General features: G+C 39.9%; 1 protein-coding gene across 2 annotated transcripts; it reads left to right on the top strand.

The window, feature by feature from the left end:
* Window positions 1–50,760: 50,760 nt before the first annotated feature.
* LOC108709437 (synaptotagmin-2) lies at window positions 50,761–131,017 on the top strand. Of its 2 annotated transcripts, none has more exons than XM_041583796.1 (9): window positions 50,761–50,866; window positions 70,444–70,635; window positions 73,792–73,976; window positions 78,615–78,752; window positions 82,322–82,489; window positions 82,844–83,011; window positions 112,166–112,283; window positions 128,952–129,085; window positions 129,934–131,017. In XM_041583796.1, the coding sequence occupies exons 2-9, from the start codon at window positions 70,449–70,451 to the stop codon at window positions 130,138–130,140; spliced, it is 1,305 nt and encodes a 434-aa protein (XP_041439730.1). In that variant the 5' UTR covers window positions 50,761–50,866; window positions 70,444–70,448; the 3' UTR covers window positions 130,141–131,017. The 2 variants fall into 2 exon arrangements, with proteins under 2 accessions (XP_041439730.1, XP_018104734.1); XM_018249245.2 differs by having other exon boundaries at window positions 78,606–78,752.
* The last annotated feature ends 13,162 nt before the right edge of the window (window positions 131,018–144,179 follow it).

Raw genomic sequence — 144,179 nt, 5'->3', positions numbered from 1 at the left:
AAATTTTTTAAACAGTCATTAAAGGTCAAATTTTATATTTTGACATATCCATAATAGTAAGATGATTACATTTTTAATACAAAGAAAGTTAAAAAAGTTTTAGTGTAATAGCATCAAGTTCTCTAAGTAATTCTGAAGGATCTAGTAAAGAATTTGTTTACATAGATGTATATCAGTAGTGCATCTATATATTGTATGCATCAAATATTATTAAATGCTATTAATATTAATAACTTTTGTAAAGTAAACTAAGGTTATGGTCATCCATTCTATGATATAAATTTACGTCTATTATTTCCAGACTTGGCAGAAGTGTTTTTAGCTTTCCTATCAGCTAGCAGTTAACACAAAATCAGATGAGAATGCAAATATTAAGCTGTATGTTGCAATTTCTGTTATTGTTGCCATAGTTCAGTGATGAAACTGTACTGCGGTTCATTAAAACAGTCTAGTATATATATAGCTGAAAAATTATTTTCCTTTGTGGATATGCATAAGGTTGTATATTCAGTTCTCTATAAAATATTTGTCTATATAACAACTATACAACTTTTTAACTAATCTATACTACTTGGTCCCAATTAGATTTTTCCAGAACATGAGAAATGTATATTTACATGCAACCTCAAGTGATGATTAAGACTGATCATGATGAGGCCTATGGATATGCACATTCAGTGAGAGAGTGTTAATACATCAGAATTCCAGCAGTTTGGATTCCTTATACACAGTGGGCCATAGACTTGCCCTTCCCAAGAAAGACCGCAGATTACCACATTTAATTGACCAGGATTTTTCAGCCAACAAGTTTAACTCTACCCTTTTTAAAATTTCTTTAAGTGTTGGAATAGTTAGTGATTTCCAATAAACGGCTATGAGATTCCTGATTACCACAAAGATATGATTTATAATCAGTCTTTCCTGGGGGGGCAAATCCATAGTACCCAAATGAAACAAAGCCATACCAGGGGGGATTGAATGAAGTGACATAGGTAATTGTTTAAGAAATTGCTCAATATCAACCCAGAGTTTACTAAGTTTAGGACAACTCCAAAAAATATGTGTCATGGAACCCGTCTGGTTGCAACCTCTCCAACATAAAGGTGATGTTTTAGAGTCAAATTTTGAGATTTTATCAGGGGTCATGTACCATTGCCAAATACTTTTAAGAAGATTTTCATGATGATTAACACAGTGTGACGACCTCTTCAATGACCTGACAGCCATTTCCCATTCTTCTATACTAATTTCAGATTGAAGGAAGTCTTGCCATTTATTCAGCTGCCATTTTGGGGCTTTTTCTTTCAAATCTATAAGTGTTCTGTAAAAAATGGGTGTACCTTTTAAATGTAATCCCTCTGGCTTAAGAATTTTATTGATTTTGGGAGTTAAGGTAATTGGGTTAGTTGGATATCTAGTTAAGAATTTATGTATTTTCGAATATAGGGGTCTATCAGATGTTGGGATATTATATGATGACATAAGTTCTTCAAATGGTTTAATATCAGAATCTGTCAATAGATCTTCTACTGATGTTATCCCACAAGCAACCCAGTTTTCTAAATTAATATTTTTAATGACAGTATATAAAACTGTCAAAGATGTGGAGGATGGTATAGCTAAGGTATCTCCTCTGCACAATTTTATCATCTCCTTCCATATTCTGAGTGTATTAGCTGTTATTGGGTTTCTGATATTTTGATTAACCTTCCAAGTCAGTCTGGACTCAAGAAAAAGTTTATATGAATTATATGGTAGTTGTTCTTCCTCAATAGAAAGCCATTGTTTGGAAGTATCATTAGTCCAAATTGACCTGGATTGGTCCAAAATAGTTGCTTTATAATACAGCTCAATATTGGGGACACCTAGACCTAGATTAGAGGTATGCGAAGTCAAGATTTTATTAGAAAATCTAGATTTTTTGTTCATCAGAACAAATTTATTTAGCATTTTTTGGAGGGTAATAAAAAACTTTTGAGGGATTCTTATTGGGAGGTTCCTAAATAGATATAGAAGTTGGGGGAGTATTATCATTTTAAAGGCAGCTGATCTGCCTAGCCAAGAAAATTCTAATTTAGCAAGAGCTTCTAAGTTATTTTTACATTTAGTTAACCAGGGGTTGTAATTTTCTCTATAAAGTTGGGCAATTGTAGGGGTTAGTTGTATACCGAGATATTTTAAGGATTTATTACTCCATGAATATTGACATGATTTTTTAAGGGTATCTATAGCATGTTGGGGGACATAACATGGAAGAATGGTTGACTTATTTTGATTTAATTTGTAAAAAGATATCTTTGAAAAGTTTTCCAATTCTTTGTTTACATTTGGCAATGATACAAGAGGTTTTTGAAGATACAAAAGGATATCGTCTGCATACAAGCCTAGTTTGGTATTAGATTTTTCTAATTGTATGCCATGTATTGATGAGTTGTCTCTGACTTTTTGGGCTAATGGTTCGAGAGTTAAGTTAAAGATTAGTGGCGAAAGTGGGCAACCTTGACGGGTTCCATTCTTGATATCAAAGGGGGAAGATAGTGATCCAGATGTCAATACTCTAGCAGATGGTTGTGTGTAGAGAGCCAGTATCGCCTTGTGCAGGAAATCAGGGAGACCAAATTTTGTTAACACCCTAGATAAATACAACCAGTTAACTCTGTCGAACGCCTTCTCCGCATCTAAAGAGACGAGGAGAGTAGGCGTTCGACAGAGCCCAAGTTTATGTAGTATAGCTAGAACCTTACGTGTACCATCACTACCTTTTATGAATCCAACCTGATCAGGGTGAATTAGTTGAGGCATGAAGGGGGCCAACCTATTAGCTATTACTCTAGCGTAGATTTTTATATCTGTGTTTAGCAAGGATATTGGTCTATAATTGACTGGATCTGTTGGGTCCTTCCCTTCTTTGGGTATTGTTGAAATAATAGCTGATAGAGATTCCTTAGGGAAGGCACCATGGGTTGCGACCTCGTTAAACAAGTCTGTAAGGGGTTTAGCTAATATGCTTACAAATTTTTAAAATAATCATTAACAAAACCATCAACACCAGGTGCCTTATCTTTTTTCAGGGATCCTATAGCAGATTCGACTTCTTGCTGATCAAAAGGGACTGACAAATAATTTTGCTCGAGTTCTGAAAGGGATGGAAGTTCTACATTTTCTAAATATTTATCAATCTCATGGGTAGATGGAATATGATTTTCTGGATTGTTCTCTAGGTTGTAAAGTTCCTCATAATAGGTGGCTAATGCGTCTGCTATATCTCTAGGGTGATGTACTTCTATTTTCGTCTTAGGGTGTTTTATTTTGACTATTCTTTGATAAATTCTTTTCCCTTTTATTTTTTGGGCCATAGCCTTACCCGCTTTGTTTTTTTCATAATACCAGGTCTCTTTGAGTATAGTCTGCCACTTATCATACTGATAGTACATACAATCTGCTAGTTCCTGTCTGGTTTCTTCTAGTAATTGGGTTAAATTTGTTTTTTTATTGCAAAAAAATTCTATTTCTAGGGATTTAATTTTATTTAATAGAGAGTCAGTTTTTTCCCTTATCTTTTTTTTCTGAATGGCGCTCTGTTTTATGAATACACCTCTCATAAAGGCTTTGTGTGCATTCCAGAGTGTGGTTTTTGAAACATCTTTGGTATCATTAATTTTAAAAAATTCTATCAAATCTCTTTTAATTAGGGGGAATGTATGCTCAGAATGTAATATATATTTGTTTATCCTCCATATATTAGGTTGTGGGAAAGAATTTTGGAGTTGAATCTTAACAGTTATGGGGTAGTGATCTGACCAGATTCTGGGGCCGATTTCAATACTTGAGATCAGTGGCAAGGAGAACCTGTCAACCAAACAGTAATCAATCCGTGTGAATGATCTGTAAATTGGGGAGTAATAAGTATACTGTCTTTCTTTAGGATGAAGGCATCTCCACACATCAAATAACTCAGATTTAACTAAGATTGGTTGAATTAATGAGGGAGTTCTCCTAATTTTGGATGTACAGTCCATTTGAGGATCAACAACCGAGTTTAGATCTCCAGCTATAAATAAATGTCCTTTGGTGATGTTGGAGATTTTTTTAAGTTTTTTATTCAAAAAGCTTATCTGGTGTGAATTAGGGGCATAAATATTTACAAATGTGAATTCTTGGGAGTTTATTGTTCCTGTAACTGCTACCATTCTTCCATCAACACTACTGTATGTGTTCTTTACCACAAGTCCCAGTGTATCTCTAATAGCTATACATACCCCACTTCTCTTTTTCTTTTTTAAGATGGAATGGTATATTTTAGAAAAATGGTGAATCTTTAATTTCTCTGCTCCTATTTTGTTTAGATGGGTCTCCTGAAGGCAAATAATATCTGCCTTCTCTTCTTTTACCAATTTCTGTAACAGATACCTTTTTCTATATGAATTTAACCCTCTCACATTTAATGATAACAACTTACAATTTTGTGACATAGCTAATCAATAACCTGCTGTTACATGATAACAAAAACAGTACATTTACCCCATACACATCAGTCATCGGATCTTTAAATTGAGATGAAAGATATCCATATATCTCAGCTCTGGATAAAAAGAAAAAAGTTAGTTGGGACAGTAACAACAACAAACAAGAACAGATTATGATTAATCTTAACATCAACGTCGACAATTGTCGAAAGAGCAAAAAAAAAAGAATCAATGACCTCACTGGCATCCGGTTCTGCCACTTGTCACTGAAAAAGAAGTTCACTAAAACAAAAACAAAAAAACAAGTGATTTCAAAAACTTCAAAAATTATTCCAAAGGTCTAACAGGCCAAGGTCCACCGATGTGGACTTTAGTTAAACTCTTCTCCTTAAGGGGAAGGTGTCACATCCCAAGGGGAAAGTCTAAAGAGGGGGAAAAGTTTATGGCTAGGCACCATGCAGTTCAGGTTCCTGCAGAAGCCACTGCAGATTCTCCATCCTCTGTTTTATCTTGGGAACAGTCCATCGGTTGTTGCTTGGACAAGGGTGTGGATCTAATTGGTCTATCCTTCTTGGGGTCTCCGGAGATGAAAACAGGAATGTTCCATTTGGCAAGTAGATCTTTACCTTCTTTTACACTTCTGATGACATGGGTAACCCCCTGGTCGTTGATTATCATCTTTGGGGGGAAGCCCCATGTGTAAGGAATCTTCTTGTATCTCAGAGTTGCCGCTATCTGCGAGTATTCCTTTCTGGCCTGCAGAGTTGCCTGTGAAAGGTCCTGGTACAAGGTTAAGTCCCGAAATGGATCTGGGAGCTTTTTCCCTCCTCTAGTGGATGCAAGAAGTAACTCCTTTACATGGTAAAAATGTATTCTGGTGATAACGTCTCTTGGCAAATGATCAGCTATGAAGCCAGGTTTAGGAAGCCTATGAGCTCTGTCTATTACCAGTTCATTTTCAGAGATTGTAGGTAGAGTGGTTTTCAGTAGGTCTCTCACATACCCTTTTAGGTCATTATTAGAAACTGTCTCTGACACCCCCCTAATCTTCACATTATTTCTTCTGTTCCTATCTTCTGCGTCAGCCATCTTTTCTTTCATCCATTTTACTTCACCCATAAGCTCCCGATGAGCATCAATAAGCTCATTATGTGCCCCAGTCATCTCTGATATCCTATTCTCCAGCTTAGTGACCCTCTGGTCCGTCTTTTTGCAAATTGTGACACATGCCCTACCAGCTCCTTCATATCCACCCTGATCTCCGCCATGTTGTCCTGCATAACACATCTAAAGGAGATCATAAATTCTTTAAAGAATTGCTGGGTCATGGGCTGATCTGTGATCGGAAAGTTTATCAGGGGGTCTGGGGGCTTATTAGCTGGGGGTGTCTGGGGTGAGGGTTGTGAGAGTTGTCCTACCTGAATCTCTCTGTTCTCCTGCTGCGCTGCTGGAGGCTGAGGTCTCATAGACTTTAGAGGGCTGCGATCCCTTGGGTTGTCTTCCTCACTGTCTTCCTGCAGGTCTGCTGGGTTAGCCCTGCGGTGTGGAGTGTATAAGGGAGCAAATCTGTTCCTCTGGGATAGAGGAGTATGGTAGGCAGAATCGTCCTGGTTCCCCTGTTGTTGATCTCGGTCGCCATCTTGGATTTCTTCTTCAAAGAAATCAGCTAGCTTCTTAGGAAACGGAGATCGTTTTTGCTTCTTAGTTTTCACCTTTGTCCACTCCATAGTGTTTAGGAGATGATCCCCTACGATTTAAATCAAAACAAGGGCTTCCTTAGGCTGCTTTAGGTAGCTTAAATCGGTGCTTTCAGCAGAGAGCTACAGGCTCAAACAGCCATACAGCGCTGCGTCTAGGCCACGCCCTCTCCCATAGACTTACAATGCATTTTGGCAGAGTGCTTTTGCAAGTTTTCCTGTTGCTTTTCCTAGATGCAAAACTTGTTGAAGGTGTAGTGTTGAAAGCTCATTCTAATGCCACTTTGAATTTGCAGCCCTGACAACGTTCCAAAAAATTACAGCTAATGTTAACAAGAATGCATTCCCATCGACTTACAATGCATTTTGGCAGAGTGCTTTTGCAAGTTTTCCTGTTGCTTTTCCTAGATGCAAAACTTTTTGAAGGTGTAGTGTTGGAAGCTAATTCTGATGCCACTTTTAATTTGCAGCCCTGACAACTTTCCAAAAAGTTACAGCTAATGTTATCCAGAATGCATTCCTATAGACTTAAAAGGTATTTTGGCAGAGTGCATTGTAAGTGTTCCTGTTGCTTTTCCTTGATATAAAATTTTTTGAAGGTGTAGTGTTGGAAGCTCATTCTAATGCCATTTTGAATTTGCAGCCCTGACAACTTTCCCAAAAGTTACAGCTAATGTTAATCAGAATGCATTCCCTTAGACTTACAATGCATTTTGGCAGAGTGCTTTTGCAAGTTTTCCTGTTGCTTTTCCTTGATGCAAAACTTTTTGAAGGTGTAGTGTTGGAAGCTCATTCTAATGCCATTTTGAATTTGCAGCCCTGACATCTTTCCCAAAAGATACAGGCAATGTTAACCAAAATGCATTCCCATAGACTTAGAATGCATTTTGGCAGAGTGCTTTTGCAAGTTTTCCTGTTGCTTTTCCTAGATGCAAAACTTGTTGAAGGTGTAGTGTTGGAAGCTCATTCTAATGCCACTTTTAATTTGCAGCCCTGACAACTTTTCAAAAAGTTACAGCTACTGTTAACCAGAATGCATTCCTATAGACTTAAAAGGCATTTTGGCAGAGTGCATTGTAAGTGTTCCTGTTGCTTTTCCTTGATGCAAAACTTTTTGAAGGTGTAGTGTTGGAAGCTCATTCTAATGCCATTTTGAATTTGCAGCCCTGACAACTTTCCAAAAAGTTACAGGTAATGTTAACCAAAATGCATTTCCATAGACTTAAAATGCATTTTGGCAGATTGCTTTTGCAAGTTTTCCTGTTGCTTTTCCTAGATGCAAAACTTGTTGAAGGTATAGTGTTGGAAGCTAATTCTGATGCCACTTTTTATTTGCAGCCCTGACAACTTTCAAAAAAGTTACAGGTAATGTTAACCAAAATGCATTCCCATAGACTTAAAATGCATTTTGGCAGAGTGCTTTTGCAAGTTTTCCTTTTGCTTTTCCTTGATGCAAAACTTTTTGAAGGTGTAGTGTTGGAAGCTAATTCTAATGCCATTTTGAATTTGCAGCCCTGACATCTTTCCCAAAAGTTACAGGTAATGTTAACCAAAATACATTCCCATAGACTTAAAATGCATTTTGGCAGAGTGCGTTTGCAAGTTTTCCTGTTGCTTTTCCTAGATGCAAAACCTTTTGAAGGTGTAGTGTTGGAAGCTAATTCTGATGCCACTTTTAATTTGCAGCCCTGACATCTTTCCCAAAAGATACATCTAATGTTAACCAAAATGCATTCCCATAGACTTACAATGCATTTTGGAAGAGTGCTTTTGCAAGTTTTCCATTTGCTTTTCCTTGATGCAAAATTTTTTGAAGGTGTAGTGTTGGAAGCTAATTCTAATGCCACTTTTTATTTGCAGCCCTGACAACTTTCAAAAAAGTTACAGGTAATGTTAACCAAAATGCATTCCCATAGACTTACAATGTATTTTGGCAGAGTGCTTTTGCAAGTTTTCCTGTTGCTTTTCCTAGATGCAAAACTTTTTGAAGGTGTAGTGTTGGAAGCTAATTCTGATGCCACTTTTAATTTGCAGCCCTGACAACTTTCCAAAAAGTTACAGGTAATGTTAACCAAAATTCATTCCCCTAGACTTAAAATGCATTTTGGCAGAGTGCTTTTGCAAGTTTTCCTGTTGCTTTTCCTTGATGCAAAACTTTTTGAAGGTGTAGTGTTGAAAGCTAATTCTAATGCCATTTTGAATTTGCAGCCCTGTCATCTTTCCCAAAAGATACATCTAATGTTAACCATAATGCATTCCCATAGACTTAAAATGCATTTTGGCAGAGTGCTTTTGCAAGTTTTCCTGTAGCTTTTCCTAGATGCAAAACTTGTTGAAGGTGTAGTATTGGAAGCTCATTCTAATGCCATTTTGAATTTGCAGCCCTGACAACTTTCCCAAAAGTTACAGCTAATGTTAACCAGAATGCATTCCTATAGACATACGGTTTCAATATTTTTTATTGGGTTTTTCAAGAAAGAAATTTTACAAACATTTCAATAATAAATGTAATGAATCTAGTAATGTCATTACATCAAACATATACATTCAATGATAGTAATCACAGCAACAGTAGTATTTAGCAGTAAAACAACAATAATGATTAAACTATAGTCTACGTTATGATAGCTAACAATATTAACTTAAATCAACAATGTGCATATTTCACACTTGCATATAGGTTGAACTGATGGTATTTATATTTGTATAATTGTGTAGTATCCACCTTTTTATACTCCTATTTCAACATCTAAGTCATATCTGGTAATATCTGGTGATCTGGTGATAAATATCCAATAAAAACCCATAACTTATGAATAACTAACAACAAACAAACAAACATTAATCTACAAGTCCCAATATCTTCAAAGTATAGAACAGAAAGTTTTCCCTGTATTCTCCAAAAATTAAGATTCAATTGACATCCAATGAGGCCAAATGAAACCGGATATACTGTTCTACATATATGTGTCCTGTGAGAGGAAGGGATTATAGTTCTGATCTCAAAACTCTAAAGTTCTGAAAGTTTAGATTGTATGTATATTGTAAGGCCATAAACTAGCCCTTCCCAGGAAAGACTGGAGATTGCCACATCTTATGGCCCAAGCCTTTTCAGCTAAAAGATTGGAATCTACTATTTTTAAAATGTCTTCAAGCTTGGGTATAATTGGGGACTTCCAATTAGCTGCTATGAGATTTTTTGTAACAATAAAAATATGATTCATTATCAGTCTTTCCTGAGGTGACAGGTCCATGGTACCTAGATGAAGCAAGGCCATTCCAGGGGGGATTGTTTCTAGTGATACAGGAAGTTTTTTAAGTAATTTGTCAATATCTTCCCAGATTCTCTGTAATTTAGGACAGCTCCAAAGAACATGCATCAGAGAACCTGTCTGATTGCATCCTCTCTGAGAGACACAATGAGATGCCTTTCTCAAGGATCTATATGCTGCCTCCCATTCTTCTTCTGATATGTCAATCTGAAAATTCTCCTGCCACTTGGGGGAATTCCCATAGACATACAATGCATTTTGGCAGAGTGCTTTTGCAAGTTTTCCTGTTGCTTTTCCTAGATGCAAAACCTTTTGAAGGTGTAGTGTTGGAAGTTAATTCTTATGCCACTTTTAATTTGCAGCCCTGACAACTTTCCAAAAAGTTACAGGTAATGTTAACCAAAATGCATTCCCATAGACTTAAAATGCATTTTGGCAGAGTGCTTTTGCAAGTTTTCCTGTTGCTTTTCCTAGATGCAAAACTTGTTGAAGGTGTAGTATTGGAAGCTCATTCTAATGCCATTTTGAATTTGCAGCCCTGACAACTTTCCCAAAAGTTACAGCTAATGTTAACCAGAATGCATTCCCATAGACATACGCTTTCAATATTTTTTATTGGGTTTTTCAAGAAAGAAATTTTACAAACATTTCAATAATAAATGTAATGAATCTAGTAATGTCATTACATCAAACATATACATTCAATGATAGTAATCACAGCAACAGTAGTAGTTAGCAGTAAAACAACAATAATGATTAAACTATAGTCTACGTTATGATAGCTAACAATATTCACTTAAATCAACAATGTGCATATTTCACACTTGCATATAGGTTGAACTAATGGTATTTATATTTGTATAATTGTGTAGTATCCACCTTTTTATACTCCTATTTCAACATCTAAGTCATATATGGTAATATCTGGTGATCTGGTGATAAATATCCAATAAAAACCCATAAGTTATGAATAACTAACAACAAACAAACAAACACTAATCTACAAGTCCCAATATCTTCAAAGTATAGAACAGAAAGTTTTCCCTGTATTCTCCAAAAATGAAGATTCAATTGACATCCAATAAGGCCAAATGAAACCGGATATACTGTTCTACATATATGTGTCCTGTGAGAGGAGGGGATTATAGTTCTGATCTCAAAACTCTAAAGTTCTGAATGTTTAGATTGTATGTATATTGTAAGGCCATAAACTAGCCCTTCCCAGGAAAGACTGGAGATTGCCACATTTTATGGCCCAAGCCTTTTCAGCTAAAAGATTGGAATCTACTATTTTTAAAATGTCTTCAAGCTTGGGTATAATTGGGGACTTCCAATTAGCTGCTATGAGATTTTTAGTAACAATAAAAATATGATTCATTATCAGTCTTTCCTAAGGTGGCAGGTCCATGGTACCTAGATGAAGCAAGGCCATTCCAGGGGGGATTGTTTCTAGTGATACAGGAAGTTTTTTAAGTAATTTCTCAATATCTTCCCAGATTCTCTGTAATTTAGGACAGCTCCAAAGAACATGCATCAGAGAACCTGTCTGATTGCATCCTCTCTGAGAGACACAATGAGATGCCTTTCTCAAGGATCTATATGCTGCCTCCCATTCTTCTTCTGATATGTCAATCTGAAAATTCTCCTGCCACTTGGGGGAATTCCCACAGACATACAATGCATTTTGGCAGTGCTTTTGCAAGTGTTCCTGTTGTTCTTATTGATGCAAAACATTTTGAAGGTGTAGTGTTGGAAGCTAATTCTAATGCCACTTTTAATTTGCAGCCCTGACAGCTTTCCAAAAAGTTACAGCTAATGTTAACCAAAATGCATTCCCATAGACTTAAAATGCATTTTGGCAGAGTGCTTTTGCAAGTTTTCCTGTTGCTTTTCCTAGATGCAAAACCTTTTGAAGGTGTAGTGTTGGAAGCTAATTCTGATGCCACTTTTAATTTGCAGCCCTGACGACTTTCCAAAAAGTTACAGGTAATGGTAACCAAAATGCATTCCCATAGACTTAAAATGCATTTTGGCTTACGGTTTCAATAATTTTTTATTAAGTATTTTCAAGTATGCATAGTCATATTGATGACATTATACATTATATATGTTTACATAAAACATAAATATATAAACATGAGTCATATGATCTATAACAACAATGTTAATATTTACATAATAACATATATTAAACAGTTTCCATGTAACAGCCTATCTTAACAAACAGATATGTTATGTTATATTATATTCATATTTCAGTTGCCTTTAAATGTTTATTTCCTATATCTGATGGTCAGTAAGGCAATTCAAGCGGATTGATGAAAAAAAAACAAAAATACGAATTTCTCCATTACATGTTTTTAAGATATTGGTAGATACAAAGTTGTTATATTTATTTAGGTTTGTTGAAGACTGATTCAGAATATTGCTAATTGATTATTCAAATATCAATATCTATTGCACCAGCTGTCAAATGCATTAAACAAGTTGAACCTAGTTACCATGAAAATGGAGGAATGATATCCCCCACATAGATCCCAGTGACTTCGGATCTTTGATCAAGTGCAGAAGGATACAGTACACATGTTTACTAGAAAATCTTATCTATGAGTATCTAAACTAAACTGAACTAAACTAAACTATACTAAACGAACATTCTAAACTAAGTTGCTTTGTTAGGTCCCAAGGTGTCTATTAGAGTAAGTTGTTCTTTATAGGCTGATCAGGAATAATATCCAACAAGGCCATAGATCATCTTTTACCCTAAAGTGAGGAGGCTTAAATTTCTTAACATCTATATAAAGATATATATATATACATCTCAAGGGCTCTAGAACTCCAAAAGCGTGGATTCAGTATAGATAGTAGGCCAAAGGTTCGCCCTTCTCAGGAATGATTGTAAAGTGTCACATCTGATAGCCCATGATTTTTCTGCTAATAAGTTTGATTCTACTCTTTTGAGTATCTCATCAATTTTGGGTATAATCAGAGATTTCCAATTACTTGCTATCAGGTTTCTGGTAGTGATAAAGATGTGGTTCGTTATTAGCCTCTCCTGAGGGGGTAAGTCCATTGTTCCTAGGTGAAATAGTACCATACCAGGGGGGATTGTATCCAATGAGACTGGTAGTTTTTTAAGAAAGTTATTGATATCTATCCACATATTCTGGAGTTTAGGACAACTCCAGAATATGTGTAAAAGGGATCCCGTTTGGTAGCAATTTCTCCAACAAAGGGGAGATGCTTTAGGATCAAATTTAGTGATTTTTTCTGGAGTCATATACCACTGCCAAACACATTTAATAAAATTTTCCTGATGGGTGACACAGTGTGATGTCTTTCTTAAGGATTTATAGGCTATTTCCCATTCTTCCTGATCAATGTCAAGCTGAAGGAGCTCCTGCCACTTACTTAGCTGCCATCTGGGTGTTTCATCTTTAAATTCTAATAGGGATTTATAAAAGGTAGGTATACCTTTTAAGTTTGTTTTTTCTGGTTGGAGTAGTTTTTTAATTTTTGGTGGGAAGACTAAAGGAGTAAGGGGGTGTTTAGTTAAAAATCTGTGAATTTTCAGGTAAGTAGGTTTATCTGATGTAGGGATATCGTAAGCTGAGACCAATTCGTCGAATTGTTTAATCTCAGAGCCTACCAACAAATCTTCAACATTTATAATGCCGCATGTTATCCAATGTTCTAAATCTAATTCTATGTTCTTAATCACAGAGTTTAATGTTGTTAGTGATGTGGGGATCTCTATAGCTAATATATCTTTCTTATATAGTTTTATCATCTCCTTCCAAATCCTTAACATATTGGCTGAGATAGGATTTTTTGTACTTTGTTGGACTTTCCAGACCAGTCTGGATTCTAGAAATGATTTGTATGTTCCAAATGGTAATTGTTCTTCTTCTATATTTATCCACTGTTTAGTAGTATCATTAGTCCAGACTAATCTAGATTGTTCAAGTATTGTTGCTTGGTAATATTTTTCGATATCTGAAACGCCAAGGCCAAGGTTGGAGACAGGGAGGGACAAAACTTTATTTGAAAATCTAGAATGTTTGTTCATCAGTATAAATTTATTAAGCATTCTTTGTAATTTGATAAAGAATGTTTGGGGGACTTTAATTGGGAGGTTTCTAAATAAATATAAGAGTTGTGGAAGTATCATCATCTTAAAAGCTGCGGATCTACCTAACCAGGAAAATTCTAATTTAGCTAAGGCATCTAAATGGGACTTTAATTTGGTTAACCATGGGTCATAGTTTTCCTTATAGAGTTGGGCAATTGTGGGGGTGATATGGATACCTAAATATTTTATTGAATTATTTGTCCAGGAATATTGGCAGGAGTTTTTCAGAATGTTTATAGTAGTTTTTGATATATGGCAAGGGAGAATTACTGTTTTACTATGATTTAATTTGTAATAGGACACTTTTGAAAATTGGTCAAGTTCTTTATTCAAATTTGGCAGTGATATAAAGGGTTTTTGCAGATATAACAATATGTCATCTGCATATAGACCTAATTTTGTATTTGAATGTTTTAAGGGTACTCCATGAATTAAAGGGTTGTCTCTAATTTTTTGGGCAAGAGGTTCAAGGGATAATATAAAAATTAGTGGGGAAAGGGGGCAACCTTGGCGGGTTCCATTTTTGATGTCAAAGGGAGAGGATAATGACCCAGAGGAGGATACTCTTGCGGATGGTTGTTTGTATAAGGCTAGAATGGCTTTATGAAGAAATCCTGTTAACCCAAATTTTTTCAACACTTTAGACAGGTATGACCAATTGACTCTGTCAAACGCCTTTTCTGCGAAGAGAGTGGGCGTCTGACATAGTTTAAGCTTGTGCAACAAAGCAAGAACCTTCCTTGTACCATCACTCGTTGTTCTTCCTTTAACAAACCCCACCTGATCAGGGTGTATCAGTTGTGGTATCAAGGGTGCCAATCTATTTGCAATGACCCTAGCATATATCTTGATGTCCGTATTTAACAGAGATATTGGTCTGTAACTGCTAGGGTCTGTAGGATCCTTTCCTTCCTTGGGAATTGTGGATATGATGGCTGACAAGGATTCTTTGGGAAAGACACCAAGGGTTGCTACTTCATTAAACATATCAGTGAGAGGTTTAGATAATGTATCAGTAAATTTCTTATAGTAGTCATTTATAAAGCCATCAACCCCTGGTGCCTTATCTCTTTTCAAGGATCTTATTGCGGTTTCGACTTCCTGTTGATAGAAAGGCACTCCTGTATGCTTTTGCTCAAACTCTGTAAGAGAGGGTAGATCCACATTCTCTAAATACCTGTCTATTTCAATTGGTGATGGGACATGTGTGTTTGGGTCAGATTCTAAGTTATATAGGGATTCATAATAAGTGGCCAAAGCATTAACAATTTCCTGAGGATGGTGTACTATATTTTTTGTTTTGGGATGATTAATTTTAATTATTCTCTGGTATATCCTTTTCCCCTTAATTTTTCGGGCCATGGCTTTGCCTGCTTTATTTTTTTCGTAATACCAAGTTTCTTTTAAAATAGTTTGCCACTTATCATACTGGTGGTATAGGCAGTCTGCCAATTTTTGACGGGTTTCCTCTAAGGTTGGAACTAATTCTAATTTTTTCTTATTAAAAATATCAGATTCTAGAGATTTAATTTTGTTTAATAAAAGATCAGTTTTTTCTCTATATTTTTTCTTTTGTATGGCACTATGTTTGATAAAAATACCTCTCATGAAGGCCTTGTGCGCATTCCAAAGGGTCGTCCTAGAAACCTCTTTATTATCATTGAATTTAAAGTGTTCTTTAAGTTCTGATTTAATTTGGGGGAGTGAGTGTTCAGAATGGAGAATATATTTGTTCATTTTCCAATTTCTATAAGGTTGGGAAGAATTTTGGAGTTGGATTTTGAATGATAAGGGAGAATGATCTGACCATATTCTAGGGCCAATTTCAATGTTTGAGATTAGAGGTAAGGAGAACCTGTCTACCAAGCAGTAATCAATCCTTGTAAAGGACTTGTGTATGGCAGAATGAAAGGTATATTTTCTTTCCATAGGATGAAGGCACCTCCACACATCAAATAGTTCTGATTTGATTAAGGTTAGTTGTATTATTGCTGATGCTCTCCTACGACTGGTTGTGCAATCAATCTGAGAATCAGCAACCGCATTAAGGTCACCTGTAATAAATAAGTGGCCTTTTGTGATTTTGCTAATTTTGTTTAGTTTTTTGTTTAAATAACGTACTTGATGTGTGTTAGGTGCATAAATATTAGCAATAGTAATGTCCTGAGAATTTACTTTGCCTGTGATGACCACCATTCTACCATCTTTAAGAGTATGAATGTTTTCCACCATTAGTCCTAATGAGTCTTTTACTGCAATACATACTCCAGATTTTTTCTTTTTTTGAAGATGAGAATGAAATATTTGTGAATATTGGTACAGTTTAAATTTTTTTGCTCCCAACTCATTTAAGTGGGTTTCTTGTATACAAAGTATATCAACTGACTCCTCTTTAGCTAATTTTTGTAGGAGGTACCGTTTCCTATGGGAATTCAGCCCTCTCACATTTAGGGATAACACTTTAATCTCCTGTGCCATAACAACTAAACGGTTGCTCAACAATCAATTCTACAACAGTTATATTGACCTTGTGGATATCAAACTTTAAACTTACACAATTTTTGGAGTCTTTGATTGAATGTCTTTTTTCCATGTACCTGCATAGGAAAAAAGATGAAAACACCTGGGACAATGCTGGGAAAACACTTAAACCTATGAAGCTCAAAAAGTTCAACATTATTATGTTGATAATAGAAAAATTAGTGACAGCAATGGCACTAATGGTGTTACTGTCACTGTGATACAAAAAAGGAAGAAAAAGAGAAGAAGAAAAAAAGAATAATAAAAAAAAATTACAGAAAAACAAATTTAGAACCAGTCAAGTTTAATGTAGTATGGACCTAACAGTCAGGGTCCACCGGTGTGGACTTAATCCAGGACAGTTCTCCTCAGGGAGGGATGGAAGATGACATACCCTGAGGGGAAAAGTCTGTTGGGGGAAAAAAAAAAGAAAACAATTTGTGGCAAGACACTGCAATGCTGATTCAAGGTCCCGAAGAAGCTTCTGCTGACTTCCCATCTTCAGATTGATCCTGGGTGACATCCATTGGTGTCTGCTTAGATGATGGTGCCGGTGGTGGTGGTTTCACCTGTCTTCCTTCTTTAGGTAGGAACAGGGGTATTTTCCACTTTTTCAGTAAGTCAAAACCCTCCTTCACCGATTTTACAATGTGGGTCACCCCTTGGTCTTTGATGATCATTTTTGTGGGGAACCCCCACGAGTACTGGATCCCTTTGTAACGCAGTGTAGCAGATACCTGGCTGAACTCCCTTCTGGCTTGCAGCGTTGCCTGTGATAAGTCTGAATAAAGGGTCAGCTTTCCAAAGGGATCTAGCAGCTTCTTCCCGTTCCTGGTAGAGGCTAGGAACACCTCTTTCACATGAAAAAAGTGGATTCTCACTATCACATCTCTGGGTAGGTTTTCATGTATGTGTAGAGGCTTTGGGAGTCTATGTGCCCTGTCCACTATGAGCTCACTATCTGGAATGTTGGGCAAGGTGGCTTTAAGCATGTCTACCACATACCCCTTCAGAGAATTTGTTGAGACTGACTCAGGAACCCCTCTTATCTTTACATTGTTCCTTCTATTGCGGTCTTCCCCATCTATAATCTTCTCCTTCATCCATTTTACTTCCTCCAGCAGTTCCCCATGTGCATCAATCAGTTCATTATGCGCTACAGACATCTCAGCAATCCTTTTCTCTAACTTAGAGACTCTGTGATCAGTTTCTTGTGCAAACTGTGACATATGTCCTGCAAGCAGTTTCATGTCCGCTCTGATCTCACCCATGCTGTTCTGCATGACAGTCTTAAAAGATATCATGAACTGCTTAAAGAATTGCTGGGACATAGCTTGCTCTGTGGCTGGGAAATCCACCAGGGGATCCTGTAGGGCAGCTAGTGGGGGTGCTGGGATTGAGGCTTGTGAAGCCGGTCCTACCTGGGCTCCTGGGGAATCCCTCCGGTCTGATTGAGGTTTAGGCTTCAGAGGACTGCGGGATCTCGAGGTGTCAGCTTGGTCCTCGTCACTATCCTCCTCTTGTTCCCCAGGTTCAGAATGGTGATATGGGGTGGAATATAGAGGGGAGTACCTGTTCTTCTGTGATAGAGGAGTATGAAATGGTGAGCCCTCATGGCCTCCTCGTTGTTGTTTGCGGGTGCCATCTTGTCCTTCTTCCTCATAGTAATCCGACAGCTTCCTAGGCTTAGTAAGGGGTTTTTTCTTCCCATAGCTTACTTTCCTGTAATCCATGCTGTTCTCTGGATGTTCACACACAGTTTCAGCTCAGACTGGGGCTTCTCAGAGTGCTTTGAGTCGCTATAATCAGTGTCTTAGGCAGAGAGCTGCAGGCTCAGGCAGCCATTCAGCTCAGTGTCCAGACCACGCCCCTCCAAAATGCATTCCCATAGACTTAGAATGCATTTTGGCAGAGTGCTTTTGCAAGTTTTCCTGTTGCTTTTCCTTGATGCAAAACTTTTTGAAGGTGTAGTGTTGGAAGCTAATTCTAATGCCATTTTGAATTTGCAGCCCTGACATCTTTCCCAAAAGATACATCTAATGTTAACCAAAATGCATCCCCATAGACTTACAATGCATTTTGGCAGAGTGCTTTTTGCAAGTTTTCCAGTTGCTTTTCCTTGATGCAAAACTTTTTGAAGGTGTAGTGTTGGAAGCTAATTCTAATGCCACTTTTAATTTGCAGCCCTGACAACTTTCCAAAAAGTTACAGGTAATGTTAACCAGAATGCACTCCTATAGACTTAAATTGCATTTTGACACAGTGAATTTTAAAGTGTTCCTGTTGCTTGTCCTTGATGTAAAACTTGTTGAAGGTGCAGTGTTGGAAGCTATTTATAATGCCATATAGAATTTACAACTTTGCCAACTTTCTCAAAAGTTACAGCTAATGTTAACCTAAATGCACTCCCATAGACTTACAAGGCATTTTTGCACAGTTATTTAGCAAGTGTTCCTGTTGCTTTTACTTGATGAAAAACTTGTTGAAGGTGCAGTGTTGGAAGTAAACTCTAATGCCATATAATAATTATAACTTTGCAAACATTTTCAAAAGTTACAGCTAATTTTAACCTAAATGCAATCCCATAGATTTACATTGCATTTTTGCACAGTGATTTAGCAAGTGTTCCTGATGCTTCTCCTTGATGAAAAGCTTGTTGAAGGTGTAGTGTTGGAAGCTATTTATAATGCCATATAGAATTTCAAACTTTGCCAACTTTCTCAAAAGTAACAGCTAATGCTAAACTAAATGCACTACTATAGACTTACATTGCATTTTGACACAGTGAATTTGCAAGTGTTCCTGATGCTTCTCCTTCATGAAATACTTGTTTAAGGTGTAGTGTTGGAAGCTATTTATAATCCCATATAGAATTTACAACTTTGCCAACGTTCTCAAAAGTTACAGCTAATGTTAACCATAAGCATAACAATCCTATAGACTTACAAGGCATTTTGACACAGTGATTTTGCAGGTGTTCCTGTTGCTTTTCCTTGATGAAAAACTTGTTGAACGTGCAGTGTTTGAAGTAAAATCTAATGTCATATAGAATTTATAACTTTGCAAACCTTCTCAAAAGTTACAGTTAATTTTAACCTAAATGCAATCCCATAAACTTACATTGCATTTTTGCACAGTGATTTAGCAAGTGTTCCTGATGCTTCTCCTTGATGAAAAACTTGTTGAAGTGTTGGAAGCTATTTATAATGCCATATAGAATTTACAACTTTGCCAACTTTCTCAAAAGTTACAGCTAATGTTAACCTAAATGCACTCCTATAGACTTACAATGCATTTTGAAACAATGAATTTGCAAGTGTCCCTGTTGCTTTTCCTTGATGAAAAACATGTTGATGGTGTAGTGTTGGAAGCTATTTTTAATGCCATATAGAATTTACAACTTTGCCATCTTTCTCAAAAGTTACAGCTAATGTTAACCTAAATGCATTCCTATCGACTTATATTGCATTTTGACACAGTGAATTTGCTTTTCCTTGATGAAAAACTTGTTGAAGGTGCAGTGTTGGAAGTAAAATCTAATGCCAAATAGAATTTATAACTTTGTAGACGTTCTCAAAAGTTACAGCTAATTTTAAAGGGATCCTGTCATCAGAAAACATGTTTTTTTCAAAACGCATCAGTTAATAGTTCTACTCCAGCAGAATTCTTCATTGAAATCCATTTATCAAAAGAGCAAACAGATTTTTTTATATTAAATTTTGAAATCTGACATGGGGCTAGACATTTTGTCAATTTCCCAGCTGCCCCTGGTCATGTGAATTGTGCCTGCACTTTAGGAGAGAAATGCTTTCTGGCAGGCTGCTGTTTTTCCTTCTCAATGTAACTGAATGTGTCTCAGTGGGACATGGGTTTTCATTATTGAGTGTTGTTCTTAGATCTACCAGGCAGCTGTTATCTTGTGTTAAGGAGCTGCTATCTGGTTACCTTCCCATTGTTCTTTCGTTTGGCTGCTGGGGGGGGGGTGATTTCACTCCAACTTGCAGTACAGCAGTAAAGAGTGATTGAAGTTTATCAGAGCAGAAGTCACATGACTTGGGGCAGCTAGGAAATTGACAATATGTCTAGCCCCATGTCAGATTTCAAAATTGAATATAAAAAAATCTGTTTGCTTTTTTGAGAAATGGATTTCAGTGCAGAATTCTGCTGGAGCAGCACTATTTTTTTTTCCCATGACAGTATCCCTTTAACCTAAATGCAATCCTTACATTGCATTTTTGCACGGTGATTTAGCAAGTGTTCCTGTTGCTTGTCATTGATGAAACATTTGTTGAAGGTGTAGTTTTTGAAGCTATTTATAATGCCATATAGAATTTACAACTTTGCCAACTTTCTCAAAAGTTACAGCTAATGTTAAACTAATTGCACTCCCATAGACTTACATTGCATTTTGACACAGTGATTTGGCAAGTGTTGCTGTTGCTTTTCCTTGATGAAAAACTTGTTGAAGGTGCAGTGTTGGAATTAAAATCTAATGCCATATAGAATTTACAACATTGCCAAAGTTCTCAAAAGTTACAGCTATTGTTAACCTAAATGCACTCCTATAGGGGGTGTGGCTTGACGTTTTCCTGAATGGCAGCATAGTAACGGAGCTCTGCAGCTACAAGATCCCTGTGAACAGATCAAACCTGCATTTTGAATTCAAAAAAGATGGGAAAGCACGGTAAGGCACCAAATCAACCCTCTAAAGCAAAATCTAGCAAAATCACTAGGGATTTACTGGAGTCTGATGAGCTATTTGATCCAGACTGTAATGATCAGTTAAAATCCAAGATGGCGGCCGCAAAGATAAGAAAACTGATTCAACCCAGAATTCAGCCCGTGGAGCTGCCTAACATAAAAGAGGGCTATGCTGATCATTCTGAATCAGATAGTGAGGAGGAAGAAGATATCCGCTCCTATTTAAAGTGCCTTCCATCCAAGTCAGAGATTAAAAATATGATATAGGACTTGCATGCCTCTTTAGCAAATGAGATGAGAGATCTGAGGAAAGATGTTATAAGTATAGCAGCAAGAACTGACACTGTGGAGAAAGCACAGGAAAAACTGCTTAAGCATAATAGATATCTGTATAAAACTGTCAAAAAAACAAGCTTTACAAATTGGGGAGCTTGAGAGACAAATGGAGGACTTTGAGAACAGGAGTCAAAGGGTTAATCTGAGAGTCAGAGGCATCCCTGGAATAATTTCTCAATGCAAACTAAAACAGGCACTGTGGCAAATCTTTAATAGCATTCTTAACAGAGACATGACAACAGAAATAAAAAGATTCCAAAGAGTAGCAAAGACAAAAAATGCTCCTCGCGATGCTCCATGAGATGTTCTGTGCGCTTTACACGACTAAAGGAGGAAATCATTTCCAAAGCGAGAGAAATAAAATAACATATCTTATGAGGACAGTAAAATTATCATTTTTCAGGATATTTCATGGAAAACACTAAACAAACAAGATGGAACTTAAAACCTCTTACTGATGCCATAAAAGAAAAAGGCCTCCAGTTCAAGTGGGCATTTCGCTTTAACATTGCGGTGAGAAAGGAGGGTCAAATGGATTTCAATGAGATCTCCTAAGGAAACAGTCGAATTTTGTAGGAAATTAGACATTGAGAGGCCACCCCTTCCTGAATGGGACACTATAACAGGCCTGGATTTATCTTTGGAAAATTCACCAGAATTTTGAATCACACCTATGAAAAAGTCTGCGAACCTGTCGTCTACACCAAAATCAAGAGGAGGAAATTATTTGACCTTTGCATTAAATAATGACACTTGAAGATGACTCTTTTAAGCCTGTTTATACTTTATACAGCCTTTTCCCTCTATACAATTATCTATTATATGGTAAATACGTTTTTTTTTTCTTATTTTTCTGGATTGGAAGTTCACATGGTGAGTGTGATTGCAGTGACAAAGTATTTATACTGTTACTATATTTCCTGTTGTTTTTCTTTTGGGTTAATATTTCACATCCCCCCCAATAAGATAGCAATCTAGTCAATCTTATATCCTTTTAACCTCTAAAGTGTAATGGTTTTAAACTTTGAAATCTACTTACTTTTGGTAACATTCTTGTATATAGTTTTTATTCACACACCTAAACATGCAGTAGGCCTATCCTACATTCATATTTACAGAGACAATGACAATTTGAAAATGATCTTTGGTAAACATATAATACACAACTACACAATGGCTAAATGCAAAATTACTTTGGTTAATTTTAATGGGCTAAATGAGCCTATTAGAAGAGCACAGATATTTAACCACTGTAACAGAATGGGCTCCCAAATGCAGGAGACTCATTTTAAAGAACAAAATTCTCATTCTATAAAACATAGATTTTTTGACAAGATATTTGTTGCTAATAATACCGAAAAGAAAACAAATGGTGTTTTAATTGCAATGCATAGAAATATTCCTTTCACTACAATTGAAACATATGGTAGAAGTGACAGAAGGTGTATCATGGTAAAAGGTATATTATACGATACTAAAATAACATTTTGCAATGTATATCTTACCAACAAAGGGCAAACAAAAATACTAAAGAACATATTGCATAAATTAAAGAACTTTCAAGAAGGAATAGTAATCTTAGGCGGTGATTGTAATATTCCTCTTAACCCAATAATAGACACTTCAATGAAAAAATCCCACTTACCATTTTCATTGATAAGAGGGATAAACCAAATGTTACACGATAATTTATATGCTGACATATGGAGAGCATTTCACCCAGATGAAAGGGATTACACTCATTACTCTTGTGCTCATAAATGCAAGAATAGATTATATTTTTACAGGGCACAAATGGCTAGATTTAATAAAAAGTGTAACTATCGAGAACGCGTTTCAATCAGATCATTGCCCAGTTAATGTGGTGTTTAAAATTCCCAATTTAATGAAACCCCACTTTAACTGGAGACAGTCTTATATGTAAAGAACCTTTCAGATGAAAAATTACAGAGAGAATTAAACAATTTTTCTCTGAAAACTCTGAAAAGGACACTTCTCTTCATGTAAGATGGGAAGCTCATAAATGCACTATAAGATGCTATCTGATTTCCCTAGGTTCATTTCATAAAAAAGAAAGGCAGGAAAAATTAAATACATTACTTGAGGAGATAAACAAACTTGAATCTTTACATAAAAAATCAATATCAGATAAAACTCTTAAGGAACTAAAGGAGAAAAGAAAAGACCTCAAAATCATCCTGGATCTAGACTCAAATATAGCCTTTCTAAGAGTGAAACAACATATACGAGAACAGCAACAAGTGTGGTAAATACTTAGCCAAGATGCTGAAATCACAATTCGACATCTGTCGGGAAATTGATCGGCCAGATCAAAAAATCTTTGTCGGTCCCAGTGCAATCTCTCTATGTTTGCAGGACCAAGCAGGCAGCTCCCCTTTGTTTTCCTGGTAAATTGGTCTTTTTAGTTGATGGTAAATTCGTACGATCGTTCTGAGAAGATTGTGGTCTCACGATCAGGATCTGATCTTTTAAAAATCTCAACATCTATGGCCAGCATAACTCCCAAAATAGAGATACATGTCTTCCAGAACAGTCTCAAGAAGCCCACATAACAGTTATACACAAAACAGGTAAAGATCCGAGTGATTGTGCCAGCTACAGGCCTATCTCACTTATCAATATTGATCAGAAATTATTTGCCAAATTGTTAGCAAATAGAATCAGTAATCACTTACCTGACTTAATTCATGTTGATCAAGCCGATTTTGTACCGGGTAGAGAAGGGAAAAATAACACTATTAGAGCCATTAATATAATCAAAATTATGAAAAGGAAAAAAGAAGAAGCTTTAATTGTATCTATGGATGCAGAAATAGCATTCAATAGAGTTGAATGGTTGTTTATAGAATTGATATTAGAGAAAATGGGCTTTGGTACAGAAATCATTAGTAAAATAATGTCATAATATAAATGCCCAAATGCTAGAATAAGAATTAATGCTACGCTATCTAATAAAGTAAATATTAGAAATGGGACAATAAAAGGCTGCCCTCTCTCCCCATTGTTGTTTATTTTGACAATAGAACCTTTATTGCTAGCAGTTAGACATAACATGGACATCACAGGTGTCAAAGTGGCAGACTCCCATTATAAGGTCTCAGCTTTTGCTGATGATTTTATATTACCAAACCACATTTAACCATTCCTAACTTGATGAATCTCATCAATACTTTTGGATCCCTATCTAATTTCAAGTTGAACTACAACAAATCGGAAGTACTCAACATTAACCTATCCCATCTGACAATTTGCAGATTGAAACGAAATTTTCCTTTTAAATGGGCAAAGGACTCAATAAAATACTTGGGCATACAATTAACACATAATGAAAAGTTGCTATACCAAAAAAACTACATCCCCACATTAGATGTTATGGATAGAGATATAACTATTTTAGAAATGTATGTGTATCCTGGTTAGGCAGAATTAACATTGTTAAAATGATGATTCTACCAAAAATGCTTTATATATTTCAAAATGTGCCTATAGATGTCCCATTAAGATTCTTTCTTTCTTCAAATTGAGATTATCCAAGTATATATGGGCAGACTCCACCCCAAGAATAGCATACAATACTCTGATTATGCCGAAAGAGAGGGGAGGCGTAGGACTACTTTGTCTGAAAACTTACTATTATGCAATGCAACTATCTAGAATATTAGCATGGCACAATGGAAATTATGCTTTCTCATATATAGATGCTGAAAAGAGAGAGGATATTAAGAGGTTCGACACTTTAATATGGAAAGATGGAGAGAAAAAAATACAAATTGATAAATCTGAAATAACAATATACCCATCTATTTCAATAAAATCAATAAGGAATACAATCTAATTACATTTCCTTCCATCTTAACTCCGTTACTAGATAACGTAACTCATCATCTTAAACTTATGGATTCTGTATTAAGAGATTGGACAGAAGAACATTCTAAATTATTTATAATAAAAGATTTTATAGACTCTGAAAAGTTCATATCACAGGAGAACTTCACCTTAAAGTTTGGTGATAATACCAACAATAATGTGATGTATGAACATATTAAAGAGTATATAGAAGAGTTGGATATTAAGGCATTGAATAGAGAGCTATCTTGGTTGAGCTAATTATTGACAAATACATACAAACTCCAAATGCAAATGACCTCTCTCATTTTTATATAAAAGTCTAATCTCTAATAGTGAGTCTAAACCTCGCTTTGCTCAGACATGGGAAGCTGAATTAGAATTTAGCCCTTCTATAGAAGACTGGGAAAAAATTTAACTTTAAAATCTTCTCCTCTACTTCCTCATATGAAGCTTCTTACAAGTTAATTTTGAGATGGTACTATACCCCAACAAAGTTAAAGAGCATCTATGGTACCCAAGATATATGTTGGAGATGCAACAAAGAAACTGGAACATACGAACATATATGGTTTAAATGCAAAATTGTGGATAACATTCAAAATATAATCAATAAAATCTTTCCTGAACAGTTAAATCTCCATTCTACTGCTATCTTGCTTTTATATGACAACTTTAATAAATGTTTAATAAACACTCCTACAATCAAGTTCATTTTAACTTCAGCCAAACTTCTTATTCCACGTAAGTGGAAATCTATTGAACCTCCACTCATGAAAGAATGGTTGAATACTATAGACAGGCAGACGAAGTAATAGCATATAGGAAAGGTACTATGCGAAAACACTTTAAAATTTGGAGTCCCTGTGTGAATATGTAAAAGAGTATGAGAAAAATGTGTAATTTAATCTGTGTTCTAATAAATCAAAATCACTGTATGATATTTGTATTAAAAGTTTTACAGAACTCTGTAATAAAGTCGTAGGTTATACAATACAAAAAAAAAGTAATAGAGTGTGAAGTAACATTTTAGTATGATAATGAAGTTCTAAGGTGTGTAATTATTTTCTTTTATGTTCTTTCTATGTTCATTTTTTTCCCCATTCCCCTTTTTTCTTTCTGTACCCTTTGGAAAATTTTAAAAATGTAATAAAAAGATATTTAAAATAAATGCATTCCTATAGATATACATTGCATTTTGACACAGTGAATTTGCAAGTGTTCCTGTTGCTTGTCCATGAAAAACATATTGATGGTGTATTTATGCTATTTATAATGCCATATAGAATTTACAACTTTGCCAACTTTCTCAAAAGTTACAGCTAACGTTAACCTAAATGCACTCCTATAGACATACAAGGCATTTTGACACAGTGAATTTGCTTATCCTTGATGAAAAACTTGTTGAAGGTGCAGTGTTGAAAGTAAAATCTAATGCCATATAGAATTTATAACTTTGCAAACGTTTTCAAAAGTTACAGCTAATGTTAACCTAAATGCACTCCCAAAGACTTACAAGGCATTTTGACACAGTGATTTTGCAAGTGTTCCTTTTGCTTTTCCTTAATGAAAAACTTGTTGAAGGTGCAGTGTTGGAAGTAAAATCTAATGCCATATAGAATTTATATCTTTGCAAACGTTCTCAAAAGTTACAGCTAGTGCATTTTGACACAGTGAATTTGCAAGTGTTCCAAGCAATGATGCTTCTCCTTGATGAAAAACTTGTTGAAGGTGTAGTGTTGGAAGCTATTTATAATGCCATATAGAATTTACAACTTTGCCAAAGTTCTCAAAAGTTACAGCTAATGTTAACCTAAATGCACTCCTATAGGGGGCGTGGCTTGATGTTTTCCTTAATGGCAGCATAGTAATGGAGCTCTGCAGCTACAAGATCCCTGTGAACAGATCAAACCTGCTTTTTGAATCCAAAAAAGATGGGAAAGCACGGTAAGACACCAAATCAATCCTCTAAAGCAAAATCTAGCAAAATCACTAGGGATTTACTGGAGTCTGATGAGCTATTTGATCCAGACTGTAATGATCAATTTATAATCCAAGATGGTGGCCGCAAAGAAAAGAGAACTGATTCAACCCAGAAGTCAGCCCTTGGAACTGCCTAACATAAAAGAGGGCTATGCCGATCGTTCTGAATCAGATAGTGAGGACGAAGAAGATATCCGCTCCCATTTAAAGTGCATTCCATCCAAGTCAGAGATTAAAAATATGTTACAGGACTTGCATGCCACTTTAGCAAATGAGATGAGAGATCTGAGGAAAGATGTTATAAGTATAGCAAGAACTGACACTGTGGAGAAAGCACAGGAAAAACTGCTTAAGCATAATACATATCTGTATAAAACAAGCTTTACAAATTGGGGAGCTTGAGAGACAAATGGAGGACTTTGAGAACAGGAGTCAAAGGGTTAATCTGAGAGTCAGAGGCATCCCTGAAATTATTTCTCAAGGCGAACTAAAACAGGCACTGTGGCAAATCTTTAATAGCATTCTTAACAGAGACATGACAACAGAAATAAAAATGGACAGATTCCACAGAGTAGCAAAGAAAAAAAATGCTCCTCGCGATGCTCCACAAGATGTTCTGTGCGCTTTACACGACTTTACGCTAAAGGAGGAAATCATTTCCAAAGCGAGAGAAATAAATAACATATCTTACGAGGACAGTAAAATTATGGTTTTTCAGGATATTTCATGGAAAACACTAAACAAAAGAAGGAACTTAAAACCTCTTACTGATGCCATAAAAGATAGGCCTCCAGTTCAAGTGGGCATTTCCCTTTAACATTGCGGTGAGAAAGGAGGGTCAATGGATTTCAATGAGATCTCCTAAGGAAACAGACTAATTTTGTAGGGAATTAGACATTGAGAGGCCACCCCTTCCTGGATGGGACACTATCACAGACCCAGATTTATCTTTGGAAAATTCACCAGAATTTTGGATCACTCCTATGAAAAAGTTTGCGAAGCTGTCCTCTACACCAAAATAAAAAGAGGAGGAAATGATTTGACCTTTTCATTAAATAATGACACTTGAAATTGTGTTTATACTTTATACAGCCTATTCCCTCCTTATCTATAATATGGTAAATACGTTTTACTAACAATTTTTCTGTAGGCAGGGTCGGACTGGGGGGCCCGGGGCCCACCGGGACTCCAGTCCAGGGCCCCCCTACAGACCCCCGTCCCCCTGCTGCAACGCGTCGTCCTTCAGTGTGCATGTGCACACGATGGCCCCCTCTGTGTGCGCACCGTGCTCCGTCTGCACGCATGCGCACACGGCGCTGCATCTGCACGCATGCGCGCACGGCGCTGCGTCTGCACGAAGATACTTTTTTTTTTTTTTCAAAAAACAAGCATTGGGGGAGGGGGCCTGGCCCGGCGGGGGCCCACGAGGGTCGGGGCCCACCGGGTTTTTTCCCGGTGTCCCGCCGGGCCAGTCCGACACTGTCTGTAGGTTATACAATTATAACTTTTTTTTCTTATTTTTCTGGACTTGGAAGTTCACAGGGTGGGTGTGATTGCAGTGACAACGTATTTATACTGTTACTATATTTCCTGTTGTTTTTCTATTGGGTTAATCTTCCACATCCCCCCTAATAAAACAGTAGTCTAGTATATCTTATATCCTTTTAACCTCTAAAGTGTAATGGTTTTAAACTTTGAATTCTACTTACTTGTGGTAACATTCTTGTATATAGTTTTTATTCACACACCTAAACATGCAGTAGGCCTATCCTACATTCATATTTAAAGAGACAATGACAATTTGAAAATGATCTTTGGTAAACATATAATACACAACTACAAAATGGCTAAATGCAAAATTACTTTGGTTAATGTTAATGGGCTAAATGAGCCTATTAGAAGAGCACAGATATTTAACCACTGTAACAGAATGGGCTCCCAAATTAAATTCATGCGGGAGACTCATTTTAAAGAACAAAATTCTCCGTCTATAAAACATAGATTTTTTGACAAGATATTTGTTGCTAATAATATGGAAAAGAAAACAAATGGTGTTTTGATTGCAATGCATAGAAATATTCATTTCACTACAATTGAAACATATGCTAGAAGTGACCTCACAAATCCATCATGGAAAAGGACGTTGGAGTCCTTGTAGATGATAAACCTGGCTGTAGCAAGCAATGCCAGTCAGCAGCATCAAGTGCAAATAAGGTCTTGAGCTGTATTAAAAGGGGCATAGAGTCCACTGTATAGAGCACTTGTAAGGTCCCATCTAGAATATGCTGTTCAGTTTTGGTCTCCATCACTCAAACAGCACATTATTGTATTAGAGAGGGTACAGAGAAAGGCAACTAAGCTGGTGAAAGATATGGAAAATCTTAGCTATGAGGAAAGACTGGTCAAATTGGGGATGTTCACGCTGGAGAAGAGGCGCTTAAGGGGTGAAATGATAACTATTTATAAATATATAAGGGGATCATATAATAATCTCTCTAATGCTTTATTTACCAGTAGGTCTTTCCAGCTGACGCAAGGTCACCCATTCCGATTAGAAGAAAAGAGGTTTGTGTGTCTTTTTTCAACCTTACTTACTATGTTACTATGTTACATTCTGCAACATTTTTGTAAGGAGCGCCCGTCAATGATCCTTCCTTCTTCAGCGCCGCCGGCAAGATGGCACAGCAAACTCATTTTGGCCAAGCACTGGAAGCCATTCTGACCAAACTCTTGGTTGCTGCGCCGGCAACTCCTGTGACAGTTCCTGCGGTTCCACCACCATCTGCTCCATCTCATGCCCAGGAACCACAAATTTCAGCTACTCCTCACTACAATGGAGACCCCCAGTCTTGTTGAGGATTTGTAAATCAATGCCTCATCCAATTTATACTACAACCTCCACAGTCTGTTTCTGAGCGAGCCAAGGTGGGGTATGTTATTACCCGTCTGGAGGGGAAAGCTTTAGAATGGGCATCTCCCCTGTGGGAAAAGAACTCTCCATTAATTCAAGATGCCAAAACCTTTCTTCAATCTTTCCGGACAGTTTTTGATGCCCTGGCCGGTTTGCTTCTGCTTCTTCACGGCTGCTACATATTCATCAAGGGAGTCGGAGTGCCAGCAAATATGCCATCGACTTTCGTATTCTAGCTGCTGAAATTAATTGGAAAAATGAGGCTTACCATGCAGCATTCTACCAAGGACTATCAACTCAGTTAAAAGATTTCATAATCAATTGTCCATCCACGCCTACCATGGCTGTGCCTCCATAATCCAGTCATTGATTGGTTTATAGCTCAGATATCTCATTTTAGTCCCTTTTCTCCTCCCAAGCAGTCTTCAGAAGTTGACTGTTGCTGCGGTGGACCTTCGCTCTCTTCCGTCTGCTTACCAAGACTTTTCGGATGTTCTCTGTAAAAGATCTGCAGAGACCCTTCCTCCTCATCGGTCGTATGACTGACCCATTGAACTACTCCCTGGCGCTATGCCCCCTTGAGGATGCACATATCCACTTTCTCCTTCTGAAACAAAGGCTATGAAGGAGTATTTTCAAACAAATCAAATTCAAAACAATCTTCAAAGAGGAAGATGGGTTCTTTGTCGTAGAGAAAAAAGATGGCAGTTAACGGCGCTGTATTGATGATTGAGGCTTAAATTAAATCACCTCAAACAAATGCTATCCATTTCCGCTTATTTCAGAACTCTTTGACCAATTTAAAGGAGCCTGCTTCTTCACAACATTGGATCTCTGTGGGGCCTACAACCTGATCCGCATCCTAGAAGAAGACAAGTGGAAGACTGTTTTTAATATTCGTGACGGGCACTACGAATACCTTGTAGTGCCTTTTAGGCTCTGCGACGCGCCTGCATTTTTCCAAGAGTTTTCCAATGACAACTTCCGGGACCTGCTAGGTCAAAGTGTTGTTGTTTACTAAGAATTTGGATGAACATCGATTCCAGGTCCGTGAAGTCCTCTCCCGGTTAAAAAGGAATGCTCTTTTTTGTTTGGGTTATATCATTTCCCAAAAAGGGTTTGAGATGGATCCAACTAAGATCTCTGCAGTCCAAGATTGGTTCCAGATTCTGGTTCCAGAATTAAGAAGACTGATGTACTATATAGAAGTTTCATTCCTGAAGATGACATCATCCCCTTCATTTTGGCGATACATTTGGCCTATAAAAGAAGCTACAGCCCTACAGTCTTTGCCCGATTATACAAACTCATAGTATTATGATTTGCTATGAAGTCCAGTATCTTATCCTTTATTAACCCTTCGAAAAGCTTTCCTACCACTGACATGAGACTAACTGGCCTATAGTTTTGAGGCTGAGAACGGGATCCCTTTTTGAATAGCGGCACCACAATAGCAATTCGCCAGTCTCTCAGCACTATGCCAGACCTCAAAAAAAAATCCCAAAAAAGCTTGCTAAGTAACCTGTGATGAATACGATACCTTTGTTTATCTTGACATATTCTGGTCTCTTTTGAATTTCCTCATATGTGAAACATGCATCATTAGTTGTATTACTAGAATTGGGACTAGAAAGAAACCTTGATTAACTGGTTCCTCATTAGTGCAGACAGACAAAAATATGAGTTCAGAATCTGCGCTTTTTTTTGTTTTCATCAACCAGCTGACCCCCCTCTGATATTAAAGGTCCCACCACTTCCTGCTTCATTTTTTTACTATTAACATGTTTAAAAAATAATTTTGGATTCTTTTTACTGCTTGCTGCAATATCCTTTTCCATATCAATTTTAGCTTGCCTTATAGCTTTTTTGCATGATTTATTGTCCTTGTTGTGCCTTTAAATGATTCGGCTCTCCCAGCTAACTTGAAAGCCTTAAAAGCAAGCCTTTTCTTACCAACCTCAACACCAACACTTCTATTGAACCAAAAAGGTTTTGCTTTGCAATGTTGTTCCTTGCTTACAAGGGGAATTTACTGACATGTATATTTATTAAGCAGCATTTTCAAGACTTCCCATTTTTATTCTGTGTTTAACCTTGTGAACAGCATTTCCCACTTAATATGTTGCAGAGATGCCCTTATACTGTCAAAGTTTGCACGTCTGAAATTTAGTGTTTTAGTTAATCCCTTATAGAATTGCTTCTGCAACAGAATCTCAAAGGAGACCATGTTCTGATCACTATTCCCTAAATGCTCACCCACACAAATGCTAGAGATGAGTTCAGTATTATTAGTTATCACAATGTCCAAAAGAAAGTTATTCCCAGTAGGTTCTTGAACGAGCTGGAATAAAAAGTTGTCATTCAGCACATTTACAAACCTACTAGCTTTTTCTGTCTTGGCAACCCCATTACCCCAGTCAATGTCTGGATAATTGAAGTCATCCATAGCAACAACTTGACCTAGCTGTGAAGCCGCTTCTATTTGCAAGAGTAGCTGGGCTTCATACTCGTCACTCATACAAGGTGGTTTATAGAATGATAATTCTCTTTGTAACCTTTTGCCCAGTCAAAATCTCTACCCAGAGGGTTCCACTCCCTCCCAGCACTGGTCATTTCTTTAGTGCATTGCTTTAATTCAGGCTTTACACATAAACACACTCCTCCACCCTCCTCCTCCTAAAAAGGGTGTAACTATTTAAATTCACAATCCAGTCACATGTTTCATCCCACCAGGTCTCAGTGATACCAATTATATCATAATTTTTACAGCATGCAAATAATTCTAGGTCTTCCATTTTACCTGACAAACTGTGTGCATTTGCTAGCATACAGCAGAGGTCACTACTTTTATTTTTGAAATTTGCATTACTTAGTGGAGAATTATATGTTATATATATATATATATATATATATATATATATATATATAATCTACCATTTATTTTGTCATTAGTACCGATATGCACTAAGACAGTTGGGTCATGCCCAGCCTCACCTAATAATTTGTCAACCCGATCAACCACATGCCGAATCCTGGCACCAGGTAGACAGCAAACTGTTCAGTTGTAGCGATCCGTATAACAAATTACCCTATCCACTTTCCTAATAATTAAATCCCCTACAACTACAATCTGCTTAGGCCTGACTTTGCTCTCCTCCCCACCACTACTAGAGAAACTGGTCTCCCGGCTGTAAGAGAGATCAGCCCCATCTAGAATTGGCAATCCAGTGTTCACACTCTTCCATCTTCTTCACACAATCTGGCAAATTTGATGGGCTGTGTAAACTCTGGATCAGCCTCCATTTTCTTTTTGCCCACCTTAGATTTTCTGTGACCCAGCTAGCTGCCTCACCATCCTGCTGCTGTTCTTTTCCCCTCAAGCTATCTGACCCCGCTAGGTCCTGCTCAATGACCAAGAGACTCCTTTCAAGATTGTCAATCGACAGCGGTGTTGCATTATAGACAGAAAATTACACTGATAATTAAAGTGCCCATTAGGGTAGGGAATGGGGTGAGCAAAAGTGGCACAGCATGTGCAAGGTGAGATGAGGCTTGACAGCATAATGAAGGACCATTTACCAATGCAACCAGGTGCTACCACCCCCCACCCCCTTTGCAATTTTCCCATCACGTCCTCATGCATACCCTTACTCACCCCCACATCATACTTACTCCCTCCTGCAGCCACGGCAATAAAGGAGACCCTTTTTAAATCCTTAAAAAGTTAATAATTGCTCATTCAATTAGGACTTTACAGAGTTCTAGATAATAAACCCCATACCCATATAATAAATCACAATAATATGTTACTGTTTGCTTCAGTGTTTGTAGCCCATTTTAGTAACAGCTATTTGTATGCAGCAACTTGGACAGTGCTATGAAATCAGTAATATTCTGGAATTCTTTGGATAACACATTTTTTTTCTGGTGTCAGCTATGCTTTATGCTTTATATGTCATATTTTTTTTAAAACCCACTATATATGGTTGTGACATTACTTTAATTACAATTGTACATCTGTACTGATTAATTGCATATATAGTCTTCTTTTTCAAATGTTTCCTTCTGTAAAATAGTTGTTCCAATGCTGCACAAATACTGTTGGTTTATTTCTATATTAATTACCATACTTAAGCTTAACAGTGAATATACAGTAGTGCTACCATTCCAATCGAAACACATTCATTTTAATGTGTGGGTCTCAGTAATCACTAAGTACAAAAGTGTTAAATTTGTGTTTACATAAATGGAATAGGCGCTTCTATATATTGCTGTTATGTATTTGCTTGCCATAGAATACATGAATATTCTCTTTAGGTATGTGTCTGTGTGAGCGAAATTATGTTATCTTTCAGTGCATAAAAGTGTGTGTGAATGAAATGTATCCACACTACCCTGCCAAATGCTGTCTGTCTTAAACACAGCAGGGAGTGTTCTATACTGCAATGCAGCAGACGCTAGCAGCCGTGGTGGGATAGAATAGACAGGCATGTATTAAAGAAAATCATTGTCTATCCTTAGACTAGTAGTAGTAAGTATCATTTAACTGGCTATCAAATAATAGTAAACATTTATGGCCATTTCTCTTGCTTTGTGTAAAGCAGAAAATCATTTCTATTCTTGCTTTAATGCTGTACTTAAAGAAAATATATATTTTCTGTTTGCTACAGAAGAAATAACGAATTTTAATATTTTCATTTCAATCAGGTTTTTAAAATCCTTATAGAAAAATTGGTTATATTATATTATATTACAGAGGGGTGGAAACTTTGGGAGTTTAGTACATGGCTGAGCCTTGATGTAAGAGTAACAGTTTTGGTTCCCAGAACACTAGGCACAAGACAACATCTGTAGCTAAGATTGATTGTGCCTCACTGAAAGCAGTATTTTAAGCAGTATTTAAAGAGGACTGTGACTACTATGGGGAATAAAAAACAGGGTCGATTTAAATCAGAAAGGCAATGTGGGGTGGTGGTATAGTAAAGCAGATTCGGAGATCATAATGTTACAATGAATATAATGTAAAATTGATTAAATTAATCACACAACAATGAAAACAATGGAAAAGGTAATCAGTAAAGCAAAAGTGCTTCACATTTGTCAGGCAAAATTGGAGAGTTACAGTTACTTGCATGTACAAAGAATTACTATATCATTTGTATTACTGAGACTAAGGAGTTTGTATGGGTTTGTCATTATTATGAATAGAAAAAGTTTTCCTAAGGAGTTTGCTTGAGTTTGTCGTTATTATGAATAGAAAAAGTTTTCCTTTCCAATTATGTTGCAAAGACTACTATATAAAAGAACATGGTAATAAACATATACAGTATAACCTACTATTTGACCATTTTACTTATGAGACAAACTGTAGACTACATCTATATCTAGTATAGGTCAATCTAAAAACAACTGGACTTGCTGAGTAATCAATGAAGACGTTTCACTACTCATCCGAGCAGCTTCTTCAGTTCAACTGACTGGTGTGGGAAGTTCTCGGCATATAAACTCTTCCACTAATCCATTTACAATGGCACATTGTAACTCTTCAAAGAGGTGACATCTGAAGAAACTCACAGAGAGTTTGTTATTGATTGTAGCAGCATTTCTTGATCTAAGAATGCACAATTAATCTAACAGTGTCAGGGAGCCGGGAGCCCCCTCTGGGGAGTAGTCCGGATCTAGGAGGAAGCCCCTCAGGAGGGATCAGGGTCGAGGTATCCAGGGGTTAGGCAAGAGAATAATCTAAGTCCAAGCACAGGTCAGAAGGCAGGCGGAATACAAACAAAGTCCAGGGCAAGGCAGGGGGTCAAAGGCAGGCAGAGTAACAGCGAAGTCCAGGTCCAGGCAAGGGGTCACTCCAAGGAATCAGGCAGAAATAACAGGGAAAACAGCAAGGGAACCCAGGAATCACTTAGGGAACAGGATCCTATTTTCGGGCGCCATCTTGGCGCCTCAGGCGTCCTTTTATCTTTGAATTTGGCGCCCTTGCGCCAGTGTCAGCGCGCCTGCGACCGTCGCGCCGTGCTGGCGTCACAACGCCGGCGTCGGAACCCACGTGGGTTGCCTGGGCGCCGCCATTTTGGATTCTTCGCCGCCGGGAGCAGACGCGACTCCTCGCGCTCCCGGCGGTCTTGACAGTACCCCCCCCCTCACGGGGGGCCTCAGGACCACCGGGACTTGGTTTCTGGGGAAACTTGGAGTGGAAGTCTCTTACCAAATGAGGAGCATGCACATCACGGTGTCCCTCCCAAGAGCATTCTTCGGGGCCAAAGCCTCCACAGAGACGGCAGGAGGAGGAGATTGGACACCAGAGAAACGGTTGGAGACGGTGGGCTTCACCAGGGAGACGTGGAACACGTTGGGGATTCTCATCTCTGGTGGGAGTTGAAGTCTGATGGCTACAGGGTTAATTATCTCCAAGATGGGGAACGGACCCAGGAACTTCGGACCCAACTTGGGAGATGGCACCTTCAAGCGAATATTCCTGGAAGAGAGCCAGACACTATCACCCACCTTGTAGGGAGGAGAGGGCCTTCTACGGCGATCCGCGAAAGTCTTGTGGACTAGAGCACTCTTCTCCAGATTAGACTTGGTTGCGGCCCAAATAGCAAGCATATGAGCTGCCAGATCATCTGCAGCCGGGACGTCCGACAACACGAAGTCCTGAGGAAAGGCTTGAGGGTGCTGTCCATACACCACCATAAATGGAGACCTTCCTGTGGAGGAATGACATGCATTATTATGAGCAAACTCCGCCCACGGGAGGAGGTCAGACCAATCGTCCTGGCAAAGAGACACGTGGTTCCTCAGGAACTGTTCTAAGGCTTGGTTCACACGTTCAGCTGCCCCATTCGTCTGCGGGTGGTAGGCAGACGAAAATTGAAGTGTTATTCCCAAGTCTTTACATAGGGAACGCCAGAACTTGGCGGTAAACTGGGTGCCTCTGTCGGAGACGATCTTCACCGGGAAACCATGCAGGCGGAAGATGTACTTAATAAAGAGTTGGGATAATTCCACCGCAGAGGGTAACTTCTTCAAAGGGATGAAATGGGCCATTTTGCTGAAGCGGTCAATGACAACCCAGATCACAGTATTCCCACCGGAGGGAGGAAGTTCGACAATAAAGTCCATAGAGAGGTGCGTCCACGGACGAGAGGGAACCGGCAAAGGCTGTAACAACCCGCTGGGGCGGGAATGGCTAGGCTTAGAAGTGGCACAGACATTACAAGCAGCCACAAAGTCCTTTACATCCTTGCGGATATCAGGCCACCAGACTAGGCGCCTCAAGAGTTCAAGGGTCTTGGCCGGACCAGGATGTCCAGCTTGCCTGGAGCAGTGGGTTTGTTGCAGGATGGCCAGGCGAAGTTCTGGAGGGACGAAGGCCATGCCAATCGGAGTATCTTGAGGAGCCGAGGACTGCCCAGCCAGGATCTGGTCGGCAAATTGGGGATACAGAGAGGCAATGATCTTGACTGGTGGAATGATTGGTTCCTGCCTCTCAGGGTCACGGTCCACCGGAGTGAAGCTACGAGACAAGGCGTCGGCCTTCAGATTCTTGGAACCTGGGCGATAAGTCAAAACAAAGTTAAATCGAGAAAAGAAAAGGGCCCACCTGGCTTGTCTGGGATTTAGCCTCTTGAGGGACTGTATAAACTCCAGATTCTTGTGATCTGTGTAAATCTGGACAGGAATTTCAGAGCCCTCCAGGAGGTGACGCCATTCTTCAAGGGCAAGCTTGACTGCCAAGAGTTCTCGATTTCCGACATCATAGTTCTGCTCTGCGGATGAGAACTTCTTGGAGAAATACGCACAGGGGTGCAATTTTCCATCAGTGGAGTGTCTCTGAGAAAGGATAGCTCCGGCTCCGACTTCTGAAGCATCAACCTCGATGCAGAAGGGTAGTGCAGGATTGGGATGTCGGAGAACAGGAGCGGACGTGAAGGCCTCTTTCAAAGACTGAATGGCTTCTATGGCAGATGGAGGCCACAGGCTGGGTTTACCCCCTTTCCGGATGAGGGCCAGGATAGGTGCAATGCGGGAAGAGAACCCCCGGATGAACTGTCGATAATAATTAGCAAATCCGATGAATCTCTGGATTGCCTTGGTACTCAGTGGGAGAGGCCACTCCTGGATTGCCGACACTTTCACAGGGTCCATCTCAAATCCCTCTGGAGAGATAATGTACCCTAGGAAGGGGATCTTGGATACCTCGAAGACACACTTCTCCAACTTGGCGAAGAGAGAGTTCTTCCTCAGACGAGAGAGTACCTCCTTCACCTGGGAGCGATGACTTTCAAGGTCCTTGGAGAAGATCAGGATGTCGTCCAAGTATACGACTACGAACCTTCCTAGGAGATCTCGGAACACATCATTAACAAACTCCTGGAAGACGGCAGGAGCATTGCATAGGCCGAAGGGCATAACAAGATATTCATAGTGCCCATCCCGAGTGTTGAATGCCGTCTTCCATTCGTCACCCTCCCGGATGCGAATGAGGTTGTAGGCCCCCCGGAGATCCAACTTGGAGAAAATCTTTGCCCCTTTCAGCTGGTCAAAGAGCTCGGCAATCAGGGGCAGGGGGTACCTGTTTTTCACGGTGATCTTATTCAGGCCCCGATAGTCTATACAAGGCCGAAGGCCTCCGTCCTTCTTCTCCACGAAGAAGAACCCAGCCCCTGCAGGAGAGGTAGAAGGGCGGATAAACCCCCGCTGGAGATTTTCTTGGATGTACTCCTTCATAGCGGTAGTCTCTGCAGGAGAGAGAGGGTAAATGCGCCCTCTGGGGGGCATGGCTCCTGGCAGGAGTTCAACCGGACAGTCATAGGAGCGATGTGGGGGAAGGAACTCTGCAGACTTTTTACAAAACACATCGGAAAATCCCTTGTAAGTGGAGGGCAAAGTCTTTAGTTCCGCAGTGGAGACATTCACCTTCTCGAGGGGTTTTGGCGGAAGGCAATGTTGCAGGCAAAATAAACTCCAACGAGAGATCTGCCCAGTGGACCAGTCTATGGTGGGGTTATGCAGACGTAACCATGGAAGACCCAATATTACTGGAGTAGAAGGACAGGGGATGATGAAGAATGAAAGTTTTTCTTGATGCAGCGCCCCAACTTGTACAGATAGTTCCGCCGTGAACATAGTGACGAATTCAAACTCCAGGGGTTTGTCATCTATGGCGGTAATTCGCAGGGGTGAAGACAATGGAAGCAGAGGAATCTTCATGCGTTCGGCAAAGAAGGCGTCCATGAAATTGCCATCCGCTCCGGAGTCGAGGAAGGCCCTTTCGAAGATAGACTTACTTGCCAGGTGAATCTGCAAAGGAAGGAGAAGTCTGCGTGAATTTTCTTGATACTTCTCCTGAGGCCCTCGAGCAATGCCCCCTACATGAGAAACCTGAGACATACCTCGGGGTACAAAACTCTTGGCTTTGGCAGGACAGGCGTTGGCAAAATGGAAATGTCCACCACAGTACAAACAGAGCCCTGCCATACGTCTTCGGAGTCTTTCCTGCTCGGAGAGGCGAGCTTTTCCTACTTGCATAGGTTCCTCCAGGGGAGACGTGGACACATGAGTCACAGGGACAGCGGGTGCTTGCAGAATCGGCCTTTGAAAGCGAGGGGCCAACATGGGAGAAAATCGTCTGCTGCGCTCTCTCTCCACCTGGTGTTCTCTGAGGCGGGTGTCCACCTTAATAGATAGAGCGATCAGTCCTTCCAGGGTGTCAGGAGTCTCTCTGGAGACGAGATCATCTTTGATGCGGAAGGATAGGCCTTGGTAGTATACGGCCTTGTAAGCGTCATCACACCAGGAAGTCTCCGCCATCAGTGTTCGGAAGTCTATAGCGTACTCATTGACACTGCAGCTTCCCTGCCGGAGCTGCAAGAGACGGGCAGGGGCGTTCGTGACCCGACCTGGAGCATCAAAGACTATGCGAAAAGCTTGGAGAAAGTCTTTAACATCATAAGTCACCGGGGAATTCTTCTCCCAAAGAGACGTTGCCCACTCTAGTGGCTTGCCTTCCAATCGAGACATCACATACCCCACCTTGGAACGCTCACTTGGAAACTGTGTGGGTTGGAACTCAAATTGAATTTGGCACTGTGTGGCAAATCCCCTGCAGGCTTGTGGATCCCCACTAAAGCGAAGGGGAGGTGGAATGCGAGGCTCACCTGTCGGGTAGCTTGCGTTCATAGAGGCTGCCGCCATGGGGGGATCTCCAGTAGGTGGAGCAGCGGAGGGCGCAGAAGGCACTCGAGCAAGCAGGACATCGAGTGCTTGCCCAATGCGAACCTGCTGGTTTTCGTAGTCCTCCATGCGGGATGCCAGTCCGCGGAGTGCTCGTCCGACATCAGGTGTGGCTTCCTCAGAAGGATCCATGGCCCGAAAATAATGTCAGGGAGCCGGGAGCCCCCTCTGGGGAGTAGTCCGGATCTAGGAGGAAGCCCCTCAGGAGGGATCAGGGTCGAGGTATCCAGGGGTTAGGCAAGAGAATAATCTAAGTCCAAGCACAGGTCAGAAGGCAGGCGGAATACAAACAAAGTCCAGGGCAAGGCAGGGGGTCAAAGGCAGGCAGAGTAACAGCGAAGTCCAGGTCCAGGCAAGGGGTCACTCCAAGGAATCAGGCAGAAATAACAGGGAAAACAGCAAGGGAACCCAGGAATCACTTAGGGAACAGGATCCTATTTTCGGGCGCCATCTTGGCGCCTCAGGCGTCCTTTTATCTTTGAATTTGGCGCCCTTGCGCCAGCATCAGCGCGCCTGCGACCGTCGCGCCGTGCTGGCGTCACAACGCCGGCGTCGGAACCCACGTGGGTTGCCTGGGCGCCGCCATTTTGGATTCTTCGCCGCCGGGAGCGGACGCGACTCCTCGCGCTCCCGGCGGTCTTGACAAACAGACATTAATCTTAACATCTCTCCAGGTTTCACCCTACCTCCCACTACCTTTTTTTTGGGATCACTCCTTAGTTGAAACAATGGCTGGGAATAGGATACACTCAGGGCAGAATGATGGCATCAGAACTGGCCCAGCCAAGTTATGGCTTCAATGTTCATGGACAGGTCATGCAGCAGCAACAACACAATTTATGTCTCTATACAAGGGGTACTAGTACTGGATATAAAATTTCCTCTGGTAAGTGCCAGACTAGCAAGACTATAGGGACACTTTATTTTGTTTGTTTCCTGTCATTCCCCTTCCCCATTCCCTATGCTGTCTCTTCTTATCAAATACAGAAGCACCATAAGTGGAAATTTGCAGGTGCCCGCTTCCTATAGTGCTGTAGTGGGTTGGAGGCCCAGCCCAAATTTTGCACCCAGGCCTGTAGGGCTTGTTAATGCTGATAACCTGGCTTGCTGAGCTGCTACTGATCAATAAAAGAAGGTGAAAAAACAAATCCAATTATAAAAGTAAACTTTATAAAAATGGTAAACTCTAGCATCCGAAAAAGCAACTGTAAAAAAACTTGGCTGTAGCAAGCAAAGGCAAGCAATGTTTTGATATGTATTAAAAGGGGAATAGATTTATGGGAGGACAAAGCAGACGAAAGGCCACCTTCAATAATATACAGAGCAGTTTTGGTCTTCAGTGCTCAATTGGGATATTATTGAATTGAGTAGTAGGTCTTATTTCAGAAGACATGAGGGCATCCATTCAAATTGAAAGAAAGGAGGTCCCTTAATATTCAAAAATGGATTTGTACAGTGAGAGCTATGCTGCTCTTGAATTCTGTTTCTTAAACAGTTGCACTAACAGATACATTAGATAGATTTGAAAAGGGGTTATATGGCTTTTTAGCAAGTGAGGAAATACGGGGTTAATCAAAATAGTTCTTAGAGCAAAGTTGATCCAGGGACTGGTCTAATTGCCATCTGGGAGTCAGAAAGAAAATTTCCCCCTCTGAGGCAAATTGGAGAGGCTACTGATGGGGGTTTTATTCTTCCTCTGCATACATGAGCCTCTGGGTCTGCTTCCTCTATAGCAGTGATTCCCAACCAGTGGCTCATGAGCAACATGTTGCTCCCAGTGGCCTCAAATCAGGTGTTTATTATTTAATTCCAGGCTTGGAAGCAAGTTTTAGTTCCATAAAAAAGGTGTACTGCCAAAATAGTGCCTCCCGTAGGCAGCCAATCACTTTATTTGACATCCTTAATAACTGTTTTATGCTTGTGTTACTCTCCAAATCTTTTAACATTTGAATGTGACTCAAGGGTAAAAAAGGTTATGGACCCCTGCTCCATAGTTATGCCACTGCTCCTAATTATCATTATTCCTAGCTCTTCCAGGACACATCCTATCCATTTATTTTCCCTTCTTAAAGCAGTTCATCCTAATCCCATGTCTGCTTGCAGATCTGCTATTAACATTGTAACATAGAAAGTTTGGTTGAAAAAAGTCACACGTCGATCAAGTTCAACCTTTTGACTTTTTTTTTAACCTGCCTAACTGCCAGAGGAAGGCAAAAAAACCCCATCTGAAGCCTCTCCAATTTGCCTCAGAGGGGGGGAAAAATTCCTTCCTGACTCCAAAATGCCAATCGGACTAGTCCCTGGATCAACTTGTTCTATGAGCTATCTTCTATGGAATTCCCTCACTTGCTAAAAAGCCATCCAACCCCTTCTTAAAGCTATCTAATATATCAGCCTGTACCACTGATTCAGGGAGAGAATTCCACATCTTCACAGCTCTCACTGTAAAAAAAACCCTTCTGAATATTTAGGCGGAAACTCTTTTCTTCTAATTGGAATGGGTGACCTCATGTCAGCTGGAAAGACCTACTGGTAAATAAAGCATTAGCGAAATTATTATATAATCCCTTTATATATTTATACATATGTCACCCCTTAAACGCCTCTTCTCTAGCGTGAACATCCCCAATTTGGCCAGTCTTTCTTCATAGCTTTTTTTTTTTAAAGATTTTCCATACCTTTTACCAGCTTCGTCATCCTTCTCTGGACTTTCCCTAATACAATAATGTCCTGTTGGAGAGATGGAGACCAAAACTGTACAGCATATTCTAGATGGGGTCTTACCAGTGCTCTATAAAGTGAGTAAAACTGCTTCCTGCAGTGAATCAATGCCCGTTTTAATACATCACAATACCTTATTTGCCCTTGATGCTGCTGACTGGCATTGTTTGCTACAGCCAATTTTATCATCTACGAGGATTCCACGGTCCTTTTCCATAATGAATTTGCCTAGTGCAGTCCCATTAAGGGTATAAGTGGCTTGGATATTTTGACATCCCAGGTGCATGACATCCCAGGTGCATGACTTTACTTTACATTTATCAACATTGAATCTCATCTGCCCAGCTTGCCAGTATGTCAAGAACCTGCTTGCAAGGATGCCACATCCTGGATGGAATTAATTTGGCTGGATAGTTTTGTGTCATCTGCAAACACTGATACATTACTTACAATACCCTCCCCATAGTCATTAATAAACAAGTTAAATAAAAGTGGACCCAATACCGAGCCCTGAGGGACCCCACTAAGAACCTTACGTGTTACTGCGAATAATAGTAAAAGGCCCCAAATATCTTTGGCCTTACATTTTACTTGGAAAAGCGAGCTTTAGATTGACAGAGGTTAACCACACCTTGTCTCCAGCTTTGAAATTAGGCCCATCCTTACGTCTGCGGGCCACATAAGTCTTAAAAATCCTGCTGTGCCTCGGCCATTGTCTCTTGAAGAGTCTTGAAATTTAAAGTTAAAAAAGCAGGAACTGGTACTTCAAGTGGAGAAGCAGGAAACATGACAGGATGATGACCAAAATTAGTGACGAATGGTGGCTGTTGTGCAAAAGAATTGTGAGCATTATTGTAGGCAAACCAATTACCTAATCATCTTGAGCGAAGGAGGAGAAACATCTTAAATATTGTTCTAGGGTTTGATTTTGTCCTCTCAGTTTGCCCATTAGACTCCAGAGCTTTACCACAAGGCTTTCCAGAACTAGGAACTGAACACCGCAATCAGACACAATTTCATCTGGAACCCAATGTAGTAGAATCACCTCCTTAATAAATGTATCAGCCATTACTGCAGCAGAAGGTAACAGGTAATGAGGAAAAAGGTTCCATCTTGGTCAATCTATAAACACAAACAAAAATTGTAGTCTGACCTTGCGAGGGTGGCAATTGCAAAATGAAGTCCACTGAAACAAATCCCCAAGGACTCGTGAAGATAGGAAGAGGCTGACACACAGGCTTGGAACATAAATTTGTGAACCTAGCACATGTATCACAAGATGATACAAATGCTTCACAGTCTTTAGCAGAACGCAAATATTCGAGATTACAATGGTCCATACATATACATATATACATACAATAACTGGATGGTTGGCGCCCTCAAGAAGATATCTCCATTCTTCAAATGCAAGTTTAATTGCCAACAATTCCCTGTCTGAGATGTCATAATTTTGTTCGGCCCTATACCCTACAGGATGCAATTCGTCTTTTGCTGCTGTTCTCTGAGACAGAAGCTTCTACTGCAGATTCTAAAGCATCCACTTCCAACTCCAAAAGGTAAAGCTGGATCAGGATGACACAAAATAGGAGCAGAGGTAAAAAAGTATTGATGAAGGCCCACAAGACATATCGCCAAGCAATAATTCGCCTCTTCTTCGCAGCGACTAATCTCCCCGAACTGCCTCCCGCCAGCTAGTATCTAAATCGCCAGCGGGATGGCACTCAGAGCACTTTGTTTTCCGAGTTGCCCGAAATTTACTCGTGAGGCAACAAACCCCTCCAAATGAAAACCCAGCATCCATATACACACACCCTCTATACTAAATATAGAGTTTAGGATACCTCCCCCTATGCGGGGGCAATAAGCCCTGTTATCTCAATGATACTGAACACATGGGATAATCTAAAGTATAATTTGACGTACCCTCCTGTGACTCCTCTATTACTATGCTAGGAAAAATATTATTCTGAACTGGAAACTTTCTACCCCACCCACCCTAAAACAATGGAAATCTATAATAAACCAAGCACTTCCCCTTTACAAGCTAACATATATTAGCAGAGGCTGCCGGAATAAATGTGGGAAAGTCTGGGGTGCATGGGCTGATATGATTGATACAAACATACCCGAGGTTACTACTTAGCAAAAGTACCTGCATATATGGGACACATCCCCCACATCCTAACTACACCCCCCTCATGTACCCCTGTTTGTGGTCTAAAACAAAAACAAAGTGTTTGATCTTCTAATGTGGTAATCATTGATCCAGAGTTGACTCTCACTCTTGTAGGGAATCGCTCAATTTCTGTGAATAATAGATCTATGCTTTGAACAATGTTACATAGTTACATAGTTACATAGTTAAATTGGGTTGAAAAAAGACAAAGTTCATCAAGTTCAACCCCTCCAAATGAAAACCCAGCATCCATACACACATCCCTCTCTACTTTTAATTAAATTCTATATACCCATACCTATACTTACTATAGAGCTTAGTATCACAATAGCATCTGATATTATGTCTGTCCAAAAAATCATCCAAGCCATTCTTAAAGGCATTAACTGAATCAGCCATCACAACATCACCCGGCAGTGCATTCCACAACCTCACTGTCCTGACTGTGAAGAACCCCCTACGTTGCTTCAAATGAAAGTTCTTTTCTTCTCGTCTAAAGGGGTGGCCTCTGGTACGGCGATCCACTTATCCACATATGGGTAAAAAGGTCCCCTTCTATTTGTCTATAATGTCCTCTAATGTACTTGTAAACTGTAATCATGTCCCCTCACAAGGGCCTTTTTTCCAGAGAAAACAAACCCAACCTTGACAGTCTACCCTCATAATTTAAGTCTTTCATCCCTCTAACCAATTTAGTTGCACGTCTCTGCACTCTCACTAGCTCATTTATATCCCTATTAAGGACTGGAGTCCAAAACTGCACTGCATGCTCCAGATGAGGCCTTACCAGGGACCAATAAAGAGGCATAATTATGTTTTCATCCCTTGAGTTAATGCCCTTTTTTATGCAAGACAGAACTTTATTTGCTTTAGTAGCCACAGAATGACACTGCCCAGAATTAGACAACTTGTTATCTACAAAAACCCCTAAATCCTTCTCATTTAAGGAAGCTCCCAACACACTGCCATTTAGTGTATAACTTGCATTTATATTATTTTTGCCAAAGTGCATAACCTTGCATTTATCAACATTGAACCTCATTTTCCAGTTTGCTGCCCAGTTTTCCAACTTAGACAAATCACTCTGCAAAATGGCAGCATCCTGCATGGAACCTATAGTTCTGCACAATTTAGTATCATCTGCAAAAATAGAAACAGTACTTGCAATGCCCACCTCCAGGTCATTAATAAGAAAGTTGAAAAGCAAGGGACCTAGTACAGAGCCCTGCGGTACTCCACTAACAACACTGGTCCAATTAGTAAATGTTCCATTTACCACCACTCTTTGTAATATATCTTTTAGCCAGTTCTCTATCCAGGTCTCTACTTGCCTTCTCATAAAAAGAAATTAAGTTAGTCTGGCAAGATCTATTAAGCATAAAACCATGCTGGCACAAACTCATAGTATTATGATTTGCTATGAAGTCCAGTATCTTATCCTTTATAAACCCTTCGAAAAGCTTTCCTACCACTGACATCAGACTAACTGCCCTATAGTTTTTGAGGCTGAGAACGGGATCCTTTTTTGAATAGACCACATTAGCAATTCGCCAGTCTCTCGGCACTATGCCACATCTCAATGAATCGTAAAAAATTAAGTAAAGAGGTTTGGCAATCACAGAGATAAGCTCGCTAAGTACCCTGGGATGAATACCATCTGGCCCCGGACCTTTGTTAATCTTAACGTGTTCTAGTCTCTTTTGAATTTCATCATGTGTGAACCATGCATCATTAGTTGTATTACTAGAATTGGGACTATCAAGAAGGAAACCTTCATTAACTGGTTCCTCATTTGTGTAGAGAGACAAAAATATGAGTTCAGAATCTGCGCTTTTTTTTTGTTTTCATCAACCAGCTGACCCTCCTCTGATAGTAAGGGTCCCACCCCTTCCTGCTTAATTTTTTATTAACATATTTAAAAAATAATTTTGGATTTTTTTACTGCTTGCTGCAATATCCTTTTCTATATCAATTTTAGCTTGCCTTATAGCTTCTTTGCATGATTTATTGGCCTCCTTGTACCTTATAAATGATTCGGCTCTCCCAGCTAACTTGAAAGCCTTAAAAGCACATCTTTTCTTACCCACCTCAACACCAACACTTCTGTTGAACCAAAAAGGTTTTGCTTTGCAACAACGTTCCTTGCTTACAAGTGGAATATAAAGTATATTTATTAAGCAGCATTTTAAAGACTTCCCATTTTTGTTCTGTATTTAACCCTGTGAAACGCATTTCCCACTTAATATGTTGCAGAGATGCCCTTATACTGTCAAAGTTTGCACGTCTGAAATTTTGTGTTTTAGTTACTCCCTTATAGAATTGCTTCTGCAACAGAATCTCAAAAGAGACCATGTTATGATCACTATTCCCTAAATGCTCACCCACACAAATGTTAGAGATGAGTTCAGTATTATTAGTTATTACAAGGTCCAAAAGAGTGTTAATTCCTAGTAGGTTCTTGAACGAGCTGGAATGTTGTAAAGTTATCCTTTATTTCTGTATATTGAAGATGAAACCAATAAATAAAAAACTTTGAAAAAAAAGTACAATTTGAAACTATTGAACATTCATGCTTACACCAGAGAGGATCACACACTTGATCGACTACGGTTTTGTCAAATTCACAGAAGAAACATTAAGTGACAGGGAATCACCAGATACACCTTTTGAACTACTATTCACGGGCTCAACTCATCTTCACCACAAAATTTATTTTCTATACAAAATCCTCTCAGAGACTCAGACACCTCCCATGAACATTTTTAGACATAAATGGGAAACAGAACTTAACACCACATTCTCAGATGATGAAAGGTCATCACAGAAAAAGCTGTATAAATGGCAACTTGCAGAAAGCTACAGGAACAAAATTACAAAATCTTGACACAATGGTACATAGTTTCCACAAAGCTATCCAAGATTTACCCAGGTCTCCCAGACAGCTGTTGGAGATGTGAACAGGCAAAAGGGACACTGACTCACATTATGTGAGGGTTGAACTGGGCCAGCGGGTCACCAGGAAAGAACCCGATGGGCCTCGGCTCTTTTGGACCCTGCCGGCCCAGAACTGCTCCCTGAACTCCCTCTCCCTGCTATCCCTCCCTGAACCCGGTCGCGCTGATGCGCTGAAGAGGGGGGGAGTGAAGAGAGGACTTTGCGGCTGGGGGCTCTGGGCCCCCCCCAGTTCAACACTGGACTGCCCTAAAAGATAAAGCCATACTGGATGGCAATCAAACAGTTACTACCCACCTTTACCTTTACCGATTTGAAAATCACAGCTTCAGCTGCTTTCTTTCTACTTAATAACAACCCAATGCCCACAGCTCAATTTAAACAATCAATCATCTCAACCCTCAATGTGGCTAAAACACTAATCCCCAGATACTGGATATCAAATCAGATTCCCTCAACTAAGGAATTGGCTCTGAAAATACAAGTTATATATCAATTCGAGAGTCTAAAAATCCACAGAGGATGACAAACCCAAGAGTAAAAATTTTGACAGAAGTGGTGCCATTGGCTCCTTTTCATAGAATCACAAGAATATGCAGCCCTGATTACCTAGATTCTATAATACGCTGTGAAACTTGACTACCTCACTGACAATCCAAGACTTATAGACTACTGCACACTTACACACCCAGCTGACTTTCTTCCTGCCAAGCAACAGATATTTATCTGTAATATTTCAATATAAGGTGACATTATGAAGTAAATAACAGTGACGTAACTACCAGTGGTGCGGGCGGTGCGATAGCACCCGGGCCCACACCCCTTTGGGGCCCACTGGTGCCGCAATACTGGTTATTGCTGGTAGCTGGGAGAGATTTTAAACCGAGCATGCCAGCAGCACTCTGGTGCACAATTCATGGGGGAGGGCCCAACAGGGGGGCCCGGTTGTTCATCCTGTACCTGGGCCTGCAGGTGAGTATATCATCAGAAATTATATATCACACTAAGGGGGAAATTTACTAAAGGGCGACGTGACGTCATTTCTGAACTTCGCCGATTTACTGGTGTAACTTCGCTAGCGAAGGAGATAGGCTCTAGCGGTACTTAGCACCCTAAGGACAGACAAAGTTGCGCTCTGGCGAACTAACGTAACTACCATAATTCACTAAGATTGAGATTTGACTGAACGTTAGCTCTTGCGCCAGACTTACCTTCGCCAGCTCAGACCAGGCGAAGTGCAATAGAGTAGAAAGGACTTGGTCAAAAAATAGTTTAAATTTTTTCTAAGTCCCATAAAACGCTGGAGTCTTTTACTTTTTACAGGGTAGGCTGAAAAGGATTTTTGTAAATTAGCGTTGTCCTGGCGAATCTACGCCTGGCGGAGTGTTGCGATGTCAGCGAAGCCGTAGCTGGCGCAATTTCGGAGGTAAAGTAAATTTGCCCCTAAGTGAGAATGAAGATTCCAGACCATTTTAGTCACTTGTTTGAATAACCTATGTTGTTGTTATCACTGTATGTTTCTCTTCTCTCTATTTCTTTTATTTTCCTATTACCTTTTATATTAATCTCGCAACACAAGCCTATAGTAATGGAACAAAAGCAGTGCGCAGATGTTAAATGGCTTATCTAAGGATGTATGTAATACTGTTTACTGAATCATGTTGCGTATACACAAAATAAAGAATTTATAAAAAAAATATATATATAACCATGTTACAACAAAGGCTGCACCCCCACCCCCATGACCCACTCATGGTTTCCCTGCCTCTGGGAAGATTTGTACTGAAATATGCTAATCATAACATTTATTTTTATGTACACATAAGCCAAAAGAGCCATTATGTATTTTAGTCCCTAAGACTCATGTCTGCTAGAATGCAGTTTAAAAATATAACAGTAGGTTCTAACTATAAATTAGTACATTAAACATGGTATGATCCTTGCTACAGGCATCACCAGTCTCCAGCAGTATATTTTCCTTCCTGCAGGCTGTTTGTACTTAAATGCAAAAAAACCCCAAAACAATAGAAATCAATATACACTTTCAAGAATACATCTGCCCATTGAGTATTTACCCCACCTCCCCCACCCATTTATTTCTTTATCTATCTTTTTTCTAATGCCCATGGGAAAAGTCATGGAATGAGGAAAATGTAGCCTGTGCTTCTTAGCGGGACACCCTTTGTCAAGAAAGCTTCTGCGCGATAGGCATTGCTTAGAAGAACAATTTAGAATTGATCTGCGTCCAAGAACGGGAGACACAGGATAAAATGACACAGCGCCTTTACAAAATCGACCCAGCCATGCACAAATGGACTGGATAAAGCTACTGTACATTCATCTGCCCCCAATTTAGCAAACCCTTTTTTTCTGTGCGGGCCAAAATCCATAATATATGTAATGTCTATGCACATTTGTCATTAATTAATCCATCCCATTACAAAAGACGCATTACTGCGTCTGCTGCAAACCAAGGAGAATGTATTCGTATAAAACTATTAATTATAAAAAATATATTTCTATGTAATTATTATTCTAATATAAATATTATTTCAATTATTTAAATACTGCTTGACCCTAAAAAAAACCTAGCCAGTAATCCGACAGTATAGTATTTTGGGAAATTCCTTATTTTATGTTATTCGGCTCTATGTAGCTAGGAGACTTGCGGTCCCATTGGGAGACAGAGTTTAGCATATAGGGTCCGGTGTTGACCAATTGGAACTAGGATGCAGGGAGATGTGGAGAGAATAGAAATGAGAGGGGAGGGGATGGGCGAGGGGTGGAGAGAGGACAGGAGCGCGCGTGTCTCTGTACTACTGCAGACAGAGTTGCAGATAACTGGGCGAGTGAACAGCAAAGAGGAACGGGGAACCTCACACAGGTAATACAACAAAATTAAATGAAGCAAGTTTTTTCTCTGTGCAAAACTGTGGTGGAGCAAGGAGATTAAGAAGTAAGAAGCCCTTTTGGTTCATTAATAATTTCTGAACGAAAGCCGGCTACGCAGTGGTTTTCAGTGTCTTTATAATTAGTGCATATATTTACACATTTGTGGTAAAAACATTGTCGGTGATTTGTCTGGCTTCTCATTGGTGATTGGCCAAATTCTTTAGTGGGTGAAGAAGGCAATTCTTTAGTGGGTAGTGAAGGGGTTAATCGGAAGGGAGTGTTTTTGCGCTGCAGATCTCTGCCCTCCCTCTTGACATATCACAATGTTCTTAGTTCTTGCTCTGCAGAATTTCTGCAATATCAGCACTCTGCTTCACCACCCCTCCTCAATCCTCTGATTTCCAATTCCACTAGCAAAGCCAGAAAATGATGGGAATCGATGCTCCTTTAGCAAGATAAAGTGAGCTTTTTTTGCCCCTTTGCAGTATACATTCTCCTCACCTCGCTGCTTTGCATAAATTAATTTCAAAACCAGGCCCTTCAGCATCACTTATGTATCTTATGTACAGCACAATGCCTATTGTCAATTTACATATGCTTTATACTGTGTGTGTGTTGTCTGCATACTTCATTGAGTGTTGTCTGCTAATGGGGAGGCTTGTAGTTTATACAATAATATATACCGGTACTGTAGAGCCCCCCCCACCAGCAAAACAAAGGCTGGTGTTTCACCAGATCACTGGACAGAAAGTTTATTTGCAAATATATAAATTTTTCCTTTGTCAGGATTGTGTGGTTCTGCATCAGTATACAGTGCAATGTATTCATATGGACACAATCTATTTTAATAATATTAAAGTGCTTCATGTTCATGACAATTGCATCATTTTTCAAGCAGAATTTTCATTATTAGTTCATTGAATATTGGCGATATTGGTGTTTTCCTGAAGTAATACCCATTAACAAACTTGATTATTGTGATGAGGTGTCTTTTGGGTGACATCCCGCGTCATCTGATGAGTATAGGCTAATGAAAATGCATAATGCAGAGCTGTATTATAATTATTAACAAATATATTTTTTGCCTTGTGTTCGGCCCCTTTAAAATCCTCAAAACACTACAGTTTCTATGAATTTGAATGCACTTTTTGCTATTGAACTTAATTCTGTTTCAAAACACAGCAGACTAGAATTTCATCCCAGGGTAAAAACATTGAAAGTGGCATCTCTGACATAATGATTGTAAAATACTGTACATGTATTCTGGGCTGCAGGATAACTCGGCTTTTGGTATTATTAGGCATTATGTCAGTTGTTTGTAATTAGATACCCATCATTTGACAAAGCATGTTTATTATCTTGTTACAGTGATTACATTTTCACAGTTAGGGGCAGATTTATCAACTGTCGAGGTGAATTTTTGAATGAAAAAAATTTGAATTTCAAGTTATTGTTTGTGTACTTCGAATTGGGAATAGTTCAAATTCGATTAGAATTTGAAAAATTTTTCGAAAATTTGAATATCCAAATTTATCATGTACTGTCTCTTTAAAAATTCGACTTCAACCATTCACCATCTAAAACCTGCCGAATTGCTGTTTTATCCTATGGGGGACCTCCTAGAACTTATTTGGAGTCAATTGGTGGACTTTGAAAAATCAAAGTGGTTTTTGGGAAAAACTTTGAATCAAATTCGATCGAATGCACTGTTACTTCGATTCATACTATTCAAATTTGGCCAAATACAGACCTATTAGATCAAAAACTGACCTATTCGACCAAACAAAATATTAGACCTAATTTCGGTTGGTCTTTTTGAATTCGAATTTGGAAGTTTTATCAATTAAAAATTCGACCCTTGATAAATATGCCCTTAAATATCACATTATGGTCACTATTACCCAGGGGTTCAATTACTTGCACATTTGCTATATATTCTAGGTTATTAGAGATCAGTACATCCAGTAAAGCATTTTTTCTAGTTGGCTCTTCAACAACTTGTGCCATAAAATTGTCATGCAACAAGTTTATAAACTTGTTCCCATGAACTGACCTGGCAGTACTGTTGCTCCATTCTATATCTGGGTGATTAAAATCCTCCATTATCATTACTTTTTCCAAACTAGCAGCCTTTTATATTTGCATAAGGAGCTTAGCTTCCTCCTCTTCACTTACATTAGGGGGTCTATAGCATACTCATTTTCTAACATCATCTCCTTCTTTATATTATCTTTTAAATCCTGCCTAACACACAGACATACCCCTCCTTCTTTTCTATGTCCCTCTGAAACAAAGTATAGCCACTGATATTAACTGCCCAGTCACGTGACTCATTCAGCCATGTTTCGGCCACACCAATCACATCATATTTTCCCTCCAGCACCAGCACCTCCAGCTCTCCCATTTTAACAGTCAGACTCCTTGCATTTGCAAACATACAAATGTTCCAAAAAATGCTAATGATCGTACCTTGAAAAAAGGAAAATGGAGAAAAAAACAAGAAAAATATAGTGCAGCGTTCCTTGTAAAATTACACCTCAAGGTGATTCCATTCACACAATTATTAGTGTAGTGTTCCCCACCTCAGACCTTTAGTGCAGGTGAGACTAGTTTCATATATACTCAAACACCATCATTGTACACTGTGTTTACTAGTGAAGAAAAAGTTTTTTTTAGAATAAGTGAATACCCACACGGTTTTACCTCATTTCTGGTAGTTGATTATACTCAGAGACAGCTAGAAATGAATTTCACATATCAAGGATGCAGTTCTTCCCCCGAATCCTTCCTCTGGACAACAAAGAATGGCATGTGCGGAAAGTGTTTTGCAGTACTTTAATAATAAAAATATATTGCACTTACAATATTTCCACTTTAAAATCACTTTAAAAATAAAAAGCCGGTCTCCCCCACTATATGCTGGGATATCTGCCGCATTCCTTTTTTGGGAGCAGTTCTCCTGCAGTGTGTGCTGGGGTGTCCGCGGCATGTCTCCTTTGTGAGCGGCTGTCCCACTGTGTATGATGAGATGTCCGCAGTGTTCCTCAGACTTCATTGCGCATGTCCCTGTTGCTTCTGCTTACATCACCGCTGACGATCAAATGCAGTTGTCATCTTCTAATTCTCAACATTTCAGGCATTGATAATTTAGCAATATTACATCCGTATTACTTACAACAATACATACCCAATATAAGACCAATTTTATATCTATAACAGAAAGGGATTTTAGTTTATGTCTCCACCTGCTTTCTCACTACAGGGTGCTGGTTGTCAGGTCTCCTCCTCTCCAATGTGGCTTAACTCTCTCTATGCCATAGCAAATTAAACCTGTCAAACATTTATTGTGTTTTTCAGTAAAGTGTTTGGATACAAGATAATTCATAAAGCCCTTATTGATATTATTTTATGTTCCCCTATTCAATCCTTTATTTTTCTATTGGTTTTTCCCACATACTGGAGGCCACAAGGGCACTCCAGTACATATATAACATCAGTTGTATCACATTTGATTACATCTTGGAAACCAAATTTTTCCAGTTATCTTACTATTAAAAGTTTTAGTCTTTTTTGTGTGTCTGCAAGATTTGTAGAGATTGCACGGACCTTTAAAGCAATCATTAGTATTTTTCTGTTCCTTTTTTTTTGTGAGTGCATACCAACTTTTGCTTTAAATTAGAGGCCTTTTGAAAAATAGTTCTGGGTTTCTCTGGGAGCAAGGATCCTGATGTTTTATCCAGACTTTAAACTCCCCAATGTTTCTCAAAATTAGTCTTACTTTCCCTTGCTTTGGGGTTATAGTGGATTATAAAGCAAAAATCAAAATCTTTCTTGTTAGTTTCTATTTATTTGTCTCTTTTATATGTCAACATTTCCCCTCTATCCTCATTTCTCACCCTCTCACAAGCTTTTTCTATCATTATATCCTAACTGAAAAGCAACTGATTTATGTAAAGGACTAACCTTTTCTCCTACTAACAAACCTAATAGTTTTAGTCTTTTCATCGATGCTAAAAAAATTATAAGAAAACTGACTCTTAAAAAGTATTTTATGAGTAATAGTATGTAAATCTACCTTTATACCCTCACAAGAAAAAGGGAAAGCAATTGATGTATATGAGAGGCTATTTTTTTTTATATTTTACCAAAAGTCCATAAGGACCCAGTAAAACCTCCAGGACTGACGATAATTTCCAGTATTGATTCCTTAACTAGTAATCTTTCTCATTACATTGATACTAAGTTGCAACACTATGTTACAAAACTAACCTCATACCTTAAAGATTCATCCCAGGTCCTAAATTACAGAATATTCCATGGGAACCGGGCATGATAATTGCCACACTAGATGTTAAATCTTTAAACACATGTATTAAACACATATTAAACAACAAGGAATGAAGGCAGTAGAATATTATTTATTAAAAGATGGGGACGTGTGAACATTCCAAAGAATTTATTATGAGAGGTATTGATTTTATACTTAATCATAAATTCTTTTGGTATGAGGGTCATTATTACCTACAGATTTGTGGTACCACCATGGGGACTTGCGTCGCACCGAGCTACGCAAATTTGTTTATGGTCATTGGGAAGCTGAAACACTCAATATTGCGGAGCTGGGCGCAGGCCTGTCCCTATGGAATGGTATATTTCTGATATATAAATAATTTGGAATAAAAGGGAAGTAGAATTTATAAAGTTTAAAGAAAGACAACAAAAACTATATGAATTTGGAATTCTCATTAAATTACAGCTCTGAACAAATACATTTTCTAGACCTTCAAAAAAATACATACACAAACTTATGTTAAATCGGTAGATGTAAATAATTATGTTCTTGCATAAAGCAATCATAACCCCCAGTGGATTAAAAATATTCCCAATAGACAATTTAACTGTAATAACCTAATAGATTACTATAAACAGTAAAAAAATGCAAATATGTTCTCACCAACCTCTGATAAATTTACATTTTCTGAAAAACGCTACTAATCATAGCTCATAAAAAGGAAAATGGAGAAAAAAAACAAGAAAAATATAGTGCAGCGCTCTTAGTAAAATTACACCTCAAAGTGATTCCCACAATTATCATTGTGCTGCACTATATTTTTCTTGTTTTTTTTTCTATTTTCCTTTTATCGAGGTAGGATTATGTATGAGGTACAAACATTTAGTATCCAAGATTTAATTTAATGTGATACAACTGATGTTATATATGTACTCGAGTGCCCATGTGGCCTCCAGTATGTGGGAAAAACTAATAGAAAAATAAAGGATAGAATAGGGGAACATATAAATTATATCAATAAGGGCTTTATGAATCATCTTGTATCCAAACACTTTGCTGAAAAACACAATAAATATTCGACAGGTTTAATTTGGTATGGCATAGAGAAAGTTAAGCCACATTGGAGAAGAGGAGACCTGACAGCCAGCACCCTGCAGTGAGAAAGCTGGTGGATACATAAACTGAAATCCCTAACCCCTAACAGTCTCAACGTAGACTTTAATTTACGAGCCTTTCTGTTATAGATATAAAAATTGGTCTTATATTGGGTATGTATTGTTGCTAAAGTATCAATGCCTGAAATGTTGGGAATTAGGAGATGACAACTGCATTTGATAAAGTTTTACCCTACAAAAACATTGCTGCTATAGTATTTATGCCTGAAATGTCAGGAATTGGGGCATTGTAATAGTACTGATAAAGTTTTAGCTTTCAAAAGACTTTGGACATTTAGGAGTGGAGGCAAGGAGTAATCGTCATCGCTCAAGGAAGAAGGCTATTTGGTGAAAGCGTCATTGCTGACGTAAGCGGAAGCAACAGGGACATGCACAGTGAGGTCTGAGGAACACTGCGGACATCTCGGCATACAACAGCTGCATCCTTGATATGTGAAATTCATTTCTGGCTGTCTCTGAGTATAATTGACTACCAGAAACGGGGTTAAATGGGGGGTATTCACTTCTTCTAAAAAACCTTTTTCTTAACTAATAAACACAGTGCACAATGATGGTGTTTGAGTATATATGAAACTAATCTCACCTGCACTAAAGGTCTGAGGTGGGGAACACTACACTAATAATTGTGTGGAATCACCTTGAGGTGTAATTATACTAAGAACCCTGCACTATATTTTTCTTGTTTTTTTTTCCATTTTAATTTTTATGATCAGTAGCATTTTTTGGAACATTTGAATTTATTGGAGGTTAGAGAGAACCCAAGTGTGCACTTGGTTTGGGACTTTATTTTTTTTGATTTGCAAATATACATTTAATACTGGTACCAAATTGAACATATGACATGTAGTCCTCCCTAACCCTCCTCCCTACACCAATCTCTCAGCCATTAATCTCACTAAACTCCCACTGTATTCTTAATGTTTCTCGTGGCACAGGTAATATCTCTGAGAAAATTGCATGTCAAAGATTCATCCACCCATAAACTAATTTTTGAAAGATGAAAGATAAAATAATAATTGTTAGCATCTTTCCATTATATATTAATTTGAAGTTAGTTGTAAATGTAATTGCAGTTATGGTGGTCAAATATAACTTTTTGTAATGTATAAATGTTGTTAGTGGTGTACCTCAGGAGTCTTCCCTTGGTCCCTTAATAAATGATAAATTATGCCATTGTAACTACTTTTGCTAATAATTCTAAATTGTTCAAAACTATAGGGGGTCATTTGCAAGTGCTAGTGCACTAAGGAGCAGCACAAGAGTGCACCCCTTACTGCTCCCTAACTTGCATGTCTGAATGATGCATAAATTAGGGGATGGGTGGAGGATAGGAAGAGGATGCCAATGTGCCTCCCTGAGCTGGTACCTCTTGAATATAGCTCTGGCCATTTACATGGTGCCAGCCACAGGACTTTGTGCCTATAAATGGCCTGCAACCATTATGCAAGATCAGAACCTAATGTGGAGAGATTATGGGCTTTCTTTGCACTTTGCACAATGCATTCTGTTCCACAAAGGACCCATTATAAGCTCCATGAAGGATGTTGCCACTTTGCATAGTGATTAGACAAACCGAAGAACAAACAGCAACTTGAGGTGAGATTCAATGTTGATAAATGTAAGGTTATGCAACTGGGCAAAAATATAAGTGCTAGTCCCTCAAATCGCCCCTGTATGGTTACCATCTTACAGTCCATCTTTAATAAAACATTCAACCCCAGAGAACATGCATATGTTCGGGAAAAAGAATTGAAAACCTACAAGCCCGAAACACTTGTTGGGGCATAACCAAATCAAGTTCCATTAACATCATCCTGCTAGTGGCATCATACAAGGTATTATTTAGAAGGAATTTCACACAGCGTCCAAGACAGTGGCGCCCCTAGACGTTTAACCCCTCCAAATCAAAACCCACACACATATCCCTACTTTCACATAAATTATATATACCCATATATACTAACTATATAATTTAGTATCACAATAGCCTTTGATATTATGTCTGTCCAAGAAATCATCCAAGCCATTCTTAAAGGCATTAACAGAATCAGCCATTATCCGGCCGTGCATTCCACAACCTCTCTGATCTCACTGTAAAGAACCACCTATGTTGCTTCAAATGAAAGTCCTTTTCTTCTCGTCTAAAGGGGTGGCCTCTGGAACGGTGATACTCTTTATGGATAAAAAGGTCCCCTGCTATTTGTCTGTAATGTCCTCTAATGTACTAGTGTAATCATGTCCCCTCATAAGCGCCTTTTTTCCAGAGAAAACAACCCCAACCTTGACAGTCTACCCTCATAATTTAAGTCTTCCATCCCTCTAATCAGTTTAGTTGCTCGTCTCTGCACTTTCTCCAGCTCATTTATATCCCTCTTAAGGACTGGAGTCCAAAACTGCACTGCATGCTCCAGATGAGGCCTTACCAGGGACCTAAAAAGAGGCATAACTATGTTTTCATCCCATGAGTTAATACCCTTTTTTATCTAAGACAGAACTTTATTTGCTTTAGTAGACACAGAATGACACTGCCCAGAATTAGACAACTTGTTATCTATAAAAAACCCCAAGATCCTTATTTTTGCCGAAGTGCATAACCTTGCATTTATCAGCATTGAACCTCATTTTCCAGTTTGCTGCCCAGTTTCCCAACTTAGACAAATCACTCTGTAAAGTGGCAGCATCCTGCATGGAGCCTATAGTTCTGCACAATTTAGTATCATCTGCAAAAATAGAAACAGTACTTTCAATGCCCATCTCCAGGTCATTAATAAACAAGTTTAAGAGCAAGGGACCTAGTACAGAGCCCTGCGGTACTCCACTAACAACACTGGTCCGATTAGAAAATCTTCCATTTACCACCACTATCGTTTAGCCATTTCTCTATCCAGGTACAAATACTATGTTCCAGGCCAATATTCCTTAACTTAACCAGTAACCTTCTGTGTGGCATTGTATCAAATGCTTTAGCAAAGTCTAAGTAAATCACATCCACTGCCATCCCAGAATCGAAGTCCCTACTTGCCTTCTCATGAAAAAGAATTTAAGTTAGTCTGGCAAGATCTATTACGCATAAAATCCTACTGGCACAAACTTGTAGTATTTTGATTTGATATGAAGTCCAGTATCTTATCCTTTATTAACCCTTCGAAAAGCTTTCCTACCACTGACGTCAGACTTACTGGCCTATGGTTTGGATGCAGAGAACGGGATCCTTTTTTGAATAGTATTAGCAATTCGCCAGTCTCTCGGCACTATGCCAAACCTCAAAGAATCCTGAAAAATTAAGTAAAGAGGTTTGGCAATCACAGAGCTACGCTCTCTAAGTACCCTGGGATGAATACCATCTGGCCCTGGACCATTGTTTATCTTAACATGTTCTAGTCTCCTTTGAATTTCTTCATGTGTGAACCATGCATCATTAGTTGTATTACTAGAATTGGGACTATCAAGAAGGAAACCTTCATTAACTAGATAATTGAAGTCACCCATTTCTGTAGACAGACGAAAAATATGTGTTCAGAATCTGTGCTTTTTTTTGTTTTCATCAACCAGCTGACCCCCCCTCTGATATTAAATGTCCCACCCCTTCTTATTTAATTTTTTTTCTATTAACATATTTAAAAATAATTTTGGATTATTTTTACTGCTTTCTGCAATATCCTTTTCCATATCAATTTTAGCTTGCCGTATAGTTTTTTTGCATGATGTATTGGTCTCCTTGTATCTTATAAATGATTCGGCTGTCCCAGCTAACTTGAAAGCCTTAAAAGCTGTCTTTTCTTACCCACCTCAACACCAACACGTCTATTGAACCAAAAAGGTTTTGCTTTGCAACGATGTTCCTTGCTTACAAGGGGAATATACTGACATGTATATTTATTAAGTAGCATTTTAAAGACTTCCCATATTTGTTCTGTGTTTAACTCTGTGAAAAGCATTTCCAACTTAATATGTTGCAGAGATTCACTTATACTATCAAAGTTTGCACGTCTGAAATTTAGTGTCTTAATTACTCCCTTATAGAATTGCTTCTGCAACAGAATCTCAAAGGAGACTGTGTTTTGATCACTATTTCCTAAATGTTCACCCACACAAATGCTAGAGATGAGTTCAGTATTATTAGTTATTACAAGGTCCAAAAGAGAGTTATTCCTAGTAGGTTCTTGAACAAAAACAAAAAGTTGTCATTCAGCATATTTACAAACCTACTAGCTTTTTCTGTCTTGGAAACCCCATTACCCCAGTCAATGTCTGGATAATTGAAGTCACCCATAGTAACAACTTGACCCAGCTGTGAAGCTGTTTGTATCTGCAAGAGTAGGTGGGCTTCATAGTCGTCACTTATACGAGGTGGTTTATAGCATACACCAATGATAATTATCTTTGTAACCTTTTGCCCAGTCAATATCTCTACCCAGAGGGATTTCACCTCCTCACCAGTGCCAGCAATGGTTATTTCTATAGTGGCTTTACATACAAATACACTCCTCCACCCTTTTTAATCCCTCTGTCCCTCCTAAAAAGGGTGTAACCTTTTAAATTCACAATCCAGTTACATGTTTCATCCCACCAGGTCTCAGTGATACCAATTATATCATAATTTTTAGAGTATGCAATTAATTCTAGGTCTCCCATTTTACCCAACAAACTGTGTGCATTTGCCAGCATACAGCGGAGGAGGTTACTACTTTTAGTTAAATTTGCATTACTTAGTGGAGAATTATATATTAAATTTGTATTATTCTGTTTTCCTTGTAACAGAGGGACAGCTGGTAAACTGTATGCCCTCCTCTCTCCTCCCCCATGACCCCTTACTAATACCACTGCCCTGTCTATCCTAGCTTCCCCATAATTCTTTATCTCACCCACCCCCCTTGCCTAGTTTAAACACTCCTCCAACCTCTTAGCCATTCTTTCCCCAGCACAGTGGACCCCCTTCCATTTATGCGCAAATTGTCATGACTGTATAGGTTGTACCCCAAGGAAAAATCAGCCCAGTGCTCTAGGAACCCAAACCCTTCCTTCCTACACCACTAGAGCCACACATTTAGCTCCCTAAGCTCCTGCTGTCTTCCTAAACTTGCACGTGGCACGGGCCAAAGAACTTTCCTTGATTTTAGAGCCTAGACCCTGAAATCACTCTTTAAGGTCTTCCATCTACCTTTTATTTTGTCATTAGTACCGATATGCACTAAGACAGTTGGGTCATGGCCAGCCCCACCCAATAATTTGTCTACCCGATCAACCACATGCCGAACCCTGGCACCAGGTAGACAGCAAACTGTTCGGTTGTAGCGATCCGGGCGACAGATTACCCTATCCACTTTCCTAATAATTGAATCCCCTCCAACTACAATCTGCTTAGGCCTGACTCTGCTCTCCTCCCCACCACTACTAGAGAAACTGGTCTCAGTTCGAGATCAGCCCCATCAAGAATTGCCAATCCAGAGTTCACACTCCCATCTTCTTCACACATCTGGCAAATTTGATGAGCTGTGTAAACTCTTGCTAGGTCCTTGGAAAAAATTAGGATGTCATCAAGGTACACGACCACAAACTTTCCCAAGAGATCCCGGAAAATGTCGTTCACAAATTCTTGGAAGACAGCAGGGGCATTGCAGAGACCAAAGGGCATCACGAGTTATTCATAGTGCCCATCACGAGTGTTGAATGCTGTCTTCCATTTGTCACCTTCGCGGATGTGGTTATACGCCCCACGGAGATCCAACTTAGTGAAGATTTTAGCCCCCTTCAGTTCTGCAATCAGAGGCAAGGGATACCGGTTCTTAACGGTGATTTTATTAAGACCCCGGAAGTCAATACAAGGACGTAGGGCTCCATCCTTCTTCTCCACGAAGAAGAATCCAGCCCCTGCAGGAGAAGTAGAAGGGCGAATAAACCCCCGCTGGAGATTTTCTTGGATAAATTCCTTCATGGCAGAGGTCTCTGCTGGGGAGAGAGGATAAGTGCGACCTCTAGGAGGCATGGTTCCAGGCAGGAGATCAACTGGACAATCATAGTTACGATGAGGAGGGAGAAATTCTGCAGACTTTTTAAAGAAGACATCGGAGAATTCCTTGTAGAAGGAGGGAAGCGTCTTCAAATCTGACGTAGAAATATTCACCCTCTGGATGGGTTCAGCAGGAAGGCAGTGCTGTTGGCAGTATGGACTCCAACGGGAAACCTGCCCCGAGGACCAATCAATGATAGGGTTATACAGGCGTAACCAGGGAAGCCCCAAGACGACTGGAACAGAAGGACATGAAATAATCAGGAACGATAACTTTTCTTTGTGTAAAGTCCCAACCTGCACAGGCAATTCCCCATTCGTCATAGAGATAAACTCGGATTCAAGGGGTCGGTCATCAATGGCGGTTACTTGAAGTGGAGGAGTCAATGGGAACAGAGGAACATTCATATACTTAGCAAAGAGAGCGTCCATGAAATTTCCGGCAGCTCCAGAGTCAATAAAAGCTGAGCCAACAATGGTCTTAGTGGACAGACGGATCTGTAAAGGAAGGAGAAACCTGTGAGTGTTCTCTTGAGAATTCGGAGTAGTGCCCCCTACATGAGTTACCCTAGATATACCTCGGGGAACAAAACTCGTGGGCTTCACAGGACAAGAGTTTGCAAAATTAGATTGTCCGCCACAGTACAGACATAGGCCAGCCGTCTGTCTACGAAGCCTTTCTTTCTCAGAGAGACGAGCTCTTCCAACTTGCATAGGTTCCTCCGGAGGAGAAGTAGACGCTTGAGAAGCTGGAGTATGCAAAAGAGGTCTTTGGAAGCGTGGTGCCAACAAGGGTTGAAATCTTTTACTGTGCTCCTTCTCTACTTGATGCTCTCTGAGACAAGTGTCCACTTTAATGGATAGAGCAATCAGATCTTCCAGCAGGTCAGGCAACTCCCTGGAGACAAGATCATCTTTAATTCGAATAGACAGACCTTGATAGAATACATTAACAACTCTTCTGTCTCTAAACTTCTTTCACTAACCTCCTCCCTAGGCTTATCTTTGTGCTCAGACTCCCCCTCTCACTCCAATGGTAATGCTCTGGATCTCATATTTACCAGACTCTGTTCAACCTCCAATTTTACTAACTCCCCATTTCCCCTCTCTGATCACAATATGCTCACATTTCAACTCTCACTAACTCCCTCCTCACCCCCTGCTATTCCCCAAACACGTACTTACCGTGACTTGCAAGCTGTAGACGTGTCACATCTCTCTTCTTCCTTTGACTCTCTTCACTCTAATATCTCAGCCATCTCATGTCCTAATGAGGCTACCTCTGTCTACTATAGTACTCTCACCACTGCCCTAAATGAGCTTGCTCCTATAAAAACTAAACGTTCTCGACCCAAACCACTTCAACCTTGGCATACTGCTCATACAAAAGCGCTCCAAAGACACTCACGTGCACTTGAGCGTCGCTGGCGCAAATCCCGTTCAGAATCAGACTTTTGGAGCTACAAATCCGCCCTGCGCTCCTTTAACACCAGCCTCTTCCAAGCCAAACAAACATACTTTACTTCACTCATTAACTCCCTTTCTAAAAAACCAGCACAACTTTTCTCCACCTTTAACACTCTCCTTTCCCCTTCTCCACCCCCTCCATGCACATCTGTCTCTGCTCAAGATATTGCTGAGCACTTCAAAAACAAAATTGACACTATCAGAAGGGACATTACACTACTCAACCCCCTAGACTTCCACCACCCTCCCTGCACACTGCCCAGTCTCTCCTGTGCTCCTTCACCCCTGTCACTGATGAGGAAGTCTCAAAGCTTCTGGCCTCTTCTCACCTTACCACCTGCCCGCTTGATCCAATTCCCTCGAAACTTCTCCGCAATACCAATCCTTGTCTAATCAAAGTCTTAACTCACCTATTTAATCTTTCGCTCTCAACTGGACTGTTTCCTTCTCAACTAAAACATGCTCTTGTCACCCCCATTCTGAAAAAACCCTCTCTTGATCCCTCCAATCTTGACAACCTCCGACCTATCTCTCTGCTACCTTTCATCTCTAAACTACTTGAGCGCCTAGTCTACAACCGACTTACCTCATTCCTCTCTGACAATAACCTGCTGGACCCCCTACAATCTGGTTTTAAGCCACAACACTCCACGGAAACTGCCCTGACTCGACTAACTAATGACCTTTTAACCGCTAAAGCCAACAATCATTTCTCACTACTAATACTGCTTGACCTCTCAGCCGCATTTGACACTGTAGATCACCCTCTCCTCCTCCAGTCCCTCCAGTCGCTTGGCCTTCGTGACACAGCCCTGTCCTGGTTCTCTTCTTACATCACCAATCGTTCCTTCAGTGTCTCCTACAATGGAGTATCATCTTCTCCCCTACCTCTTTCTGTTGGAGTTCCTCAAGGCTCTGTCCTGGGACCATTACTATTCTCCCTCTATACTTCCTCCCTTGGCAAATTAATAAATTCGTATGGTTTCCACTACCACCTCTATGCTGACGATACTCAAATCTATCTCTCATCTCCTGATCTCAACCCAGAACTCCTAACTCGCGTCTCCTCCTGCCTGTCCGCTATCTCTACCTGGATGTCGCAACGCTACCTTAAATTAAACCTCTCTAAAACTGAAATGGTTCTCTTTCCTCCAAGAAACACCAGTAGCATCCCCGAAGTATCCATCATAGTTAACAATTCCACTATCACCCCCTCTCCCCAGGCCCGGTGCCTTGGGGTTATCCTAGATTCTGCCCTGTCATTCACTCCTCATATCCAGTCACTTATTAAATCATGTCACTTCCACCTAAGGAACATATCCAAAATACGATCATTTATCACCCAAGACGCTGCCAAAATTCTTATTCACTCTCTCATCATATCGCGTCTACACTACTGTAACTCTCTTTTAATTGGCCTCCCCCTCCAGAGACTGTCACCTCTCCAGTCCATAATGAACACTGCTGCGAGGCTCATACACCTCAGCAACCGCTCATCCTCTGCCTCGCCATTCTGTCAATCCCTGCACTGGCTTCCGTTGCCTTTCAGAATCAAATTCAAATTAATGACACTGACTTTCAAAGCACTTCACAACTCTGCTCCACCCTACATCTCTGAACTCATCTCTATATACTCACCCACTCGCTTATTTCGCTCCTCTACTGACCTGCTACTCAACTCTTCACTCATTACCTCCTCACATGCTCGCATTCAAGACTTTGGAAGGGCTGCACCCCTCCTCTGGAACGCTCTCCCACGATCTGTCCGACTTTCTCCCAACCTTTCTGCTTTCAAAAAATCTCTGAAAACGCACTTCTTTCGAGAAGCCTACCCTCACTCTGCTTAACTACCAAACGCAACACCACATTTCTCACCCACTTACTTCGATCTTGCCCACTCCCACACCTTGTGTATTACTCCCTTCCCTTTAGACTGTATGCCTATGCATAGGGCCTTCCTCACCTCTTTGTACCTGTATTGATTGTGATGTTTGTTACTCCATATATTCTATGTATGTAATTCATGTGATGTAGTTGTATAATCACAGTTACTTTACAGTGCTACGCAATATGTTGGCGCTATATAAATACATGTTAATAAAATAATACAGCCTTATAGGCATCGTCATTCCAGGAAGTCTCAGCCATCAAAGTTCTAAAGTCAATAGCATAGTCACTGACACTGCAGTTTCCCTGCCGGAGTTGCAGAAAACAAGAAGGGGCATTTGTGACCTGACCCGGGGCATCAAACACAGTACGAAATGCTTGAAGAAAAGCCTTGAAAAGTCACTGGAGAATTCTTCTCCCAAAGAGATGTTGCCCACTCAAGCGGTTTGCCCACCAAACGAGACATCACATACCCCACCTTGGAACGTTCATTGGAGAAGTGCGAGGGTTGAAACTCGAACTGGATCTGGCACTGTGTAGCAAAACCTCTGCAGGCTTGTGGGTCCCCACTGAAGCGAGGCGGAGGTGGAATGCGAGGCTCACCAGACGAGGAACTTGCATAGATGAGACAACCGCCAAGGGAGGATTTACAGCAGGGGGCGCAGGAGGCATACGAGAGAGAAGGGTATCGAGCCTGCCCTATGCGGTACTGCTGGGCTTCATAATCCTCCATGCGGGATGCCAGTCCACGGAGCGCTCGTCCGACATCAAGCGTAGCTTCCTCAGTAGGATCTATGGCCCAAGAATAATGTCAGGGAGCCGGGAGCTCCCTCCAGGGAGGTAGTATGGACCAAGGAGGAAGCCCTCTAGTGGGAGCAAGGTCGCGGTATCCAAAGGGTTAAGCAGAATCAGTAGTAGTGGTCACAGGCAGGAGTTAACAAGGGCAGGCAGATGAGATGCAAAAGTCCAAAGTCCAGGCAAAGTTCAATAACACAGGCAGGTAATAGGAATCACGGACAGGGAGCAGGAATCAAGGCTGGAAGCAGGAATCAGGGCTGGGAGCAGGAATCAAGGCTGGAGCAGGAATCAAGGCTGGAGCAGGAATCAAGGCTGGAAAACAGGCAGTACAGGAACCAAGGATCAGTAGTGATTTGAATCCTATTCTTGGGCACCGTCACAATGTTTTGGGCACCCTTTTATGACGAGATCCCGGCACCAGTGATGACATCATCATGTAGCGACGCTGCAGCCATGTGTTCAGCATGGGTGCCGCCATCTTGGATCTTCACTGTGACCGCCGGGAATGTAAACAGCGCCGTCAGGTACTTCTGGCAGTCCTGACAACGTCATCCTCACCAGTAGTGAAGTTGTGAGGGAAAAAACTGAGATATAACTTACATGCCTCTTGAAAAACAAAAAATGTACTCCTATCCCCACTAAACTTATCAGGGAAGGGGATTTTTGGGTCATGGGAAAAACCATTATTACTCAGAGTAGATGACGGAACAGACCCCTCAGGATTCACAGAAGAGGATTGCTGAGCTGCATTTAACCTCTCTGAGAGATACTGCAGACCTTGAATAAAAAAGTTCTGTTTTCCCTCTTGTTCATCAAGGCGCTGGAGGAGGGTTGAGTACAGCAGTTCAGTGGTTTGCTGAATAGCGGGAGCTTCTTCCATTTTCTTCCGTCTCATGGGCCCGTTGTACTTTCACGTTTGGCAACCTATATCCAGAACCCAAGCTAAGCTCCCTGGTCACGGCTCTCACTTCCTCCTATAACCGTCGCATTTCACATCGGGAGGAGCCCTCGGCTAATCAGATGCCGCCAGGTCTTATTTGAGAGAGGAGCAAAGCTAACGGTTCTGGACGAGCAAAGGGGCACGATCATCTCACAAGGATACTGGAAGGAAGAACACCACCAGGAACAGGCAGGGTAGGCCAGCACAAGCAGAGAATTGTCAGACAGGCCGGAATCAGGATAGGAGAATGTAGAATAGACAGTGGACAGGCAAAGGTCAGATTGGAGAGGTTAGAGTAGTCACAAGCAGGCAGGATCAGGATTGGAGAGGATCAGAATAGTCAAAAAGGCAGGCAAGGGTCAAAACCAGTAATAACAAATAGAATCAGGCACCTAGGAACTTTACAAATAGAACCTAACAACGGGCAGTGATTTTGAGTGCCAGGCCCCTTGAAAAACTTGGAATTTCACGCCGTTGCACGATGACGTCTTCACGCCGGCGCATAAACCCGGCAGCGCGCCGGCACGCACCATAAAAGAGCTGGCGCTACAAGGAAGAGGACGCATGCGGCGGGTGTCCCCGCCGGAGACATGGCGGGGGACCCCGCCGCCCACTAGACCACCATGGTATGGTTCATTCCTTACACCAAGTTAGGTGCAGCAATGGGATTTAATGGTAACGATGATAAACAATTAGCTGTGCAGAATAAGATGGAAGTCCAGTACAACCAGGAAGGTGAGCAAGTCTGCATGCAGGCTAGAGGTCTAGGACAGGCAGAGTAATAGGGCACAGACCGAAGTCAAAGGACTTATATGGACAGTTGGGACTAGTGAATACACTTTCTGAATCCCCAAGAATCCTGGCACAAAGTCTATATTGTCTGCCTTGGGGTCTTAACCATTTTCATTGTTGACAGAGGCAACAGACTGAAGTGGTTCTACTACTGTAAATGTGAGCAAAACCTATTCATAGAAGTACCATTGCTCCAGAAAGTGCCAAAATAAGCAAATCTGACAGAGCTCTTCAATAGGCTGCATGCTACTAAACAGTTCAGCAGTGTAAACAATCTAAGGTCCCTAAGAAATTCATACACACTATGGTCAAATTTTATGAGAAACCAACTGCCAGTTGGTTTTTGGAGAAAAGGGGAAACCAGAGTGTAATACGCTAATTCACTAAAATGCAAAGTTTTGTCCCGGGCGTCAAACGCTGGCGACTTTTCAGTTGCCGGAGCGAAAATACACCTGGCGATAGGGTCCGAAACTGCGCTAGCGAACTGTTAGCGAATTGTCGCTAGCGTTAGCCACTTTGCTCTTTAGTAAATCTGCCCCTTTTAGTTTTGACAGTAGGTCTGTGGTAAAATGTAATCTCCTCTCAGGGTAAGGCATTTATCTGTAAAGATCACTGGTCTTGCCAGTTAACTTGCATTATATGACTTTAGTCCATTCTGCCTGTGGAACACAGTACTCCTGATGAAAGATTTTAAAGGTTTTCAGGTATCCTGTCTATAATAAAAAATGCGGAAAGTAGCAGTAGAGTAGTAGAGTTATTTTTACAACAGGTTTGTAGAGCTTTGACCTTTGAATTGATCCTGCAGAACTTATTTCAGTAGTTTGTTTGTATACCTTTCATCATCATCATCATCATCATTTATTTATATAGTGCTGTCAAGATACGCAGTGCTTTACTGCAGTTATAGCAAACAGGGAATAAATGGTGGATAACAAACAAGGATTACAGAGTACAATAGGGTTAGAAGGACCTAGAGATTAGAGTTTACAAACTAAAGGTTAGGGTACAATTGAGACATTAGGATTATATAAACACTTTGTCATTTTTGATACAGCAAAGATTAATTAAGGTACATGGAATAAGCCTCTTTAAACAGGTGGGTCTTTAAGGAGTGAAAGTTTGGAAAGAAGGAGAAAGTCTGACAGCTTGTGACAGAGAGTTACAGAGAAAAGCAGAAGCCCGAGAGAAGTCTTGTAGACGAGAATGGGCAGAAGTGATCAGAGGAGAAGTGAGGCGAAGATCAGAAGCAGAGCGAAGGTTTCGTGAAGGAGTGTATTTGGAGATTAGAGATGAAATATAGGGAGGTGTTTCATTATTAAGGGCCTTGAATGTGAGTGTAAGTAATTTGAATTTGATTCTAGAAGAGATTGTGAGCCAGTGAAGGGACATGCATATGGGAGCAGCTGATGCTGAGTGGCGAGCTAGATGAATGAGTCTAGCGGCCGCGTTTAGAACAGATTGGAGTTGTGAAAGGTGACTTGTTGGAATACCTGTGAGGAGTAAGTTGCAGTAATCAAGGCGGGAGATGATGAGAGACTGAATCAGTGTTTTAGTTGATTCTGAACTTAGATATGGTCGTATTCGAGCAATGTTGCGCAGTTGAATACGGCAAGATTTTGTGTTGTGAAAAAGACAGATGTGAGTCTAAGATAACTCCTAGGCAGCGTGCCTGTGTGGTGGAATGAAAGGTGGTGTTGTTTACGGTGAGTGATAACTGAGGGACAGGGGAAGATCTTGGAGGAAATATGAGTTCTGTATTTGAAAGGTTCAGTTTCAGGTGGCGCTGTGACATCCAGGAGGAGACAGCAGAGAGACAGTCTGTGACTTGGGAAAGGACAGAATTAGAAAGATCAGGAGTAGACAAGTAGAGTTGGGTGTCATCAGCATAAAGATGATACTGAAGTCCGAATGACTGGATAAGTTTTCCTAGTGAAGTTGTATAGAGCGAGACCTTTGAGTCTTCTCCAAATTTTGGAGTTTATGCTACACAGTGTGGTACAAATCAGGTAGGTGTCAGTGGTCCTTAAATAGCTGATAATGGGTTATTAACAGGAAACGTGGGTTCATAGTTTTGTTCCAACAATGCTCATTTAGCTAGTACTTATTCTCAGGGATTTCTCTTGGGCAAATATCTACCCACACACTGTTTATAACATTGAGTTAGTTCTTTATAGCAAACTCTGATAAAGTTATATATGTTCATTTGCAGCCACCATGCATTTTAACCTGTTCAAAAAAGCTGAGGCTCCACTGCCTGAAACACATACAATGATGACTAGTACAGAGCCATCGGTTGTATCACAGGATAACTCTACAGCTGTGGCTGGGTCTGGCGACAAGAGTGCAGATACCTTCAGAAAGATCCAGCAGGAGCTAATGAATCAGATCAACAAGATCCCACGTAAGTCAAAAAATATAGTTTGAAGTTTGGTTGCTCTCCAGGTGACAAGAAACTGTGGTTTGAATTTTCTGCAAGTGTGCGTGATAGAGTTAGCTTTTAATTATATAAGCTTTTAATTTATGAGACATGTAGGAACCACAAAAAACAGTACGGTTCTGTTATTTTCTTTTCATGCTTAACAGGCAACTTGAGTTAACAATTGAGTTAAGTGTTCTAAATTCACATTGGGATATCCATGAAGGCAAGGTAGTGTAAAAAAGCTGCATGTTTTGTGTACTATATTATTTGAATAAAGGTATATAAAGATATTCCTTTATTCTTTATTATTAAATATTCCTGTGATGCTTTGCGTCCTAGTGCCATACATGTGTTAATGTCGGTCTAAAATACTTTACAACTGGTGTTTATTTTTATTATTTGTGATTCTTAAATTATCTAGCTATTCTCCAGTTTGGAATTTCAGCAGTTATCTCATTGCTAGGTCCAATATACCCTATCAGCTAGGCAGTGGTTTATAAGAGACTGGAAGATGAGTAAGGATGCAAAGAATCCTGAATCCCAATTCAAGATGAGTAGATAGGGCCTGTATAGAAAGATAAGCAATAACCTTCCAACAATAATAATGCATACCTTCCGATTTTGACAGCTCAGCCTGCAGTCCTGGGTTTCTTACCAAAATGTCACGAATTTCTCTTTGATCTCCTGCACTGACACTAGAAAAAGATACAAAATGTCAGAAAATCAATTTAAAAAAGAAGCTTTTTGGCAAAGAGACCAGAACTCTAAATATATACATTTGTAACAATTTAAGATAAGCAAAGATACAATTGAAACTATTTAAGATAAGTAGATAACTGATACAGCATAAAGGACAATTCACTTTCATTAGCAAAATTGTTATAATACATAAAACATTGCACTAAAATTTCCAGAAATGTGTGAAAACTTTAATAACGTGCCACATTTTGTAAAAAGTACACGGTAATTAGGGGATGTGGTCATACAATGGACATGGTCAAAAGATCACCATTGAAAAGTGCAGCTTTAGCTTGCTCTTAGCCTGCATTAAGCTTTATGGATATGTAACACCCTCTTGGCAACCCCCCTGGTGCCAAGTTGTACCATCTACCAACTCGGGTCCTGAGTCCCCTTTGCAAGATGAAAGGGTACTGGGAAATTCTTCTCTGGCTGTGCATCCACCTAATGGGATCTGTAAATACACCTGCTGGTGGCCCCATTAGGAAAAACATTCAACACACACTTAGTACTGTATAACAAATAACTTTATATAAGAGAAAGTGCAGTTTAAATGCAAAGTAAAACTGACATAGTATACATATGCATTTCAAATAGCATGACCCACTACCCTGGGGATCCTGTGACAGTCCAGTCCTGGTACTTCCCTACCAGGCAAAGTCCCGCACTACTCCATTGGCAGATACAGAGTCTCAGTTCCTTATGCCCAATGAGCACAGGTAGCGCTATTGCCAAAATACCTCACTGCTGGGCAGATTTGCTCCCATGTGGCAGGCACTCAAAAACCTGTATCTCAAACATGGGTTCTGCTGGATCCTTTCCTTTTCTACCCTCCCACAGGCCACTCAACCGGGGCTTACACAGACCTGGCAGGCTCACACAGAGCTGGAACAGGCATCCACAAAGGCTCCAGGTTCTCCTAGCCGAGCCCACAATTTGCTTGATACATATGACAATGGCTCCCAGCACAGTCCATAAAGCTGGCACACGGTTGCTTAATCCATAGTTGAACTGTAGCTCCCAGCACTGTCTATAGCGCGGGGACTCCAAATCCAGATTTGGAATTAGGAGCTTCAGACCCTCCTGTTCTAGCTCCCAGGCATCGGGCTGCCTACCCAAGCCTCAAAGGTATCCTGCTTCTACATCTTTGCGGCTCTAATCACTATCTCCTCAGTGAAGTAATATCCAGCAGTAAAATCAGTAATCAGTAATGGCTGTGTGAGCACATGGCTCTCCTATTTATAGTCAAGTGGTGCAGCAGTGACACCTAGTGACATCCTCTGGTATCGGCCATGCTGCACACAAGGGCTCCTGCCCCTGCCAGAACCCTAGGAGACCCCATAGCTCAAGTCCAAACAGGGGATTTAGACCGTAGGGAATTAACCTTACAGGTCCCTACAGATATGCCATGTATTTGATTTGTCAAGGACATTTATGCTGAGTATACCCTCCCGCCTCTCTGCTGCATGTACCTTCATGCAAGCCAAATCTGCACTTTTCAACTGGGGCACAGCGTGGTTCCGCTTCTCTTAGCCTGCAAAAAAACACAGGCTTAGAGCAGCAGAGCCAAAACTGTGTGTGCCCTTGCCCTTAAAACTCACAGGGGGTCATTTATAAAGTTTGCGCAGTGCATATTTTTTCACAAATGGTTGCATTGTCCATGTTTTTTCCTGAATGCTAATATATTGCACTGCTCTTCCGTTTTTTTGCAAATTCGCATTGTGAATAAATGTTCGGAAATGGCGTGCAAATGAGATGGGAGTTTGCGCGAGTGCAATGTGCGAGGTTGTTGTGCACGAAAATATTGTTGACAGCAACTTAAATTCGCACTTTGCAAAACTGTTTTGCGAATATTTTCTCCCGCCACCAAAGTTGTGGCGTAATTTAGTTCCAGAGTGTGCACATAAATATTCGTAATTTGTGTTTTTGACATATTTAAAAATCTCTTATAGACATTCGCATTGTGAAAAAAAATTTGCAATTCTGTTTGCACCACACTTTTTCAGCATTATTAATATAAACATGCGCAGGGCAAATATATTCAATTTGCGAACCAATCTGCCTTGCACGAAGTTTATAAATGACCCCCACAGGCTAATTGTTCTAAATTTAGCAATTTTCTCTTTATATGTGTTATGGACACATTATAGCAGTTTGGGTAATCAGTTATGCCTTAATATTATTTAATTGAATATTTATTCAGCTTTTGCTGTAGTTTGTTCTCTTTAAATATAGTTGGATACAGTTAAGGTATTATTATATAAACTGTACAATTTGCCTGTTTCCAATTACCTCTTATTTGCATACGTTTAAAAACAAGGATGTGTGTGTGTGGTTCTGGTTTTCCACTGCTTTTCCTCACCTGGTGCATGCCCGTTAATCCTTTTCTGTTGTCTATAGTGCCACCCTGGGCCCTCATAGCAATAGCAGTTGTGGCTGGACTGCTAATCATTACTTGCTGCTTCTGTATTTGTAAGAAATGTTGCTGCAAGAAGAAGAAAGGAAAGAAGGAGAAAGGAAAAGGAAAAGGAAAGGGAATGAAAAATGCACTCAATATGAAGAATATGAAAGGATCTGGGGGGCAGGTAACTTATAAATTAACATCCACTTAGCCACTAAATCACATCCAAATTCATCTTCTTAATTGTTTGCCACAATGTTTGCTTTCATTAGTGCAAGCCAATGTATAAAGTTGCCTCCCTTTCTTTCAACATTCTACAGACATCTACTCTAATTATAAACTACCCCAGTAATAAAAATTATAAATTTATTAAATATTATTTCTTTTTTCCTCTATTCTTTTTTGTATTTTACTGCTGCTTAACTGACTCTTGTGATGTTTGTCTGTCATGGTAAGTACTTTTTTTCCCCAATGAAAACATCTATAGAGCACAACGCTTTGCAGAATCTATAAGAAACAGTAATTCCTGACATTTTTTTATCTGTTATTCCAGATGTCTAAATATATAATGTTGAATTCGGGTAACAATAAACACGCTGCACAGTCTTGTCAAGTGCATAGATGAAGTTAATTATCACTTAAGGCAAATTGACACACTGGCCTGAAGGACGCCAAAAAAGCACCCAAAGTTACCATTCCGTACGGCATCCATTCTCTTCTCAGCCCAAAGTAGAGAAACCAACCTGGTTAGGGTGAGACAGGTTAAAAGGTGACAAAAAGCCCTTCATGAGGCAACACATGCAGTGTAAAGCATTCTAAAAACAGAAGGTATTTACATGCCTCATGCAACACATATAGCACTGCCTTCATACCAAAAATGAAATTTTAACTCTCACACAAGGTATTATGAGCAGAGACATGCAAATTATTCTTTTAGTTCCCGTGGCCAACTATGCATCAAGAACCGCTGGTTTTATAGCACAGATACAGCCTTATAGTTCAGAGCCATATATCAAAACTTGCAGACAGCCAGTTTCGATCTTGTTAGACCTAACAAGATCAAAACAGTCATTCTGTAGCTACCAAGCAAAAAAGGTATTGTGTTGCATAAAAAAGGGAATGAACTCAAGGGATAAAAACATAAATTTGCCTCTTTATAGGTCCCTGGAAAGGCCTCACCTGGAGTATGCAGTGCAGTTTTGCACTCCTGTCCTTAAAGGGATACTGTCATGGGAAAAAAATTTTTTTTCAAAATGAATCAGTTAATAGTGCTGCTCCAGCAGAGTTCTGCACTGAAATCCATTTCTCAAAAGAGCAAACTGATTTTTTTATATTCAATTTTGAAATCTGACATGGGGCTAGACATTTTGTCAATTTCCCAGCTGCCCCAAGTCATGTGACTTGTGCTCTGATAAACTTCAATCACTCTTTACTGCTGTACTGCAAATTGGAGTGATATCACCCCCCTCCCTTCTCCCCCCCAGCAGCCAAACAAAAGAACAATGGGAAGGTAACCAGATAACAGCTCCCTAACACAAGATAACAGCTCCCTGGTAGATCTAAGAACAGCACTCAATAGTAAAACCCATGTCCCACTGAGACACATTCAGTTACATTGAGAAAGAAAAACAGCAGCCTGCCAGAAAGCATTTCTCTCCTGAAGTGCAGGCACAAGTCACATGACCAGGGGCAGCTGGGAAATTGACAAAATGTCTAGCCCCATGTCAGATTTCAAAATTGAATATAAAAAAATCTGTTTGCTCTTTTGAAAAATGGATTTCAGTTCAGAATTCTGCTGGAGCAGCACTATTAACTGATTCATTTTGAAAAAAAAATTTTTTCCCATGACAGTATCCCTTTAAGAAGGATATGAATGAGCTGGAGAGTGTGCAGAGATGTGCAACTAAACTGGTTAAGGGGATGGAAGATTTAAATTATGAGGGTAGATTGTCATGTTTTCTCTGGAGAAAAGACACTTGCGAGGGAACATGATTACTCTTTATAAGTACATCAGAGGGCATTATAGACCACTAGTGGAAGAGCTATTTTTCCATAAAATGGATCATCGGACCAGAGGCCACCCCTTCAGACTAGAGGAAAATAACTTTTATTTGCAGCAATGGTTCTTCACAGTGAGGACAGTGAGATGATGATGTTGTGAGGGCTGATCCTGTTAACACCTTTAAGAGAGTCTTGGATAAGTTCAGACTGGGCCGGCGGGGCACCTGGAAAAATCCAGTCCTGTTCCCAAGCACTAAATTTCTTACCGCAGGTCGCGGCATATACAAGGTGCATGTGTGCATGTTGGGGGGGGGGGTTGCTGCTTGGTGGGGGAACCCAGTGACAGGGAACCCTGAGGGGGCCTTTCGACAGCAGCCATGGGCCCCCCAGTACGACCCTGTGCTTGGATGATTTATTGGACAAGCATAATATCCAAGGCTATAGTGATACTGAAATCTACAATTAATAAAGTTATTGGTGTATATAGTTTCAGTGGATGTGTGTAGGTATGTGCACTGGATTTCATCGGGAGGGGTTGAACTTGATGAGCTTTGGTCTTTTTTCAACCCAGCTTAACTATGTAACATGTGCATAAATCCTTCCTTGCTGTAGAATGATGTGAACATTGCATTGCCAACACTCACATCATTAATAACCATTAATGCCACCTTCTAAATAAACCTCTCAATAGAACGCCTAGGGTGAGGGAGACTAAAGTTCTTGATAACTAATCTGGTCACTGAACTGCTTATACAGTACTTCTGAATGTTCCTTCGTCAGTGCAATGGTGCAGACCTCTGTAGCAGCAATGCAACGAACATTATGAAATCTGCAGAAAAACATTCAGGTCCATGCCTCTAGCATAGCTTCTAATACTGTGTTATTGTTAAAGGGGTTGTTCACCTTTGAGTTAACTTTTAGAACGATGTAAAGAGTTATATTCTGATACTATTTGCAATTGGTTTCTATTTTTTAATCAGTTTGCAATTTCAGCAATCTGGTTGCTAGGGTCCAAACTACCCAAGTAACCATGCATTGATTTACATAAGAATATACTGCAGTATGAATAGGAGAGAGAATGAAAAGAAAGACGAGTAATAAAAAGTAGCAATAACAATAACTGCGTAGCTTTACAGTGCGTTTGTTTTTTAGATATGGTCCGTGACTCCCATTTGAAAGCTGGAAAGAGTCAGAAGAAAAAGGCAAATAATTAAAAAAAACTATACAAAAATACATATTGAAGACCAATTGAAAAATTATATTAAAATTATATATGTAGAATTGGCCATTCTATTACACATTAAAAGTTAACGTAAAGTTGAACAACCCCTTTAATGAAAATAACAGAAATATACACTCAAGCGTTTATGATGCAGTGCTTGAAAGTGGGGCATAGATGCAGACATAACTGAATGAAGAAATTAGTGACATTAATCGAAAGAAAATTGGGCATGTGACATGCTCAACATTTAAATAAATTCATAGGGCAATTAAAAGAATATGTTAGCATTTTAGAGAAAACTTGCAGTTTGCAGGGGATTAAAGGAGAACTAAAGCTTAACTAAGGAAGTAGGCCAGAAATGTTGTACATTGTGTTTTGGAGTTCTGTACAAGCCCAAAGCAACCACAGCCCTTTAGCAAGGAAGATCTGTGCCTCCAAAGATGCCCCTGTAGCTCCCTATCTTCTTTTCTGCTGATTCATTGCATGTGCTCTGTGCTCCTGTAAATTACTGAGCTTAGGGATCAAATCAAAATATACAGTATACATAGAATATAAATGTCACAATATAAGGCTGATTAGTACTTAATACAGATAATTACTACATGGCAGCTCAGAAACCAGTGCAATTAGCATCAAGGATTTAATAAGCCAGGACAGCGCTAATAAATGATGATGATGATGATGACAGGACATTCTCATTTTCTTCTAGATAATTTGCAACTACCCCCTTATCAGCTCTATATTCATCCCCTAATTTGCACATCATTCAGAATTTAAGGTATAGGAGAGGATGTGGGGCCCTGTTTTGTGCTCGCTGACACTTACCTCTGAATCTTATGCCAGATCTGCTGTAAGGTGCACAGAGCAGCCATTACCCAAGCAATAGTGCTGCCTGGCAACTCTCAGTGCTATTGCACCATTGCTCAGGGGAATTACTCCTATTAAATTTTATAAGTTTATAAGTCAAAGTTATTGATGCGATATATATTTTTTTTTGCTTATATTCATTAATTATATGAAACTATTGTTTGCAAAATGATTCTGTAGTCTTTCCAGCCAAAAAGCATGACAGAATTGTAATTGTTTTGTCAGGAGAATAGTAACATAATACAAGGAAATACAGCTCCCATCAAAATGGTGGAACAAAGAAAAATCTGTACATCTGAAAAATGAGGCTCATTTATAAACAATGGGCAAATTTGCATGTGGGCAATAATCCACAGCAACCAATCAGTGACTGACTTTTTCAGCCAGCTGCAGGTTGAACAATTAAAGCACACATTTGATTGGTTGCTAGGGCTATTGCATACATGCAAATTTGCCCAGTGTTTATAAATGAGCCCCAATGTCTTTTGTCAAAATTTTCTTGGGAGTAAATGGTAATAAACAGTAAAGCATATCGCAACATTATAATCTGTGATAAAAGACTGCAATTGTATCTAAAATGCTTGTGCATATGTGCCAGGAAGTTCCAATTTGTTGAGGGGAAGAAATGCATTCATTCTGATAAATAATGTCTTTTTTAAAAACATTTCTTGCTTAGGGAACAGGAGATGCTAAATGGTATGTAAAACAAATTATTTTTTTTAGAATGTGAAGGATGATGATGATGATGATGATGATGATGATGCAGAGACTGGGTTAACTGAAGGAGAAGATAAAGAGGAAGAGGAGAAGGAAGAGGAGAAGCTTGGAAAGTTACAATTCTCCTTGGACTATGACTTTCAAAATAACCAGGTAACAATAAAAATCCCCACTGCAAGCAGTAACCGTCTATGGGGCAAATTCACTAACCTGCGTAGTTGCGCTAGCTCAGGCTTCGCCACACTCCGCCGCACTTCGCCAGGCAAAGTTTCACCATGGCGCCGCTAATTCACTAAAATCTGAAGTTGCGTCAGGGAGGTGAAAGGTAGAGAAGTTGCTCTAGCGTTAATTCGTCAAGCAAAGCGAAGTTATGATAGCGATGCCTAATTGTCATACGGCGCCAAGTTAAAGTACAATGGACGTATGTGTAGCAGCAAAAACATTACACTACACAAGCCTGGGAAAACTTCATAAAATAGAGTTATTATTTTGCCCTATACATGTGCCCACTGTATAGTTTAGGTGCCATATGTTGGGAAATGTAGGGGGGAAGGAGGTTACCCCCCAAAATAATTACGATCTTTTTCAGCCTATCACCCTTAAAAAATGAAAAGACGCCAGCGTTTTTTGGGACTTCGAAAAAATTTCAACTTTTTGTGAAGCAAGCACTATCTAGTCTATTGCACTTCGCCTGGTCTGAGGTGGCAAAGACAAGTCTGGAGCAAGAGGTATCGTTCAGTAAAATGCGTAAGTTAGTGAATTAGCGTAGTTATGTCCCTTCGCCATAGCGCAACTTCGTCTGGCGTAAGGGTGCGAAGTAGCGATAGAGTAGGTCCACTTCACTAGCGAATTTACGCCAGCGCCTGTTAGTAAATCGGCGAAGTAACGAAATGACATCACAAATTTGCGGTAGCGTTAGCCGCTTAGTGCTTTAGTGAATTTGCCCCTATATACATGACTCCCATCTATCCAGAATAACGTGTGCTTTAAGGGGGAAGTTTACCTTTAAGTTAACTTTAAGTATGTTATAGAATGGCCAATTCTTTTTTTTTTTAACAGATTTTCTTTATTACATTTTAAACATCCATTTATATAGAAAGAAGAAAGAGAGAGTATTAAGAGAGATACCTCGGGATAATCCGAGGAAAAAGGAAAGAGGAAAGAAGGGATGGGTCTTCTTTAGGCGGCTCAAAGTATTGTTGATGCGGGTATGTCTAATTGGGCAGCCCAATGTGGGCAAAAGTGCATTGGTCAGTTTCTGTCCTTATATATCAATAGGCCTCGTCTTTTCACAATAAAAATGCAATTTTCTACGTTGGGGAGTCCAAGCTTACTCTCCGCATAATGCATTATTTCCGCCCAGAATTTCAGGACAGTCCCAGAATACATGTCTATAAGTACCTTGATCACGGTTACACTTGGGGCATACATCAGGGCAACCAGGATAGATCTGGGCCAGTCTGTGAGGTGTCAGGTATATGCGGTTAAGGAACTTCGTGTGTATGTACTTATCTCTACTAGAGATGTTAGTCTCAGGAATTTGACACAAAATCTCCTTCCAGTCTCCATCATTCAACTGGGAAAACTCAGGCTGCCATTTCTGGCAGAAATGTTGGAGCGGATCAAAGTCATCTCGCAGGAGAAGGGCATAGAACCAACTAAGTGACCTCACAAGTTCAGGGCATCTCAGATATTTTTCTAAAGTAGTCTCCACTACCACTGGGGCTCTGGAAACTGAGCTGATAATGCATGACATAATTGCAAAGCTCTAAAGAGCATGTTGTTTTGCAGGTCAAAGTCTTCCTTCAGCTGTGCAAATTGTTTTATCTCCCCAGACCCAACCATATCCCCCAAAAACGTAATCCCCACCACTGCCCAGGTGGCAGCATCAGGCAAATGCCTTAATTGTATCAGAGTGTCATTCCCCCACAGAGGGGACCACTGATTTATCTTACAGCAAGGAGATACCACCACTTTTTGGAAGACTGTACATACCGTCTTCATACTTGGTGTAAGAATATATATCGAGGCCAGAGCCTTGAATGAGGAGAGTATCCCTGCCTCAAGAACCACCGCCTGGTTGTTTGTATTGGGGTTCAGCCACCACCAGCATATACCAGCTGGCTTGCATAAAAGTATAGCAGGAAATTAGGAAGGGCCAATCCCCCTCTGTTAGCTGGAGCCTGGAGAGTCTGCCACCCAATCCTCGGACATTCCCCTGCCCAAACAAAACCACATACTATGGCGTCTAAGTGCCTAAACCAGTTCCTGGGGGGTATAACTGGAGAGTTATGAAAGGCATAAAGGAATTTTGGTAAAAAAAACATTTTCAATATATGTATGCGTCCAGGTAACGATAAAGGCAGATTTTTTTTGTGTCTTTTTGTATTTCTGTCCCAAGGTATCTGAAACTATCCACCCATTGTAATAGGGGGCCATGTCGTACGTCAATGGGGAAAATTAGAGATTTCCCCCAATTAACCCGGAGAGCGTAAAAATCTCCAAAGCCAGCGATCTCACTCAAGAGCTTGGATAGTGAGTCCCTCGGGTCTCAAGCATGTCATCTGCGTAGAGTGAAAGTTTTTCCTCCCACCTCTGCATCTGTAGCCCTTTAATTTGAGGGTTTGTTCTAATTTTAATAGTTAGGGGTTCAATCGCGAGGGCAAAGAGAAGGGTCGACAATGGGCATCCCTGTCGCGTCCCTCTAGCCAAGGGGATCTCACCAGATTACCCGAGTTTACCCGTATTCTAGCCCTGGGGGAATCATATAAGGCCTTAACCCACGCTATGTAGTTGTTACCTATTGCAAACCGAGAAAGGTTCTGCCACAGGTAGGGCCACTCTATAGTATCGAAGGCTTTCTCGGTATCTAAGGATACCACGATTCTCTCCCACATTCCAGTGTCGGACTGGCCCACCGGGAAACCAGGAAAAGTCCCGGTGGGCCCAGGTGTCAGTGGCCCTCACACTGCTAAACATTTGGCCTATTTCATGGCCATTCCCTATTCTTATGAGAACAAAGAGGCTAAATATTTGGAAAAATAGAGTATAGTATGTAAAGCAAAGAGACTAGGAAAATAGAGGTAGAGTGAGGAGAGGAAGAGTGGGGCCCTGGTCTAAGATGAATTGGTGGGCCCCTGGTTTGAGGTTTTTGGGTGGGCCCCTTGTGTCCCAGTCCGACACTGCCACATTCTGATGATTGTAAATATTAGTGTACAGGCATCTAATATTAATATCCGTGAGAATAGCCAATTCTAAGCAACCTTTCAATTGGCCTTCATTATTTCTTTTTTATAGCTTTTGAATATTGGCCTCCTTCTTCTGACTCTTTCCAGCTTTTCAATCTAAAAAAAACAATGTTCTGTAAGATGTTTTCTTGCTACCATTTATTACTCATCTTTCTTTCTTTTTCTCAGTCCCCCTCCTATTCATATTTCAGTCTCTTATTCAAAGCAAAGTAAATTGAACCCTAGCATCAGCCACCGCTCCCTTATATGCGCTCTGTATGGTGATGAAGAAGTAATGGGACCTTTAGAGGACAGGAAGGGGGAGCTTACGTTCCCCTCCCTCCTTCCAATATTGTGCTGATGAAGTAGATAGTTGAGTGATTGGTAATGCACTTGAAATCAAATTATAATCACTAATGTGAAGTATTGTGTTTTTCGTATTTTACTATTTTTTTTTTTTGGTCTGTTGTTAATGCGTGGCTTTTTTCTTAACAGATGCAAGTGGGTATCATCCAGGCAACTGAACTTCCAGCATTAGACATGGGGGGAACATCTGATCCTTATGTGAAGGTTTTCTTTTTACCAGACAAGAAAAAGAAGTATGAGACCAAAGTGCATCGCAAGACACTCAATCCAATTTTCAATGAGACATTTACATTCAAGGTGAAGCATAGAATACTTTTGTTAGATTTGACATCTATTTTCAATATTATGATTGGTACTTTAAACTTCGTTAAGACACATCTTTCCATAGCTCTAATATAATTAACAGTGGTAATTGCAAATTCAGGCTGAATCATTATTATTATTGCTTACAAAAAAAGTTCACAGCAACTACCTGGTATCGAAAGGTGCACCAATAAACCTGCACATGCATCTATAAATGTAGATAAACCCAAACCTTTTACTTTGTTGCTTATATTTCAATCAAATTTCTTATTATACTTTGCTTATTGGTTTCTAAAAAGAAGTATACATTCAAAAAAAACCTTAACTGTTTCTTTGGTTTTTTTCCAGATTCCATACCAGGAGCTAGGGGGGAAGACTTTGTGTATGTCCATCTATGATTTTGATCGATTTTCCAAGCATGATATCATAGGAGAAGTAAAGGTTGCTATGAACACTGTAGACCTAGGTCAGCCAATTGAAGAATGGAGAGATTTACAGAGTGCAGAGAAAGAGGAGGTGAGATTATATTTTTAAGGTTAATGTTTACAGATTTTAAATTTAACTTTTCTTGAGGGTGAATATTTGTGGATACACCATTCTTCAGTTTTAGAAAACATATAGACACATATCAACCCACATGGAATTTTCAAGATCCACACTATTTTGTCCTCCTCACCTGATCACTTGCCGGAGCAGCTTAGTCTCCGAATCACTTGACTCACAGTCAACCTGTACTCTTTCAGACTCCAGAGTGATGACAGTTTTACAGTTACAGTGATGCCAGTTCTGGGTTATGCAGAACGCAATGGGTAGTGCTGCAGCAATAACATATGGGGTTAGATAATGGTTAAGTAAGGATAAAAATAATTGAATGTCAGTAGTTCAAGGTCTGACTAGACACATGCTGTTCTCTTCCTGCAATTCCTTATGACATATATTTTTGATCTCTGCATAGCATTTTCATCCCTATTGCTCCCCCCCAGGGCCTGGGTCTGATTTCTTCTTCTGCTTTTCGTCAGATTTATGCCAATGTATACATAGCATTCAGAGGACAGGATGCATATTTACTTAGTAATATAGTAGATGAAGTTGATAAAGCACAAGAAGATGAAGTTGAAAAAGTTCAACTTTTGTCTAAGTGAAATATGCCTGATTCTACATTATTCTAGATCCAATTCCTAGATGATTCAGTGGAAGGAGAAAAAAAAATGTATAGTTGTTTTAATTGTAGTTCTATGAGTCTCTCGGAAGTAATTTAAACACACTGGCTACATATAAGCAAAGGTTTTTATTACATACATAGATGGAAAAGATATACATTACTAAGGAAGCACAGTATGCAAGCAACCCCTCTCTGCCTGTACGACTGGGAGATCCCTAAACAGTCCGCAGATTGAGGCTCAAATGGTTCACAGAAGGCACTGTGGCCACGCACGTAAGCCCCACAGCAGAATCTCAACTGACCAAATAGTGACCCCCAGTTTATATATGCTTTCAAACAGTAAGCTCATTGAGAGGCTTAGTCAATTACTCATAATAAGCTCATTTAATGATTTAGTCAATAACTCATAATGATTTGGTTAATAACAGATCTTGCTTACCATGTGCTCATCAGGATCTGGCCAGACTCCCAACAAGCACATCTGGAACAGAGATCTTATCTTAGCTAACTGGTAGCTGAATAGCATATTGTGCCCCTATCCATAATAAAGAAGAGTCTGATAAGGGCTTCAGAAACCATAAGCATATGGATAATACATATGAGAATAATGACCAAGTATTAGGTCATCGAGTTGATTACTTCCCATAATTTATCTTGCACAACTCTTCATTATACAGGATTATGGATTATAAGGCTGCTTTGTAAATACTATGATACAAAGCTTTGTTATATAATTATACATCATAAAGCTGTCTTTTTACACTATATTGGGCTCAACATACAACATTGGGTTCAACAGTAGAACAGTTCTTTGTATTATATTTTTATACAGTTCTTTATCAAAGTATTGCGATGAGCTATTGGGTTTAATCAGAGTATTACCATGAGCCATTATTGAAAAAAAAACTCCTATTAATACATTCCACCCTTTGGCTCCTGGTAATACACATAAAACACACTTCTTGTCCCCCCCCTTTTTTTTTTTTTTAATATTCTCTAACATTAAATGGTGGCTATTGAAAATACATGCTTTGATGATGAATTGAATCCTCTGGGCTGTTAATCTCATTATTATAAAGAAATGTGGCGTTATTATAGGTGGCAAACGTATCATGAAACACATTAATAGCCTAAAATCAGGTAACCAATCCCACTAACCCCCATGATTGTATCCTCTAACTCTAGGCATTTATCAGTATTAGAGTGTCTGTTCCTATGGACAAAAGCCTGTCCTGCTGCTTTTAACTAAACTTGATTTATATGTTGGAGCAGATATATATATTGGAAATCATTACGACTAATTATGAATTTTAGTTTCCACCCATTGATTTACAATATATACTGATCTGATCTCATAGACTGATAATATTCCCACTATTCTAAGGAGATAAACAATTATTGTACTGAAGTGAGCAACTAATTCTGAGTGAAGGACATCGCCTTGAACAAAAGATTAAACAAATCTCATGTACATTCCAGGTCATAAAATATTTCTACAATGATTCCTGTCCAGTGAGAGAATCTATGTCCACCAATAGAAATTTATTTCAGGCAAAAGTGGAAAAACATGTATAAGCATCCCTTTTGCTCTGCATTATTTTATTATAGTCTATTGGCTGGTCTAAACAAGTAGGCTGAGGGTAGGTTACACTGGAGGCTTTACAGAGTTAAACAGTGCTTAGAAAACATTCTGTTTACCATGTCATCGCCATGCATTTTTGTAACAAACTTGCCTTAATACAGACCATTGGCAACTGGGTATATTTCAGCAGAGTTTTAGTATCAACACACATTCTGCCACTGCCTTTCCAAAACACCAATACATGACCAGTATCCACAAACTCCAACCCATAAGGGCACAAATCACCCAGAGCATTCAAATCACTTGGGATGAGACTATCAAGTCTAACGGTGACTTCTTATAAACTACTATGTCCTTCAACAGAATTATATACTTTCCAATGTATTTTAGTATTATACACTCGATTATCTAGTATTGTCTAGGATTTAGGTATTCCATCCCTTTAATTAGTTTGGTCGTATGGCACTTTCTTAATCTGATATATATCCCTTTTAAGGACTAAAGCTTAAAACTGTTCCCTAGCCTGAAGGCAAGGCTGTAAGAGCAACATACAAAAAGGCAAAATCACATTTTATCCTTTGAGTTAATCCACCCCTTTTGTTTCTCTTTGTATACTACAAAATAGCATTTATTATTTTTGTAGTCACAAAATGACACTGCTTAGAACTAGTCAAGTTTTTATCCCATTACATTAAAGATGTGCTGTTACCCTATTCCCACATATGCAATCATTTTTGTACCTTAATATTACATTTTTGATACTATATTGCAATTATGGTTAACATTATGTTTCCCATAAGATTATGAATATCTGTAACCAGAGATCTTATGAACTGACCTTGTAATGTCTGTCATATAACAGACTATAACAATTCCGTTACCAATGATATAATAATGCTTGTGAATTTCAATTTATAAAACCAGTTGGACGAAAAGGCATTGAAATGGTCACTTGTAAAGTCCATGTTGATGATAACTTTTTTCTAAAAATAAATTAATGTCTAAAGAAGTTTTTCATCCATATTGAAATAAATTGTAGAATCTTTAGAACTGAAGTCTGTTGCAGATAAGCAATGTCCGAATCTGTGTTTACTGTCCATTGAAGATAAGCAATGTCCGAATCTTTGTTTACTGTCCATAGTTTGGCAATTAACTTGTTTGTTAATTCAGTAATTGCAGCCATGTTATACATCTACAAAACAAAGGATCAAGGTAGCATCAGTTCTTAGCATTTAAGATCTGATTTATAACTTTTTATCAACTTTTTTTTTACATTTTTGTCATTTTATCAAGACTTTTATGTCTCTTATTTTGCATCAACATTGTCTTAAATCACAAAGACAAGACAAAACATATAAACACATAACTCATTCATGTGGGCCCTCTCACACTCAGAAACATACAAAACAAAAATGTTTTAGTAACTTGCAAGTTACAAGTTTCATTGTTAGGTATTTTACCGTGCTTCTGTCTCTTTTTTTTTTAGAGAAAAAAAATAAAAAAATGACCATGTTGAAAATTTTCAAAAATCACTATGTCTTAAATGTCCTACACAAAAATGTGTAAGCTTAAAAAAAATTGTAAGAAAAATAATGTCTACAATTTGTTAATCACATCCTTTATAGTATGCCATGGTTTATCCCCTCCTGGCCCATCAGTAATAAGGGGATACTTTCTGAATGCTCCTACTGCAGCCAACATTAACAAATTGGTAGGTTGTTGGCTAAAGGCATCTTGAATGGTGGAATCATGAGTTAGCTGCACAAATTTAGGTGCATCATCTTGATCTATAGAAATGCCTGCAGCTCCCATGTCATACAAACGTACTAGCCAAGTAGTCAAATTTTCCCCTGGCTGTTGTTTAAATTTCGTATGTATGTCAATAATTTGTTGTTGTGAAAAATCCTCCGTAATATTTGTATAATCTATAAATTGATTTAGAATTACTATCTTCCGTCAAGATAAAGATCTACATTCTCGATCGGAACCAGAGGAATTTTGTTCTTCAATTGAATTCCAAATATTACCATCCCAGACTTCTGGGTCCCAATCTGCAACAGCAATTGCAGCCTGCACTTTTCTCTGACTGATCTTTCCCTTTTTGTTTTTATAGTGTGCTATTCTTACAGCAGCTTTTTCTGTGTGACATTGTAACTGCTTTAGCTTTTTAGTTAATATATTATTCTCAGCTTCAGAAGTATTCAGCTGAGCAGCTTTTAACTGAGTTTCAGCAGAACCTAACTTCCTCAAGCTTCACTTTCTGTGTAATTAAATCAGAACAGTTTTGATGCATCTTTCTGTACCCAAACAAAAGGATCCAGCCTCGTCTAGAAAATTACTTCTTGACTCCCAAAAATGCAAAATGTCCTTTCACTAACTTTGAACTGCTGTTAATTGCAGTAACTTGGTATTTTCTCACTTTCTAAAAAAGTATCCAAGCCTTTCTTTAAAGGGGAACTATCACGAAACTATCACCGGACTCTCTATCCTTACCACAGGATAGGAACCTGCTGAAGGGACAGGTACGTTTTACCAGCGCCAAAGAATTTGAGAGACACACAGTTCCTAAGCGCACCAGTTGCCATAGCAACTGGAGCCCACGCCACTGCTCTCGCTCCCCACTGCCTGCACTAGCCAGGCTGACTGAGGCAAAACACTAGCTTACCGGAGAACAAGTAAGCCGTTCATCAGGCGCATTATTGTGACAGCGCACACAGCCCTCAGGTTAGCAAAACTCGCTGCCCCCAACTCCCCTACTGTTCCAACTCAGGGGCCTCTATTAAGGGCTCTAGTCGTCATTACACAAAGGCTAAAAGCTAGGCCTTTTTGGACCTCATTAATGACATGCCAACCACTGAGGCTAAAACAAAGCAGAAGGCAAAGTCTAAGGCAAAGAGGGCAAGGAGGACAGAGTGGGAGGACTCCCATCCTGCCCCAGACCCAGATGGTCCTATAGCTGACAACAGCCCTGAGCCTGGACAGCCACAACAGACAGAGCAAGCCCCCTTCAGGGGAACCACATTTGCCACAAACTGCCCCAGAAGACTGACTGGGCACCTCCCAGGCCCAGTTACACCATAACCAGCTGTTTGACCTGATACCAGCCGAATCTCAACTGTAGTCAGGGGAGATTAATCCACATTCTTCTGCCTCACTGATGAGCTCAAGGGACAGAGACCCTCACCTATGTCAGTTCAAGACAAGGGCGCAGGCTGCTCAGGGACATGCTCCAGACTTCCAGTTTCCAAGGCCGATAAGGTCCTGGGTATGTGTGATACAAATGTTACAAAATGGATGTACTGACATTAGTTGGAGTCAAGGGAACAACCGGAGTTGAGGTAATTAATATGGATATATTAACATTAGTTGGAGACAAGGGAACAGCAGGAGTTTAGGTAATTAACTTATAAACATGTTTATCAAGGAGGAAGCATATATCTCATTCACATGGTTATAATTTTAGGCATACAACTATTATTTTCATTCTCATGTTCACAGTTCTAGGCATATGACCATTATTTTGGTGTATGTCCACAATTAGGATAATGACCAAATTCTGTTATGATTGATTATTTTATTGTTACACTAGTATAAAAAGAGAACTCAGCGGAGGGGGCTTCGGGACTTCATCTACAAGCAGACGTTTTGTGTAGAACCTGGCCCTATTGATCTGGCTTTGAGAGTTTCGCTGTACTTGGCCTGGGGTTCCCCAGCTGATGTTCCTCTCAAAAGTCTGCCATGGGAAGCTCGGCTAGACATTGTGTTGTGTTCAATTGATGATCTATTAATTTTCTTACAATATATTATTCTTATCTTATGTTAATCGGTTTGTGCATGTGTTTTATTTCTATCCCTGCACGTGATAAGTCTGCCAAGGAGAGCTCGGCAAGACAGTATGCAGATAAAGAAAGCAAAGTCTTTCCCAGTATTCCAGTCTATTACACAGGCCATAGAAACGGAGTGGCACGCACTGGAGAGACGAATGAATTTGAGAAAGAAATTATTTACAAAGTCATCCTGGAATACAGAGTAAAATGGGATAAGCCTCCAAAGTAGATTCGGCCAATTATTGCTTATCTAGGTACACCACGCTACCTACTGAAGATGCCACAGCATTCAAGTATCCCATGGATAAGAAGATGGAAAATAAGTAGCCACTTTCAGAACAGCAACAGCCATGTTAGCCCACACTGCAAAGTTTTGGACACAAGAACTTTTGGAACATTGCCACCAAGACAAGTTTCTCCAAAGCCGCAACAGAGGTTCACCAACATCTTTCAGCAAGCAAGGCGGCCAGTACAGGCCAGTGCTAAACCTCAAACCACAAAACAAGTTCATAAAAAAACAACATTTCAAAATGGAGACACTATGCTCCGTCATAAACACAGTGGAACCAGGGCACTTCATGACGACCATAGATCTCAAGGATGTGTAAATACACATACCCATACATCAAAAACACCAGAGATTCTTAAGATTTGCAGTAGCTCAAGGGCCCTTCCAGTTTTGGACCGCAGCCCCACGTGTGTTTACCAAAATCCTGGCTCCAGTGGTTGCCATCTTACGACGAAGGGGCATCATGGCATTCCCTTACCTGGACTATATACTTATAAAGGGTCCGTCACTAAAGGTAATGGAATTTCACACACAGCAGACGCTCAACATACTAAATGAATTTGTATGGCTGATCAACCACAAAAAGAACGCTCTACAGCCATCGCGCCAGATTCACTTTATGGGGATGATTTTCAATTCAGAAGCCCAGATGGTCTCTCTCCCAGAAGACAAGATAGCTAATTTGCAGATCTCAATACGATGGTTCTCGACGAAACAGACGTCACCAGAAGACTGCCTCAGAATACTGGCCATAATGGTGTTATCAGTAGAGGCGATTCCGTACTCGCACTTCCATATGAGGGCACTTTAAACAGCATTCCTCCAAGTTTGGAACAAGAATCACAAGGATCTCTCACAAGTCATTCCTATCAACGACACAGTCAAGTCACAGATCACATGCTGGCTACAGACCCACAACCTCTCCCAGGGCCATCTCTGGGCACACCCGCAATGGAAATGAAAGCCTGACGGGCTGGGGGGCCCACATGGAAGGTCTGTCCTGCCAAAGGCGGTGGACTCAAGACGCGACACAATGTCACATAAACATCCTTGAGCTCGGGGCCACCTACACTTTTTGCCATTTGTCGCTACTTCTCAAGGCATCACCAGTCCGGGTGCAACCGGACAACGTAACCACAGTGGCCTATATCAACCACCAGGGGGGAACAAGGATCAGGGCGGCCATGGAAGAGGTGGGAAAAATCTTTGTATGGGCAGTAGAGATGTCGCGAACTGTTCGCCGGCGAACTTGTTCGCGCGAACATCGGGTGTTCGCGCTCGCCGGAAGTTCGCGAACGTCGCGCGACGTTCGCCATTTTGGGTTCGCCATTGTTGGCGCTTTTTTTTGCCCTCTCACCCCAGACCAGCAGGTACATGGCAGCCAATCAGGAAGCTCTCCCCTGGACCACTCCCCTTCCCTATAAAAACCGAAGCCCTGCAGCGTTTTTTCACTCTGCCTGTGTGTGCTGAAGAGATAGTGTAGGGAGAGAGCTGCTGCCTGTTAGTGATTTCAGGGACAGTTGAAAGTTTGCTGGCTAGTAATCGTTTTGATACTGCTCTGTTATTGGAGGGACAGAAGTCTGCAGGGGTTTGAGGGACATTTAAGCTTAGGTAGCTTTGCTGGCTAGTAATCTACCTTCTACTGCAGTGCTCTGTATGTAGCTGCAGTGGGCAGCTGTCCTGCTTCTGATCTCATCTGCTGACTGCTGCAATAACAGTAGTCCTTGTAAGGACTGCTTTTATTTATTTTTTTGTTGTTTTACTACTACTACTACTACTACTATAAGAGCCCAGTGCTATTAGTCTAGCAGTGTTGGGGAGTGGGACTGGTGTGCTAATCTGCTGCTCCTAGTAGTTCAGCAGCACCAACTTTAATTTTTTTTTTTTAATATTCATTTTTTTTTTATTTTACTTTTTTTTATTTTACTACCGCTGTAGTAGTGTATAAGTTGACCTTTTAGGCATTATTTGCCCTGTAGGCATTTTTTGCCCAGTGTGTTATTCAACCAACTGCCATCTAGCTGTGTGACCTTGTTCACATTCTGTCTAAATATCCATAATATTACCGTCTCCAGAAAAAACACCGGAGTGACTTTTTTCAAGCAGCCATAATATATTTTACGTAATCCGTATCCATCGCTGTAGTAGTGTATAAGTTGACCTTTTAGGCATTATTTGCCCTGTAGGCATTTTTTGCCCAGTGTGTTATTCAACCAACTGCCATCTAGCTGTGTGACCTTGTTCACATTCTGTCTAAATATCCATAATATTACCGTCTCCAGAAAAAACACCGGAGTGACTTTTTTCAAGCAGCCATAATAAATTTTACGAGATCCGTATCCACCGCTGTAGTAGTGTATACGTTGATCTTGTGGGCAGTATTTGCACAGTGTTTTCTTCAACCCGCCATCTAGCTGTGTGAGCTTGTTCACATTTTGTCTAAATATTGATAATATTATCGTCTCTAGAAAAACCACTTGAGTTACTTTTTTTCAAGCAGCATTCATATATTTTACGTAATCCGTATCCACCGCTGTAGTAGTGTATACGTTGACCTTGTAGGCATTATTTGCACAGTGTTTTCTTCAACCCGCCATCTAGCTGTGTGAGCTTGTTCACATTTTGTCTAAATATTGATAATATTATCGTCTCTAGAAAAACCACTTGAGTTACTTTTTTTCAAGCAGCATTCATATATTTTACGTAATCCGTATCCACCGCTGTAGTAGTGTATACGTTGACCTTGTAGGCATTATTTGCACAGTGTTTTCTTCAACCCGCCATCTAGCTGTGTGAGCTTGTTCACATTTTGTCTAAATATTGATAATATTATCGTCTCTAGAAAAACCACTTGAGTTACTTTTTTTCAAGCAGCATTCATATATTTTACGTAATCCGTATCCACCGCTGTAGTAGTGTATACGTTGACCTTGTAGGCATTATTTGCACAGTGTTTTCTTCAACCCGCCATCTAGCTGTGTGAGCTTGTTCACATTTTGTCTAAATATTGATAATATTATCGTCTCTAGAAAAACCACTTGAGTTACTTTTTTTCAAGCAGCATTCATATATTTTACGTAATCCGTATCCACCACTGTAGTAGTGTATACGTTGACCTTGTAGGCATTATTTGCACACTGTTTTCTTCAAACTGCCATCTAGCTGTGTGTATTATCGTTTCCAGAAAAACCAACTGAGTTTTTGTTGTTGTTGTTTTTTTAAAAATAATGCCAGGCAAAGGCAGACCGCCACGCAGAGGCCGTGCTAGGGGCCGTGCTGCTATGCAATCCTGTGGCCCTAGCAAATTGCCCAGTTTTAAAAAGCCAATGACCCTGAACTCCCAAAATGCTGAAGAGGTAGTTGACTGGCTTACACAGCACACCCCATCCTCTACCGTTTCTAACTTTACCACAACATCCTCCTCATCCTCCACTGCTATGGCCACCCCACGTAACACTTCCTCCACCACCGGTGCCCCTTCTTCACTGGAGTCAGAGGAGTTATTTTCCCATGAGTTTCTTGAACTGAGTAATGCGCAACCATTATTGCCAGAAGAAGATGAAGGAGATGAGGACCTTACACCAGATTTAATTCTGGCAGAGAACACGATAGAGATGGACATAATGAGTGATGAGGAGGAGGTCCCCGCTGCTGCTTCCTTCTGTGATGTGTCAGAAGAAATTGATGCATCTGAGGAGAATGATGATGAGGAGATTGATGTTTTGTGGGTGCCTAGTAGAAGAGAGCAAGAGGAGGGTAGTTCAGATGGAGAGACGGAGAGTCAGAGAGGCAGTAGGAGAATAAGACTTAGAAGAAGCAGGGAGGACAGCCCGCAGGGATCAGTAGGGCAACAACATGTATCGGCACCTGTGTTCAGCCGGCCAACGCACCCGCCATTGCCGCCAATGCCGCCAACTTCTACTGTTACCGCCAGATCGCACACTTCCAAAAAGTCAGCAGTGTGGGATTTTTTTAATGTGTGTGCCTCTGACAAAAGCATTGTAATTTGCAATGAGTGCAGTCAGAAACTGAGCCTTGGTAAGCCCAACAGCCACATAGGTACAACTTCTATGCGAAGGCACATGAGCGGCAAGCACAAAGCACTTTGGGAGCAACACCTCAAAGGCAACAGGCAAACTAAAAGCCACACTCCTTCTGGTCCAGCATCTTACTGCTCTACCTCTGCTCTCCTTGACCCGTCTGAACCACCCTCCACTCCGCCTTCCACCTTGACCACCTGTTCCCATTCCCAGTCATCTGCCACCAGCCAAGTTTCTGTGAAGGCCATGTTTGAGCGTAAGAAGCCAATGTCTGACTGTCACCCCCTTGCCCGGCGTCTGACAGCTGGCTTGTCTGCACTCTTAGCCCGCCAGCTTTTACCATACCAGCTGGTGGACTCTGAGGCCTTCCGCAAATTTGTAGCAATTGGGACACCGCAGTGGAAGGAACCCAGCCGCAATTTTTTTTCTAAAAAGGGAATACCACACCTGTACCAACATGTGCAGAGCCAAGTTACCGCATCTCTGTCACTTAGTGTTGGGCCAAAGGTCCATATGACTACTGACGCATGGTCCTCCAAGCATGGTCAGGGCAGGTATGTCACCTACACTGCCCACTGGGTGAACTTGGTAATGGCTGGGAAGCAGGGAATGGGTAGCTCAACAACAACAGTGGAGTTGGTGTCACCGCCACGGATTGCACGCGGTTCTGCCACCACCTCTACTCCTCCATCGCTCTCTACCTCGTCTTCTTCCTCTTCTTCTTCTTACTCTGCTGCTGGGTCCTCCTTCTCCTCCTCCACACCTGTGCACCCCCAGCTCCCCCTAGGCTATTCGACGTGCCAGGTACGCCGTTGTCACGCTGTCTTGGGGATGACGTGCCTGGAAAGCAAAAACCATACCGGATCTGTACTCCTGTCATCTCTGCAGTCACAGGCCGATCGGTGGCTGACCCCACACCAACTGCAGATCGGAAAAGTGGTGTGTGACAATGGAAGCAATCTGTTGGCAGCGTTGAGACTGGGCAATTTAACACATGTGCCCTGCATGGCACATGTGTTAAATTTAATAGTCCAACGTTTTGTCTCCAAGTACCCAGGATTCCAGGACGTTCTCACCCAGTCCAGAAAGGTGTCGGCCCATTTCAGACGTTCCTACACAGCCATGGCACGCCTTGCTGACATTCAGCAGCGCTACAACATGCCAGTCAGGCGTTTGATTTCTGACAGCCAGACTCGCTGGAATTCAACGCTCCTTATGTTGGAACGTCTGCTGCAACAACAAAGGGCCGTCAACGAGTACCTTTTTGAACTGGGTGGTAGGACTGGATCTGCAGAGCTGGGGATTTTTTCCCCCGTTACTGGGTGCTTATGCGCGATGCCTGCAGGCTCATGCGACCTTTTGAAGAGGTGACAAATATGGTCAGTCGCACCGAAGGCACCATCAGCGACCTAATACCCTTCGCTTTCTTCCTGGAGCGTGCCGTGCGACGAGTGACAGATGAGGCTGTAGACCAGCGTGACGAGGAGCTGGAAGCGCGCGATTTCTGGTCGGAATCACCAGAACGAACCCAGGCACCTGCTGCAACGCAGGGAGAGGTGCCAGAAGTGGAGTCAGAGGAGGAAGGTGGCTTTGTGGAGGAGGAGGACCAACAGGAGCAGGCTTCCCAGGGGGCTAGTGGTGACCTTTTGGGGACCCCTGGTCTTGTACGTGGCTGGGGGGAGGAGACCGTGGATGATGCAGTCCTTGATAATGAGGAAGCGGAGATGGATAGCTCTGCATCCAACCTTGTGAGAATGGGGTCTTTCATGCTGTCATGCCTGTTGAAGGACCCCCGTATCAAGAGGCTTAAGGAGAAGGACCTGTACTGGGTCGCAACGCTACTAGACCCTCGGTACAAGCATAAAGTGTCAGAAATGTTACCAACATACCACAAGTCCGAAAAGATGCGGCATTTACAAACCAGCCTGCAAAACATGTTGTACAATGCTTTTAAGGGTGATGTCACTTCAGGAACTCATCAACATTCCAGGGGCAGAGGTGCCAGTAATCCTGCCACGAGCGCACCTGCAAGGACAAAGCCCTTTGGCCAGTCTGTAACGTCAGACATGCAAATGTTTTTCTGTCCAAGGCAGCGCCACAACCCTTCTGGATCCACCCTCAAAGAACGCCTCGACCGGCAGGTAGCGGACTACCTGGCATTAACTGCAGATATCGACACTCTGAGGAGCGATGAACCCCTGGACTACTGGGTGTGCAGGCTTGATCTGTGGCCAGAGCTGTCACAATTTGCCATGAACCTCTTGTCTTGCCCAGCCTCAAGTGTGCTCTCAGAAAGGACCTTCAGTGCAGCAGGAGGGATTGTAACTGAGAAGAGAACTCGCCTAGGTCACAAAAGTGTCGATTACCTGACCTTTATTAAAATGAATGAGGGGTGGATCTCGGAGGGTTACTGCACGCCGGAAGACTTGTTCTGACTTCTATGCAGCTGTCCTTCTCTTCAAGCCTCATGACTCCACACACAGCTGTCCTTTAGCGTCCTCCTCCCTCCGCCACCGTTACAAACTAGGGTGCAAACCCTACTGGTTTAATTTTTTCTGGCCTCTGTGCTTCAGTGGCTGCAACCAAAAAAACTGGGCAAACAATGTCTACAAGGTCAACGTATGGCAAAAAATGACTATTTTCAGCATTTATATGGCATATTTTTTCTGGCAACTGTGCTTCAGTGGCTGCGACCAAAAAAATGCATATTTTCTGCATTTATATGGCATAATTTTTCTGGCCTCTGTGCTTCAGTGGCTGCAACCAAAAAAATTAATATTTTCAGCATTTATATGGCATAATTTTTCTGGCCTCTGTGCTTCAGTGGCTGCAACCAAAAAAATTTATATTTTCAGCATTTATATGGCATAATTTTTCTGGCAACTGTGCTTCAGTGGCTGCGACCAAAAAAATGACTATTTTCAGCATTTATATGGCATATTTTTTCTGGCCTCTGTGCTTCAGTGGCTGCGGCCAAAAAAACTGGGCAAACAATGCTTACAAGGTCAACGACCTAGAACTAGAACTTGACACCCAAAAATTGAGAGACAGAGGGTTCCCAGAACAAGTAATTAGTACTTTACTCAAGGCAAGAAAGCAGACCACTTAAAAGGCCTACCATAGAATTTGGAAGGTGTTCCAGAATTGGTGCAAGATTAATGACTTACAGTGGCAGCAGTGCTCGACACCCCAATTCCTCAGCTTCTTACAAGGGGGTCTTGGACAATGGTCTTGGCTTGGCTGCCCTAAAGACACAGGCATCTGTGCTATTGGTCCTTTTCCAGGTCCAGTGGGCTTTACTGCCCGAAGTCAAGCAGTGTTTCTAGGTGGTCCTGCACATCAAACCACATTTCAAAGACCGTAGGGCCTCCCAGGAACTTGAACTCCGGTCCTGCAAGATCAAATTCCTGACTTGGAACGTGACTTTTCTCCTGGCAATTTCCTTGGCAAGGTGAGTTTCTGAACTGTAGTCAATTAGACTTGGTTGGCCTTCCAAAAGGATAAGGCGGTCCTCAGAACACTGTATGCTTTCTTACCAAAAGTGGTATCGTCATTCCACATTAATCAGGAAATTGTAGTTCCGTCACTCTGCCATGATCCTAAAAATGAGGCTGAAAGACTTCTCCACTACCTTGAGATGGTGAGGGTGCACAAAAAGGTCCTCCCTCCTTCCGGAAGACAGATGCTTTACTAGCCACCTATGGACATTCCAGAAAAGTCCTAGGAGCATCACGATGAACAATTGCAAGGTGGCTGGTGGATACCATATCCTATGCCTACAAGCAGGCTAAAAAGCCAGTACCCTTCCAAGTACAAGCTTATTCTACCAGAGCAGTCAGCATTTTGTGGGCGCTTCAAAACATGGTATCCCCGGAACAGATTTGCAAGGCCACAACTTGGTCCTCAGTTCACACTTTCACCAAGTTCTATACACTAAACACTTTTGCTTCGTCAGAAGCCGCTTTTGGGAGAAAGGTGCTTCAAGCAGTGGTTACTGCCTGAACTGTTACACTCCATGTCTGGGCACAAGCATGCTTTTGGGCGTCCCCAGACGTCTGCACTGACAGGAGGGACCACCCTGGAAAAAAGGGATTTTCTTACCGGTAAATCTTTTTCTTCTGGGCTTGTACTGTCAGTGCAGTAAGTCCCTCCCATTTTTCTTGTTATGGAGGTGTTGGCTTTTGCCAAGGGTCCTTTCAGGCCATGTTTATTTGAACAGTTATTTCTTTACTGCATGGTTTTTATGTTGTCATATTGTCTGTCTGTGCTCCTCTACCTTCCTATTCCTGTCTATGTTACTAAAAACTGCCTATAGGAGGGGAAGGTCCCAGGGATACTAGCAGAGTGAGGAGCTACAGATTTATTCTTTTGTCCTGCCTCCATAAGTGACCAGCTTAAACCCAGACGTATAAGTGTCTTGGATATTTTTACATCCTAGGTGCATGACTTTACTTTTATTAACATTTAAGACTAATTTAATTTCCTTTAATGAGAAGGTGAGCAGTGACCTTGATTCTGAGAAGGCAGTGGATGTGATCTACTGGTTAAATTAAGGAATTTTGGCCTGGAACATAGTATTTACATCTGGATTGAGAACTGGCTAAAATATAGTTTACAAAGAGTGGTGGTAAATGGAACATTTTCTAATTGGACCAGTGTTGTTAGTGGAGTACCACAGGGCTCTGTACTCAGCAAAGATAAAAACAGTACTTTCAATGCCCACCTCCAGGCAATAAACAAGTTGAAAAATTTTGAAAGTACTATTTCTATCTTTGCTGATACAAAATTGTGCAGAACTATAGATTCCATGCAGAATTGCAAGTTTGCAGAGTGATTTGACGAAATTGGAAAACTGCAGCAAACTGGAAAATGAGGTTCATTGTTGTAAAATGCAAGGTTATGGACTTTGAAAAAAATTATATAAATGCAAGTTATACATTACATGGCAGTGTGTTGGGAAGGATCTAAGGATTTTGTGGATATTTTGTGAATAATTCTGGGCAGTGTCATTCTGTGGCCACTAAAGCAAATAAAGTACTGTCTTGCATAAAAAGAGCATAAATTCAAGGGATGAAAACATAATTATGCCTCTTTGTCGGTCCCTGGTAATGCCTTACCTGGAGAATGCAGTGCAGTTTTAGGCTCCAGTCCTTAAGAGGGATATAAATGAGCTGAGAGAGTGCAGAGATGTGCAACTATACTGGTTAGAGGGATGGAAGATCATAAAAAGTAATCAAATTTCTCTAGGAGTCCCTAGGCAGCACAGGGACGTCTGGGTTAATGCACACTTCCCTTCAGGAGGAATGGTCTGTCCCACTGGCCCTCCTCTTCCCTGCGTTGACCCCACCCCTATCAGTTTTTTGCCATCCTGCTTCCAGGGGGTAGGATTAGAGAGCTCAGCTCTCTATACATCAAATTTTTTCCTTAACTCAGCTTTTATCCATGATGATTTTTTCCCTCAACAAGAATATCAAAGAAGGATTGATAAAAGATGTTTGGGCGCTGTCTTTAAAGGAATTGTTCAGTGTAAAAATAAAAACTGGGTAAATAGATAGGCTGTGCAAAATATAAAATGTTTCTAATATAGTTAGTTAGGCAAAAATGTAATGTATAAAGGCTGGAGTGATTTGATGTATAACATGTCAGTCAGAACACTACTTCCTGCTTTTCAGATCTCTTGGTTAACACTGACTGGTTACCCTGGCTACCAGGCAGTAACCAATCAGAGACTTGAGGGGTGGCCACATGGATCATATCTGTTGCTTTTGAATCTGAGCTGAATGCTGAGGGTCAATTACAAACTCACTGAACAGAAATGTACCATGTGGCCCCCCTTCAAGTCGCTGACTAACTCAGAGTTATAGAGCTGAAAAGCAGGAAGTTGAATTCTGGCTGTTTTATTAGACATCTGTTCACTCCAGCCTTTATATATTACATTTTTGGCTAACTAACTATATTAGAAACATTTTTTATTTTGCACAGCCTATCTATTTACCCAGTTTTTATTTTCACACTGAACTATTCCTTTAATGTACAACAGGACAGCATGCCTTAGCGCTGTCTCTACCCCCCTAAACAGTTCCGCGCTGCCGAATATTCATAGGTGCGCATTTGTCCTACAAAGCCGGTACTTCCGGCGAAGCCATCTTTATGCCTGTATTTTCAAATTTCTCGCCACTCCTAAGAGAGCATGAAATTATCTGGTACACAATTCTGAGGCGTCACAGGAAATAACCATTCGCGGTTTACCAGTGCAATGCTGACTCCAAACGGCAATTACCAGAGGTACTGCACACCAGAGCAAAGCACTCAGTAACTACGCCAGGTTACACAGGAGGATTACCAGGTAAGTGGCAGATCAATGGTCAGCCCGGTATATTGTGTGGATATAGAGATATTGGCACTTATGTTGTACTATTCTCTCTCCACTTAGGAGACCGCAAAGGATACTCATATTAGTAGTGGCCCCTGCTTCTGTCAGTCTCTGAGTTACATAGTTAAATCGGGTTGAAAAAAGACCATCAAGTCCAACTCAAGTCCAAATGAAAACCCAGCATCCATACCCAAACCCCTCCCTACTTTCACACAAATGATATATATCCATACCTATACTAACTATAGACACAATAGCCTTTGATATTCTGTCTGTCCAAAAAATCATCCAAGCCATTCTTAAAGACATTAACTGAATCATCATCACAACATCACCTGGCAGTGCATTCCACAACCTCACTGTCCTGACTGTGAAGAACCCCCTACGTTACTTTAAATGAAAGTTCTTTTCTTCTAGTCTGAAAGGGTGGCCTCTGGTATGGTGATCCTCTTTATGGGTAAAAAGGTCCCCTGATATTTGTCTATAATGTACTCTAATGTAAAGTGTAATCATGTCCCCTCGCAAGCGTCTACCCTCATAATTTAAGTCTTCCACACCTCTAACCAGTTTAGTTGCACATCTCTGCACTCTCTCCAGCTCATTTATATCCCTCTCAAAGATTGGAGTCCAAACCTGCACTGCATACGCAGGGACATATAGGTCAACAGGCATAATGCCTGTATTACTGATACCGATACAGTATAACCAACCAAGATTGCCTATACAGATTATAATTATTATTCTTTCCCTATCTCTACCTCTCAGCCTAACATGGCAGCTGAGTAGGCCAACCCCCCTGCTTCGCTAACGGAAAGCACTGAGAGCACTAAGAACAAGGAACCTAATGGCTCCATAACTAAAAAGCCTTACAAAAGTCCCAAAGACATGGAGGAGCAGTCTTCTAAGAAGTGCAAGCCCTCCAACAACAACACACCTGAACAATCTACTTTACTAGGGGACACTGCCCATAGGTATAGGCGTCAGTCGCACAACCCCAGGCGCCTGACTGGTTACAGGCTTTTTAGTCAACCCTTTTGGGTGCTTGATGGCCTCTATTGATAAATTAGCGCTACTAACAGCCCACCAAGCTCAATACAAGGGGGCTATACCCTCAACTTCATCAGGACCTATCTCATCCCCCGCCTAACCAGATGACCCCTAGGACATTTCCTCAGAGGAGGAAGGTATCCTGCATGAAGCAGATAGCGATTGGGAAGACGACGGCTCTGAACACCCACCAGTAACAGAGCGTTCACATAAATCTCAAGCAGAGGCAGTCAATGCACTCCTATCAGATATGTTTAATTCCTTAGGGATTCAGGACAAACATAAGAAACAAAAAAAATTAGACAAACTGTTTGGTTCAAAACAAACAAAACAAAGAAACTTTCCTGTGTATGACATAATTACCGAAACAATTCAAAAAGAGTGGACAACTCCTGATAGAAGATTGTCAAAAGACAAGAGACTAGATACATTATACCCGATTGAACAAGTTCACCGAGATAAATGGGACACTATCCCAAAAGTGGATGCTCCAGTCGCTTGCTTATCTAAGAGAACCACTATTCCCCTAGAGGATGGAACATAATTTAAGGACCCAATGAACCGAAAAGCAGAAAACTTGATATAGAAAATGTTTGCATTCAAACCTACCGTGGAATCAGCATGCGTCACCCGTACTTTAGTCCTGTGGCTAGAGGAGGCCCTAGAGGCGGCGGACAATCAAGACTTTGATATGCATGCCCACTTATCCAAAGTCATAAACGCAATCCATTTTCTTTGCAACTCCTCCTTGGACATACTACAGCTAGATCATCAGCAATGTCCACAGCAGCGAGACGAGCATTACGGATGAAAAACTGTAACGCCGATCTGGCTTCAAAAAAGAACTTAGTAGCAGTACCATTTAAAGGGACATCCCTGTTCGGACCAGAATTAGACACACTCATTAGCAAAATTACAGGGGGAAAGAGTAAATTTCTACCACAGGATAGGAAAACAAAGCAAATTTTTTCAACACAAAAGCGGTCCTTTCGTACATCAAATTATGACAGCAGAATACCTCAACGTTTCCAAAGACAAAACACGTTCCCAAGTACTTCCAAGGGCTTTCGATCTTCAAAGAAACCAAACTGGTCATACCAGAAATGCTCCTTTATGAGGGAGCACCTGACAAAACACAAGACCAATGAAATCTACCCTCCTCCAAACAGGGAGGTGGCGGTAGGTTTCTGTTCAAGGAGGAATGGGGTCACACCACTTCAGACAAGTGGGTTTTACAAGTCATCTCCATAGGATACAAAATACATTTCAAAACTCTACCTACGCCCCGATTCATGCGCTCAAGACCGCCCACGTCCCCACAAGGGCGGGTAGCTCTACAACAGGTCCTAGCAGATATTCTTTCCTCCGAAGCAATTATCCCAGTGCCTCCGCAACAGAGACAAAAAAGTTTCTATTCAAACCTGTTCCTAGTCCCCAAAAAGGAAGGAAAAATCAGGCTGGTAGTAGACCTCAAAGCCCTAAACAATTTCCTTCACATCCCAATTTTCAAGATGTAGTCTCTCAGATCCGTCATAAACAATGTAGAAAAAGGAGATTTCTTCACGTCTATAGACCTAACGGATGCATATTTACATATACTCATATACAAAGAGCATCAACAATATCTGCGCTTTACAGTCCTCGGTGGCCATTACCAATTTCAATCACTCCCATTCGGTCTAGCCACGGCACCGAGACTGTTTACAAAGAACATGGCAGCCCTAGTAGGTCACATGAGACTACAACAGATATGTATCCTACCCTATCTCGACGATCTTCTACTAAGATCACCATATCTAGAATCAGCGATAAGCAGCACTCACAGGTGCATGCAAATTCTGACAGCGCATGGCTAGTTAATAAATCACGCAAAAAGCGCATTATCACACACCCAACAAATAGTTATTCTGGGAATGCAATTCAACTCCAGGACACACACTGTGTCACTTTCGAAGGTAAAAGCAGACAAGCTGAAATCAGCCGTGCAACAAGCAATTAAACAAAGCCACTTAACTGTCAGGACTTGCATGCATTTATTCTGACTGCTTCCATAGAGGTAGTCCAGTATGCACAGTTCCACATGCACTATCTCCAGCTGGAGTTCCTCTGCAAATGGGCAAAGCTTCACCACAATCTGGAAGCTCAGATCATCCTGTCATTGCAAACCATACAATCCCTATGTTTGTGGCTCATGACCAACAACAACAACCAATGTGCTCAATCACACACTGGTCGCTTGTTACCACAGATGCCAGTCTCACAGGCTGGGGCGGTGTCTACGGGCATCACAAGGTCCAAGGCAAATGGATAAAGCAAGAGTCAAAACTGCACATCAATGTACTCGAAATCAGGGCAATTCACCACGCCCTCACACTTTGGACCCACCTACTACATCATCAGCCAATAAAAGTCCAGTCAGACAATGCCACAGCGGTGGCATACATAAACCACCAAGGGGGTACACGCAGCAAAGCAGCGTGGCAAGAGGTTCAACTGGTACTGCAATGGGCAGAGCACAACTCATGCATGCTGATGGCAATTTACATTCCGGGACAACTCAACTGGGAAGCTGACCTTTTCAGTCATCACTTCCTGGACCTGGGGGAATGGTCCCTCAACACAGACGTGTTTCATCAAATCACCAGCTTGTGGGGGGTACCTCAAATAGACTTAATGGCATCCAGGTTCAATCACCAGGTGCCTAGCTATTGCTCCATGTACCGGGACCATCAGGCATTTGCGGTCAATGCAATCGTGACTCCATGGACATTCGACAAAGTATACTTGTTTCCACCAATTCCCATGATACATCCAGTGTTACGCAGACTGCGCCTTTTCCAAACAACGGCAATTGTGATCACCCCATACTGGCCCAGGAGGGCCTGGTTTTCAGACCTACTGAAGATGGCAGTGACAAAACCATGGCATCTACCTGGCAGGGAGGACCTTCTCATCCAGGATCACTACAGACATCCCAACCTCAACCAGTTATCCCTCACGGCATTTGCTCGAGATAGCGCCATCTGGAGACGTCAGAGATTTTCGGACAGAGTGACTAACACACTTTTAAGAGCACATAAGCCAACTACCGCCAAGTCCAACCACCGCATTTGGCACACTTTTATCACATGGTGCCACCGAAATGCAATCAACTGGAGTTCCTTCAAGCAGGACTGGATAAAGGTCTTGCAGTCAACTCACTCAAAGTGCAAATATCAGCACTATCACTCTTTTTTCAAGTTCCGCTGGCATTATGGCAATAGGTTAAAACTGTTGTGCAGGCTGCGAACCACATCAACCCAACTTTTCGCCAACCCACACCTCTTTGAGACCCGAATCTAGTACTTCGAGTACTTCAGACAGAACCGTTTGAACCACTAGCTTCCATCAGCTTGCAGTTATTAACATGGAAGATTATCTTCCTAGTGGCCATCTCTTAGCTCGACGAGTGCCAGAATTAGGGGCACTAAGTCACAAACCGCCTTTTTGCATTCTCTTCAGCTTGATGAGTGTCAGAATTAGGGGCACTAAGTCACAAACCGCCTTTCTGCATATTCCACCAAGACAAAGCAGTCCTAAGAACAGTACCAACGTTTTTACCAAAAGTCAACTCATAGTTTCACATCAACCAGGAACTGGTACTGCCTTCTCTATGTCCAAAACCAATCACAGGAGCAGAACGGTCTCTCCATACCTTGGATGTAGTGCGAACTTTAAAGTTCTATATACACAGAACACAAGAATTTAGAAAATTCGAGGCTCTGTTTGTTCTATATGGTTCTAAATGCAAGGGATGTAAAGCGTTTAAACACTCAATTGCCAGATGGATCAAGCTACTGATCACAAAGGCGTACCAAGTCAAAGAACAGCCAGTGCCCTTCAAAATTATGGCACATTGAACAAGAGCACTCAGCACATCATGGGCACTATCGAATGACAATAAAAAGAAGATGAACCGGCACTGCGGACTCCATGCAAGCCGGACAAGCCCTGCGTGTTTGTGCCCCTTCGTCAGACACTATCGAATGACGCCTCTGCAGAACAACTTTGCAAGGCTGCCACCTGGGCTTCACTCCACCAGTTCAATGTCTTTGCTTCAGCAGATGCGGCATTGGACGCAAAGTTCTACAGTCAGTTATCACATAGTCAGTTGCTGCCAGTTCATGCCATGTTAGAACAGTCTATTTCTACTCAAATGTTTACCTGTTATGCTCCATCAATTTCTCCTATTTTTTTTCTACTACATGTTGGCCACCCTCTCTATATGCTTTGGGACTAACCCAGACGTCCCTGTGCTGCCTAGGGACTCCTAGAGAAAAATGGATTTGGTTTTACTTAATAATAATAATGATAATATTAGCTCCTGAAACATTGCTCTGCTAACCGGAACTGATAGGGGAGGGGTCAATGCAGGGAAGAGGAGGGCCAGTGGGACGGACCATTCAGTTTCACTTATTCAAGCCATCCTGCCTCCTGAAGGGAAGTGTACATTAACCCAGACATCCCTGGGGACTCCTAGAAATGGATTTATCGGTAAGTAAAACCAAATCCGTTTTTGTCTGACATGACCTATGCTTCATAAAGCCATGCTGATTGCTGCTCATAATGCCATTCATAATTGAATGTGATCCCTTAACAAACCTTCAAATGATTATCCCTTTTTAAATATTGGAATGACATCAGCTTTCCTCCAATACATATGTACCATTCCAGATGAAAGAGAATCTGAGAAAATCAGAAATAGAGGCTGGTCTAAAACTGAACTAAGCTCTCTTAGAACTCAGGGGTATAAGCCATGTGGCCCCTAGCCTTTGCCTCAATGTGCCCCTCATTTCCTATCTTTGCCTTCTGGATTGTAGTTTTATAACATTCATTATAGTGTTTATATTCACTCCTGTTCCCACATACTTGTAGTTTTAAATGCCTTTCTCTTCTTTCCTATTAACTTCTTTTTTTTTGAAAGTTTATCTTTATTGATTTTGTTAACATAACATAAAGTAAGAAAGAAGTAAGTGAGGAAAGAAAGAGAGAGCGATAGATAGAAGGGTGGGCATTCCCTTTATGCAATAAATTGTATCTTACAGTAGAGGACTTGGTTAGGAGCTTTTGTAACCTCTAGGTCATATGCTGGCAGTACTGGTTTGTGTTTCTGTAAACCATCTGTCCAGGGCCAGATTTACATAGCGGGCACCCCATGGCCCACTGCCGTTCATTGCCCATACCCCCCCTTTATTCATGCAAATCTTCATAATCGGGACCGGAGCAATGTGAATTGGGCACAGGAAATTTACAAAATGATTGTTTCTTCTACACATCCCCAGTGTTTTTGAACCAATGTGGGTGTAGTTGGGCAGCATGCTGCCCCCTAAAATCCTGCCGCCCTAGGCCCAGGCCTAGGTGGCCTTTCCATAAATCCCGGCCTGCATCTGTCCCAGATTTTTTTGAATTTGTTTTTGTCAGAGCAACCACGTGTTTCCTATTAACTTCTTTACTTCTATAATAAGACAAATAGGGTGGTTCTTGGTGCTTCTACATTTACTTCTTAAAGGGAGTAAACTGCAAACAGTAACAATTATTAAATAATTTTAAACGACAAACATTGCTGTTCTGTGTTTTTATGCTGTTCTGTCTCCAATCATTCCCCCGAAGGGCAGCCCTTACGTCACAAAAATTAGCATTTCTGAGATTCAAGGTTTTTGTTGTATAATTGTTTTTTGCACCAGACAAATTAAATGAAAATCACATTATGGTCACTATTACCCAGGGATTCAATTACTTGCATATTTGCTATACTTTCTGAGGCATTAGAAATCACTATTATAGTGTGGTTTTCTGGTTGGCTCCTCAACAACTTATGCCATAAAATTGTCATGCAACAAGTTGTATACAAACTTATTCCCATTAACTGTCCTGGCAGTACTTTTGCTCCAAGGTATCAGCCTTTTCTGTTTGCATCAGGAGCTTAGCCTCCTTCGCTTCACTTACATTAGAGGATATATAGCATAGTACTTAAATTATTTTGCTGGAAGAGCTCCACCCATAAGGCTTCACCTCCCTCATTTTCTAACATCACCTCTTCCTTCTATTATCTTATAAATCCTGTCTGTATCTGTTACAATCATACTGGTACCATTATTTAATGGAGCAACACTCTCAACCTGCATCTTTTTACTATTAATATATTTAAAAAACTTTTTAGGGTTAGTTTTCACCTCCACCGCAATTAACTTTTCATTTCTTTTCTTAGCCTTCCGGATTGCTGATTTACAACATTTATTACAGTGTTTATATTCATTAAATGCAGCTTCTGTCCCTACAGATTTGTAGTTTTTAAATGCCTTTCTCTTCTTTCCCATTAACTTCTTTACTTCTGTATTAAGCCACACAGGATGATTCTTAGAGCTTCTACGTTTAGTTCTTAAGGGAATAAATTGAGAACAGTAATGATTTAATATCATTTTAAAGGACAACCATTTCTGTTCTGTGTTTTTAGCTGAAAACGTATTGCTCCAATCAATGCTCTGCAGGGCCGCCATTAGAAATCACGGGCCCCGTACAACAAAATTTTTGCCCCCGCTGACGACCAAGCTCCACCCCATATCCCGCCCACTCCACATTGCAGTTAAAAAACCACACAGACATCGGCGCTAAAAAAGTAACCTCCCCACACAAGTTATAAAAAGCTATTGATGGTCAGGGCCCCCTTATAAAAAATTGGGGCCCCAAAAAAAAATCTAAAAAACAAAAAAAAAAACTGGTGGCAGGGGCCCCCTTACAAGTTAAAAAAAAAATTGGGGCACAAAAATTTTTTTTTGAAAAAAAAGATTGGTGGCAGGAGCATATAGAATATTAAAATAATACATTGGTGGCCAGGGGATTAAAAAAAACAAAAAAAAACACAAACTGGTGTTCAGTAGAATTGAACTCATGGCTTCAGTACTTCAACTTCGCCTTCTTTCATGACTTCGGGTCTTTTCACCGCTTCAGGACTTCAATTTCGGCTGTTTTCGTGACTTCGGGTCTTTGCGCTGCTTCAGGACTTCGGCTTCGGCTGTTTTTGTGACTTCGGGTCTTTTTGGTGCATCGGCTTCGGCTGTTCGGCACTTCCGCATTCGGCAACGCAGAGGCAAGACGTATGGCCCTTCATGCCCGTGCCCGGTACGCTTGTCCCCCCTGTCCCCCCTGATGGCGGCCCTGATGCTCTGTAGGGCAGCCCTCAAGGCACTAAAATTAGCTTTTCCAAAATTCATGGTTTTTGTTGCCCCAGTATATTTTTGTTTTTTGCACCAGACATTAAAAGATATAACATTATGGTCACTATTACCCAGGGGTTCAATGACTTGCACATTTGCTATAAGTTCTGGGTCATTTGAGATCACTAAATCAAGAATAGCATTTTTTTCTGGTAGGCTCCTCAACAACCTGTGCTAAAAAATTGTCGTGCAATAAGTTTATAAACTTGTTCCCATTAACTGATCTAGCAGTACTGTTGCTCCAGTCAATATCTGGGTAATTAAAATCCCCCATTATCATTACTTTACCTAAACTAGCAGCCTTTTCTATTTGCATTAGGAGCTTTGTCTCTTCCTCCTCACTTCCATTAGGGGGTCTATAGCATACGCCTACAATTATTTTGCTGGATTCTTTACAATTGGTGAAGAACTCCACCCATACAACTTCTGCCCCCTCATTTTCTAACATATAACCTCCTCCTTTATATGAGCTTTTTAATCCTGCCTAACATACAGACATACCCCTCCTCCTTTTCTATTGCCTCTGTCCCTCTGAAACAAAGTATAGCTGCTGATAGTAACAGCCCACTCATGCGACTCAGCCATGTTTCAGCCACATCAATCACATCATATTTTCCCTCCAGACTCCTTGAATTTGCAACCATACATTTATGGGTTTTTATCAAAGCTTGAATTTTAGCTTAATGTGAATTTTTTTTAACTGTAATAATTTTGATTATATTCACAATTAGAATAGTATGATATTTATGAAAAAATCTGAACATCTAAAATTTGATCGAATAGTTCTGACCCAAAAATTTTAATCAAATTAAATTCAAAATCTTGCAAAAAACTTTTGTGAGGCAAATTTTTTTTTGATGTGCAACATTTTTCCTTCTATTACAGTCTATGGGGTGTAGTATTCAAAACTACTATTAACATCTTCAAATAGTTCAAGGGACCTCTGCCACTGACTTCTACATGAACTCGGCAGGTTTTAGGTGTAGAATAGTTGCAATAGAACTGTTTCCAGGTTTTATATTCGAATTTATTTGTTTTGACCAAAACAAATTTGAATTTACTCTTCAAACCTTAATAAATCTGCCCCATAATACTGGTCCTCCCTGTCCTTATCAGTACCCCTAATCATGTCTCCTCCCCCATTTTCCCTTCCTTTGCCCACTGCCTCATCTAACCATTAATATTGACAGGTATTAAAGGGCATGTCAACCCAAAAAAATATTTTTTGCCTTCTGCCCTGGTGACTTTTGAAACAATATAAGCTAACGGATTGACAGACATGTCTTGCTGGAAGAGACTGATTTTCTAACTGTTTAAAAGTCACAACCAGGAGTGATGCAAATGCTGCTTTCAATAGCAATTACATTTACAAATAACTTTTAAAACAATAACAATCTTTGATACATTTTGTAATTGTTGTTGTATTGGAAAGTTGTATTGAAATTTAAGAGTTTATTAAGGTTTGAATAGTAAATTCAAATTTGTTTTGTTGTAATTTTTGTTGTATTGGAAAGTTATATTGAAAGTTGGAAAGTTTTCTTTTATTACACATAGTAACATAGTAAGTAAGGTTGAAAAAAGACACATGTCCATCGAGTTCAACCTTTTTTTTATATATTAACTACCTATCTGCCAGTTGATCCAGAGGAAGGCAAAAAAAAACCATCTGAAGCCTCTCCAATTTGTCTTAGAGGGGGAAAAATTCCTTCCTGACTCCAAAATGGCAATCAGACTAGTCCCTGGATCAACTTGGACTATGAGCTATTACCCATAACCCTGTATTCCCTTACTTGCTAAAAAGCTATCCAACCCCTTCTTAAAGCTATCTATTGTATCAGCCTGTACCACTGATTCAGGGAGAGAATTCCACATCTTCACGGCTCTCACTGTAGGCAAAAATGTTATTTTTAAAATGACACCTCCTTTAACTACCACAGTTTAATACATAACTGCAGGCCTCTCTACATAGTACTCTCTCACTACACAGACTTGAATCAAGGACACAGTCTGGATACGTTAAAAGTCTTCACATCCTTTATTTGTTCATATATAAAAAGTTGTCAGCATTGGCACAGTGCACTTTACATACCACTGACGCGTTTCGTGCCCTTACAAGCACTTCCTCAGAGTATATAATTGCAATCACAACACGTAACTTTATAGACACCCCTAAACCTTAACAAAAAATCTTAAAGGGATATTTAAAGGGGAATATATTTAAAAAGGAATATATTCAACAGTAAATTCAACAGTTTATATCTTCTATATCACAACATGTCGCCCTTTGCTATATTTCTACCTTGTTTCATATTCGTATTTAAAATCAATTAGTTAAAAGGCAGTAGTTATAATAAGTGCATTCACATTTATCATCTAGAGAGATAGTTCTTTTATACACTCATCATATTATTATATATACACACACTGAGTTCCATATCTTTTTGTGCATATATTTTGAAATCTCCTTAAATTATTTCATATCTCCTCATTTTTATTTTTTACTTATTTAATTCCATTGTATATATCTCTCTCTATACCTCTACTTATCCAGATAGTACTTTATCTTCCAATCTTTATTCAGACCTATCGGTCTCTCTGTTTCTAGGGTGAACATCCACCACACCTCTCTTTTATTTATCAGTTTTTCCATATCTCCTTTCCTTTTTCCTAGACTGACTTGTTCTATACCCTGAATTGATATATATTTCTCATTGCCATTATGCCATTGCCATTATGCCATGCTGGTACTCTCCTTCAGTACCAGCCCAGACAGCATTGGACCAGAAGCAGTTTCACAGTTTCAGCGACAACGAGATGCTTGCTCTTAGGCCCACGAACCTCCTATTCCACACTGTCTTGACCTTCTGGTGGCCTTCTGCAAAATAGCCATCTTCTTGCTTATAGCAGTCATTTACTGTTCAGTGACAACTGCTATTTAAAGGTACCCCCAGAATAAATACTTTAAGCATAAGTAAGCCTTGTATTTGAGAATCCCTTGAAATTACTTTCAAACCCCAGAATTACATACGTTTCTCAATCCATTTAGCCTTATTTTGTTTAAGGCAGCTAAACTGCATACCTTTTTAAGCTACTTCCTCTTCTAGCATGAAGCTTTGCCCCATGAGCTCTTCTTTCCTCTCAACTATGAATACCTCAAAGAGGTGCCTACTGGCAGAGCCGGGCCATGCCGGCCAGGCACCCTAGGCAACCAGGCCGGTCCCAGTGCCAGCTGGATGTGCGCATGTGCGAACTGCCACTGCAAATCAACACGCGCACAAATAGACCGGGAAGTTAGGGGACCAGACATGGGGTAGGCAACAGAGAAGGTACGTGCCTGGCGCCCCCCCCCCCCCCCAGTCTTTGCGCCCTAGTCATGTGCCTTCTCTGCCTACCCCTAGTTCCCGCCCTGCCTACTGGGCACATCCATCAAAAATATTTTTATAACAAAAACCTGTCTATCCATCCCTTTCTTAAAGATATTTAGCGTACTATGTTATATGTAGAGATACCTGTAGTTATGTAGTAAACTGTGGGAGTGTAAAAGCTTTTGGGAAATTCTACAACTTCATAGTTCCCAAATCTCTTTTCTTCTAATATCAATATGTACTCTTGTGTGTGCTGAAAGGATGTGCTGGTGAATAAATCATCACAGAATTTATTATATGTTCCCCTCATATTGTCATTCATAATTACCCCTTAAGGGTCTCTGCTCTATGAACAGTGTAAACAAACCTTTATCATCTTAGTTACTTTTCTTCTGGACGTTCAAGCACTGAATACTGAACTAGCGTACATTTTTCAGATGGATGTGCTTTTATATCCTTTTTTATACTGAACAATAACTTGATGATAAGTGATATTGCGTGCTACATTTGAAAGTTGATGTAAAGTAAATTTAAAAGTAATGTAAAATATGCTTCGAGCAGAGAATATATGATTAACAGGTTTTTAAATAAGTTTTTAATAGGTTCCTTTAATAAAGCATTGGATTTAATGTTTTATATGGAAAGAACTTAAATTATATAGCTTTTTATGTCTGGGTTACAGGTCCCCTTTACAAAGTTTTTTATACCTCTCTCTTTCTTTCCTTGTCTAAGCCTGAGAAGTTGGGGGATATCTGCATCTCTCTGCGTTATGTACCCACTGCTGGGAAGCTAACCGTCTGCATACTTGAAGCAAAAAATTTAAAAAAGATGGATGTAGGAGGGTTGTCAGGTAATTATTGATATTCTAATTGTTGCACTATGAGCAATGTAGCAGTTACCAGTGGATATTGAGTTTAAAGGGGAAACGTAAAGGGATTCTGTCATGATTTTTATGGCTTACTTTTTATTTCTAAATTACATTGTTTCTTCCCTTCCCATTGTATAGTATACCACGACTTGGGTCATGCTAAAATTGCTATCTAGTGGTAGACATGAGAATAGCACCCAAGCAGGAAAAAAGCAGGGATTTTTTTTGCTATTCTCATGTTTACCACTAGGTGGGGCTAGTAGTAGACATAAGGGGTTTGCCATTTTAGCAATGCAAACAAATCCTTCAACAGAGGTGTCAGGTACCTGCTATCTGGTTAGCTGCCCATTGTTCTATTGATAGGCTGCTGGGGGTGGAGGGAGGGAAGGGGTGATATCACTCCAACTTGCAGTGTAGCAGTAAATAGTGACTGAAGTTTATCAGAGCACAAGTCACATGACCTGAGGGCTCCTGGGAACTAACAATATGTCTAGCCCCATGCCAAATTTCAAAATGAAATATAAATAAATCTGTTTGCACCTTTAGAAAAAGGATTTCAGTGCAAAATTCTGCTGGAGCAGCACTATTAACTGGTGTGTTTTGGGGAAAAAAAACATGTTTTCCCGCGACAGTATCCCTTTAATTATATAACCAACACTGATACGGTATCTTATGCTTAACACATTTTTTTCATATAGTTTTTAAAACATAAATTATTTATTAGTGTGCTTTCTTCAACATGATTTATTGCAAGTAGTGGAATTGACCAGTTATAGCAAATAATATCTGCCAACATCTCACACCATGAGTGTATTGTTTGCAGCTGAAAAATATTTTAGGTTGAGAAATACAAATAATTTGTTAAAGGAGAACTATGTGTTTAGAGCAAAATCTTAATCTACCGCATAATTTATGTCATGATAAATCATCTATCAAATAATCCACAGCATCCCACTGTAATCTAAACAATTCATCTGCTATGCCTTTCACTATTTTAAACTTTGAATGGCTGCCCCCATGGCTACACTACAGCTTGTTTATATAGCTAACTATATAACTATAGTAATCTTTCTGAAGCAACATGCCAGTTTTGCCACTGCAGGGCACAGTAAATTATATTTTAATTACTTTAAAACACTTTCATCTTGTGGTGTTATTGTTCCCTTAATACCACAAGTGGACTATCTCTAGAAATTAAATACCTCGAGAGTTTAATATAGTAATACAAAGAATCCCAAATGTTTGCATTACCAATTACCCAATCCTTCACAAAAGATTAGGTTGAATACTGAACTGAATCTGAAAAATAATTTGCATATTCCAAGATGAATAAAATAATTTTATAATTTTTGAACAAAAATTTTGCAGTTTAGTTTCCAGAGCAGAGTCATGTGATTTTAAGGGTGTCACCTAACCAAAGTTGAACCCTTAAATGAATTGTTCAGTATAAAAATAAAAACTGGGTAAATGGATAGGCTGCGCAAAATAAAAAATGTTTCTAATTTAGTTAGTTAGAAAAAATTTAATATATAAAGGCTGTGGAGTGACTGGATGTCTAACATAAAAGCACAGAACTTTACCTCCTGCTTTTCAGGAGATGTCCTTCCTGTAATTCAGAGCTTTCTGGATAACAGGTTTCCAGATAAGGAATCTCATTCCTGTACGTTTTCGAGATTATTTCTCTGGTAATAGAGTCCTTCCTTTTTGAACTTCAGAAAAGCTATTCTTTTGTGTATATAAACAAGCTTCTGTGTAGCAGTGGAGGCAATTAGGGATAAATGGCATAGGGTTATATAAACTGTAACAGACAAGCTCCATCGAAAATAATGGTATTCTCCTATGCATTTTCTTTGGAATGGCTGCTCCAATGGCTACGAATGTGTATAGAAAACGGATCCGCACACACACTGGTTAATGCAGTTGGGGAGTATCCCCTTTTATTCAGCCACCAAATGTTTGGTGGCTGAATAAAAGGGGATACCCCCGACTGCATTAACCAGTGTGTGTGCGGATCCGTTTTCTATACACATTCGTTGCTAAGGGACCCGGCCGGGTCAACGGAAGAAACGCACCACCAGTTGCAGGATTGGTGACAGAAGCGTCTCTAGAGGGGGGCGGGCCCTGGTGCGTGACACACAGCCGAGCCCCGCCCCCTCCAAACGGCTGCATTTGTCAGCGGCGCGCGGTCTGCCGGGGGGCCCTGTGGGGGTGCGGGCCCTGGCCCGCTCACATCCCCTGCTCCCCCAGTAGTTCCGCCACTGATTGGTGAACTACAGGTGTGCGGTAGGAGAAATTACATTGATCCAATGGCTACACAGCACCTAATTTATATACTATGGGGGTTATTTACTAAAATCAGAAGATTTCTCACTATTTTATTAAAACCACTTTGAACAAACTCCTGTTCACATTTTTACCAAATTTATCAGTAAATGAACTCAAAACAATCTGGTGCAGGAAAAGACTCGATAAAATTGTGAAAAAAATCCAAACCGTATGATTTTTCCAGATTTGATGTCTGAAAACAAATTATTTGGATTATTTTATGAAACACAGTACAGATCATAATATCTTGGGAACTCGGTAGGTTTGAGATGAAGTACTTTTTTATTCTGACTTTTAGCAGCCTCAAGGTTTAAAAAAATCCCAAATTTACAAAAACAATTGTGTTTTTCCCTTTTAAAAAAGAGTTTAGTAAATACCCCCCTATATTTTAAATGCTTTCAATATTTTATGGTGTTACTGTATGTTTAAATTTGGTCTTTCATTCTACTTTATAAGGGGAAAGGGATTTGCTTTGTCGAACTATGCACTGCCTAATGCACTGCCTAATGCACTGCCTATGGCTACTGTTTTTCGAGCAGAACCTAAAAGCTCAAAACACAATTAAATAAATATATAAAACATATTTTTTGCAGATAAAACAACCACAACTTTTGAGTCTTTAATCTGTGTAGTTGCTCCATTTCTTTCAATGGGTGCAAAGCAAAATTACTGGCACACAGGACACGATGCAAGCAGGGAGCCCCCTGTGTATTTATTAAAGTGCAACGTTTTGGGGGCACGCCCTTTCGTCAGACATGGGGGCGTGCCCCTGAAATGTTACACTTTAATAAATATGATGGGGTCTCCCCGCTTGTATCGTGACCTGTGTGCCAGTAATTTTGCTTTGGAGCATATTGGAGGGTGCCGTTCCCTTCTATTGTGCACGGGACTATTGCTTACGAAACAAGCCAGGATGTTCTGGTGGGTTATTTATTGGACACCTGGGTGCCCCAGGCAGTCTGGCCGGCCTCGTCGTCCCCATCCCCCATGTTCATGCAAACAAATGCACGCTTGTGCCAACAATCTGGCACTCTGTGAGGTTACACTTTCTGGAATAGGGGTATGTGACAGGGAAGATACGTGTCTGGTGCCCCAAAACTTTCCGCCCTAGGTACGTGTCTGTTCTACCCTCCCCTGATTCCTTTTACCAATAAGTCGAGTGACTCTGCACATTTATAACTTAATTAGTATCCTTAAGGACTGTGGGCCATAACTGCACTGCATACTCAAGGTGAGACTTTACCAGGGATCTATAAAGAAGAAAAATATTTTTATCACTCAATTTTCTTTGTATTCAAGAGAGTACCTTATCCACATTTGTAGACACTGGCTCAGACGGAATATTGTTGCAAAGACTTTGATCCATTTTGAATCTGACCTGTGTAGAATGGATCAATTGCAAACTCACTGAACAGTTATGGCTCATGTGCCCCCCCCCTTCAAGTCACTGACTAACTCAGAGTTAGAGCTGAAAAGCCGGAAGTTCTGTTTTCCTGGTCACTCCATATCAGCATTACACCCGGGAGGCCCCTCCCATTCCTGCCCCTAGCCCAGATAGTCCCTCCCTCTCTAGACTTTAAAAGGTAACCCAGAGACTCACCTCCCATCTTTTTCTTTTCTGTTTCTGTCTGTAGCAGGAGGGTTGGCTTGAGTTCCCTGTTTCGGTGGCTAAACCATTGCAGGAGAACAGAGGAGGTAGAGAAGGGACCCTTCCTCTGCTCCTTGGGAAGGTTTGGAGAGGGAAATAATGAGGGAAGAGGGTTGACACATAGTTGTACTAAATAAGTCACCTTTCCTTTATCCCTGGAGGCGTGTCAGGTGGGTGGCTTGAGAGGTTGCTCATGACACAGATGATCCGTTGAGTATGATTAGAACCCTGTTATGGTGCAGGGTTTAGTATGTTACTCCTTAGTTTATGTTTATTCCTCAGGCATGCCTCGGCATTGTGTTCCACTGTGCCTGAGAGTGGAATTCCCGCAGGTCTTTCGCTGGCCTCTTCCCTTCCCCCTTCCCCTCTGGTGACGTATGTACCTCTTCCGTTCCCTCCGATGTCTGTACTTCCGGGTTCTATGAGAAAGCACAGACATGCGCATGACGCTGTGCGTGCTGGCGTGCACTCGTCTAGACGATTGGGAGCCGGATGGGACTCGAGGGGGAGTGACAGAGATGTCGGGATGCCGGGGAGACAGCTCTCAGGCGGAATCAGCTGTGACGCTCGGATGGTTCATGTAGTTGCTTCCTCCAAGATAGCGCTTCTATCTGGTCAGCAGCATGGACGACGGCCATTTTGAGGGAGGAGTTTACTTGTGAGTTTATAAGTAGGTCTGGGGGACTGTTTGCTCTTCTCTGAGGAGAGATCCTTGTCAGACCTGTTGCTGGTTTTCTTACCTGGTTTTTGCTAAGGTGAGTTGGTCTTATTGAGGTTTTATGTTAGATGGTTATTGTTTAGATTGGTTAACATTGTGTTTGGGGTTTTTTAGCTGTGATTGTTGGAACTGGAATTATGGATCATTCAGCCTCAGGTGCCTCTGCCTTTCAAGCTAGGTAAGTCCCTCCTTAGGTTTTTATTTTAGTTCTGTTGGTTGATTCTTTTCTTATCTCTCTCTCATTTTTTTTTTTCTTTCTCTTTTTTGGTCTTAGCTTGCCTAAAGACACTCTTCATAAGAAGCGCAAGACCAAGGGGAATCAGTTACAAGTCTCTGAATGTGTCGGATGTTTCAAACCGCCTCTAGTCGGCAAAAAGTTTTGTGATACCTGTTGAAAGGATCTTTGCAGGTCAGCTTCTGACTCCGCAGAAGGGGAAAGAGAGACCTTAGAGGGAGATCAGGTGCCCACTCAAGAATTATGGGGAGTGAATAATGATTCTTCAGAGGAAGAAGGCTTGTCATCAGAGATTGCAGAGTCCTTTTAGAGATTCAGACGACGAATCCGAGGCCTTGCAGGAATCATTTGATTTCTCATTAGTGTCTCCCTTGATAAAGGCTTTGAAGCTCACTCTAGGAGTAGTAGAGGAGGTAGAGTCTTCTAAAACTCTCAAGGTCTTACCTACACCATCCAAGAATCATCAGACCTTTCCTTTGTTTGGGGAAGTGGCAGATTTAATTAAAGCAGAATGTCAGAAGGCAGCTAAGAAGGTCTCCTTTGTCTCTCCAGGTACAAGGTTTGCAAAATTGTATCCTTTTAAAGAGATGGAGGTGAAGGATTGGACCATACCTCCATCAGTAGACCCTGCTGTCATCCACTTGACCAAAAAGACAACTTTGCCGATTGATGATTGTTCTGTTTTAAAAGATCCAATGGCCAGAAGAGTGGAATCGGATCTCAGAAAAGCCTTTATGGTGGCTGGAGCAGCATGTAAACCGGCAGTGGCCTTGGTTTCGGTAGCTAAAGCCATGTCTTGTTGGATAGAATCCATAGACAAGGCTGTTAATGATGGTGCAGATGTTAAAGAGATTTCAGCAAGCCTGGCAGAGCTGAAAGTCGCGGCAGGTTTCATTTCGGAAGGCGCAGTGGATCTGACAAGATTGTCAGCCTGTTCTATGGCTATTTCGGTAGCAGCTAGAAGAGCACTATGGCTCAGATCGTGGTCAGCGGATACCTCATCCAAGATGAGTTTGTGCACTCTTCCTTTTGAGGGCTCTCAGCTTTTTGGTGTGAAGCTGGATGAGGTTATTACTAAGGCCTCAGGTGGAAAGAGTCAGTTTTTACCGCAGGACAAAAAGAGACCAAGATATCAGCCTTTCAGGTCTTTTGGTTCTCGAGGAGCTGCGGTGGCAGGGTCCTCCCACCAGTCTTTTAGAGGAAATAGGGAGAATTTCAGGCCTTTTGCATGGAAGAGGGGTCAATACGCTTTTTCAAGAGGCTACAAGTCGAGGCCGACTCAACAGCCTAAGAAATCTTCCTGACTATCTGTTGGTGGAGGGAGGAGTTGGGGCCAGGCTGGGGGAGTTCTGTCATGTCTGGCAAAATACCATTTCAGACCAATGGGTTCTAGACATTCTGACAAGAGGCTATCATCTGGAATTTGCCTCAGTCCCGTTAGAAGACATTTTTGTAATATCGCCTTATCAGGCCTCAAAAGAAAAGAGAGATGCCTTGGTTCAGTACGTCCAGTGGCTGTTAGAAGTGGGAGTGGTGGTCCCAGTTCCACAAGGAGAACTAAACAAAGGTATTTATTCAATCCTGTTTCTGGTAAGGAAGACTTCAGGCGGTTGGAGACCGATTCTGAGTCTCCGAGAGGTCAACAGACATCTGAAGTATCAGAAGTTCAAGATGGAGTCCATCTTTTCCATCATTTCGGCAGTGTTACCGGAAGATAGGCTTCTGTCAATAGATTTGCAAGACGCATATCTCCATATTCCAGTCATAGAGGAATATCAGCTCCCGAATTGGGAGCGATGTTCGATACCATAGGGGGAAGGGTGTCACTTCCTCTTCGATACCATAGGGGGAAGGGTGTCACTTCCTCTTCAGAGAGCTCAGGCTTTGATTTCTCAGACAGCGGAGATATTGGAGAAGACTCAGGTCTCGGCCCAGGAACTAATGTCTTTGATAGGCTCCATGGCAGCAACAATCCCAGTCACGAAATGGGCCAGGTGGCACATGAGACCAGCACAATGGTGCTTTTTGGATCATTGGGACAAGTTAAGAAGAGACTGGAGTCAGCAGATTCCGGTGTCTCTAACATTCAAACAGTCTCTGAGATGGTGGCTATCAATAGAGAATCTTTGCACAGGTCTTCCTCTAACCCAGCCTCAATGGAGGATTCTAGTCTCGGATGCATCCACATTGGGATGGGAAGCACATCTGGAAGACAAGTGGGTCCAGGGTCTGTGGGCCTCACAGCAGAAGGGAGTTCCTTCCAACATACTAGAGATAAGGGCGGCAAAGAATGCCCTGTTTTCGTTTGCTCCGGATCTGCAGGGCTCCTCGGTCAAGATGCTCATAGACAACACTTTGGCAGTAGCATATGTCAGGAGGCAGGGTGGAACAAAGAGCAAGTCTCTCCTTATGGAGGTTCAGCCGATTGTTGCTTGGGCAGAGAAAAATCTAGTTCTTTTGACAGCAGCATATCTACCAGGGCTAGAGAACCAAAAGGCGGACTTCCTGAGTCGGAATGTACTATCGATCCACGAGTGGTCCTTGCATCAGGATGTATTTCAGATGTTAGTCGAGAGATGGGGACTCCCAGGGATCGACTTGATGGCAACAAACAACAACGCCCAGTGTCCGATCTTTTTTTCCAGGAGGTTTTGTCCCATGGCGAAGGCAACAGATGCTCTATTGCTCTATAGAACTGGAAGTTTCAGCTGATGTATGCTTTTCCTCCATTCCCACTTATCCTTCAGACTCTTCAGAAGGTTATTCAGGACAGGGCAGAGTTGATCTTGATTGCTCCAAGATGGCAGGCCATGGTACCCGCTCCTGTTAAAGTTAGTGATTGCACCACCATGGCCTCTTCCCAGGAGGAGGGATCTATTAAGTCAGGGGCCGGTCCTTCATCCAAATCCAGGAGCCTTATCACTTCAGGCCTGGGGACTGAGCGCAAGAGACTGGGGGCCTTAGGATTTTCAGAGAGTGTCATTGCTACTCTCTTGAGATCTAGGAAGCCTTCTACATCGGCGACTTATTACAGAATTTGGGAAAAATTCATGGAATGGAGACAACTACAAGACGAGTCAATAGAAGTTTCGCTATCTCATATCTTGGGCTTTTTGCAAGAAGGTTTGGAGAAAGGCCTTCAATACAGAACCTTAAAGGTTTATGTCTCTGCCATTTCAGCATTATCAAATAGATCTTGGGCAGAGGAACCGATGGTTAAAAGATTTTTTATGGGGGCTCTAAAACTACGACCCCCAGGGAGGACGGCTTCTGTAGTCTGGAGTCTTCCTTTAGTCCTTAGGGCCTTAGCCTCAGAACCGTTTGAACCATTGGAGGATATTTCACTATGGTTGTTGACGCTCAAGACTCTTTTTCTGGTGGCTATAGCTTCCGCTTAGGAGAGTAGGAGAGTTACAGGCTCTGTCTTGTAATCCAGGCCATATCATATTTTTGCATGACAAGGTTATTTTTAAAGCCGGATAAAGCTTTTCTACCTAAGGTAGTGCCATTGTTTCATTTAAAGAAGGAAGTCATACTACCTATATTCAAATCAGAGGCAGATCGAGAAGAAATGCACAAGATTGATCCAGTGCGTTGTCTAGTTCGCTATTTGGAAATTACGAGACCTTTCAGAATTGCAGACAAGCTGTTTATAATTCCTGCAGGATGTCAGAAGGGACAGGCGGCCTCTGCTTCGACGATCAGTAGATGGATCTGTCTATGTATCTCTAAAGCATATCAGTCACAAGGCAAGCTAGCTCCGGAAGGCTTGAGGGCTCATTCGTCTAAGGCGATTGCTGCATCCTGGGCAGCATTGGCGGAGGTTCCAACTTCACAGATTTGCGAAGTAGCCTCTTGGTCATCAGCAAAGACCTTTATTAGACATTATTCTTTGGATGTCACAGTTCCCAGCAATCATGCCTTTGCAGCAGGATCTCACCTTGCTTTTGTATCTTAAAGGAGAAGGAAAGGTTAAAACTAAATAAGCCTTATCAGAAAGGTCCACCGAAATATACCAGTAAACCCTCAAAGTAATGCTGCTCTGAGTCCTCTGTGAAAAGAAACACTGCATTTCTTTCCTTCTATTGTGTACACATGGGCTTCTGTATTAGACTTCCTGCCGTCAGCTTAAACCTCCTTGCCCCGGGCGTGAGCATGCTCAGTTTGCTCCCCTCCCTTCTCTGCTGTAATCTGAGCCCAGAGCAGGGAGAGACTCGGGCAGGAAGTGATGTCACACCAAGCAAATACTGCAGCTGCTATCCTAAACAAACAAAGAGCTTCTAGAGCTTTTTACTCGGGTATGGAAAAATATTCTACAGAATAAATAAAGCATTCTAGCTTTCATTATTGCAGCTAATCTATTGGCAATTAGCTTTCTTCATAGCTTTCCTTCTCCGTTAAGATTAAAAGTCTTTGCAGTACTTTGGAGTCGGGAATGTATGTTCTTTCTTCCCACCCTAGAAGGTCATGTTTTTATGGCTTGGCAAATCCAGGTGTAATGCTGATATGGAGTGACCAGGAAAAGGGAGAATTGTTTTCATACTTACCGTAATTCTCCTTTCCTGGTCACTCTCCATATCAGCATTTCCCACCCTAGAAGAAAAACTTGGTATTAGACAAGGAGGTGAGTCTCTGGGTTACCTTTTAAAGTCTAGAGAGGGAGGGACTATCTGGGCTAGGGGCAGGAATGGGAGGGGCCTCCCGGGTGTAATGCTGATTACGGTAAGAATTACTGTAAGTATGAAAACAATTCTCCCTTATGTTAGACATCCATTCACTCCAGCCTTTATAGATTACATTTTTGGCTAACTAACTATATTAGAAACATTTTTTATTTTGCACAGCCTATAAATTTACCCGGTCTTTATTTTTACACTGCACTGTTCCTTGAAGGATGCCCACAAGTCAATTCCATTTTGTGTAAAATTAGCATTCTTCTTATTTTTGCACAGATACATAACTTTGCACTTTTCAACACTGAACCTAATTTGCCATTTGCTTCCCCAATTTAGATTAAATTTGCATGCATAGTGACAGCATCCTACATGGAACTTATAGGAAGCCTTCATTAAAAGTTTCTCGGGACTTCCGGGTATGGCGCCGAGGAGGAAGGAGCGCCTAGATTAGAGCTCCGTTATACCGCCAGCTGGTTTTTGCAAAAATAATCGGGGAACTCACGTTTACTAGTTTGCCGGATCTCTTCAGTTCCCTGCAGGTCTCCAGTCGGCTCCGGATTGATTTCTGTGCAGCTCGCAAATAGCTGCTGAGGGAGAAAGGAAACTGCAGGGCTTGTCTGTGTATATGGCGCCATCTTGTGGGGATTTGGTGCGGCTATAATTTAAAAACAGTGAAGCCGTTTCTCTCTGCGTTGCTGAGGTAACTCTCTGACAGAACTGGGAACCTGGAAACATATCTCTTTCTACTTGGAGTCCAGTACTATTAAAGTTAATTATTGAGGTACTTTTCTGTCATCAGTCAGAGTGGCGCGGTGGCCATTTTAAACTCAAGTATAGTGCTGGAAATGGTTTATTTGATTTGTACTGTAAGGATAAACCTATAATATCGTTTCAAGGAACTTGAAATTTGCGTTATCCATATTTGGGAACGCATCTGGAATTTTTCCCTTCTTTGTTCTGACAACATAAATGTTTTTTGTGGTGCTATTTCCACTTTCATTGAGCTCAATCTTTATCTTATAGACTAACCCTGTTAAGGGTTTTCCACACAAGTTTCCTTTCCTTTCTATAGACTTTTGCCTAAGGCCTTTCTGTTTCCCCTAACACAAAGGTTTTTTTTTTTTTTTTTTGTTTTTTTTATAAAAGAGTGAAAAAGAATAAAAAAAATAAAAACGAATAAAAGGAGCGAAAGGAAGGGTGAGAACGGTGTTAGTCGGGGGAGAACTATTTTCTGCTGTTTTTCTATTGTTTTTCAATATGGAGAAAATGAATGGCAAAATCCCTGATAAAAAAGGAAGACCTTGTAAAAGTTCAGAGGTTAACCTGCAAAATGGAAACCCTACACACATAAACACCAGTCAACTTAGTTTCTCAAGTAATGATTATATATCTATTGCAAAGGAAGTGGCAAAATTGGTTAATCCTACTATTGAAGCCTCCATCAAATCCTCAATTAACAAAGCTATTGAAAGTTTACAGGATAATCTGCGGGATATTTCAGAAACTCTTTCTTCACATGATGATCATATTAAAGACCTTCAGGAAGCTGTTTCTGGTATTCACGAGGATTCTATTTCCACTTCTAGACACTTAAAAGATATGGAGAAAAAGGTTTCTGATCTACAGCTTAAAGTTGATGATTTGGAAAACAGAGCTAGGAGAAACAACTTGAGGTTTATTGGGATTCCAGAATCGTATAATATAGAGGCTTTACTGTCACTTGTTACTAAAACTATTCCGATGAAGCTTCATATTCAAGATAAACTTCCTAACATGAGAATTGAGTGGATTCATCGCTTGGGTCCACCCAGGGATAATATGAATTCGAAACCTCGTGCTGTCATTGCTTAATTTCTAGACTATTCGGAAAAGACTCTGATTTTTCAAGAATATAAGAAAATGAATAGTCTGGAAATAGATGGGAAAAAAATCTTATTATTTCAAGATTACTCAGCTATCCTTTCTCATAAGAGAAAGGGGTTCTCCAGCATCTGCCAAGACTTGTCTAGGCTTAATATTAAGTTCTCCTTAAACTACCCTTCTAGACTTAGAATTATCCATTCTTCAGGAACTTTTGTTTTCAATGAACCTGAGGATGCTCAAAGTTTTCTTCGGCGACATAATATTTCAGGTTCTTCACCAAAGATGACAAAGTCTTCTGATTTAAGCCAAGAATCTTGTTCTTCTCAGGTAAAGAAGACTGCAAACTTTAGAGACTATACCCGCATCCCATTTAGGTCTCAAAGAAAGGATGGAAAACCTCATAGGTCAAGATCTCCCAGATCACTCTCTCCTGTTCGACAGGATCCGATGGCCCATTGACTTTGGACTTTTGATTTTTGTTTTTTTTTCAGTTTCTAGGTTTCCAGCTTTCTGTGTGTGATAAGTGTGATGCCTTCTTCCTTTTCAGGAAAAAAGGGAGTCAAACAGATTTTGATGACCCTACTTTTAGGGTGGTTTTTCTTGTTGATAGTTTTTGGTTTCTTTTTTGTTTTTATATTTTTTAATATTCTATTACTTGTTTTTTCCTTTCTATCCAATGGAGTGTTATATTTATCACAGTCTGTTATTCCTAAGTATCGTATTAAGTTAAATTCTTAACTCATGGCTTTTTAATGAGGGATTTAATTTAATTTAATTCATATGTTAAAAGAAAGAGGATTCTTAATACTTTAAAGAGACAAAAGGTTGATGTAGCTCTACTTCAAGAGACACATCTCTCTGACCAGGAATCTATTCAATTAAAAAGAGATTGGGTGGGGTCAATAGCTTACTCTCCAGCTGTTAAGAAAAAGAGAGGGGTTGCTATTTTATTTCACAAATTGTTAAATGCTCAAATTTTGCATACAGAAATAGATGATAATGGTCGTTTTGTTCTTACTGAAGTTCTTATTAAAAATAAAATTTGGAATTTCTGTTGTATTTATGCCCCTAATGACAACAAAAATTAGTTTTATAAAATGTTGACCCAGAAAATTACCTCTTTGGCTCAAGTTAGGTTGATTGTAGGAGGTGACTTTAATGAGGCACATGTTGCTTCCATGGATAAATGCGGCCCTAAATCAAAACTTTCCTTTAATAAATCCCCATTGATATCTAATTTTTTGAAAAATACTAGGTTAATAGATATTTGGAGAACTTTGCACCCTTCTGAGGTTGATTTCACTTTTTTTTCTAATCCTCATAACATGGGCTCTAGGATAGATTTTATTTTTACATCCGTAGATACTCTAAATATTGTTCAATCAGCTGACATAGGGTCAATAGATCTATCTGACCATGCACAGGTTTGGGCTGATTTTAAGATTAATTCTACCTATAAATCTTATATTCCTTGGTCTTTTCCGGTTGCTTTGTCTGAAAAACCTGACTTTGTTGATATGATTTTGAAGAAATGGGATTCTTTCTTGAAAGATAATATTTCCCACCAAAATGATCCTCTTTTATTGTGGGTACTTGGAAATGTGTCATTAGAGGTGAGATCACTTCCTTTAGGAGTGCTTTCTTGAAGAAGGTTAACAAGGAATTTTTTTCATTAAGCAAGAAATATGAAAAAATGTATCTTAATTTGAAAAAATTTCCAACATCTCATAATGCTGATAAACTTAAAGAGGTAATGGAAATCTTTAAAAAATGGAGAGATTTGAGAGATCAATTTTATACCTCCTTTTCAAATGCTAGATTTCATAGTCTTAGTAATAAACCTAATAGGTTTTTGGCCAACCTAGGAAAAAATTGGAATAGATCTTCCCATACTTTTAAGATTAAGGATAGCAGGAATAAAGTTATTAACTGTCCTAAATCTATTTCGAACATTTTTAAAGATTATTTTTTAAACATTTATTCCCGTCCTTTGTATGATAAAGATAAAAGCTTAGCTTTTTTGTCTAAAATTAATTTACCTCAAACCTCCCAGGATAAATTGAAAGTTTTGAATTCCCCTATAACTACAGAGGAAGTGATGAAAACTATTAATAATCTAAAGAAGTTTAAAGCTAGTGGTCCTGATGGTCTTCCTGCTTCATTTTATAAATCTGTTTCTATTAAAATATCCCCTTTTCTCACTGATATTTTTAACGAAATGTATCTGCATGGTAAAACTTTGCAATCTAGTATAATTTCGAATATTAAGCTTATTCCTAAAGAAGGGAAAGAGCCATTGTTAACCTCTTCTTATCGCCCAATTTCTCTGATTAACCAAGATTTCAAAATCTTCACCAAGATATTAGCGGATAGATTGGCTGATATTCTTCCTGATATTGTCTCCCCTTTTCAGAATGGGTTTATTAGAAAAAAGTCGGCAGTAAAAAATATTAGGGCAATCCTAAGTGCCATTTACTATTCTAAAAAGAATCCCATGCTCTTTAATAAGTTCGGATGCTGAGAAAGCATTTGATAATGTTAATTGGAATTATCTTTTTGATTATTGTATTTTTTTTGGTTTCAAAGGGGAGTTTATTTATTTTTTAGAGCAAATTTATTCCTCTCCTAAAGCCAGGATAATAGTTGCTGGAGAACAATCAGATCCTTTTACCTTGTGCAGAGGAACAAGACAAGGTTGCCCTTTGTCCCCCCTACTTTTCAATTTAACTATTGACCCTTTAATTCGATTTTTATATCGTTCAGACTTATTTCAAGGCATACAAGTTAATGGTAGATATATAAAAAATTTAGCCTTTGCAGATGATATACTTCTGATAGTTCAAGATGCTCAGAATTCAATAAAGAAAGTTTTCAATTTTTTCAATTCCTATAGTTATTATTCTGGGTATGTAATTAACTCTAATAAAACTGGTTTGCTTAATATTAATACTACAATTTCAAAGAAAATTCTTTTTGATTTAAAACTAAAATATCCAGGATCTTCAATTAAATACTTGGGGATTACTATTCCTTATGATATCTCCAGACTTTATTCTTTGAATATGTCTCCCCTGATTAAGCTCACTGAATCTTTGTGTGATAAGTGGCTTAACTCTTAACCTTATGGGAAGAGCTGCTTTTTTTAAAATGTTGATTTTTCCAAAGTTATCATATCCGTTACTTAATCTTCCTCTTCTTTTGAAGCATTCGGATGTCAAGAAATTAGATAAAGCGCTCTCCAGATTTTTATGGCAAGGGAAGAAGCCTAAAATTTCTTTGGTCAAGTTACGTCAATATAAACTTTTGGGTGGTCTTAATATTCCTAATTTTAGGTTAATATTGCTTCTTTATGCAGATATATTGTCGAGTGGATTTCAGGTAGGGAAGTTTATACCAATCCTTCCTTTGAATCCTATTTGGATGGAGGTGATCATATTTCTACCTTTCTTCATAAAAAATGGGGTGGCCTTCCTACTGATATTAAGAGAAACATTCTTTTACGAGACACTTTTGCTACCTGGAAGATAGTTCATAAATTACATGGTAGTAATTACCAAATTTCTCCTTTTCTGTCCCCTTTTGAACTATGTTTATTTACTAAAGCAGAAAGAATTTTTTTGATTCCATATTGGAGAAAAAAAGGTATTTCCCAACTGCTACAGTTAGTTGATAGTACTTCTGGTTCACCAATATTGTGGGAAGGTTTGAAAATCAAATTTGATCTCAATGAATGTGATAGATTAATTCATATGAGATTTCTATGGGGCTTAGATCTTATAGATAAAAATAGTGTTGCTGTTGATCAGCTTCCTTTATGTAAAGGATTTCAAAGAATTATAGAGGATCTTTCCTACAACAGGATATCATATATTACTGACTTTTGTCTTAGGTCTTCTCCTAACAATCTCAATCCCTTACAAACTTTAGCTAAAAAGTGGTCATCCATATTGAAAATTAACATTACATCTCATCATTTATTATCTTCTATTAAAACTTTCAATAAACGTATTAAATGCGAGGGTTGGCGAGCTCAACATTTTAGATTGATCCATTTAAGCTATAAGTTATCTTATTTTAATAATACAGAGGGTGTTTCACTTTCGTATTGTCCTAAGTGCAAGTCCGAGAATGTTTCTTTATATCATTATGTTTGGGAATGTCCTTTCATTTCTAAGCTGTGGATTTTGATTGAAATTTTTTTAAAAGAAAAATTGAATATTGATCTTAAATTGTCTCCTGAATCTGCATTGCTAGATTTTGGGCATTGTCTTCTGAAGGCGGTACTCCAAATATTAAGAATTTGAATAATTATAAGAATTTTGTTCATTTGGTCATTGCCGCTACTCGTAAATCCATTTTTTTATATTGGATCCAAGACACTTCCCCAGATTTAAAGGTCATCTTGTGCTATCTTAAATCTCTCTGCATTGATGAAGCAATAGGTTTTAGGTATGGTAATTTAGGTCTTAGAGAAAATTTTCTTAAACTCTGGTCTCCCCTTTTTTAAATTCTGAAGTCTGATGATAGAATTTTCATAGAACAATTTATGTATAATTCAGATGAATTATCTAAATTAGCTCATTGTCATTCTAAGACTGATTGAAGATGTGATAATTTTTTTTATATATATTTGGGTAAATATTTTATGCTTGTTGATAGAGAGGAAGACCTTATTTTATTCTATATAATTTTTTTTTAATTTAATTTTTTTTGATGAATTTTGTTATTGTCCTATTTGATGTTTTGTTAACAATGAATTGCTACATGATATTTCTTTTTATTATGTAATTGACAATTGCTTTGCTGCTCTTTGTTCTTTCTGTTTTTAAATATGCTAATAAAAATAATTGAAAAGAAAAAGTTTCTCGGCTGTGTTAATTCTGCTTTTATTAACCAATTTACCTTCCTGTGATACCAGGGGTCTGACCCAGGTGGATGAAGTGCTTGTCATTGCATGCAAAACATGGGGCAGATGACAGCAGATTGGTCTTTTTTCTCCTGTGTTTCATAGCAGGTAAAAAAAACTGTGTGCCAGTAGACTTAAATTCATGGCAGTGGATATTTATTTGATAATGAGAAGAGGATGAGGCAAATGATAGATGCTGTATACTATACCCATTAGGAAAAAATAACAAAATTATGTCAACCATAACTTGTCTTTCTTTCTTGTCCTTTTACTTTTAAGACCCTTATGTAAAGATTTATTTGATGCAAAATGGAAAAAGACTAAAAAAGAAGAAGACAACAGTGAAGAATAAGACTTTAAATCCATACTTCAATGAGTCATTCAGCTTTGAGATACCTTTTGAGCAGATACAGGTATGTTGACCTTTGTATTCGTTCAGAACAAAATTTTGTCTAACCATGAATTATTCTGCACACAGTATTTTTATCTAATATTGGTATCTGTACAATGAGCTCTAAATATCTTCTTTTGTTCCGCTTTCATTTGCATAAGTTATCCTTTTTCTGCATCAAGGCCATCTTTGGAAATTTTTCTCATATGCTTTATCTTGTAACATTCGGATCCATACTGTACAGTAATATACATTTGTTTTAAAGGGGAACTAAAGCTAGGCTAGAAATGTTGTACATTATGTTGGTGGGGCCTGATTTGTGCCTCCAAAGATGCCCCCAGTAGCTACCCATCTTCATTTCACTGCACATGCTCTGTGCTGCTGTCAGTTATCAAGCTCAGGAAGTGACTCAAAATGTACAGTACATGTCACAAATTAAGGCTAAAATATAAATAAATGAATGTTACACTATAAGGCCGGATAATACGGATAATTACTAAATGGCAGCACAGAAACCAGTGCAACTAGCATTAGCATTTAATAATCAGCCTTGTAGCATCAGCTTTTTTATTAAAGGCCAACCTCATTTCCTGCATGATAAATTGCAACATCCCCTAAGTGAGTGTCACAGATACTTTCAGAGATGGTTACCCTCTGGTGACAAGTTTGCATTAAGTTTTGCATTAAGTTCAATGTATAAAATATGACATTTTTAGTCATATTTATTTTTAAGTTCAGGGTTAAGTTCTCCTTTAAAGACCCTAGTAGTTAATGGGCTTAGGTTGCTGCCCTGCCAAGCCATATCACTTCCTTACCAGAATTCTACACACGATCATCCTGTATTAACCCACATTTATTTCCCTTCTGCAGAAAGTACAAGTTGTAATCACTGTTTTGGATTATGACAAACTGGGTAAAAATGAAGCAATTGGTAAAATCTTTGTTGGATGCAATGCCAGTGGAACTGAACTCCGACACTGGTCTGACATGCTGGCAAATCCACGACGCCCAATTGCCCAGTGGCACCCTCTCAAACCTGAGGAGGAAGTGAACATTGCATTGGGGTCCAAGAAATAAGAAATTCTTAAACAAACACACACCTCCCTGCAGATTAAGGATTTAATAGCATCTTCTACCCACCCTGCTTTTCCCACTACACTGCAATCAAGATGTATTGAGGACAAAAAGAGCAGCATTGAATTGGGCCTTTTTTTTGCTTGCTTAGAAGTGTTTTGGACTGCAAGAGGCAGTAATGCATTTATGGTTATGATTTATTAGTTTGGAGCATTTTCTTAAGGTAACAAAGTCCCTGAACATAATCAAAGACTGTTGGTGGTGAGAAGGTTCTACAAAATCTTGTAACCTGAAAAACTCACAAGAAACATATTAATTCTAGAATAGAGAAAATATTTATTTTGGGACCTAAATTAAAGATAAAAATTGGGCTGCTTCCAAAGAAAACTGACATATTACTTATAAGCCAGATATTATTGGGAAAATCTCTTGTAGAAGAAACTGCTGGAAGAGTACACCTGATTTGAAAACTATTTCTGCATGTAAATATTTGTTTTTCATCATGCAATAATATAAATCTAGATTTTCATACAAGCATATTTTATTTGGAAGACATTATTCTAGAAATGTTTTAAAGCATCTTTAGTTGTTTATCTAGTTCTTTGTAACAGAAGTTTTGAAATCCATTGGAAGGTGTATCCAGAATTTTATGAAATGTATGAGCAAATGGTTGCAGCAGATTTCTGGGAAAGGCAAATATCAGGCGACAGGGATCATTGTCTTGTCACACAAACCTGATGAATGACCTTTATTATGTAGATTGCTTCATAAGGGACAACGATCCATATTTCTTGCAACTAGAAAACCTCTTTAAAGGAGAAGGAAAGGCTGAGTTTACTTTGGGGTGCCAAAAGTTAGGCATCCCAAGTGATTGTATATACTTACCTGAAACCCCGGGCCCATGGTCCTATCAGCAGAAAACTGCACCGGTTCGGGGGTTCTTCCAGCGAGCTTTCTTCTTCTTCTTTCTTCAAATTTCCTGGGGCAGACGCATGCACAGTAGAACAAAATGAGCAACTTCTTCATTGTAAGTTCAGCTTTTCACGCTATTGCTCATGTGCACCCGCATAAAGAAAGAAGAAGGAAGCGATTGCTCCATGGTGCTCACTGGAAGAACCCCCCAGATTGGTGCAGTTTTCTGTTGATAGGAGCACCGGCCCGGGGTTTCATGTAAGTTTACACAAGCACTTGTGGGTGCCTAACTTTTGGCACCCCTAAGTAAATGGCCTTTCCTTCTCCTTTAATGTAATATCTTTGACTGTAAGATGTACAAAATCTAATGTCTTCCATTACTCTGTAAAATGGGAGACAGTGTTATAAGAATGTATTTTTTAGAGTATATTGTTTTTGTTACTTATCTATTCTTGGTGTATTTGTCTTCTTCAAATGCAAGTGAGGGATTTTTAGATGTTCAGATCTTTAAAATCTTTTGTCTTCCATTCTTCTGTAAGCAGTAGCCACTTGGGCTGTCCCAGGCAAGCAAGGCAATATCTGAGCCCTTGCAGTCTTTTAAAGGGCCTGCACACTGGTCATGATGGGGCAAGAGCATTTGATTGAGTGTGAGCCTCAAGATTTCTCAAACAAACAAAATGGTGTCATGTATAGTATGTGATGTCAGAGCCTGTGAGAAAGCTGCTCAGCTGCAGTTCTCCAAAATCTGGTGACTTACACTTTAACTGAATTCCACAATTCCACATTAAAAAATAAAACTCAACCCTGTAAATGCAGTTGTATCTGAAACTTAAGTTTTATTCTCTATTTCTGCTAAGTATGATTTTGGCCTGTTTATGTTGCTTTTCTAATAAGAGTACTAAGTATTTGCATATTTATAAATATCTGACCCTAACATGACAATTGAACTTTTGGGTTTGTTCCATTAGAGATTTGAGATAATTCATATATAAATTTAGTTTCCAGCAGCAGAGCAATATTAACTAAGGGGCCAATCACTAACTTCGAGTGAAGGATTCGAAGTAAAAAAACTTCGAATTTCGAAGTGTTTTTTGGGCTACTTCGACCATCGAATGGGCTACTTCGACCTTCGACTTCGAATCGAAGGATTCTAACTAAAAATCGTTCGACTATTCGACCATTCGATAATCGAAGTACTGTCTCTTTACAAAAAACTTCGACCCCCTAGTTCACCATCTAAAACCTACCGAACTCAATGTTAGCCTATGGGGAAGGTCCCCATAGGCTTTCCTAAGTTTTTTTGATCGAAGGATATTCCTTCGATCGTTGGATTAAAATCCTTCGAATCGAACGATTCAAAGGATTTAATCGTTCGATCAAAGGAATAATCCTTCAATCGTTCGATCGTACTATCTGCGCTAAATCCTTCGACTTCGATATTCGAAGTCGAAGGATTTTAATTCCCAGTCGAATATCGAGGGTTAATTAACCCTCGATATTCGACCCTTGGTGAATTGGCCCCATAGTGTACATACCCACAGTCATTTTTACTTTAGTGTATCACATTCCAACACATAGGAACACAAGTCTACCTTCCCATGTAGCACCAACAATTAGTTTTACTAGTTTGCTGGGAGAAAATTTGGAAATTAACAAAATATGAAGTCTATGGACACACACCTATGTTACAAAAAGGCAACATCTATTTCATAATATTAATTGTACAAACAGAGATCCTGTTAAGTTATTCCTAAGTTATTTCTAAGGGCTTCAAATGTAATGCAAGTTCTAGTTGAACTTATCACTTCATAATATGTTGCATTTTAAATATAGTTGTAAAATAGTAGTAATACATATATGCCTTTAGAAAATGTCAAGAATACAACTGAGAAAGTAGATCACTGGCTGAATGGTTTGAGAGGAAGAGTGGAACACTAGGTAAGAGCAATAGTAAAGAACTATTATTCCACCTATATGTAACAAGTAACAATTTGTTAACAAAGTAAAGACAGTTAGAGATTCTTGGTGTAGTGTTACACAATTATACTCTATGTAGCTCCAGTTTTTACTAGAGATCTAACAAAATATTGTTATTTTCCCAGTAAACTAATAATAATAATATTGTTATTTTCCCAGCTAAAATGTTATAACAATACATATAACAATACATATTCATTATCTATTGACTATGAAATGTGATTGTGCTCAAAACATACATTTTTCAGGAGGATAGCTTTACAATATGATTGATACAGAATATTAATATGAAGAGGACTTATGGGTATATACCACCAGACATTACAGGGCAAGGAAAGGTGAATTCAAGGTCTAGGAAAACAGTAGTACCTCACTATCTCTCTGTGGGGCAAATTCACTAAGATGCGAAATTGCGCCAGGCGCAACTTCGCCGCACTTTGCCAGGCGTAGTTTCGCCAGTGCTCCGCAAATTCACTAAAATCCGAAGTTGCGCTCAGGGGTAGCGTAAGGTTGCGAAGTTGCGCTAGCGTTGATTCGCTATGTAAAGCGAAGTAATGCTAGCGAAGGCTAATTTGCATACGGCGCGAAATTCAAATTTCAATGGAGGAATATGTATCAGCACTACAAATGCCTAGAAAACCTTCAAATCAGCAAATAAAAATTTTATTTTGCCCTACACATGTGCCCACTGTCTAGGTAAGTTGCCATGAGTCAGGAAATGTAGGTGGGAAGGAGGGGAGCCCCAAAATTTTTTTCGATCTTTTTCAGCCTATCACCCATAATGTAGAAAACACGCCAGCGTTTTTTGGGACTTAGAAAAATTTTTGCCTTTTTTTCAAACAATCCCTATCTACTCTATTGCGCTTCGCCAGGTCTGAGGTGGCGAAGGAAGTCTAGCGTAAAAGGTAGCGTTCAGTATACTGCGCAAGTTAGTGAATTTGCGTAGTTACATCGCTAGCGAAACTTCGCCTGGCGTAAGGGTGCGAAGTAACACTAGCGAAACTACGCCAGCGTTCGTTAGTGAATTTGCACAGTAACGAAAATGCCAAACGCTAGCGAATTAACGCTAGCATTCGGCGCTTAGTGAATTTGCCCCTTTGACTTATGCATGCACAGTAAAATAACATTTTTCTTTGCATATTGTTTTTTCTGATGTCAACATTTCAAAATTAACAGTGTTCCCAAAAGTGTAACTCTGTCTTCAAAATTTGATGTTTATAACAAAAACATGCAAACTCAAATTCCTTTTAAATTGATAAATTGGTGTTATTCACAAAAGGTAACCCCAAAATAAATAAATGCATTGTATGATTGGACAATTTAACAATAAAACAAACAAAAACTAAGATGACACTAAATTAAAGGAACTGTAACACCAAAAAAAATGAATGACAATATAATGTACTGTTGTCCTGCACTGGTAAAAGCGGTGTGTTTGCTTTAGAAACACAACTATAGTTTATATAAACAAGCTGGTGTGTAGCCATGGGGGCAGCCATTCAAGCACAGGATATACAGTAGATAATCCTCTTTTTTTTCCTTCAATTCCTCTGAACATAACTGTCTTTTACAATCAATTTAAAAGGTATCTCTTAATTCAGCTTCAGAGCGCCACTTTTTCATGAGATAAAACATATATGGGGTTATTTACTAAAATCTGAAAATTTCTCATTATTTTATTAAAACCACTTCAACCAAATTCCCATCCACATTTTTACCTTATTTATCAATAAATTAACTAAAAAAAAATCTGGTGCTGGAAAAGACTCTATAAAATCGTGAAAAAAATCCAAATCATATTATTTGCTTACGATTTGATGCCCGAAAACTATCGTACAAAAGCCAGCGCAGATCATGATATCTTCCAATTGTAAATGGGACATCTGCCATTAGATTCTACATGACCTTGTCAGATTTGGGATTGAGAACTTTTAGCAGCCTCGATAAATTTGAGTCCCCCCTCCCCAAAAAAATGGCGTCTTCCCCTTCCCTCTGACCAGAAAAAATAAGAATTTAGTAAATAACCCCTATGTGTTCTCCTATATTTTTATTTGACCCAACAAAGTTAAGCTGCTTTATTGTGGCCATTTGTACTTCAGGTAGACTGTCTCACTAATCATTTGTACAATTTCCTTGCTGTCTGAAATGTCTTTACAAATCAAAGGTCATTTCTGTCCTCTTCCTTCATAGCGTTTGATTCATTAGTAAATAGTAGCTATTTTGGAACCTACTGAACACATTTCATGACTTTGGCAGAAATGTAAACAACTGCTTTCTAATGGACTGCATTAAAAATATGCTTTGAACTGTACTTAGTTTATAGTCAGCAACCAGACATGCTAAGCTGCTGTGGAGAAAACTAGATGGGGGCAATTTATTATCTGTTATTAAACTTACTGACAGCCTGGCTTAAACAATTTCCAAATCCTTCCTCTCTTTTTTGTGTGACCTGGTCAGCATACATAAACTAAGTATTAAATGGTTAGAATGTTGATATTTGTAGAATTTTGTTAAACTGTGTGGATAATCAGCTATGCAGCATGCATCTGAACTAATGTAGCCCTTCAGACAGTGGCGTAACTCATGGGAGGGCCTGCGGGAGCTTGGTGAAAATCTATGTCCTTGGTAGTCTCCACTGATCCTGTGTGTGTGTGGGGGGGGGGTCGTGGGTGACCTGCTATTATGCTCCTGTCGTGACACATGACCATCCACACATGGGAGGATTACAAAGGGGGCCTGAAAATGTTTTTTTTACTCTCCTGCCTTAAGAATGGGAATGTAATGCCATTCTGGTAAGTATGCATTAGTGCACAGAAACCCACTTTGCATACAGCATTTGTTTGAGTTTTTTTATTTATTAGCAATTAATAGTATGAATTTCAGCTGATGCCTTCGTTAAAGGGATGGATTGGCAGTCATAAAAAGATACATTATCCAGAAAACCCCATGTCCCGAGCATTCTGGATAACAGTTTCCATACCTGTATATAAATATATATAATCAACATTCCCCTTAAAATAGTTACTTGTAAAACAAATACTTGCGCATGATTCAGTAATCTGAAGACCTCTGTGTTCATTTTACAGTTTTCTGGTGCAAGCAGCCCACATTTTACAGCACTTCACAATATGCGTTTATGGGACCATTTTTACTGTGTAATAAAGAATGCAGTCCATTGTTCAGTTGTGCCATTTCCAGCAAGTATGCTATCTAGACCTGCAAAGCAGATATATTTGTACCAGGTGTTATATGCAGATAACCTACAGGATCTAAAGGTAAAACTTGAGTAGGGGGCAGAATTAGATTAAAAATATTTGTTATCCTGAGTCTTGAAGAGTGCATTGTGAAGTGAAGGAAATTTATTTTTGGTGTACAGTTTGTACACAGAAAAAAGTACCAGTATTTGATTCATATGGGAAGGAAAGGGGGATCCAGCTCCATGACAGTATACCTGAGTGCAATTAATAGGACTTGTGCTGAACATACTTTTTGCTTATTGCTTTAGTGAAAAATCTATGGTTTTTGTTTTATGTTGGGCTTAAGTGCATTGGCACATGGGGAGCTTTGTCAGCCATGGCAGAAATGTGCTACTGGGGCAACAAATCTGAAATTGCTTTCCCACCGACAATCTCCATTGCTGCTGGAGGCAAAGCATTTTCAGAAGATTTGTCACCCATGGTAGAGCAGAATAATTTGAAAGCGACAAATCTCCCCACATTCCACTGCCCTAACAGGGCAAACAGATAACTAGAAGCTTCTCCATGATTGGTACTTGTAAGGTAATTAGGTTACCAGTTCACAGGTAAACCCCCTCCTGCAAAACAGTCATTAAAATAACAGGTGAAAGCATGTTTAGCACAATCTATTGCACTCAAGTTGAACAAAAGGGATATAACTGTTGTTATTTTAATATTTGTAAACTAAATTTATTGTTGTGGCATCTGTCCTATATTATACTTTGAGCAATGAATGACATCAGACCCATGTTTCTTTCAAGCTATAAAGGGAATTAAGGAATGCCCCTTTGAATGAAAATTACTTGAATGGCTCTGAAAGACACTCAGGGGGTTATTTATTAAAGTCCAGTAAAACACCATTTTTTTAGAGGAAAAAAAATTAACATTTCTCATGATTTTTTAAACCCAGATGTTGCTAAAAGTCAGAATAAAAAAGTGGTTTCATGAAAATAGTGAGATATTTTAGTAAATAACCCCCTACATTTACTGAGGATGCACTGGCAAACACTTCTAAACTGCTAATTGTGGTGTGATGGGGTTAAACTGACCATCGTTGCTGTACCAGAAAGGGGGAGCATTCATATTTGTGAATTGAGTATTGTTGATCTAAAGTACTAAAGCAACTGTTTTCAAAAAAAGAAAAACATATCTGTGGGTTGTGTATCATAGTGCAGAATCATTTATGCAACTTTATACTTATATATGTGAAAGGTTAGCACATGTTTGAGGCAAATGTACACATACAGTACTAAGCCATACATTTCAGGATTGATTTTTAATTTAAATTCCTTTTTTTGTCAATTAAATACATTCTGTAATGTATAATGTTATGTACAATGTATTTGTAAAAGTTACTAATTTCCCGAGTGCCATTGGTGCCTAGCATAAACACTAAACATTCTGAATAACTGGTGCTGTTTTCTGAGGTTGTACATTTTGCCATGTTCTCTGATCTGTGCAACTTTAACTTGACCAGGCTTTATCTAGCCAGTTACAGAAATTGTTTTTGTGCTCTCTTTCTATCAGTAGTTCACATTTCTCTTATTTCATTTATGCTAATTAAAAGCCATAGGGGCTGCAGGGTGTGTATATCGGATTTAGAAGGGGAACTTGCAGGTATTTGATGGGAGGTGGTTGAATAGTCTGTACATATTACGCATGAGATATTTTGTATATATGAGCATGGGGAAAGGGCGTGTTAGTGTGTGAATATGCAAGACTCATTATATCTTCAGCGTAAGTTCTTCACTTCCGCCTCTTCTCAACTCTTTTTGCAAGTTACCACAAAAAGCTGAGTAATGAGTAGCATCTTTATTATGATATCGGCTGAGTTGGCCAAACTTTTGTAAAAAAAGAAATGCTAGGCTTCCAACTAGTAATAACTTTATATATCCATATTTATGCCATAAAACATTCAGGATGTGGATGGACACAGGGTTAGACTGGGTCGACGGGACACTGGAAAAAAACCTGGTGGTCCCGACCCTTGTAGGACCCAGACCCCCTTCCTTCAGCTGCCCCAAATTGTGTGCTGCTCCTGGACCTCCCCCTTACGTGGGGTGAGGTGGATAGAGTGGGCTTGCGACTGGAGTGGAGGGCCCATGGAGGTGACTGGGGGGCCCAGACACCCCCCCCCCCCAGTCCAACTCTGGATGGACAAACTGTATTTATCTTGTGCTTGGCAGTATCGTTCTAGATTCTACAAAAGAGCCTTCCCACTACATTATTTTAAAGGCAAAATAAGAGAAGCTTATTTTTATGTATATAGAATTTTATGTTGTATATTATTGTGGGAGCAGTGAAGATGTTAAACGAACAAGTGAGAGAGTAAAGGGTCATATTATGGCTCTTGGAATTACAATTGAAATGATGCTTTTACATCTTTACTGCTTGGAAATGTTCAAGGCAGTGAAGTGGTTAATCAGACTGCTATGAATATTACTTTAGGTATGGGGTTTGTGTTAGATTTGTATTTATATTTTCAAATGTAAGCATGCTGAAGAGAAAAATAAACTATATAGAGATAAAAAAAAAAAAATATATATATATATATATATATATATATATAGATCTAAATAAAAAAATATATATAAGGGCTGTCATTTTAAGGATTTAATACAGAGGCATAAGTCTTTATGCATAGAATGATAAATGGCAATAAAACATTTATGGGGTGAAAATACAAAATATTTAATAAACAAGTGTGATTGCAGTTTTTTTAAATGTTTTCATAGGGCCAACAAAAGGGAAAATGGCAGCCCTAATATATTTAAAAGCATATCTGTATTGGGAGGGTGTATATTTACTTTTTTCTTGTGTGTCTGGTATCCTTACCTGCTAAACAGATCTGTTTCTGGACAATAGGCTCCACTACTTGCACATGTGCAGGGCTTGATTCTTCCTGCTTATCTTGGTGTTGCTATAATCCTTTTGCCATACTGAGTTTAAAAAGCCATACTTTTTGAAGTGCAGGTTTGGGAAGATAACTGGACAAAATATGCATGTTAAATGTCTTTGTCACTATATTTTTACAAACTGAATGATACGGGATTTCTGGAGGCATTTCTATGTGAGCTTTCGTTCCCTCCATTCAACTTTATGTCCAATCTTTGTGTGAGAATGTTGTCATCTTTGTTCTTTTGTAAAATGTCTCCTTAATAAAAGAATATATTGATTTAATGACTCTGTTACACCCTTAAACCCAAACAAAACGTTAAGAGTTTTAGAACTCCCTTTTTAATACACTTAGATGCACCCATAATATTGTGCTACTTTGGAAACGGTAATACAGTATATATTTTGTTAGACACCAGTTCTCAGTCAGGTGCTGTATAGCAAAACAATGATCTTGTAAAACTAAAAGTGTCTCTCTTAATAACCTTTCTTAGAGACAATATTTGTTGTTTTGGCTCTAACTTTTTCCCCTGGTAAAAGTTGTAGAGACAAATGTATTGTGTAAATTAGAAAATATCATGCTGACCAAGGGTCTTAGTATTTTATATCTCCCATAGATTATATTCCATAATTACCTATGGAAAGCAGAATAGGGAACCCCCAAACGACTATTTTTAGACTGATAAATATGAACTGAAGAAATCTGTGGCATCAGTACACAATCTGGTGTTAATTTTTGCGTCCAATTGTTATTAATCACCAATAAAGGGTGATTGCAGACAAAAGTACTGCCTATGTTCCAGCCTGTTTCAATTTCCTACATTTCAATACTAATACACAGTGGATGGTGTTTGTATATGAAACAGCAGAACAAAGAAATCATCCCACTCTGCAAACCAAGTTTTGTTAATTTTTGCATTATGATTCAATTTGCTTAAATGTATAATTCACTAAATTCACAGCAAGCAGTCACAGCTCTGTTATATGTAAATTTTTTCAGTTTGTTCCAAAGCAATCTGGAAACATAGAACCTAAGGAGTTGGCACTCTGGTGCTTCCAAAGTCAATACTGTATATTCTGCTATTTATGGCATCTGATAGGTTAATGGTTAGTGAAACTAAAGAGTTAAAAAAGAAGAAAATATGTAGCTAAAGCATACAAGATAAAATCTTTGCATTTTTTATTTTAAATGCAATCAGTGTAGAACAGCATTGAATCCATGCAAAATACCCCTGACTTTTTCATTAAAAAGGAGGCCGAAGAAACAGAAGTATCGATTCTGTGTTTAAAATTTTAGTATTTTTATATAGTTTTTGAATTATTTGCCTTCTTTGTCTTAAAAATGTGACCAAATTTCCTTAGAATATCTATCTTCTCTGTTTTAAGGTGAACATCAACATCAATATTGCAGAAACTGATGTTGAGGAGCATCTTAAAACATTTCAAAAATATTTGACTGTTTGACCAGTCGAACAAATTAACTTGAGGAAAGATCAAGAAAATAATTCTCGGCATACCGATTGAGTAGTACAAACAATATCTCGATCCAAGTCGGTGCTCTTCCTGATAGATGCACCACCACAAGGGATGCCAGCCCAGACCCATGGCCTCACGTGGGTCTCCACGTTCAAATTTGGATTCATGCACACCTTAAATTTATAGAACTAAATCTAACTCCCATTATCTCACTATTAGAAACAAAAACTGAGGCATGGTCTTGGTTCCCTTTGACTCTCATGGGTAGAATAAACCTGTTCAAAATGATCATGCTCCCAAAACCAACTTATGTTTTCAGACAAGCCCTGGTCACATTTCCCAACAAGATCTTCAAGAAGATATGATCCCTAACACTTAATCTCCACTGTCCTAGAATCTACCTCCAATCACTTCAACTTCTTACAGATCAAGGTGGGTTGGCAGCACAAACACTTTGCTTTACTAATAATAAGTAATTCTAAAACAACTGGATTTGCTGAGTAATCATTGAAGATATTTTACTACTCATCCGAGCAACTTCTTCAGTTCAACTGACTGGTGTGGGAAGTCCTCGTCATATAAACTCTTCCACTTATCCAATCACAATGGCACATTGTTACTCTTCAGAGAGGTGACATCTGAAATTCACAGGGGTATTGATATTCTGTGTAGTTACTGTGATAGGGTTAGGGTTACACCATAGTGGTGAGTATTGTGAACAGTATGGCAATGTCCTGGGAAAAAGGTTTAGAGCAAATTTCCAGGCCTGCACTGTTGCTTTTATAAAAGGGGGTTGCCTTGCTTGTGTATCTAGTGCCTCTATAAAGCAGATTTTTGAGCTCTTCATAGGAGCCGATGATTTGGGCTTTTAGGGCTGTATTTGCGTGGGGCTCCGGGAGTCCAGTTGTTTTAGAATTATTTATATTAGATCTACCATGACCTGGATGAATGAAAATCGTCATAGTCACTTTGCTTTTCTATATGGCTGCACAATTAGTAAATGCCTGGAGATGGGCAGCACTCCTGAAGTCCCACACAGCTACAAACCAGAAGCCCAAATCATCAGCTCCTATGAGGAGCTCAAAAATCTGCTTTATAGAGGCACTAGATACACAAGCAAAGCAACCCCCATTTTAAAAGCAACAGTGAAGGCCTTGACCCCCTCCCAGAACATTGCCATACTGTTCACGATACTAACCACTATGATGTAACCCTAAGCTCCCGCACCTGGCTGGAATTCCAGACCCCAACTCTGGGCCAAACATAGGATTAAATACATATCGGACATAGTAAAGGAGGGCAAATTAATGGATTTCTCCATTCCCAACAACAAATGAATGGATCTCTCTCTTCCAAACAATATGCTGTTCAGGTACAGTATCTCCAGTTTTAACACGTCATGAACTCCCGACATGGTAGCCAAATCATCAACTTGGACCCCCCAGAGGCTTGAGACCTGGATACATAACCCTGGTTTAAATAAACCTTTATCCCAATTTTATAATTGCTTGACAATGGCGGGTGGCCCCATTCTGCATAAGTTCTACAACAAATGGCAAAGTGACATCATGGGCATCACAGGGGAGATTTGGCAAGAGGTACTGGAAACCTCAACCCAGGGACTAATATGCTCCAGGGACAAACTTACCCAATTAAAAATTCTACACCAAACCTACCCCAAGCCTCCTACATAAGCTAAACCTGGACATAAGCGAGAACTGTCCCAGATGCCAAGAGGGTTCTCCAACCTACTTTCATATGATATGGACACAGGGGCGATCCTGGCCCCTCCGCCGCCTGAGTCAGCAGCAGTTGCTGCTGCCCCCCCTCCCCTGGAAATTCGATCTTAAAGTACCAGGAGCAGCATTTTTGCCGCCCCTGGTACCTAGTGGGGCGCTGCCGCCTGAGGCGACAGCCTCAACTCGCCTCATTGGCGAAGCACCCCTGTATGGACATGTCCTTTTGCCCAAAGATTCTGGTCTGTGATCACACAACAGATCAGAGGTAGACTAGACATACCAATTCCTCTGAACCCAATAGTACTTTTGCTCAATCAAGTTGAGGAATTGTCCCCAGGAAAGTAGTGAGTCATGTGAGAGAAATGACATCAAAACTCACCGTTTATAACTGATGACATCAGAACTCACCATTTATAAGGATATAATTTACAAGATATTCATGGCTTTTGTGTATTATATAGTGAATAATGTACCCCCTACTGTAGTTTATAAAGATATTATAAGTCACCGAGGAGTTATGTGACCATATAAAAGCACGAGGCCGCAGGCCGAGTGCTTTTATACAGGTCACATAACTCCGAGGTGACTTCTGATATCTTTATAAACTTCAGTATGGGGTACATTATGCATTATAATCTACAGTTTTTGCATGTCTTACATCCTGGCTTTCATGTATGGTCTATAAATGCTACACTATGTTTTGTGTCTATTAACCCTATTTGTTTTCCCTGTGTGTGTTCACCTTATTTAATGTTGTTTTTTTGTGTTTGCCTGTACTTCCTTTTTGTTTGTTCCTTTTATTTGTATTCCATTTGATTTTGTTTAGCTTTTTTTTAGTTTTACCTGCCTTGGGTGAGGTCATCAGCTCTGCCTTTAACGGATCATGAGGAAAAGCAACACGAGTGAGACTGGACACGGAGGATGGGAGGGGCAGCTGAACATGAGAGGGAGAGAGATTTTGCCATGGTGGGAGGGGGAGCGAGAGACTGTGAGGAGGAGATTGAGCTATAGAGAAGGCATAGGACAACGCATGCAGCAAAGGTATTTGTGCGCAGCATGTACTAAAATGCGTTCCGTAGGAGAGGCATCATGGGTGGGCGGAGCGAAACAGGAAACCGGAGACGGAGGGGCAGGGAGAGAGACCTGAAAGTAGTAAGAGTGACGATAGTTGAGAGGGACAGAAGCAGCGCGCCTGTAAAATAAGAGAGTTATGTGTTGAAGACAGGTGGGAGGGGGTTACGAGTGGAGAGAACGCTGCAGGGAGAGAGCAGCAGCTGCAGGTGCTGTCACTTTAAGCTTATAAACGGCGCGTTCTGACGCCAGAACGCGCCGTTTATAGGGATATAATTTACAGTCTGGTCCCATAGGGAAATGACCAGACTGTAGATTATATATATATATATATATATATAATGTACAAAAATGGACATCACTCACGAATTGTATGCGAAAGGTTATATTAATGTGAAAAAAGCATATACATCACCATATGTGTACACATTTTGTAGCGACGTTTCGAGCCAGTTTAGGCTCTTTCTTAAGCCATGTGAACAATGGTATTTAAAATCCAATTAGTCTATACAGGTTTTTAAAGTCCATCAAAGGAAGTGACCTACTGATTCTTTCCATATGCCTTGTACAGGGCTGTCACCCCACCTGCTGTATAGAACAATTAAATAGACGTTTGTAACATGTATATAATAACAAATCGTATATTTTCTTATACACACAATAAAATATCCATCTTTCATAAAAATAGATACAGGTTATAATCTTTATTCAATCCATTTGGATGTAGCGAATTTAG

This window comes from Xenopus laevis, chromosome 2S (assembly GCF_017654675.1).
Source record: "Xenopus laevis strain J_2021 chromosome 2S, Xenopus_laevis_v10.1, whole genome shotgun sequence".
NCBI lineage: Eukaryota > Metazoa > Chordata > Amphibia > Anura > Pipidae > Xenopus > Xenopus laevis.
The sequence above is the reverse complement of the archived record's forward strand: the minus strand, read 5'-3'. Positions and strand labels throughout refer to the sequence as shown.

Coding starts and splice junctions, on each gene's coding strand:
- LOC108709437 (XM_018249245.2), top strand. CDS start 70,449: ATGCATTTTAACCTGTTCAAAAAAGCTGAGGCTCCACTGCCTGAAACA. Junction 78,753..82,321: donor ATGACTTTCAAAATAACCAG/GTAACAATAAAA, acceptor TTTTCTTAACAG/ATGCAAGTGGGTATCATCCA. Junction 83,012..112,165: donor AGAGTGCAGAGAAAGAGGAG/GTGAGATTATAT, acceptor TCCTTGTCTAAG/CCTGAGAAGTTGGGGGATAT.